We start from the raw sequence: 119,056 nt of genomic DNA on the forward strand, positions 1-119,056 counted from the left end.
TGTTTAAATGGATGTCACACGTCAGGACCTTAACACAAGTGAGAATAATCCTCCTCGGCCTCTTCAAATGATGTTTGGCCCCGAGGAAACGCGGGGCCCGATTCCCGTCCTTCTTCCGGCAGCGCATAGAAAGAGTGTCATCTCTCAATGGCTGACACTGCAAATAAACACTGCCCCGGCAACGTTATCTCTCACTTCCTTCTACATTGTTGCCTTGACGCGTTTCAGGAGGAAACTGGGAAGGGGAAAAAAAGCAGCTGAGGGTTAAGTGCATGTACTCATCCTCACAAAAAGCAAGTGAACGCCTCAGGATGTGATGATATTCCATACACTTTGGCAGTTCATCTCCACTTCCTTCGGGAGTGTTAGATTCAAATCTTTTGAAATATGCTTTTATAAAAGAATGGGAACTAAAGGTAATTAATACTCTTTTAATTTGTTAATTAAATTATGGCTCATGATACTTCTCATCTCTTGTCTCTCAGTGAAAGTTAAACGTAGAACTGAAAAGGTTTGACATAGCAGTGTGAAAAAATGGAGTTTGTACTACTTTCAAATGCACTGTGTCCAAAAAACCTTAATGCCACATAGTGATCAACTAGAACAGCGGTCGCCAGGTGTGGAATGACAATCTATGTATGTATTGAACACATTTTTTATTTATGTTTTTATTGATTTCTTTTATAATATGCTAAATATCAATTCATGAGTTTTATAAAGCAAATGAGCAAAAAATGTGCTGGTGGTTTTTAGCTATCCATTTGGCTACTTTTTTTAGCCTTGAAGCTAGCTATCTTACTACATTTCTAGCTATTTAGCAAACGATCAATGCTAGGTTTTTACATTTTTGTATGGAATCTAGTTAACATTTTTGTTTTATTTTTTTGCCAGGTAACAAGCTATAATTTTATCCAATTTTTCTTTAGCTTTCCATATGGCTATCTAGGTGGCTTTTTACTCTTTTTGTTCGTGATCTGGCACCCTTTTAGATGTGTACCCGTTTACTTTTCTAGCTACTTTCTAGCTATTAGCATACTAGCTAGCTTTCTATATTTGTTGCATGCTATCGAGCTCAAATTTGATCTTTTTTGGCTAGTCAAGCCAAATGTTGGCCTTCTTTCTAGCTATCTATTTTGTCGGCTTTTTACTCTGTTTGCTCGTGATTTATATCCCTTTAAGTCTTTTACCTGTTTATCTTTTTAACTATCAAGCTACTTTTTTTAAGCTACTCACTAAGCTAACTAGCTAGCTTTTTACATTTTTTTGCACATTATCTCGATAACATTTTACCTTGTGCAACTTATCAAGCTCAGTTTTGGCCTCTCTTCTAGCTAGCTAGCTAGCTTTTTTAGCTTTCTATCTGGCTATTTGGTTGGCTTTTTACGTTTTTAGCTAGCTTTTTAGTGCCCTTTTAGTTTTTTCATCTGTTTACTTCTCTAGCTAGCTACCAGGCTACGTATTAGCTTTTGAGCAAGCCTTCTAGCCAAGTCACCATTTTAGAAATGTCTACCAAAGTAGGTGCCCTTTGAGCTAATTAGTAACAAAACGTAGCTTGACACGTCAACAAGATTGGAGACCTCTGAACTAGAAATTGCATTATGAACGGAAGGCAGGCTTCCTCGATACTTCTGTTCATCTTTGGTGACAGAATCAAAACTTACGACAATATTTAGACCGTTCTGATCAAGCCCATCCTTCACTGAAATCCCAATTTTCTTCAGAAACTCTAACTTGCAAATTGTCAGTCGCGTGATTGATCACCCGCAGATTAACATCAGATAGAACAGGGGCAAACATTATCCCAAGGAGGCGCAGGGGGACTTGTCGCACACGCATTGCTGCATGCACAGAGTGTGTTGACACATCTGTCAAAATAGCACAACACACAATTATATGTGTGCGACTAAGGTACAGGTTGATGTCAGTTCTTGCTCTTACTCTTTTTTATTTTATGTTGTACAATTGACGCTGGGAAAACATATCTTGGAGTATAATTGTGTAGGTCTAATATTTCTCATGTTTATATTTCTACTTGCTTTCCTCATGAAACAAATGTATTACTTAAAACGAGCTAAATCTTCTGTTATGGCAGATGGTTTGTTGTTTTTCCGTTTAAGAATCATACTTTTACATAAAAGGAATGAGCAATTATTTTGTATTGTTTTGTACCAAATTAAAAAAGGAAATACCACTATAAATGATCTGCCATGGCTACCAAATTCATGTATATGTAACCCTAGCCCCCTTATATACGACCATTTGGACATCATATTTAGTTGGGTCATGGACATTGTTGCTTTACTCCTTGCATTTCCCAGTTCCAAGTGGCGGCAGCAGCTCAGAAAGTAAAGTGTTTATCTTGGGATCAAGAGGTCACAGGTTTGATTCCTGTCGAAACGTCCTTGGGCAAGACACCAATGCTCCCGATATCATGCTATCAGTGTGAAAGTGTGTGTGAATGGGTAAGTGTGAAGCACATTGTAAAACGCTTTGGGAGGTCTTCATTGACTTGAAAAGTGCTGTATAAACACAGTAAACACATGTTTTTGTTTCTGTTTTTCTTGTTTAGCCATGTTATTAGTGTCTTTGTGCCCACTTGTTTGTTTGGTACTTTGGTCCTAGTTTTGCTAATAGATTCTGTCCTTTTTTTGAGCCCCCCTGTTTCCAGTTCCTGCCTCCCCTTTATGGGACCATCTTTCTTCAAAACCTTAACATTGGGGTCGCGTAGAAATATCCATTCTTTGCAAAAAGCAAAGTTTCCAGCATAACATGTTTTTAAATGAAAATTATTTTATTTTTCAACCTTCTCAATGTCTTCTATGCAATCTTTTTAGTTTGCAGCTCATTTGATTAATGAAAAAAGTATGACTTTTTATAGAAAACACAACTTTTTATTAAGTTTTTTTCCAAGTATGATTTCCCTTAAAGAGACATTATGTATTGTTAGCTTTTCAATTTTAAAGAGGGTTAAAAAGAAGTGAGAAAAATGATTCTCAAAATTACACAAGTGTAAGAAAATATTAGTTTTTTAGCTATTTTTAGTTCATATGTTGTTAGGAAAATGTGTTTTTTCTTGCTTTGCTAGAATATGTATTTCATCATTCCATCCTATTCATTGATTTATTTTGATACTCAATCTAAAATTAAAAAGCAAAGGTTAAACAGTTTATCAATCAGGGGTAGACATTAAGAAAATATATCTATAACATGTTTCGGTAGGTCCATGGACCCTCTGCCCTGTAGCTTTGCCGTATATGATCTCTGGTTATGATCTCCTCCCTGCACTTTGATAACCTAACATCAAATTCTCATCTATTATAAAAAAACCATGGTCATCTTAATAAATTTGCTTCAAATTCATTTTCAAACCACACGGTTTTGTTTAAGGCGGGTTTGGGAGTTGCCTCTCCAGTTCTTTCCAATACAGAAAGTTTAAAGTAAGATTTTATAAATGGAGAAATTGTCAGCCAGAGCAATACGAGAAGGTTGGACATACAGCCCGAGTGACAAGAGAGGGACCCAGGTGCCTATGGAAGGCCAAGCTTGAGGAAATTTGACATAGGAAAAACAGCATTTCAAAAAATGAGCTAATTGTGTAAAATAGCTAATCAATTTGCCTGACTACAAAGCATACCTTATCTTAACGACAGAAATGTAGGTTTATTGTTTTTATGATACAATTATTTGGTGTAAGTAACACAGAGCTGGAAGTGATTAAAACATTGCCGGGAGGTGGAGGTTAAGACTTGTAGCTTTAGGCGCCACTCTCCTTAGTTTACAGTGTCTTTGTCTTTTCCTTCTAATCCCTAGGATTCTTTCTGTGACAATGACAGAATGAGTCTGTGACAGCTGCTCTGATGTTCACAACCCAAAGCCCCATTCAAAGTTCCACATTCATTGTAATAAATCAACACAGGAAGTGGTGAGGACACATACACAAATGTTGCAGGTTGAGTGTGGAGGAGTTGAGCCTGGGGCAGCTGCTGCACACCTGACAGCTAACAATGCTTCTGCTTGTTTGTGTATGAGTGTAACGTATGACCCTTGAAGAAGTGTAATGCCCCCTCCAGGTGGTTAGTAAGGCAAGCAGGTCGGAGTGGGAAGTACTGTATTTTCAGGATCAAAAGTATATCATTTATTACGGACTACAAGCCACCAATATTTTGCAAAATTTTCAGCACTGCGGCTTTAAATGCGGTAGAGCTTATTATTTTCTTTGTGGCGGCACAAGGAAAACAGCGAGCTTGGAGAGGGCTAAAAGGATGACAATAGTCAGATGTGGCCGGGGTGAGTAAAAAGTGGCAGGCATAACTTGCTCCCGCGTTAAAGGCTTGTGCGCTTCAAGAATGTCAGACAATTAAATCAACATAACATTACTATTTCCTTGGGAAGCTCTAACGGATGTTGGCGCGATTGCTTTGGTGGATTTTTGCCCCGACGCCAATTATAATTGAAGTTACTCTACGCCCTCAAGAGGGCTCTCAAATACCAACTCGAAATCTGATTGGCTAAACCAAAAGCATTCTCAAAGACTGATATTATGCCGCAGGGCCCTCAGGATTTTTTTGAAGGCCTACCAAGGAAGATTTCTGAGCCTGGCAACAACTAATGGTTGAAATGTGTGTAAACGCTTAAATTTTAGAGCACACATCAGGGAGCACTGCAACCTGGGAGAATCAATGATAGAGGGAAATGTGCTATTACTTAAGTATTGATGGACAAAATGGTTCAGATATCCGCTCATCCTCGGTAGTATCGCGGGGGTGCTGGAGCCCATCCCAGCTATCTTCGGGCAGTGGGCAGGGGACACCCTGAACTGGTTGCCAGCCAGTCACAGGGCACACAGAGACAGACAACTCACTCGCTCATTCATACCTAGGGACAATTCAGACTGGGCAATTAACCTGACATGCATGTTTTTGGGGATGTGGGAGGAAACCGGAGTGCCTGGAGGAAACGCAAGCACGCAAGCACAAGAACAAGCAAACTCCACACAGGAAGGTTCAATCTCATGACCTCAGAACTGTGCCGTACACGTGCTAATCACTGCGCTGCCGTGCTGCCCCCGATTCAGATATAATTTAGGTGATTATTTAGGCAGCTTAAAGGTCCCTCATTTGTAAAATGTAAGCCTTATATTTCTGGATGGCAGCACTGGGGCAACCATACTGTGGAGAATCGTACGAGGTTGCATTGTGTCTTTTTACGCAAAGACATTTTTTTTAAATGATAATGAGCACCAGAGGCAAGAAATCGTGGCAATTGGTGAGGACTCTTACACAGTTTTTCACACAGGAGCACTCTTTACTTGCCTTTTGAGCACATGGTAGTTGAAGTCAAACTGTGGTAGGGTGTTTATTTTCCTGAACTAAACCAATTGAACAGAAATTTAATTTCCTGGACCCTTGTTGGTCAATTGTGTGCTCTGTAAGTAAATATCATCCAATTATCTCACTTTAATACATTAGGAGCGTCATTCAAGGACCGAGGCAACGGAGCGTGGGCATGTTTACATATTCAGGAGTTTCTGAAGCGTTTCGGCAAATCGGACTACTCTTGCTGAACTGGAAACAAGCATTAGTCTGTTTATCATTTGCTACAAATTGAAATAATTTACAGACAGAAATAGTGCAAGCTGTATTCCCATTTGAAATGTTTGCTGTTTTTGTTTTTTTTTCTGGGATGTTATTGCAGATCAACTGTAAGGGGATGGAGGAGTAAATTATTCAAATAAATTGAAGCTGCGAGGGCAAAATCACAGAAGGGTTTTCGCCCAGGCAAAACAATTTGAATGATTGAATTATTTTGCATTTTCTGAGCATCATGACTAACTTCACCATTCCGTTTGACTTTTTAACAAGTCTTACATGCAGTGTTGGGACTAACGTTTTACAAAGGAACGTGTTCCTGGAATGCAGTTACTTTTCTCTGTAAAGAGTACTGTAACTGGTTGTTAAAAATTGTTGGTAATTCTACAGTCGTAACTACATGAGTGTTACTGTGTTACTCTTTAAATGCAGATAAGGAATTACAATGTTCTACAACTGCTGAACAATCCTGGGTAACTCTCATTGTCACATTTAATCCTGGATGCGCCGGCATCAAAGCTGCTAAGTACAACAAAGTACAACAAACTACAGTTATGGTTGCGTCATCTCAAGCTTAGAGTATGAGGGGGCTGAATTTATCCTGAATAATCTTTCTACCATATACTCACATTAAAGCTGAATTTGCAACTATAAAATAAAGCATGTTTTTGGGGTATTTCTATATATTTTTTTGTTTTTTTCACAAAGACATATCAAAAATAAAAAAAACTAGTTCACCAGGTGTTGTTACATTATGATTTGTTTTTATCTATCAAACTTGGCGGGCGCTATAATGTCAAGCAAAAATCATCTGACAAAAGCAATGGTGGTACTATTAATGACGAACGTCTTCAAGCGGTAATTGACCATCATACTTGATTTTAAATAACAATTACATAGACTTTTAATCAGTGCAACTTTTGCAGTCACTCAAACAGTCAAGTCAAGTCAAGTGATTTTCATTTGTATAGCCCTTAATCACAAAGAGTCTCAAAGGCCTGCACAGGTTATTACACAGACTATTGTTCAGACTATTTTTACACCATCCCTTGATCTGGAACCAACATGAGGGTAAGGAAAAACTCAAAAACCTCAACATGAGGAAAATGAAGAAACCTTGAGAAGGGACCGCACATGTGGCATCCCCCTTTAAGGATTACCAGAAGGATGTTGCAATCACAAATAATACAGAGATATTGTCCACGAAAAGTATAGGTTTTTTATATGCTATAGAGTAGAGGTGTGTTTTAAGTTTAGATTTGAAAATTTCCGCTGAGGTTGCAGATCGGGTCTCAGAGGGAAGAGCATTCCACAGCACCGGTGCCCGGATGGAGAACGCTCTCGAACCAGCGGAACACTTCTTGGCTCTTGGGATGACCAGAAGACCGGCGCTCTCAGAACGAAGGCTTCGGACTGGAACATAGGGGGAAATCAGATCTGAAAGATATGAGGGAGCAAGTCCATGTATGATTTTGTATAATACTAAGAGAACCTTAAAATCACATCTTAGGCTAACAGGGAGCCAAGCAGGTTAGCCAAAATCGGCGAGATGTGATCGGACTTTTTTTGTCCTAGTTAAAAGCCTCAACCGTGACTGTAGCCTTCAACCAGGAGAAGATGTCGTCAGGTGGTGTCCAACCGTCACTGGGCGTTTCGACCCTTAACCACAACGCCCTCAAGTTGGCGGGCCGGCAGTCACGGCCAGTCACTCCCCATCTTCTCCTGGTCCCCAGCAAAACTCCTCTCTCCTACTCCAGGGCCAGCAGGAGGCTCTCTCCGCGGCTTACCCCACCCTTTTGGCAGCTGCCTTCCTCTCCCTTACACTTATTCCCAGAGCTGTTAATGTGTCCCATACAGTCTGTGCTGGGAAGCCCCTGCACTGACCTCCACTGGGAATAGCCAGGTCTGCCATCCCTTGTCCCTGCACTGTTGGACCAGTTCTTGATATTTGGCGTTTTTCGTTTCATGGGCTTCACTGCATCCTTCTTCCCACGGTACAGTTAGCTCAATCAGGACGATTTCTGAGCCTCTTCTGACCAAATCACGATTTCCTTCCCAGGTCTACACTCATCTCCCACTAGTGCTGTTTGTCGGAGGCTCTTTTTGGTCTTCTTGGAGGATGCTGGTTTCTCCCCTTCCCTGACGAACTGTATGGAATTTATTGGACTGGGTTGAGGTTGGTGCTTCTTCCGCCTTTCTTGCTCAAAGATGTAAGCCAGTGCACCGAGGACCTTGTCATGGCGCCAGCGGTATCTGCCCTGGCTAAGAGCATCCTGCCAGAATATGCGCCAGTGTCCCTCTCCCACCACATAGCCTGCACTCTGGGTCCTCCCTCAACCCCCACCTGTACAGGTTGGTTGGTGTTGGAAGGGTGTCGTACACTGACCGGAGCAAGAAAGAGATCCGGAATGGTTCCAACCTCCAGAGTTCTGGCCAGGTGATCCTTTGCTTTAGTAGGTCCCACTTTGTCCAGGCTCCTTGGACTCCAAGCTCCACTGCCCTGGACCACCTGCCTTCCTCCTCCAGTTGACGGACCTCGGCCTGCACCATGTCTCTCCACCCTAGTCCCTGACGCCCTATGCATGCATTTCTGATGACATCTTTCAACCTCAGCCTGCCTTCTGCCTGATGGAATCCCAAGCCACCTGCAGAGATGTTTATTTGCCCTCCTCTCAATTCCTTCGACCGCCGTCATAGAGATTTCATAGATCGTTAGCAGCCACAGCAGTCTTGGTAGGAGACCGTACTGGAACAACCTATTCTTGAACTTGCCTGGTAGACCTGATCGCTCAATCCTTTGCAGCCACTCCTCAGCCTGCTCTACTGTCCAGAACGCTGCCCCTCTAGCCCAGAGATCAATCGTACCACTTTCCGAGGCATTTTATTGGGTTATCTTTGATTGATGGTATGTTTTCGCCTTGGATTCGAAGTTGAAACCTGCTTGTGACCTTCCCACTCCTGATCACCATGCTTCTTGACTTTCTAGACTTGTATTTCATCCGAGCCCAGGTTGCTACCTCGTCAAGTGCCTTCAAGATCCCTCTTGCTTGCACATGGGTTACTGCTGTAATAGTGAAGTCGTCCATAAAGCATCTCAACTGAGGTTGACATATGCCAGACCTCGTCATCGGCCCTCTAGTCTCCTTCACCGCGGCAGTGATGAGTAGATTCATGTCCATAAAAAACAGAATGGGGGAGATGGTGCAACCCTTGACGATCCCCTTCTCCATGTCTTGCCACTGGGTGGTTTGGAACCGAAACTTGAATCCATTACAGTGTTCTCGGACGCATTGTTTTTGACACCAAATTGTCATTATTACCCGATTACTTTTTTTTTTTTTTACAAAGATTTACCGCACTCCAAACTTTTCGTCAGGCAGATCCGCCATCCGCCATTGTTGTTTTAGTCTCGCGCCGATCGCGGAAAAACGAGATCTCGTTGCTTCGAGATGACGTCATTGTAGTGGCGGTTGTCGAGTAAAAGAGAAGTATGCCTCTGAAAAAACAGTTAGTATTGCAAATCAACAAAAAATTGGTAATTTCTTCAGCGTCGGTAATAAGTCGAAACATAACACAGAAAGTCGTAACAACGGCAATAATTCCAGCGCAAAAAACGGCGGAGAAATTCTTCAGAAGATCGCGAAGGCAAGGAAAACACGTGTTTTGAAGCAAACAATTCGACGAAAGAAAATAAACAAAAGAATACTGGCAAGAAAATGAATTTTCTGCCAAAATGGACTAAATTATACTCCTGGTTAAGCTCTGAGGAGGATGTAATGGCTTAGGCTTTGAGAAGGCATAACAACTATGGCGGGACAGCAAACCACGAATAATATTTGAACTGAAAAATTTGAAGTGATAACTGCTTTGTATTACCAATTAACTCTGATGAATAAAACTGCATCAATATATAAACATTTTAGCAATATTAATTTGTATAGTGCACAATATTGTGAACTGAAAAATCTGAGGTGATAACTGCTTTGTAATACCAATTAACTGTGATGATTAAAACTGAATGAAAATATAGATTAATATAATTATTTCAGCAATAACATTGTGTATAATGCATAATATTGTTGTGAACTGAAAAATCTTGAAGTGATAACTGATTTGTATTACCAATAAACTGTGATCATTAAAACTGAATGAATATAAGATTTATATTATATATTTGTCGCTGATTTACAATTTCAACCGCGATAACACTAAATTTTGGGGACCCATAGATATCTGATTTTTGAACATGCGAGTCCCTGGGACCCATCACTTTTCGGAGGTAAAATGAAAACTGCCACTGAAGTAGCAGGTGATCATTCCCCTTATGTGCCTTATATGGATATGGTAATTCTCCATAGCAGTGTTGATGAGATCATGGGGAATTGACCCATATGCATTGGCCAAGTCTAGCCAGACGACTGTTAAGTCTCCTTTGCTGTCCTTGGCCTCGCGGATCAACTGGCTGATGATGCTTGTGTGCTCCAGACATCCAGAGGACCCTGGGATGCCACCCTTCTAGATTGATGTGTCAATATTTGTTCTTGACCATGTATGTTGTCAGCCTCTGTGCCAGGACTGAGAAGAAGATCTTACATTCAACACTTAGTGGAGAAATGGTTCGGAATTGGCTTATGTCAGATGAGTCTTTTTCCTTGGGCACAAAGCACCCATCCGCTCTCTTCCAGGATGTTGGAATTATGCCCTTTATCCAAATTCTCCACAGTAGTTTTCACAGCCTGCGTAAAAGCATTGAACATCTATTGTACACTTTGTAAGGTATACCGCTGGGTCCTGGGGCAGATGATGACCGGGCTTTTTCACAAAGCCCTGCAATTCTCTCCATGATGGCTCCTTAGTGGTGAAGTCGAGTGGTCAAGTCTTTTATGCCCTCCTCCTCTCTGGGACTGGCATGTTTGTACTGCAAGTTGAAAGCCTTGATTTCCCTTCTCAACTTCTTGATCTCTTTTTCCCTTCTGTTGGACTGTTTTGCAGGTGCTATATTGCTGCCTTTCTTCTCCTCTGTACCAAAACGCTCCTTGGCCATGGAGTAAGCACAAGCAGCCGTGCTGCTGATTTTCCTTTCTGCTGATCCTGCCAAAGTGGCATCTAGGACTCTATCAAGGTTGGTTCCACGCAAGGGTGTTGTTTGCTGAAGGCCACTTCACTCTCTCTTTTGGGGGTTGGGCGTCTGGGGTAGTGTGAGGGGGGACCCTATGGCCGAGGGCTGCCGCAGATACCGAGAGGTCTCCTGTACTGTGCGGTGCCTCCTGACTGAAATCCTCCTGCGTCTCACTGAGTGTCTCCACTATGCGCTGCATCTGTTTTACCTCTTTCCCACAGATGGTCTTGGATTGATGTATCTTAATTCCCTTTGCGTTTTTACAGATTTTCCCGCAGTGGCACTTTGCCTCAAACACGTCCCCAGTCAGTGTTTTTTGGGTAAGCCGTTTCGTCGTCTTTGTCCTTGCCATAGCCGTTACCAGTAAATCTGTCCTCTTGAGACTCTCATCCTCCCTCCCTCTCGGGAGACTCTGGGGGTATTGCTCATTGTTTAGTTTCATAGCAATGGTTGGTGCCCTCTTGCGAGTACTGTGGGTGGGGTTGCTAGCCTCACACACCCATGCCAGTCTTTCCTGGAGGTCATCTGTCATTCCAGCGTCACCAATCTTCCTTGGTTGCCATCCAGCCTTTCCTGGAAGTCACTGGTGATCCGGCGTCAAAACTATTACGTACACTTCTAATTAGTGCAACTTTTGCAGTCACTCAAACGGTGATTGTAGCCATCAACCAGGAGAAGATGTTGTCAGGTGGTGTCCAACCGTCACTGGGCGTTTCAACCCTTAACCACAGCGCCCTCGAGTTGGCGGGCCGGCAGTGACGGCTAGTCACTGCCCATCTTCTCCTGGTCCCCAGCTAAACTCCTCTCTCCTACTCCAGAGCCAGCAAGAGGCTCTCTCCACGGCTTCCCCCGCCCTTTTGGCAGCTGCCTTCCTCTCCCTTCCATTTATTCCCAGAGCTGTTAATGTGTCCCATACAGACTGTGCTGGGAACCCCCTGCACCTGACCTCCACGTTTATTTTAAAAGTAATAAACGTAAAACTCATGAAACATTCAGGCCACACTCTTCGGTGATGTGACATCAGTTTTGCCGAACCCAGGGGGTACGACCCAAACTTTATCATAGTTTGTTCGCATTCAGCAAGTACGCGTTATTCTTTCAGTATGTAAATATCAAATAAAAACCTCACTCGTGTTATACAGATTACATATCACATGTATTTGTATAGCCCTTAATAAAAAAAAGTCCAAAGAGATCAAACAGAACCACACTACAACATCCCTTGCTCTGAAACCTCCATGAGTGCAAGGAAAAGCTCAAAAACCTCCTCATGAGGAATAAAATAAATCTTGAGATGTGTCACACAAGAGGTAATTCCAGGATGACCAGACTGCAATAAATTGCATTGGGCATCACAACACAAAACGTAGTGTAAATACACACTAAACATAGATGATAAGTAAAATCCTTCAAGAAGTCCAAGAGAGCAAAGCCTCAGATATCCATCTCAGCATCTGTTCAATGCAGATGATGACATGCTACAGGTCCAGGTGCTAATCTCCTCTAACTCATTCCATCTTTACCCTCATTTCGCCTCCAGCAAGGCACCAGGAAAGGACAAGAAAACAAAGGTATGAATCGGGATCAATCATTAGCTATAGAATATAAGTGTCTATTCAGTCACAATTTTAACTTTACCCTCTGGTATTTGATACAGATCCATACAAGCCAAAACAAATAGACTCAGAGATGAGCTTCTTCCTGAAAAGCTGTCACAATACTAAATTCAAATTTGCACAGAACTCAACTGCAGCTATTTATCAAACCATGCAATCTGTATTTGCACTTTAAATAGGCAAATATCTTGAAATAACCTATATTTATCAGTGATCGCTGCAATCTCAGTTGCAGCTTACTGTCACATTTCACGTCAGGTCACATTCATTTGTACAGCCCTTAATAACAAAATGTATCAAAGGACTGCACAGGTTACAATTACTTTATCCCCTGATCTTAAACCAACATGCGCGCAAGGAAAAACCTAATAACCTCAGCACGAGAAAAATAAGAAACATTGAGAACGGGCCTCACATGTGGTAATCCCTTTTCCAGGATAACCAGGCAAAGTATGTTTGCTGTTTTCATTAAAAAAAAAAAAAAAAAAAAAAAAAAAAAAAAAAAAAAAAAAAACATGAAAGGAAAAACGCCAAATATCAAGAACTGGTCCAACAGTGCACTTTTTTGTGCATTTTAAGACGAGTACAACGTATAAGGAAATCTTTACGGAAAAACGCAAATTTGTCAATGATGGGTACTATCCGGTAAGCACCGACTATCACGAAACGGCAAATCAATCAAGTCAAAGGACTTCGCCGTGGAAGCCTCTATCTCGGTATCGTTTTTCTCATTGCAAACAAAGCGAGCGGTTTGATGCTATTGTGCGCATGCGTCTGCCGCCTTATGATTTCCCATCATGCATCATTCCGAAAAAAATGTTGAGTACGATTATTTTGTATTTTGTAAGGGAAAATACGACTGTTTGTACGGGCATTGAGCCGTGGAGATTGACAGGTATGCGATGACCATAATAAATGAGAAACATTGTAGGCCCACTGTCAATTTAAGCTACATGTTTAGTGCTGTAGAATTATTTTTTAAACATGTGTTGATGAAAAAAGTATACTCTGGCTCTAAAAGGTTGAGAAACATTGAAGCAACATGTGTCTCTGCGGCCAAAGACGTTTTTACGTATCAACCAAGTATGACCACTTGGGAGCAGCAGTGTTTAGCAATATGCTCAGAAGGACACAGTGTCCACTCTAGTATACAAGGAATCAATTATTTTTCAAATTGGATTGGTACAGAGAATATTTCCTTGATTTGATTTCCATAAAACACTTTTGCGGATCATTTTGCATTAAGTTGCTCTTTTTAAAAAAATATACTTCAATATTTGGTCTTTTTTTGTATTTTTTGCACTTTTTCCATCGTGAACAATTCATGCACAAAAATGATAACAGGACGAAAGAAATGAATGCCAGACGTCTCTCTCAAACCGGAAATGCGGGTGCCAGACAATTTTTCCCATTTTAACTCCTTTTTGAAGCCCTACAGAAAATATAGTCCTGTGGCCATAGGGCATAGGACACATTTAAAAAAATGTGAACCCTCGTCTTTCTTTAGGTTGTGCTTTTTTTTTTTTTCTTTTTTTAAATTCGTGATACCTCATTACTAAACAGCTCTTTCAATAAACACAAGGGCAGTTTGCTTGCAAAATAACATAAAAACAACTGCGGAAACAGTGAACTTATGCAAGAACTTTTGAGTTCTCATTGTTTCCATCTACGGGATCTCACAATTTCAATCACTCAGGTGCCACTCACACACTTTCAATTCCTTGATAGAGGAAGCAAAGCACCACGACACAGTGGGGGCTACTTGATGTGTGGACAAAGACCTGATCAACTTCATTCCTGTCATTTGCTGATAGGTCATGATGAAATCATTCCAAGATACTTACTAATGTTCTCACTACAGTTATCCATCTATCCATTATCTGCATCGCTTATCCTCAGTAGGGTCGTGGGGGTGCTGGAGCAAATCCCAGCTATCTTCGGGCAGAGGACACCCTGAACTGGTTGCTAGCCATTTGTATGGCTCACAGACAACTCACTAGCTGGCCAATTAACCTGACATGCATATTTTTGGAATGTGGGAGGAAACTGGAGTGCCCGGAGGAAACCCACGCAAGCACGGGGGGAACATGCAAACTCCAAACAGAAAAGTTTGATCTCATGACCTCAGAACTGTGCCGCACATTCGCTAACTAATAATATATATATATATATATATACACATATAAGAGAGAGAGAGAGAGAGAGAGAGAGAGAGAGAGAGAGAGAGAGAGAGAGAGAGAGAGAGAGAGAGAGAGAGAGAGAGAGAGAGAGAGAGAGAGAGAGAGAGAGAGAGAGAGAGAGAGAGAGAGAGAGAGAGATAAGTCTGAGATATGTCTTTTAGAGCAATGACGATATATATATCTTTTAAATTGTTTTACCTGGTTCCTCCTCTCAAAGTCTTCTTTCATCCTCTGGCATTTGTGTAGTTTCTCATTGCCTTTGTTCCTTGTGTTTAATGCTAAATCTTTTCATTCATCTGATACAGTATTTGACTTTTGCTCTGCAGACTCCCTCGTGGCTCTGATTAAATCTGATTGTATTTTTATTCCAAAAAACAATGTGATCTACATCTCTTGAGTTTTCTTGACTTTTTAAGTAGGTAGTGTTTCACATCTTTAGGGATTTGCTTGTAGTTGGGACTCTGTGTAGACACTGCGTGTGCACTGTTTGTGGTTTATCAAATTAGAAAAGGGTGAGGGGAAAAGGCTGAGTGACCCCACTGTACACTCTGTGTGGACAGATTAAAAGAGTGACCTATTTTTGTTGAGAGTGGACCGGGACTAAAAGCGAACCTCTGCCCTTGGCCAACCATACTGGAGATTATCAATAATAATCCAAAATAGGCAAAGCGGAATTGGGTATCTTGACGACAGGTGCTCGGGGAGACTGTTTGATCTTTTGCTCACACAAGCGACGGTTATTCTTACTCCTTTGATAAGTATCTCTGAAAACAGTTCTTCTCAGCTGCTTGGTTACATGAAAATCAATCTTGAAATTATTTCAGGATCATAATTTCAGACAACAGTAGTGGTTTGTTTTATTGAAGCCTAGGAGAGAGGTGGGCAACCTCTTTGAGTGGCGGGCCGCATGGGGCTAAAATAAATTGTCGGAGGAGAAAAAGAGGTTGATTTGATTTTTATCATCTACAGTTTTAATCCCGAATCCAATACTTTGGCAATCAGTTCCGGGTTTATGGATCCCTTAACCAACTGGGTCATAGCGTACAACTTCCTGTGGTGTGTCTTGGTACAGCCTGGAGACACCTATTCCTCTCCAGGCTGTTTTTATTTTGGTAGGGGTCCCCCAAATGAAACAGATAGTACTGGTTTTCATGGATACCAGTACCAGGAGAAGCCTCCTTATCTAACTCAGTTTCAGCACCTTAATTATCTGGTCACCTTTGAGTACACTGCTGCAGCCAATTGCAGCCCCCTTTGCCCCCAAAGCCTTTGGATTTGTATGTGGCAACACTGTGACAATACTGATGCAAGGTCTTAAATCACTTGTGAAAAACTCTTTTTGTTTTTGTCAATCACAAAGGGAAAAACATTGATTCCGTTGCTATAAAAGGCAATAAAGACAAGCCTATTAGATTCTATTGTATTCTTTACAGTGTTCAAACTTATTTTCGGTAAAATAAATCTAGATGTATCTACCCAACATGGTGGGTCGGTGGATTCCTAAACCACTAGGTTCGTAGGGGCATTATTTCCTGTGGCGTGTCTTGGGCAAGCCTGGTTGCCCACAGCTCTCTCCAGGCCAACAAATCTTTCCATTCGGTCTCAAAACGCGTGTCAGGCGAATGTGCTGACCACAAAAATACACTGCAAAAATCATTTTTAGGTCCTTTGGCAGAAATTATTACTCGTTTTTTTTTTTTGTTTTTTTTTTTTAAATTTAAAGGCACTTTCATGTTCTCGATTCACTATCATTTAACCACCTGGATCATTGGGGCACTGCTTTCTGTGGTGTATCTTGGGCAAGTTCAAGCATGGCAACACCAATCCCTTGTCAGCTAGTTACTTCATCCATCCATGCGTCCATCCATTTTACGCATCGCTGATCCTAACAAGGGTTGCGGGGGCTGCTGGAGCCCATCCCAGCCATCTTGGGGCAGTGGGCAGGGAACACCCTCAACTCGTTTCCGTTACTTCATAGAAAATGTAATTCATTAACAAGCATAGTCCCTGATTAAAGTTATTTTTTCATAGTTGTAAATTCAACTTAGATCTGAGTAAATACGGTTTTGGGAATATCCTCCTGAGGAGAAATGAAGCGACCTTCGACTGTGCTTAAGATGGCGTTGCCATAAGTGCACTCAGTTGCACTTTCTTGGGGTTGCATGTGACAATGTGATAAAGGCAAGACTAATCACCCATCTTCATGAGTCGGTAGCAAAAAAAGCAGCAATGCACTATGCACAAACAACAGTAAAGTTACAGCGTTTTATTAATAAACACATTTAAAATAAATGGGTATGTTTTCTGCAGATAAGTACATTTAGTATTCCACTGCACCAAACCAGACTTTTTTTTTAACAGTTTTGTGGTTATTGCATACTCTGACATGTGCATTCCTCAATACTGGCTGGCTTTTCCATGGGTGTAATAATGCAACCCTGTCCATAGTCACACAGTAGCCATATCCATTTTCTCGTATTATCACTGTTTTGTTCATTTTTACAAAACAGCCGTGGAAATATGCTGTGGATTAAGGCTGATTGAAGGCCCAGGTACCAAATACACGGTGTGCCGCTGTGTACATTCGCTGCACTTTGGATTTGTCTAATCTGAAATGTTCCTGGCAACACTTTTACACAGCATTCCAGAGACAGAAGCCAAACTGTTCATGTTGACATTGGTTCTTGATTGGGGGCTCAAGAACGACATGAACGCCCCAATATGTTTTCTAGTGTTATCCCGGCATGACATTTTTAAATACACTCATTGCTAAAATGTCAAATGTCAAAATCAGTGTCTGACATGCTTTGCTTTCGTCATCTTCAAAGACTTGCTGAAATGTTGCAAAATTAAGTTGGAAAATGTAGAGCTCTGTCAAATTGTTTGACATTGCCCTTTTAATGGAATCTACGTCATATCCTAAGATTTTGACTTTTTTGTGGTCAGAATTTTTTTCAATTGGTTGAATACTGATTGGAACTGGTTTGGGAATCATACCTGAGTAATAAGTCCCCTTCTGGGTGTGATGTTAAGTTTTGTATGGAGCACCAAAAACCCTATCTGTCAGCAGAGAAAAACTTTTTTGTAACCCGTAAGGTTTAAAGTTTGAAACTCTGCTCATGTATTTCAAATAAACTTCTGGTCAATATGGTAAGATCAGAACTAATTGACTCAATCAAAGCAAGTTACCAAATGTCCTGAATAGAGGGTCAAAATTAGACTTGTTTTCTCAACCTTAATTTGAGCCAAGGCACACCTTGTTTCAACCAAAAATCTCGAGGCACCTCGTCCGTGGACAAGGTTTAAATATTATTTTGTGGAACCAATATGATGTTGTTTTGATTAACCAAATTATAGTTAAATTCTAAAATTGTTCCTAAACCAGGACATGGTATCATTTTGGTAAACAATATTGCCGTAATATTTAATTTCTCTATATCTTTAACCTTTTTTAACAAGATTTAATTGCAGTTTTAGATTTTTATTTGAAACAGTAAACAAAAACTATTTAAAATAAGACAAGATTGATGCGAAACAATTGTGGTGACAAGAGTTTAAAATTTATGAATATCCACAAAATTATATGCAAGATTTGAACTTTATTTATTTTCTTATTTGTATGAATCTTAAACACATTCTTTAAACAAAAAACGTATTGCACTCTGCTACCGAAAAGTGCAGATGATTTGTATATAAAAAGAAAAAAGTAATCTGCTGCTACCTACTGTTATGGATGAAATTTAGTCACTCAACTGATCACTAGAGAAAAGCAAAGATACTGAACAATGGCATGCCTTTTTGGCAAAGATGAACTTGGGAAATTTTCTGCAGCACCCAAGAAAAGGTCCTACGGCACAGAAGTGTTTCCCGGCACACTGATTTAAAAACTCTCCATTAGTAGTGTTGACTTATTTATCTTTTAGAAAAAAAATGAATTGAATTTGTTTCCTACTCCCCTTGTGCGTCAAGCAAAACAAATATTCGGTTTTGTCACACACACACAAAAAAAACCTCAAACAATACAAGACAACGCTTGTAAACACAAACATAATCTGACGATTGTTTGCTGCATTGCATCCACATTGCACGTCCATTGTGGTTTACATTGAAACCCGACATCCACACAGGCCAAAGAGGCTGTGCATTACAAGATGAGGCGGGATTAGACTACAGTGGGTTAATCTTTAGGACTGCCATCTGCCAGCGCCATGAGAATTAAACCTGACGTTGAGGCCTTGGCTATGCGTCGAGCGCACAAGGTATCCCATTTCCTGCCTCGTTTCTTCGTCAGAAAACCCTGAATGAATATCCCCTAACATGGCTTTACCGCCTTTCACTTTGTTCTTATGTGCTTTTGCTTCTTGAGTGTTATGTTTCTATATAAAGCCCTTTTTCCTGCATGTTCTTTGCAACAAAGCAGTTAGTGACCTCTGAGCTCTCGCTCTTTACGTCCATCCACCCGCTTCTCAGATTATAAAGTCGATTGTACTTCAGCACGAGAACGGATAGTGAAAGGTTTAGTCAAGTTTCTTAATCCTGTAGCGTGCGGTGAGCATTAATAGATGCAAAGTGAACAATGGCGAGGATACAAGTTGGATTTTTTAAGGAAAACCGAAAACATAAATAGTGCTGGTGATTTCGGCCGGGTGACTTGCCCCCCCCCCCAAAAAAAATCTTTATTTAATTGTTAAGTCTGAAAAAGTACAGTTTCCATTAATTTTACAAGATGAATCCCACAAAATAAACTTATATTGAAGCAAATGTTCAGGTTTTTAAAAAGGTCATACCGTTCAAAATGTTCAGAGAATAACTCGCTTTCATGTCAGTTTTAGTGGGTGGTTTAACAGTCAAAGCATTAAACTGCATAACCGTTGCTTTTGACGATTTTGCTTGAACGCCACAATTTACTTATTAGTAACTATTTCTTTAATAATCGGCTCCACCTTTGAGTAATTAAAAAAAAACATGCCCTCAAGATTTATCACCTTTTCAAATTTACCATTTTTTAAAATGACAAAAGATTCAAAAAATGATTAATTGCCAAGACCAACTGGTCATAGATTATTAAAAATGTTACCCAATTCTGGGCTTACATCTACAGAAATTCCTAGGTTGCTCTATGCCCAGTCATCCGGCTTGGGTTACTGCTGAATAGGCAACAACATTGTAAAGGTATCCTTTCACCCTCTTTGAGCTTATGCTCTTGGGCAGAAACTACTGGTCCCTTAAAACAAGGACTAAAAAGCCACAGATAGTTTCTTCCCCAGGGCCACTACCACCCTAAACAAGCGTACAAGACTGTGAAAAAGATATATGTTGCCTATATATATCATATTCATTGACTTATTTTGCAATTTTGTTGCTGCTTAATGTTATTGCACTATTTTTCGTTGCACTATTGTTCTGATACACTTACAATTTAGACCAGTCTCGGGCACTACCGTATAAATATTTTTGCCTTTTTATCCTGACAGTTTTTTTCATCATACTTTTTCTCTTTCAAGCCTTTCTTACATGTTTACCCCCGAGTGCCATTTCTAATCTCATTGTAAACAATGTACACTGTGTTGTTATAAATGACAATAGACAATTCTAATTCTACATTGCAATGCTTCATTCATTGGCAGTAAATCTTATGAATGCAGAGGAACGTTTTTGATTTTATTTTTTGAAGTACAGATACATTTAAGCAAAAAGGTTCTTTAAGCATCTTAATAAATGATATAAATCATAAAAATGACTTTCTTCCTTTCAACATTGCATAAAGAAGACTTGCATATGCCTCTTGATGCTACTGGTCCCCCGGTCCAAGTTTCTAAACCTAATCTAGTACAAAGTAGGATAAAAACATCTATCTACCTTCCTGCTGCTATTGTGTAAACTAAAATTGGGATAAACCACCTTTCAAAAGCAAGTTACTGTAGACACCCATTTTGAATATACATATGGATGCTTGGATAAGGATTTTTCCTCTAACACGCTAGAACAGCACACTGTAATCCCATCAGATCATTCGCTACTTTCATCGGCATCATACCGTTTTATGATTCTACTAATTGGAGCAAATAGTGACTTTTTTTTTCTTAGTGCAACAGATGGTTGTGGAGTACGCAACAGATGGTGCACAACATCAAGTAACCTGTGCCACAGAATAGACGAGTTGTTTTTTTAAGATCCCTCTTTTATCCAATACTGTTTACCAAACATTTCAATCATCGATTAATCCCCCCCAGATATTAAAAATCAATTGCAGTTTTTTGGTAGACCTTTCAGATTTTCTTGCATGACACATCTGATGCAGAAATTTTATATCGTCATGACATATATATATATATATATATATATATATATATATATATATATATATATATATATATATATATAGCTATCACACACATTTTGACTACCACAAAAGCTCAATAATTCCATTTGGCAACATTGACATAGTAGGTTAAAAATAACATTTGATGAATGTATTCATGGCAAATAAATATGTACATGCTGTAGACATTGTAATATCAATAAAAACAATATTTAAAGCTTTTCACTTACTTGAATATAACAAATCCAGTCCATTAAATCAAAGGCAAGTTGAGGTTCACACGTCTGTGAATTCAGGGCCAGAGGGCTTGACTTATAAGCACATACACTGTCCAAAGACAATTTTGGCAGGTACAAAAGGATTCATTGAAAATCTAAATGTTGTCTTTAGGGAAATAACTTATTTAAATATTTGGGGGGAGGTAACAGTTATGTTGTCATATGACAACGGTAGGCTTTACAGGCTTACCATTGGACTCACAGCAGTCAAAAATCAAAGTTTGTGCATGAAAATACCTATCTATTGCTTTTGACAAATTTACTTAAACACAAATAACCAATTACTAATTGTTTTTAAAATGGCATTGGGTACAATTTAGCACCTTCCAGTAGGGACATAAAAACGTAATTCATTAAGGAACATTTATTGCAACAATAGAAAATGCTTTCCGGATTTGCATGTTAAGGGGACCGTGAAATGCAAACATGAACTATCATACAAAAATGCATTGTTTAAAAAAATCAGTGGTCAGTGGTATTTATTTTAAATAACAAGAGGCTCACCTAGAATGAGTTCACAAGATTATCCACCATATTATCGATACAGCTACCCCAAAACCAAAAACACCTGTGTTGTCATAGTTTTTCAAACATAAGGCACACCGGACATTTAAATTGAGACTACAGTAAAACCTATCATTTATCTGGTAGGGCCTTTACACACCTACCACAATGAATAATCAGTTGATATCTATCACTGATTAAGATCGCATGATATATTATTTGCACTGGGACCAAAATCACAGCAAAGAATGCACCAATATTTTACCCACAGACCACCGGTGGTACAGATGAAATATAATATGGCATTTGACCTTATTTCATGATCACGCAAATTTTACTCATGGTGCCAGAAACACCGATTTGCACACTGCATTCTGATCGGTTAAACGTTTTTTCCACTTCTTTACCTGTGTGTCAATAACCTTTCAGTTTGATATGTATACTTACGTAAAAGAGCTTGTATTTCATTAAAATACTTTCTGTTTTCTGTATTCAACATTATTGGCACACAGGCGAAAAAGTGGAGGGACTGTTTGACCTATCAGAATGCACTATGCAAATCAGTGTTTCTGGTACCATGATTTATTGTGATAATGGGATAAGCTTTAATGCTTTTTTGTATGTCTTCTGAACCATTGGTAAAGTTCGGCGCTCTTAACATCATGCACTGAGTCCGAATCCCATTGCGTACACCGTATTTTGATTTGGGCTAGCGCATATTATCGATTGATCAAAAACTGATCACATACAGAAGTATACCATAAAGCCTCTCCTGTAGTAATGCCCACCAATAAATACTTTCCAATCTTATCCACCGTGTTCTGCACTATATAAGGCGTACCAGCCCATAAGGTGCATTTTCTTATTTCTGGCCTGTTTGTGGTTTTTAGATGTGTCTTATATGCCGGAAAATAAAGTTTAAACAAGTAATACAAGTAATGCAAATTTTGTAGTCCCAGGTATGACTCTTAAGCAGTGTCATTGGATTAGCTGGCCGGAGCATATGCCTTTAGTCGGACAGCAAACACCTCGAGAAGAACAACTCATGCGTTTGCCCTCATGGTTTGAGTTCAACGCTTGACTTTTTGAAGAATGAAGTATGTGAAGATTGTACATTTGCCACTGCTCTTCGCCTTTTTGCATGTCTGCCTAGGTAAGTCTGTTTCCTTAATTTTACATGTGTTCCAGAAAACAAGAAGACTTTCTATTAGTTTCACATAAGGACTCAGGCTTAGTACTGCGATGTAATTGAAAAGAAACAAATATTAATGATAAATAAAAGGAAAAAAAATAGTCTGGTCATCAGAGATCTATATAAGGTAAATGTTTCTTGTTAGGGTGACATAACTCAAAGTTAATCCTTACGGCACCACAAAAAGAAATGTTAGCACCATTCCGCCTTGTTTATAAGAGATACTAATGTAACAGAAATAAAAACTTCTAGTGCGAAGTAAAAATATATAGAGAGATCACATTTGCTGTATACAAGCATCAGAAACAGTTCCTGGTATTGAATACTATTTGATTTTAACTACATCTATACCAGAGTAGCCAACCTTTATGAATTTGAGACATACTATTTCTTGACTGAATGGCAAGTGAAAACGTCATTGAGTATAAGAAGAAAATTGGAACTGATACTCTGAAATTTTTGTTGCAAATTAACTTTTAAAAATGTGTTTTTTGTTATAGAGTCTAACTATCCATATAACAGATAAGGTCTGCAAAATCCTGCCCTGCTACGTAAAATAAACAACACCAAATGTACTGCATTTGCGGAAAGAACATAGAAACATGCTGAAACAATTGTTTATTTGGTAAATAAGATCAAGTTGTTTACACAAATAATCATTGCTGTGAGTAAATAGCTGCTGCATTGCGTTTATAACGGTTATTATTGCTTAATAAGGGAAATTGCGATCATTAGTTGGACAGGTATGCAAACCGTCATTCGTATTTGTGTCCTTCAGCTCAAGCGGACTTTGCACCGTATTTCTTTGACAATGGACCGTACAGCAGCAACGGCAACATGGCTCTGTTCAGCCTATCGGAGGACACGCCCGTCGGTGAGGTTGGCTAGATACTGCTAGCGTGTGATTGTACTTATGTGTCAAAGTCATGGCCTTAGCAGCTGTTGTGTTGTATGACATTTTACAATATACACTCAAGCCATTATATAAACCATCTTGTTGACTTGTTTAATTGATGACTCTCCTCTCTGACCTTCTGTTGTTGTTCTGCGGTTAAGGACTCAGTTGTCACGTGTCAGGCTTAATTTACCACTACAGTGCTACACAAGGATATAGGCGACAGCACCTACGCAGATATACTAGCTGGTCAAGTTAGTGAAGATGGACAATGGTTTTCTATCTTTTCTTTTGCATGTCCGTTGGATTGCAGGCGCATTTACCACCTAGGCCTTGAGTAGTGTTATGTCTGAATCAATCCAACCCCCAATATTATGGCTATAAAACCTGTACCGCACCGAAAGCTGTAACATATAAATAGCATCATAACATTGCATTTTTATTTCAGAATATCGCCACATTTTACTTACCAAAAATAATTTTCACTTGTACACAAAATCCTTCCTCCATTTGTCACTTATTAGTGGACAGGTGTTGATATAAGTAGGTGTTTCTCTCAGCAATGAAAAAATATATATATATATATTTTCTTGAAAACTCCATCTTAAAGATTGCTTTGACAGTAAATATATATATTTATATTTTATAGGTTATATTTAGGTTAATTGGTGTCTTCAAATTATCCTTAGGTGTGAGCTGGCAACAAGTTCAGGGTGTCGCTTGCCCACTGCCCAAAGATAGCTGGGATTGGCTCTAGTACCCCCGCGACCCTACTGAGGATAAGCGGTTTCAGATCAAGGATAGATGATTCAAATGTTTTTTTGGGCCAGCACAGAAGGCCTTGCAGGCTCTGACGGCACGAGTCTGGTAAAATCAGAGGCTGGAGATTAATTGTAAGTAGCAGAATATATTCTCGAATCTATCAAATTTGCAATTGAGTTTCTCAGTGACAATTTAAAGCAAGTCTTTTATTCTTTTTCTGATGCGTTGCAAAAGTCAACATGAAACCAAAACTGCAGTCTTCTCCTTGCCATTGTTTGAACATGTTTTCGCGTCATCAGCCAAGTTTATCAAGTTGGGTTTCCACTATTTGTTGTTATCAGCAGGATTGCTAGCTTTTTGTACAAGGTTCTGTTTTATCAGTCATTTCAAAAATCTGCTCTCGCGCTTGCTCCTCTGTGGTCTTGTGATTGGTTTTGTGCTTCTTGATATCAGCTTGAAATTCTTGTAATTATTAATTATAGGTTTTGACATTAGTTTGAATTTCTAGTTTTCTCAAAAATATCTTATATGTCTAAAGCGGATATATTTTATGTGCTGTATTGTTTTCATTAGCTCTATCAATGTTGTGTTTGATTGTCTGCTATGTACCTAATGTCCAATTTTGATAATCCAACTTCCTTCTCACTTTTTTGAAACTTGAAATTTAAAGCATTTGTAAATGACATATTTAATGATTATATTTCTTTTCAGGTACGCAAATATACTGCCTTAATGGTACCGACCCTGAAGGCCAAGAGGTGAGCTACGGCCTGTCGTTTGATCCAGGTTCCAAAGAATACTTCAGGGTCAATCCCAATACAGGAAATGTGACTTTAGTTCAAAGGCTGGATCGAGAGGTGAACACAGGCACGCTGAAGTTCAGTTCTGAATTGTTTGAAAAACTATAACCATGTGTTCTCTTTTACTAAGAAACAAGATTCAATTGATGTGATGGTTAGCATTACAGATGGCAAAAGCAAGGTAAGGGTGATCTGTCTGCTATAAGGATTATACAGTATGTCTTAAATCAAGTCAAATGTATTTGTATAGCCCATAATCATAGTCCCCCATATGTTGTTAGAGCAATAAATTTAGAATTTCAGCAATGCTAAGCCCTTGCCAAATCTTTAGCGAAGAATGTTGAATCGTTTATGTTTAGTGTTAGCTAGTCCATACCATAAACAATTCGCTACCGTGACTGTTACAAAAGAAAAAGTACAATTTCACACTTTGCAGTATTGTGTTGTGCAATGTTACACATGCCATACTAAATATAAATATATTGTAAAAGTCTTCTTCTGTTTCATTTATATTTGTATATCTAACTGCACATTTCTTTTGTTTTTTTTTTCCATTTCAGGTTGTCGAAAGAGTGACAGTTTTTGTGATGGACACAAATGATGAGAAACCGGAATTTCAAAACATGCCTGCCATCATTGACGTCCTTGAAGTATGTGGGATTTACATGTCAATGTCATAGAATTGGATATTGTATCCTGATTGCTCGTATGACTGCCTAGCTAACTAAACAACGATAGGTAAAATTCTCATAAACCTACTCGGGTGGGGCAGAAGCACACTGCCGAAAAGCAGATAAATGCAATAGACGGTGGTCTTTTGTCCTGGCATATTTTGGTGCAAGGGAAATCAGCCTGTTAGGCAAGAGTCCAAGAGTTCATCAGGCAATAGGGTTCGATACACTGGATAAACAAAGAGGCGACAATTCTTGGGATGTGCCGAGAAAGACAATGAACTAGCAAGGAACCAAAGAGAACCTGAGTGTAGGATCGTGACAAATAACTACATAATATATCATTGTAGATTTAACTTCCCTTATGATTTCATAGTATTCCATGTTGCATTTTGATTATTGACTTAATCTTGTTTGTTTGTGCTAATTGCAGACCACAGAGTCTGGAAACAGCATCTTCAATGCAAAGGCAGTGGACAAAGACACAGGTTCAGGGGGATCGGTCACCTACTACCTATTGGTAAATTCCCCACACTTTGGGATTTTGATTGCAACCCTGCTACTTGTTCCCCCCAACATTTAGCTCATTCAATGATATAACGTATAAATACTTTTTCAGAAGCATGTTCTGTGAGTGCCACGTATAAAGATACGTTTTGTTTTTTGTTTTATTTTTTTTAAATGTATTGTTAAGCATTTTAACGTATCAAGGAATTGTTTCAGTATGATAAATCACCATTAGGGTAAGGGTTAAGGTTAGGATTGGCTTTCAGATCTTTGTCCACACATCAAGGAAGCCCCCACTTTGTAAAGTTGCTTTCTTTATCCAGTAATTGAGAGTGTGTAGGTGGCCCCATACGGAGAGTATAGGCGTAGTTAAACTGCGTAGTGAGAGTAGCAAAATATGGATGAGTACATACGGTTAATGCTTCAACAGAGCTTCTTTATTTCTAAAAAAAAATGAAGAGGTTTTGAGCAGCGCAAAACTTTTTCGCGCGGCCAACCGCGTGTGAATTTCTTACCGCATGTAAAGCACTGCTGTATCTCATCTGTATCGCGATCTCAAAGCGTCCAACAGCGTCTGCTTCACGGGCAGAAATTTCTGGCCGTGATTCAGCCTCGATATGCCCGTGAAAGGCTGTGTGACCATGCCTTTAGATATTGGAGGTGTCACAAATGCAAAAAAAAAAGAAAAAAAAGACCAAAGTGAAAGTTTTTTGGGAAATGTTTTCAAGAAATTTAGCAAAGTTAAACTGTTATTTACGATACAACGGTAAAAGCTAGAATCATACTTTGTTTTCTAATAAAAGATGAAGGTTTCAAACTTTCTTTTCATGTGCTCTATGACTATATACTGTAGCTACGGAACTAAATTGTATCTAGACCTTCAAAAATGAGTCAAAATTTAGCTGGCGTTGGCTCTTCCCATTCTAGAAAAATGGCTTGCAGTAAACGAGTTCCACTTTTTTAACCATAGAATCAGATCAGTGGCCCAAATGTGGCGACAAGGTTTTACTCCATGTCAATACAAGCCATCTCGCATTAGTGGCAAGGATTAACGTAACAATTTCATTTGCGCACATGCGGCTGATTTGGCGACGGAACGGCTATCAGCGTTAGTGTGCACTTTGGGGCTTTTAAGAGCATCTGGCCTATGGTAGCATGGAGCAGTGAGATGAGGCACATCTGGATAGGGACAGTGTTCACCTGCATATATGGAGCATATGGGCTCCTTACATCCAGATGGGCAAAGAGAAATGCACTACATGGCCTAGTTGAAGAAGCCGTCTTTTGTATTCTCATACACGTTTTCGTCTGAGCGCTCACGTGAGAGCTGGTTATAGGGGGGTTTCAACTGACGTGACCTTGTTTGATTCAATTTAGTGTTTTTTTTTTTTTTTAATCCTGCTTTTATGGTGCGCTCTGTTGCAGAACGCGCAGTCCAGTTTGTTTGCCATTGACAGACACAGTGGTGTCATTCGCATCAAGCTTGAAGAGACATTGGACTACGAGACAACAAAAACACATTTTGTCGTTGTTATTGCAAAGGTACACAGAAGATCAAATTTATTTGGTTTTTCTTAATGGTGCAAAACAAGGGCATAGTTTTGGCTTGGACGTAGGGGACGCGTCCCCAAGAATATCGAGCAATCATTGTTTTGTCCCCACCAATATTATGTTATTACAAGGGGTTAGAGAAACTGGGAATTTTCTTGTTTGAATTAGTTTATAATTACAATAAACACGGCACCAAGATTTTAGGCACTATAATGTTTCATTTTTTTATTTAAAAATAAAAGAAAACATTTAAAGTATTAAAAGATAAATAGAAATATGGCAGCACGGCGGTGCAGTGGTTAGCGCGTGTCCGGCACAGTTCTGAGGTCATGAGAGCAAACCTCCTGTGTGGGGTTTGCATGTTCTCCCCAAGCTTGCGAGGGTTTCCTCCGGGCACTCCGGTTTCCTCCCACATTCCAAAAAACATGCATGTCAGGTTAGTTGGCCGGTCCAAATTGTCCCTAGGTGTGCATGAGCGAGTGAGTTGTCTGTCTCTATGTGTCCTGCGACTGGCTGGCAACCAGTTTAGGGTGTCCCCTGCCTAATGTCCGAGGATAGCTGGGATGGGCTCCAGCACCCCTGTGACCCTACTGAGGATAAGCGGTGACGATAATGGATGGATGGATGGATAGAAATATTACTGTTAAAACTGTTTCAGAACAAAAGCCAAGACAGTCAAACTAAAATGGAGAAATCTAAGGAAAACAAAACACCTTTTAAAGCACAATATTTTGAGAATAAAATCAGCAATGTAAATAAAGTGTCAATTGTCTTTCATTCCCAGTTTCTCATTGGTTCCATTGCCATAGTGACAACAGGGTTTTGTTCAGAATCAGTAAAATCATTACATTTTCATTGCAGCATTGCTTTCTCCAGGGTGAGTTTTTTTCATGAGTTAATGTCAAATTGTATCAGACAATACAAATTACACCTGGCATTATCTTTTTCTATAGTCTGCACAGTGCTGCACTCACCGTTTGCCTCTGTCATTTTTAGCTTCTCATATGGGAGGGCAGAATCTTTCACCCAATGTTTTGCCTGGCAGGCAGGATACAACAGCAGGTGCTAAAAGTGTGCCTGTATGTTACACACTTAGGCATAAACCCTAGTGCCCAAGGACTGTGGGTAAGAGAAGGAACGGGTTGCCCTACAAAGATAGCGGCACTTTGAGGATATTGTCGGTTAAGCCAAAGATCGATTTCAGGACAAAAGTATTGACCTGATCCAAGTACTTGCTTAGCAATGAATATATATATTTGGATCTTCAAAATGCGCTATGTCCCCACCAGTGCAAAGACCAAACCTACGCCCTTGGCACAAAATAACTCTTACCTTTACTCAGGTTCTCTTTGTTTCTGTTTTTATTCTCAAGTTATTTTCTTTAAGAAGCTGCTGAAATAAATCGGAAATGAATTGAGATGATCACAAATTTACGTGGATTTTTGTTCAGGATGGTGGCGGCACTTTCAACGGTAAAGAGCAGTTTTTGTCATCCTCCGCTACCCTGACAATTAACGTGATAGACGCACAGGACACGCCTCCGTCTTTTATTGGGACGCCCTACTTTGGCTACGTTTATGAAGTTTCACTCCCTGTGAGTTCGATAGTAGTGCAACTGCCATTTTGAGCACTAAGACTTGTCACTATTCAGATTCAAATCACTGTTACCGTACGTATTGTTTTCCAGGGGTCTGAAATTTTCACTGTTGTAGCTAAAGATGGCGACGTGGGAAACCCAAATCCAATTCGTTATTCTTTTGAAGAAGGTAAGTTTGCTGTTTACAGAGTAATGTTTAGTGTTAAGCATGATACTCAGAAACGGTAAATAGTTACAGTAATAGGTACGTAATTTAAAAAGTAATTCTGCCCAGGTTAATGACACAAAAAAATACCATATTACTTTAAAAGTATCTATCTAGTTACAAAATACTGTTATAGCAGTGAACCCTTCATATTTCTTGGCTTGTGCAAAAATGAGAGCTTGCAAATGAACAAGACATTCTATAACAATTTTGTCTCTGGGCTTCAAACCACGCAAAATTCTCCATTTCTGGGTACTGTCCAAGACATAGTTTTTTTCCCCCTCAGGCATGGTCTATTGCAAAAATAATTTCACGAATTAAAAAAAAAAATCAGCACACTTTTACCATAAAATCTGTGCTCAGGTTTGCCCCTTTGACTTCACACTGGTTTGTTGTTTCTGCCAAAGGCTTGCTGCCAACCGTTCACTACCGGTGAGACACTTCCAAATATGTACATATAAACTGACCCTTGATTTCGGTATTTAATTTTATAGTTGTAAATTTGACTTGGATGCAAGTAGAAAGTCTGATTCCTGGTACTCTGTGCTTGAGATGGCGCTCCCATGACCATATTCAGTTTTACTTTGTAAGTAGATAAAAATATGGCCACACTTCTGACAGAGTTCCTGGTGGATTGAGGGTGGTATGACACTGCATGAATAATCCAAGAGGATTCTGACAACAGTTGACCCTGTAATCTGAATTAAATAGTTATCGGAATAATGCAGGTTGAATTACAAAGGTTTATAAATAAGGTGTTATAGTACTCATTACCGAGAAAAGTAATTATGTTCCTTTGTGGTATTCCCAGCACTGCTAATTTATAAATATATTTGTATTTTTTACAAGGTGATGATGGAGTTTTTAGCATCAACGAGACCTCAGGTCGTATCACCCTGCTTACAAGTCCCACATTTCTAAAGCGGGAAATCTTTAACATCAAAGTCAAAGTGTGTAGTTATAAATATCCCTTTTAGTATCTAATATCACATGTTATACATGATTCTTTGTTTTTCCTCATTCCAGGCATCTGAAGTAAGTCCTAGAGGCCGTCTTCTGGACTATGGGACAACCACTTTGGTGATCCGTGTGGTGGACCTGAACAACAACCCACCAACGTTCTACGGCGAGAACGGCACTCAGAGCACATTTGAGCTGACATTGTACGAGCATCCCCCGGAAGGTGAAATTCTGCGGGGCCTTAAAATTACAGTCAACGACTCTGATCAGGTGAGCACAATAAACTGAAAAACTCTGATGTTGTTTAGTAACATTTCACCTGAGGTTGGCCGTGTATCATTTCTTCCTCATGCCATGAGGCTCTTTAACTCCACCCGGGGGAGTAAAAGCCCACATTAAACCCCACCCCCACATTTGCATATTACCCTATTTTTATTACAGTGTGTATTTTGTGTAGCACTATTTAAATACTCTATATCAACACGTTATATTGAGTATTTCTGTACTCAATATAACGTGTTGATATAGATTTATTCTAATTTTTTTTTATTTTTTTTTCAACACGGGATACTGCTGGAAGTGTGAATTTCCCTACAGGGATGAATAAAGTATCTATCTATCTATCTATCTATTTTACTCCTAGGCCTTCAGTAGACTGATTTAATTCAACCCTCAATAAATATTTTAGGGTTATAACACATTTAGACTACAGCTGCTTAACATAGAAAAAGCAACAATAATGATCTCTTAAAATCGCGGTATTATTTAGGAATATAGCCATATTTTACTCAACGAAAATTATTTGTGCACAAAATCCACCCCCCTTCATTTCCTAGAGTAATTTCAATTACCCCGTTGTGCAAAATTTCTGTGTGTTTTAGTCCCATCAAAAATACATTTTCTACTGCCATCAAAGCTTATCCCGAAAGTCTAAAAAAAAAGTTTTATCCGATTTAGTGTAAAAAAAAATGTCTGTTCGACAGAAGTTGTGGACATGGCATTTTTTTTCTCACTTTTTAATTGTGAAACTTCTGTTACTAACCCCTAGCCAATCTTAGTTCAAGAAAGGTGACATTTCTCAAGGCCTGCTAGCAAGCGCTGTTCCCGCCGATTCGAAATCGAATTGGCTAAACCAACAGCTTTTGTTGAACACTGATTTTATGTTTCACGGCATTCAGAAGTCTTTGTGAAGGCTTTAGGCCATATTACTGACCCTAGCAACAAGTATTGGTTTAAGTGTGTTTGGTTAAATGCTTAAATATGGACGTACCCATTAGGAAGCAGCGCAACCAAGGGAAAGGCAACGAAAGGAAGCCGACAAATTAGAATTATTTAATACCTGGACAAAATATAATAAAATCACATTTAATTATTTAAGCCAGCAGAGAAGGCCTCGCAGGCCGTGACAGCCCACCACTGCTTCCACATAGCCGCATTTCATCATTTATTTAATGATTAAAGGTTTTACCCAATGTGGTGACCTTTATTGTTATTAAGGAACAAATTGAAAGCTAAATGTCTCACTTGAAAGCTTAGTCTGGCTTTGAATCAAATTATATTCCATTGATTGTTTCCTGGAATGTTATTCAAAGTACTTGACAATCCCTTTTAGCAGGATTGAAATAGCTTTTTTTTGCTGCATGGATTATGTTGTCTATACAATGCAATCCAAAAAATAGCTTACATGGAATATTTCAAGTTAGGAGGTGTCCAGGAAAGTTCAAGAAGTGGTGTCACAAAAACAAGCTATTGCAATAAATTTGGCAGCATTTTTATTGGTCACATTCAAAGTTATACCGTACATGGAGTTCCCAATATAGTTCTGTTTATAGAATAGAATAAAATAGAATAGATTAGGCAAGGCAAGTTTACTTGTATAGCACAATTCATACACAAGGCAATTCAAAGTGCTTTACAGAAATGGCAGTCAGGTTAAAAACACACAATAAAAGACTTTGAAAATTTAAAATGTGGTTTTTAAAATGCATTAAAACCACAAAACATAATAAAATCAATTAATTAAAATAAAGTAAAAGTGAAGAGTGCAGATAGAACCCTTTCAGTTGTATACGTTGTGAAATATTGCATGCAACTAAATTAGATATAGCACTCCAGGGTAAACAAGTACCGTATTTTCCGCACTATAAGGCGCACCTAAAAGTCTTATTTTTTTTCAAAAGCTGACCATGCGCCTTATAACACAGTGCGCCTTATATATGGCTCAATATTAAATTCGCAAGGTCTCGCAACTACGAGAAACAGCCGCCGACTCCATTTTTCGCGCTGTGCATACTGGGAAATATTAAACGATTGGTAGTTGCCGGGGCTCGTGTTGTATTTGTTTACTAAGTGGCAAAATGGCTACCCCATTAAACTGCTTAATTCATATTCAACAAATACAGTATTTGTCTGAATCCAGGGTTATGACTGGTGAAGATGTAAAGCACAATTTACCTTAAACAAACGCAGAATTATTCAGAATGTCACGTTTGAGAGAGAGAGAGAGAGAGAGCGAGAGAGAGAGAGAGCGAGCGAGATTCTCTTTCATACGTGCATTTGTATAAAAAATGGCTCCTGTTAAGAGACACGCGTACAACGCCGAGTTTAAACTCAAAGCGATCAGTCACGCAGCACAACACGGCAATAGAGCGGCAGCGAGAGAGTTAAACTTAAATGAATCGATGGTACGGAAGTGGAGAAAGGATGAAGATAAGCTCCGCCAAGTAAGGAAAACTCAACAAAGTTTCCGTGGCAATAAAGCAAGATGGCCAGAGTTAGAGGAGACACTTGAACAGTGGGTTGTTCAACAAAGAGCGGCAAGCAGAAGTGTCAGTACGATAACTATACGTATGAAGGCAACAGCGCTGGCACAAAAACACCGGACGTGTTGGATGGCCCATTCACTGAGATATGGTCAATTCGAACACAGCAGAAGAAGAATTCGAGGGATTCGTCGATGAGGAGCTTATAGAGTGATCTTTGTTTTTCTTTTGTGTGTTTACGTTTTACATTTTACAGTTATTATGTTATTGCTTTGCACTCGTTGTTTTTGCACATTACGAGTGTCACTTTATTGCGATTGCACTAACGTTTCATTTAAAATAACAGTATCAGACGTTTTTTTCTTTGCGTGTTGACTAAATGGACAAAAAATAAAATGATATGTCGATGTTGTTCAAAGATGTTAAAGATGTGTCACGAAAATGCTTTACCTCAGAGAAAATAATAAAACGGCTGTTTATTTATTTTGGGAGTGAATGGAGTTGTGGAAAGCTTGTTTGTTAATAAAGTTTGACCTTTTTGAATGGTTTGTTGACATTCCCTTGAGCGTGGCAACATCTAGAGGTTGCATAAAGTAACTACATTCTCTACTGTAGTCAAGTCGTCACATTTATTTACCGTAAATAGCCCTTAATCCCAAAAATGTCTCGAAGGACTGCACAGGATTACAATTACAAAATTGCACAATTACCTGATCTTAAACCAGCATGCACTTATAGCGCCTTATAATGGGGTGCGTCTTATGTATGGCATAAGTTTTAAAATATATCATTCATTGAAGGTGCGCCTTATAACATGGTGCTTCATATAGTGCGGAAAATACGGTAATAAAGACTTTAAAGAGAAAAAAGATAGGGGACTATCAGGATAACTCGGCAAAAAATAAATAAATCAAAAGGGAGTTATTAAAATGGTATTTTACAGTTTTATACAAAGTCTTATACACTGGTGAAAGTGCAAGAAAAAAATGGCTGTAATATTAGTTTTTCAGGGCCAGTCAATAATGCCATTGATAAACACATTGGCATTTTGGACGAACAGAGAAGTTTGTCGATAAGTTATCTGGTTTATCGTACAGCTCTAGCGCGTAATATTGTGTACTCACAGGGGGCCAACGCAAAATTCAACCTGAGGCTGATTGGGCCAGGAAGAATGCTACGGGTTGTCCCACAGACAGTCCTGAATGAGGCCCAAGTCACAATCCTGGTGGAGGACTCGGCAGCCATGGATTATGAGAAACATCACTTCCTCACGTACAAGGTACAGTATGTGTATTTTGAAACTCATTCGATCCAGCCTAGTTAAGACCTTCGCTGATAGTTATTTTTAGAAATCAACTCGTTTTAAAAATCTGCGACTTAACTTTAATCACTGATTCTTAAAATTGTGAAAATAAATGAATAGAAAAAGATAAAAAACATATACTGGTATATATTTTTTCTTTCACTGCAAAACCAAATGAAATAATTGAATGAGTTCAGGAATGTAAAAAGGGACGTTAGTGGTGTGTGTAAGTACACCTTGGTGGCACCCATCCCTCTCCAGGACTTTCAAACTGATAGTAGGTTTTTGCTCCCTCAAATGGTGTTAATGGTTTCCAGTAGCAGGAGAGACCTCCTGATCTGATTCAGACACGGTCCCTCCATTATCTGGTCGCTGTTATTTTTTTGGTGAAAAGCATCATCCGCCTGTTAGGATATGAACTGGACCTTAGAATTGACCTGCAGTAGCATATGACAATACTGAAACTAGACCCTAAATCACTATTTTGTTCCAAATCTTTAAGGATCACATTAATACGCATTGCTTCACTTGTGGCTTTCCTTTTGTTAAAAAAACAAAACTTTGTCTCGATGATGACTTTGCATCTCATAAAAAAGCATAAATGAGTTATAATGTGTTTCATAAATATATTGATAAAATATCCCTATAAACGGTTCCACTAAAAATGCATATATAAATACATAAATATCTAAAAAAAATGGATATACAGACGCTGCTGTACTTGCGAATGAGATACATTCCGGACAATCGTTTGTAAGTTGAATTTGTTCGTAAGTTACCTCAGTGCTATATTTTGTATGGAATGTACGTTTAAGGTTTACATAAGTGTGTTTAAGGCTTTTATAAGTAACTTGTATTGTTTTGTACTAAAAAAATAAACATTTAATGAAATAATATGCTCTATAAAGATAAATAAAGTTAAGTTTTACTTACCTTTGTGGTAGAAAGTGGCAGAAAAAAAAACAATCCAACCATTTTCTCAACCGCATCAAGCTTTCTTATTCCACTTTCATTTCAAAAGAAATGGTTCGCCTCTTCTTTACACTTTACATATTGAATGGATGCACGAGATATTAAACAATAAAAATATCAAAGTTCTTAGCGCGCTGAAGATACAGTTAGTATGTGTACACACGAACTAGGAAGAGGAACCCGGAATCCTTTTTAGGGGTGGATGCTGGGTGAGCTCTCATAGTACCATACGCCGGTAGCGGCAGAAAGAAGCATTACAGTACTGTCCTGTATTCTGAAAAAGGTGTGCAGTACAAAATCTAACTTACAGCAATGTTTTCGACATCCCGACAAAATTGTTTGTATCTACCGTTTTCCGTAACTCGAATGTTTGTAAGTAGGGGAGACGTATTCACTAATACGTCAATTTAACAACCACTATAAAGATAAAATACGTAACTCGAATTATGTTGTGCTATTAGATAACATACGGACAAATTTGTTGTGCTAACGTGCTGTGTTCGAAAGTATGGTCATTAATGTTACAAAGTTAACTGTTGATGCCTTTGAAAAAAAAGCGTCTTATATCCCCTGTCCGCTTTTTTGATGCCGTCCTGTTATTTGCTCCTAATTCTTTACAACGCGCCTAAAATGATGCGCATTATTTTAAAGTTACTTGTCATCGTTCACATAAAAAAAAATCAGTAATGTCATTAAAACATTTTAAACTATTTCATAGTAGTACAAAAATGCATACGGTATTGGGGAAAAAAAGATCATGTCACATTTATTTGTGTTGCACTTAATCACAAAATGTCTTCAAAAGACTGCACAGGCAACAATTACACCATCCCCTGATTCGAAACAGACATGCAGGCAAAGAAAAACTCAAAAACCTCAGCATGAGGAAAATAAGAACTCTTGCGAAGGAGCCACACAAGAGGTAATCCCCCTTACAGGATCATCAGGGTGCAAAAGATAAATAAAGATCAAGTATATAGATGTATAAATATTTTTATCTAGGAGTTGGAATTGTCACATTCACTATCACAGTAAAAACATGAATGGTGCAGAATATGCTGTTTTAGTGGACTCTTTTTGTTGCCCGAATAAGGGCCGATTATGCATGTTCCATTTTTATTTTTTGGAATCCTCAAAATAAAAATGAGATAAAAAAATTTGATTTCTTTGTTAAATTTCTCGAATTTTATGAACACAATGAAACATACCGTGATTAATTAATATTGTGTAAGGTCTAACTTTCTTTGTCACGTGGAGCATCATTTCCCACAGGATTCACTGTGCCCAACTTAACTTATATAGCTTATATAGATACATAAAGCATAAATTATAAGGCTTATGTTAGGCTGTTAATTGGTTGCGGTTAAGGACAAAAAATTTTTTATCCAATACGTCTTTTTTAACATTTAGGATTGTCGACGCTGTGTTACCTCATTGTAAAAAAATTCAACGATTTTTTTTTTTCCGAAAAGGAAAGCCTTCTTGAATAGAGCATTTTGCGTAGAGCGACTATATGAATTTTTGGGGGTCTTGATGGCACCCTCTAATGGAATTTCATGGTGAAGAATGGTTATAGCAACTGGGATTGTTTTTGATGAGGAATGGACTGAAAAAGGAATGTCTGGGATCCAAGGTGCAGATCAATAAGTAAGTGAAGCGGAGAAACAGAATGACAATCGAGTTTAGATGGTGAAGAGAGCACTTCTGTTGAGGACTTTAATTACAATAAGTCAAAAGCCATCAGCGGCACCTTAGGTGTTGAAGAAATTCTGACATATTCCCCCAAATGTTTATATTCATCCGTTGTCATTTTCATGTGTTTACTGTAGCTCCTTGCTGTCGAGATCGACACACCCGAGAGGTTCAGCTCGACGGCTGATATCATCATCCATCTGATGGACACCAACGACAACTCGCCAAAATTTTCCTCCGACTATTACATTGCCCGGATTCCGGAAAATTCACCTGGTGGCTCCAATGTCGTGTCTGTCCTGGTGAGTGGCCCCGATGATCCCTACGTCTAAAAATACACCCGCTTTAGCGTACGTCAGCGTGAGCTCGAGAGGAATGCGCCGTCCAAACCAAATGCCAGAAAGAGGCTTTAATTCTCTAAATGTTGACTTTTGGTGCTGAGGTAGGGATAATATGTGAAAACATGTAGATAAAAGCTAGGCGAGGGATGCTGCCAGATGGCTATCACTTTCATTTTGTTGCGTAACATCAAATTCCCTTTTTTTCCCTCCCATTTTGTAAAGGGGACAGAATATGTGCAGATGTGCTGCGTTCGGACCAAATATATGGTCAAGTCAACTGTTGGAGACTACTTCAGTAACACTGCCTGGCATTTAAGATAAAAGTTCTGCTCTTCTGACTTTTGTCCTTAACGTAAGCTTGGCATGAGCTAGGGGCGGTACAGACGTAAATCCTCCTATTGCGTGTACACGAGTGACGGGCGCTAGGTGCCTTGATCCCAGGCAATTTCAATTAGATAAAACAAGAGCAGACGAATGACCTTGAGAAAAGGGAAACAGTGGACAAAACCTCACTGATGCAACAGCTGATGGCATGATCACGTGACAGTGACATAAAACACACTTTCTTTTCATGACTGCGACATTATGTTCCCAACATGTCAGCCCCGCTTAGTTTTCTGAATATTTTCTTGGTTCCAAATCCCTTAGTCACCCAGGTCGTTGGGCACCACTTTTTGTAGTGTTACTTGGGCAGGTACAGTGTGACAGCGCCCATCCCTCTCTAGGCCATTTTTTGAGTAGGGGTTTGCTCCCCCACATGAAACACATAGTATTGGTTTCCATGGTTGGCAGTAGCAGGAGATCTCTCCTGATTCGACTCGCATTCAGTACCTTCATCATTTGGTCACTGTTGTTGGTGCAAAGCATCATCCCTCTCTTGATGAGTCAGACCTCGGCATTGACGGGCAGCGAATATTTCCGCTGCAGCCCAGTGTCCTTTTCCCCAAAGCCTTCTAATACGTGTGTGACTATACTGATACCATTTCCTAAATCTCTGAAAATAATCGTTTTTGTCCAGAAATTTTGAGTATGCCTATTTTCTCAATATTTTCCCAAAAGAAAATACTCAAAAAGAGGAATTGCATTTAACAAGAAAAAGAGGTAAACGATTACATCATATTGTTTTGCTGTTTCCCTTGTTGCTCTTTAGGCATTGGATCCAGACTCAGGACAATGGGGTGATGTCAAGTATTCTATCTATGGCTCCGGGGCTGACTTGTGAGTACATTAAAAACAAAAGAAAACTACCGTAAATTCCGGACTATAAAGTGCACCTTATTATAAGCCGCACCCACCACATTTTAAGAGGAAAACCGATTTTGAACTTACACAAGCCGCACCTGTATATAAGCCGCATGCGCCCACATTAAAAAAATGTAACACAGACACATAATTAACCCAAACCCGACTTTAAGTCCCGCGATTGAAACTGAATGTCCTTCTTTTTTGCTTTGAACAATTTTATTGACACTATTAACAGCAAATAAACAACGTGAAGTTTGAACAATTTTTCTCAAAGTACACAGTCCAAAAATCACAGCCGGCAAAATGAATGGTTTGATGCAGACCTGCAGAGTCCGGGTTCCGTTAAAAGTAATCCAAGGAAAAAAGTGTGTATTTCCAAAGGTAATGGTGGGAAGAATATATATCCACTATTGTCCGCCGCCTCCACAAACACTCACCTTTACCGGTCCCCACTTCCCGTCAGCCCGCGTTTTTTTCGCCCCTTCTTTTTTATTCGCCCGTGCAAAACATATCAGAATAAGTGTCTGAAATAAATACTTTACAAAAATATACAGTTACAAATACATAGCATACATGGTTACACATATTTACAAAGAAAGACGGTACACCGAGAGAGTTTTCAAAGCTTTAATAATAATAATATAACGTGCTTCGTTTTGCTTTCGCTTTTAATATAGGTGTACAAAGTGTTTTAGCCCTTTTTTTATCTTTACACGTTCATGTTATCGTAATCTTTTGTACGGAAGATTACGATAACGTGAACGTACGATTAGCCTGGGTTAGCTTTATATTTACGTTAAACATTCAAGGTAAACATTCAGGGTGTTGGAACTGAGCCCAACATTCAGGGTGTTGGAACGGAGCCCCCTTTCCAATGAACCGCTCATCACTTGTTGTGGAGACCCAGGTGCTAAATGACTTGTAAACGACCTGATTTTTTTATTTTTACACGTTCATGTTAGCGTAATCTTTCGTACGGAAGATTACGATAACGCGAACGTACGATTAGCCATGGTTAGCTTTATGTTTACGTTAAACATTCAAGGTAAACATTCAGGGTGTTGGAACGGATTAAAACGATTTACATTATTTTTAATGGGAAAAATGATTTCGGTGATCAACAAATCGGTTTTCGAACAAGGTCCTGGAACGGATTATGGTCGAGAACCGAGGTTCCACTGTATGCACAAGCCAAGAAGTTGCAGTCTTCCTCGGCGCATATATTCCACCGGTCTAAATCTTACCTTTTGTACTCGAGCGCCGCTGGCGGCCGTTAGAAAAGCTACATAAATTGGCCGCATCACTGAAAAAGCCAGAGGGTTGAACGTTTGGGAAAAAAGTAGATGCTTATAGTCCTTAATTTACGGTAATACCAAACACATCAACATATCTGCCTCTAAAGCAATCACTGAAGACATCATTGTAGATTATAAATTACTGTTTTTACGACAGTAAAAATATATTTATTAATTTTGTGATTTACGTCATATATTAATTTGAAAGAAGGTGGCACTATTTCTGATTGTTTTTTTCTCAATGCACTTCAGTAACAACTTAGCCTGAAAATGATGTGTTTTCTTGTGGAACGATATCAATCGATTTGAACATGTTTTTCAAAACTTGGGAAAGTTCTTTTTTTTCATTATTTCCTTTTTAAAGACTATTGAGAACACTTGTGTTGTTTCATTCCCCCCCACCTTTCTAAACGGCTCGCAACCACTGGTCAATACATGCTAACATGTCAATAATTCGCAATTGTGCAAATTATCCCATTTGTTTTAAGCACATCAAAGCCAATAAATGATCATTTTTCTTAAGAACGATAAAAATTCTCCTCAAATTTGTACCACCTCGAATCACAGGACATTTTCCTAGAATTTGATCGCGTAGCAAAACACATGAATGGATTTTAGGAGACTTGTTTTTCACCTATTTCATATTCATCATTTTTGCACATATTTTTGGATGGATATTTTCTTCTTTCCTTTTTTGCTTTTTGCTTCACTTACCCACTTCATTACCTAACTGTTAATTCCTTAATTTGTACATATGCATTTTTCTTTCAGCTTTAAGTCACTTAATCAACATATTAGTTTATTTTCTTTTGTCAGTTTGTTAACATTATCGGGGTAGACTATTTTCTTCTCTTATTCACTTTTAATCACCTTTTGGATCTTGTAATTGCTGGCCATGTTACTAAAATCACTTTTAACATTTCATCTCTCCATGCAAATTGATCATTTATTTATACAGTCGAACCTCGGTTCTCGACCATAATCCGTTCCAGAACCCTGTTCGATAACCGATTTGGTCGATCACGGAGAAACGTTTTTCCCATTAAAAGTAATGTAAAATCATTTTAATCCATTCCAACACCCTGAATATTTAGCAAGAACGTAAACATGAAGCTAACCCAGGCTAATCGTACGTTTGCGTTAGCGTAATCTTCCGTACGAAAGATTACGCTAACTTGAACGTGTAAAAATTAAAAAAAGGATTATGAATAGGATTTCCTACCTTTGTGGTGGACTGTGGGGAGAAAAAAACATCAAAAGTTTTTCAACCTCTTCCAAAACTTGCGGCAGTTGCTTGCTTATAGCGCTAACTTCCTTGGCCGCATCACTCGATTTCACAGCCTCCTTATTCTTTACTATCGTACTGATAGTAGATTTAGCCATGCTGTATTCACTAGCAAGATCGGGAATTCTTACAGCTCTTTCATATTTAGCTATTATGTCTTTCTTAAAGGCAATAGTTGGACAAACAACTTGTTTTTTTTTTCACCTGTCCTGCGTGCACCGACTTCTTCTGAGGCATAATTAGGGGCTAAAACGACTTCTCCTGAGGCATAATTAGGGGCTAAAACACCCGTATGCCGCTCAGCATCGCACCGTAGCGTACCGGCGTTTGAACTCCGATTTTTTGACCGAACAGCGAAGCAAGAATTTCTCGAAATTTTTGGTTCGAAAACCGAGGTTCCACTGTATTTGTAAGCGGCACTGCAGCTGAGTGGTTAGTGCTTGGGACCCTCGGTGTGGCGGTTTAAAATAAACAAGCCCAGCTTTTAGCCTTCCTATGTGGAGTTTGCATGTACTCCCTTTGCCTGGAGTGGCAGTTACAAATTGTGAATGGTTGTATTTGTCTGTGTGCACTGAAACTGGCTGGCAACCAGTTCAGGGTGTCCCCTGCCCACTGCGCTCTGCCCAAAGATGGCTTTGATGAGCTCCAGCACCCCAGTGATGGATCTATATTTGTATTTTGTTGCTTGTTTTTTGATGGGTACCACCAGGCTGTACTTGCCCAAGACACACCACAGGAAAATGGTCCTCCTATGACCCTAGTGGGTAAAGGATTTAAACCCATATCACTTCAGATCTTTAATATCAAAAGCCATAACTTTGAAGATTGCCTAGCATTCCCCTCGTCTGAACTTTTATTACTACCCGTACACGCCAATATATTCTTAGAGCCAAAAATCCAGGCTCAGCTGGAGTCACATTTCTTTCTGTATGTCAGAGTGTAATCCCAGTATAGTACCTTAATCTTGCATGAACAAGAATATTGTTTGAATTGTTTACCTTAGCGGCATTTTATTGAGTATCCGTTACTACTAAGCTGCGCCACAGTCACTTGACAACAATCAAAAACCAACATTTTTAGTGTACATGTCTTTCAATTGACTTGAGCATGGAAGGGACAACAAAATCTTTGCTCTTCTGTCACTCACCCTTCTTAATCCCATTACGGGATTGGAGATGAAAATAGACTGTTGTTTACCTCTAACTACTGCACACTTTTGCCAAAGTCATTGGAGGGTAACTAAACGCATCCATCCCTTTCAAAATCAGGAGTGTTTTACTTGCTCGGAGTGGGCGGATCGATCCAAATATAGTAATTATTAACAATAGTATTTGGATTGGATAGATTTTATTGTCCAGTGATTAAAACTTTCCAGGTATTATTTGTGTGTTAAAGTGGTGTCCTACTGAGGCAACACCACAAGTTTACATAAACACAGGAAAAAAGCTCACCTTACATATAAAAATGTAATTTGACCAAAAATGTAAACATTTTACTTTTCCTGAACAAAAGCCTGTAAAACCGTTATCACTCTCGCAACAGAGCCAATAAGAGGCAATTGACACTCCAATCACTGACTTTATGTTCAAAATAGTGTGAAATTAAGGGTGATTTAGTCTTTTTGACATTGTTATACAATTTTAGAAATTTTTTTGCTGCTTTTTTTACTTAAAAAAATATTGATATTGATTTTTGTACTGTTAAGTATTGCAATGTAGATATTTAATAAAAAAGAAAAGTTTTTGCGTCTAATTTTTTTTCTGTGTTTATTGTAATTATATACTAACACAAGAGAGAATGGTTCAATTATTCAATGATCATGACATTTTCAGGCAAAAAGTATCAGTATCGAATTGCTCATTACTACCGAGTAGTTACTAGGATTGGATTGATACCTAAATTAGAAGTACCTTCAACTATTGGTTTTTGCACTAGACATAGTGTCACAGATGAAAACACACAAAAATAAATGCATGCATTATTGTGTGAGTCTCTTAAGTGAAAGTGAGTTCTTGTTTATTTCCAGGTTCTTGATCCAGCCTTCTACTGGAATCATCTACACACAGCCTTGGGCTAGCCTGGATGCAGAAGTGCGCTCCAAGTACAATTTCTACGTCAAGGCCGAGGATTCGGAGGGCAAATATAGCCTAGCTGAGGTGTTCGTCACTGTTCTGGACCTCAATGACCACCCGCCCGCTTTCAACGATAACTTCCTGGAGAAGACCATGGTGATCGGAGCGCCAGTCAAAATTGAGGTGACGCTTGCTTTTTTGGAAAGCTTTTACCACACATCAGACTTCAGAATTTGTATCGACTTCTAACATCGATACAAACCCAGGCCATAGACGACGATGCGGAGATTCCCAACAACGTGATTGAGTATGCCATCATGAAGGCCGAACCGGACAACAACATCTTCGACATTGACCCTGACACCGGCGAAATCAACCTCAAGTCATACATCAAGTCCATGGCCATCATTCAGAACATCACCAACCAGCGTGACTTGACATGGTCTTTGGTGGTACAGGCTCGTGACATGGGCCAGCCTTCATTCAGCACCACTGCTGTGGTCAAGATCGACATAACCGAAGCAGTAAGTAGTCAAACATATAACTTATAGCTTAAGGGAGTTATTCACTCTAAAAACCTTAACTACTTTCTTGGTTTTCAAACCAAAACCATCGGTCAAATCATCAATATAGCTAGCATTACTTGAAGAAGTACTTTGTTGCCGGGATATTCAAATGTTGCTCCCATACAGAGGGCATTTTTTACGTGCAGGCATCAATCAAATTAAATATTTTTGTCTCATATTGATAAATCCGTTGGTCTTTGGTCTTTTTATCAGTTTGAAACTATTGGCCACTAAATGAACTTTGTCTATTTCTACATTGTTACCTAAGCTCTGTCATCTGCTTTTTATTTCAACTGTCCGCCGTTTTCTCATGAGTTTCATTCGATGCAGTCTCTAACATGTCTGCACATACTCCATCATAGAGAGGGGCCCACATAACTTATAAGCAGACTTATACAAAACAGACAGACAGACTTTTCAAGGTGATGTCACTGGTTGTGTTAGATTTAAGTAATTGTAAATTATTGGATGATCGAAACGATCTTGAAGCATCACTAGCTGAACAACATCCGTCAGATTAATTCAAATTTGGAGGCATCTTACAGAATCTCTTGTGTCATGTTGTCCTGTTTTCAGGTCAAATCCAGATTTTTGTCGTACTTCCTGGGACTAAGGAGACGGCCAGGGGCTGTGTTTGGAATTTTTATGACCGCTGTCACCTTCGCCATTTCCCTCACAATCTTCATTTCCACTCTCATATACTGGAACTCTGTCAAAAAGACACGTGCAAAACCTCAGGGCAAGATCAGAAAGATTATCAGGAGGCCATGAGTGACTCTTGACTCGAGATCATCACAGAAACTGTTTTGCCCTTTAACCTTTTGAAGCTACTTGACTTTTGGTTCCTTCTGAAGTGAGCTGTGTCTGTAAAGGAGTAAAGGAGCACAAATTACCTCAATATGTTCCCCATGTTTTTGATAAGCATAGCATCCAAACCACCTTGATTTTCATAGTAAAATGCTGGAAAGTCTCAACAATGGTATCCTGGACAACCTCTCTGATCTTGTCTTGAAATAATTAAAAGGCATCCGAACAATATAACTTCCTGAGATCAGCATGTTTCCATTTAACTTATGCACTGCTATCCCAGTTTCAATGAGTCTTTTAGGTCTTTATCTGCCAATGTCAGTGAATTATAGAGTATACGCAGTATACTTTTGTACCTACACTAGTGCAAATGTTGTGTAGGTAGATTTTACTTTGTAGCTGTTTTTTAGAGATTTGCCAAATTAATTAGTACGCTTAGATAGGGGCAACACTAGCCGGTTAAATGTGAACAAGTGTGACAATGGATGTCCGTTCTCCTTGTGCTCTTTTACAGACCAGACTCAAGGGGGGAACTTTGGAATCATTTTTAATACACAATAAAAATAAGCCCATGCAAATCGTAGGCGGGCTTGCCAGCTTCATTAGCTTAATGGTCCTTATCACAGTCATCATCTCCACCATAACCTTCGTACGCAACAAAAAGTCCAACCGGGTGGTACCCAACAGGCGCGTAAGGAGAAGGCCCCGTGACCAGCACGCGTGGATCTTAAAGAACCCTTTCAGAAGACCGGAGAACTCTGAGACTAAGTTCCAGTTGGAGGAGATGGAGCAAGACGGCGAGAACGGGGCAGAAAACGTCAACCACAACAACAACGTGGGAAACGTGGTCAGGCACTGGCCTCCGCCTCCGCCACCACCTCAAGCTCCTTTGCTCCCACCTCCGCCGCTTCCCTTTGTCGCTGGGGAGAGGAATTGGGTGGTGCCTACCATTTCTGCCGCTGTGGCCATGCGACCCAAGAAGAAATTGGTGGCCCAGGACACGGTGAACAGGGCATTGGTATCAGAACTAAAAATGAGACTGGAGCAGAAGAGGATGCTTAATCACTTATAACATTGTGGGAGTGTGCATGAATGCGTGAGTGAGTCTGCCCGAATGGTTTGTACGTACAGGTACATTATACACAAATGCGTGCCTGTTATAAGTATGTCCTGTGTAAAAATCTTGGGCAACAACATGTTTTGAGTACTATTTTGATACCTTTTCTGCTATCGTGGCCTGTTTGTCAAAACAGTATTCTTGAGGTCCCCCGCCTCCACAACTGAAAAACATTTCTTTTCTCAACGATTTTGACTGTTTATCATCTTTTTCGCAGATTATGGATTTGTAGTGGTGTGCCGTGCATTTCACACCAAGGCCTTCAATAAATATATGTCTGAATCAATCCTACCATACTATTTTATGGCTATAAAACATATACTGCCGCTACAGCCGCGAAACTTATTGAAAAAAAGCATAAAAATAATAACCTCATAAATTTGCACTAGGAATATATCAAGGAATACAGCCAAATTGTACACAACAAAAATCATTTTATTTGTGCACAACATCCATCCTCTTTTTCTCCTCAAGAAAATTTCAATCACTCTCTCGTACGAATCATCTGTGCATTTCTGTTCTATCAAGAAGTTATTTTCTATCGCCAGTAAAGCTAATGCAAAAACTTGAGCACGTCTTGTCGTATTTTTGGAATAAGTGTTTACTTGATTTAGGGCTGAACATTTTTGACAGAAGCTGCAGTCGCTGGGATTTTTCCATTCACCTTTTTGTTGTAGTATTCACATTACAACCCCCTATCTTAGCCAATCATAGTTTGTGAAACCCCTGATGTTTCCTTGGGCCATTTAGAAGGCTCAGCCAATTCTAAATCGATTGGCTAACCCAACAGCTCTATTGACACTGATGTCATGCCTCATGGCATGCAAAACTGATTGTCAAGTATTTCAGGTAGATTTCTGACCCTGGCAACAAGTTATAGTTGAAATTGATTTGGTCAAATATCTGAATAGATCTGAAAAAGCATAACCAGGGGGAAGCATTGATAGGAAGATTACAGATATATGGCTCTATTTAATTTGTATTTAACGAGGAAATATAACTAACATCACATGATTCAGATATTTGTAGGCCAGCAGGGAGGGCTTTGCAGGCCCTGACAGCCCATCGTTGCAGGTTCCACAGGCTCCAAAGCAACGTTGTATCATCAAAAACTCAACTCACTGTTTTCATTAAAATGTATAATAACCTGAGCCAGGCTTATATCATATTGTCGAGCACCATAGTATTTTGTTTGAAGATCTGAAATCTGCTGGGGTCATTCTTTGCTGACTAGTTTCAGTCAAATTTTTGGGATAGAATTTCCCTGACTACTTAATATAGAAATGCGGTGAATTCATAAATGTTTGCCTTCTGTAGTTTTTCAACAACTTGGATAGTTTGATATTGCAGAAGAATAATAACTGTATAACCACCATCAACCCTTGCTAAACCAATACCTCCAGTATTAGCCCAAGACTTTGCACATTTGGCCCATTTAAACAAAACAATTGACCATTTTTGGACGTAGAAAGTATGTTGTTCTGCATCTGGCGTCAAAACTTTTGTTGAATGTACATTTTGTGTGTGAAAGTCTTGTCGAGGATTGAAGGTTTTTTGTGACAAGACTGTATGGTTGCTTTCTGGGAAATCTCCTTACGGGGAGATTTTACTGGCGCTGGCTAAAGGGATCAGCCTGAGCTGGTCCAAAGGAAGGAAACCACAGTGATCTGATTAAGACTGTTTTTAATCCCAACTGCTCACAGGTGCACCATCAAACTACAAACTGTTTCTTCTCATTGCAAAAATATGTTAAACCTTTGCAATATATTTTGTCTTTTCTGTTTTTTGATTGGATGTTTGTCACTAAAATTGTCTTCAATAATCTTGTCTGTTTTTATTTCAATGGTTTCTTTGTCTTTACTTGGTGTTATCACGAAGCAATACTTTCGCTAGTTAGGTTGTTTATGAACTCTAGCACCTCCTTCTGGGAGGGACTGAAAAATGTCAGTTTGAATGATTTGAAACCTGACCAATGGAAGTAAAACGTAGGTCCATATTACTAATTTAGGGTGGGTCAGTTACAGTGAGGCTGTTAAACAGTAGGCTAATTTGAGCTAACTGTTTAAAATGTATAATACATTGCTCAAACAATATGTTTTCTCTAGCCTTTGCAAGAATATTTTTGGGCTGCACATATTCAAGAAAAAAATCCGGAGACATAAGAAAAAATACCCTGAAAAAAGCAAAACCTTTTTAAAACAAGACAAGAATTTTTCTTGCAAAGATTAAAATTGTGACAGCCATTTTTTGTGTGCTTTGGCAACCAAGTAATTTGACAATTTTTTTCCTATTTTTACTTAAAGGGACACTAATATTAAAACCGCAATATGTCGCATAAGTAAAATACAAACTACGAAGACTCAAAACGGCCTAACAGCACCATTTTATATACACAACATTTACTTTGACCATACTATGTAGTTTGTTATTTTCAGAATACATTTTTTTATATTGAGGTTAAAACGGTAGTAACAACTAGTTTTGCTACTTTATAGGTCACATTATTAATTTTATCATTGATTACAATTGTATCATGTTAGAATAATTGAATGAACGCAGGCGTGAATGACTGCCAATACCCTCCAGTTACTCTTTTGTCCTTGATTTTGTTTTATTTATGTTTTTTTTTTTAATTGATATCACAGTTTTTTTATTCTATGTTCAGCTACAATGTATTTTTGGTGACTATTCAAGTCAGTTTTGTTTTTTTAATAAATTGACTTTTTTTAAAACTAGGAGGCGCTAAATAATACATAATATCCCTTTAATCTAACTCCCTTTTTACATTTTGGACTTTGTAATAATTCAATCTTTAATACATTTTAATTGAATCAAATAGGCTCCAGCACCCCCGCGACCCTACTGATGATAACCGGTGCAGAATAATGGATGCATGAATGGATGAATCAAATAGGGCATGGCAGCGCAAAGGTTAGCATGTGTGTGTGGCACGGTTCTGAGGTCATGGGCTAAAACCTTCGCATGCATGTTCTCCCCATTCTTGCGTGGGTTTCCTCCGGACACTGCGGTTTCCTTCCACATTCCAAGAACATGCATGTCAGGTGAATTGGTCGGTCTAAAATTGTCGCTAAGTGTGAATGAGCGAGTGAGTTGTCTGTCTCTGTGTGGCTGGCAACCAGTTCAAGGTATCCCCTGCGCACTGTCCAAAGATAACTGGGATGGGCTCCGGCACCCCCGCGAACCTACTGAGGATGAGCTGTGCAGATAATGGATGGATCAAATCCGGACAGCTCTTGTTGATAACATTATTCGTGATTATAAACTTAACTGTATGGGTCTTTGTGAAACCTGGTTACGCCCGGATGAGTTTTTACCGCTAAATTATGCTTCTCCCCCAGATTACGAGAGTAGCCATATAGCACGCACGTTGAAAAAGGGTGGCGGTGTCGCGCTCATTTCTGAAAAAACGCTCAAATTTAATCCTCGTACCTCTAATAATTACAAGGCGTTTGAGGCTCTTGTGATGCGGTCCTCTCTATTGTCAATTTATGTAATAACTATCTATTGCGCACCTGGGCCGTACACAAATTTCTTAGACGAATTTGCTGAACTTTTGTCTGAACTAGTAACCTATGCAGACAAAATTATAATTATGGGGGACTTTAACATTCATATGAACTCCCCACTCAGTTCACTTACTATTGCGTTTAATTCTCTAATTGATGCATTTGGTTTTAATCAACTGGTTGATTTGCCAACCCATAAAGATGGAAACACGCTAGACTTGATTCTGACTCGAGGAGTTTTAACCTCAAACATCATGGTGTTACCGTGTACTACCGTTATCTCGGATCATTATTTAGTTACATTTGAGGTGCTAGCTAAAAGTAGTGTTAAAAAAGCTGAAGGATTTAGCGGACGCAATATAAGCACTGGCACAGTTTCTGAGCTCTTTGAACTACTTCCTGGAGCAGTTGCGTCCTTTCCTTCATACAATGGTTCGATTGACTCCCTCATAAATGATTTCAATACCACCCTGACTAGTGTCCTGGATTCAATAGCGCCCATGAAGCTAAAATCACGTCCTAAAAGACGCACGCCTTGGTTTACTGATGAAACTAGAACCCTTAAACAAGAATGCAGGAAATTGGAAAGAAAATGGCGCACTACCAAGCTTGAGGTTTTCCATCAAACATGGTGTGACAGCTTGTTAAAGTATAAAGCGGCCCTTGCCTCTGCAAAATCGGCCTATCTTTCGAAGGTGATTGCGTCTCAAAAGAACAATCCCAAAGCACTTTTTGAAACTGTAGCATCGCTTACAAGGCAACAGACTACTGCAGATAGTTCGACGCACTCTGCTCATGACTTAATGGTCTTCTTTACTAAGAAGATTCAATGCATACAGGAAGAAATTGCTAAAGAAATTATCAATACCACACATACTAAAGGGCTGAAATCTACAGATGCACGACAGGGTGGCTGTCCTGGGAAATTGTCCCGTTTTAGTGAACTGTCACTTGATGATCTCAAACAGGTGGTGAATGCGGCCAAACCGACAACTTGCCAGTTCGACCCGCTCCCAGGTTCACTTATTAAAAGTCTTTTTGGCGTCCTTGGACCTTCAGTTCTAAATATTATAACCATATCACTCTCCTCAGGTGTAGTTCCAGCAGCTTTTAAGTCCGCCGTTATTAAACCCACACTGAAATGACCCAACCTTGATCCAGAAATCTTAAGTAATTATAGACCTGTGTCAAACCTACCTTTCCTCTCTAAAGTACTTGAAAAAGTAGTGGCACAGCAGCTAAATGTTTTCATATCCGAGAGTAACCTTTTTGAATCCATGCAATCAGGATTCAGGGCTAACCACTCTACTGGGACAGCTCTGATCAAGGTAACAAATGATCTCCTACTGGCAATGGATTCTGGCGCTTCATCACTTTTGCTGCTGCTGGATCTTAGTGCTGCTTTTGACACCGTGCACCACAATTTCCTACTAGAACGGTTGGAAAAATGGATTGGTCTCTCAGGAACCGTCCTCTCGTGGTTCAGATCCTACCTCTCAGATAGGACGCACTGTGTTAAATATGGTGAAATGACATCTGAGCCCTTTAATGTTACCTGCGGTGTTCCGCAGGGTTCAGTGCTTGGCCCCCTTCTTTTCAGTATTTACATGCTTCCATTAGGTGATATTATTCGCAAGTACAATATCAGCTTCCACTGCTACGCAGACGACACTCAACTATATCTTCCGTTGGAGGAATCTCACACACTAAACTGTGGAAATTTGGAGGCCTGCCTCATTGAGATAAAAGAGTGGATGTCACTCAATTTCTTGCGTCTTAACTCTGAAAAGACCGAAATGTTAGTCATTGGTCCAACTAAATGCCGTGATATATTCTCAAAAACTGCTGTGAACATTGACAAATGTCACATCACACAGAGTGACTCAGTTAAAAATTTAGGTGTCATATTAGACCCTGATCTATCCTTTGAAATGCATGTAAAGAAAACTACTAGAACCGCTTTCTTCCATCTTCGTAACATTGCTAAAATCCGTTCAATACTGTCTCAGTCTGATGCGGAAATTATAATTCATGCGTTTGTCACCTCCCGTCTCGATTAGTGTAATGCACTACTCTCTGGTCTCCCGAAGTCTAGAATCAAGTCACTTCAGCTGGTACAAAATGCCGCAGCGAGGCTTTTAACTAGGACAAAAAAGTACGATCACATAACACCGATTTTGGCTAACCTGCATTGGCTCCCAGTTAGCCAAAGATGTGATTTCAAGGTTCTCTTAGTATTGTACAAAATCATACATGGACTTGCTCCCTCTTATCTTTCAGATCTGATTTGCCCCTACGTCCCGGTCCGAAGCCTACGATCTGAGAGTGCCGGTCTTCTGGTGATCCCAAGAGCAAAGAAGTGTTCTGCTGGTTCGAGAGCGTTCTCCATCCGGGCACCGGTGCTGTGGAATGCTCTTCCCCCTGAGATCCGATCTGCAACCTCAGTGGAAATGTTTAAATCCAAACTTAAAACTCACTTCTACTCCATAGCATATGAATAACCTACTCTTCTCGTCGGCTGAAAAAATAGTCTGTGTAATATAGTGTAATAATCTGTGAAGCCCTTTGAGACTCTTCGTGATTTAGGGCTATACAAATAAAACTGACATGACTTGACTTGACTTCAAATAGGATTAAAAAACTTTTAATCGATCTTGCATAATCCTGACAGAAAAAAAATGAAGAAATCACCATACTCCAAGTCTGCAAAACCCCAACCCAGGCTATTCTGAAAATTTGTGGAAATACAATAGAATGGAACACATAATAGAAAATAACAGTTTCAGTAAAGTGGAGAACTCCAGCAAATTTTAAATGGTCTGCATTTACATAGGGTGTTTCAAGTCACAGTATGAGGATAAAAATCTGCTTCTCAGTGGAGGATTATTATACACCAGTATTGGATGATTTTTGTATTTTATTATTTTTTTTTTTTTTCCCCCAAAATGAGCAGATGTTCTTCAAATAAGTCACATTTGACTCCCAATGTTTACAATCCCCTTTTCTGCCCTACCAGCCTGAGCACTACCAATTACCAAGTTACACTCAAAGCGCCCTCTGAGCATTTCAGAGCCAAACATGCAGCGGCGGCGTATTTTGAAAATTACATAAAACACGAAATGTGCAGATTACCCTTGCTAATCCAAGGGCCAACTTGTTCATCTTTCTGCAATATTGCACTGTTGGCCTCAAACCAAGCGTGTTTTTGACTTTGTTTCGTTACCTGCATGGAATATAAGTAATCAAATTTCAAGCACATGCACAAGCACAAACCAGAATGAACAAGGGTGATATCAATCCGACCATTTTTTTTTTAAATCATGATGGAATCGTGACACACTTTCAATGGCTATTAAAAGAGAAATGGACAGGGAATAATATGCCAAGCAGCCCAAATGACCGTGCATTATGCCATGTAAGAGGCAGCCAGGATTACTGCTACACAGAGGATTACACAGTGGGAAGTTGCAAAAAGCACTGATGCTAAACAGACACAGACTATGGACAGGTTGGAGCTGTAACAAAATGGTTTCAAAGTCAATTTGTGACAGTAATTTGTAGATGACAAACAAGACTTTTAAGGGTCCCAAAATAAATCTACATGTGTTAGTTTATATTAACAGGGCTGTCAAACTCATTTTCACTGAAGGTGACATTAGCATAATAGCTGTACTATAGAGGTAAGATCTTATGCTCAGGTTCAGACTTAAAATGTCAATCTTTAAGGCGGGCTTCTCTCTCGTATTTTTTTTTTTTTTTGTTTAGTTATTCTTCGTGGATGATCTGCACAGCGTGCACTTAATTTTACTCATTATTATTTCGATGACTTCTTTTTCCAATCACTTGAGTATTTTTTTTTCTGAAGTAACAGTACTTTTACCTAGGGAACGCAATTCCGCGCTGAAGTTAAATAATTCAGATAACTCTATCACAAAGAACATTTTAGAACAGGGGTGTCCAAACTACGGCAGTTTTTATTGGCCCGCAGCAAATTCTAAAAATATAGTTGAATATGGCCTGCATGTGGCGCTTGAGCTCAACTCTGTTGCACTTTCTAAACCCTATCAGTGCAGATAAGCGTCAATTTTGCGACTAAAAAAAGGTTAACAACAAAATTAGAGTAGATAACTGGCTATCAAACTGAAAAATAAATAAAACATCCATCCATTATCTGCACCGCCTATCTTATCTTAACCAGCTCTGTAGCCTAGATGGTAGGGCGCCCGCTCTGAGACTGGGAGGTCGCTGGTTCAAGCCTCGGCCGAGTCATACTTAATACTTACAACATTGGTACTCATTGCCTCCCTGCTTGGCGCTCAGCATTAAGGGTTGGAATTGGGGGGTCTGGTCACCAAATGACTAAAATGGCTGCGCCCTGTTTGCCTGCGCCCTGTTTGCCTGCGGCTGCATCGGCTTGCTACAGTTTAACTGTACGGATCAGGTGCATCGACATTTCGTTCTGTGTGCATTCTAACAAAGAATGACAATAAAAGTAAGGTCGCGGGGGTCCATCCCAGCTGTCTTTGGGCAGTGGGCAGGGCACACCCTGAACTGGTTGCCAGCCAGTCGCAGGGCACACAGGGACAGACAGGTCACTCGCTCATTCACACCTAAGGACAATTTTAGACCGGCCAATTCACCTGACATGCATGATTTTGGAATGTGGAAGGAAGCCGAAGTGCCCGGAGGAAACCCACGCAACCCACGGGGAGAACATGCAAACACCACACAGGTTCGATTTTATGACCTCAGAACTGTGCCGCACACGCGCTAACCACTGCCCCGCCATGCTGCCCGAAATTAAACATATTTAACAAAATAGATATTACCACTCCTCAAACCTAGAACAAGTCCAGCACCTTTTCTTTCCTCTGTCTAACAGCATAGGAGCTACAATCAGGTTATGCTGAGGTTTGTATTCGAGACTGTATCGCTATATACAAAAAAATGTAATCAACATTTTTTTCTCCTCCTGGCCCTTGCAAAAAAAATCCAGATGTATTTTACTTAAAAGGACAGACGTAACTTATAAATGTAACTAAATGTACAGTAGTTGAACGGTATGTCAACAAATTAACCCCTCTTTGATGTGAAGTAACTCTGAATATATTACTTATTCAATTCACAGACATAACAGTTGCATTAAAAAGAAAGGTTTCTGCTCCCTGTACATATGTTATAAACTAGATATAACCCTTTTTTTTACATTTTTGGGATGTTTCTCAATTCTACTTGTTGGCATTGATATAGTAATAAATTGATATAGTAATACTGGCCTCACTTCGTTGATAATTCATAGTCAAGAGACATTGTGAAAATGCAGTTTTTGGTCAACTCACTCTTGATCTACTTATTTTTAGATCCCCAGACATCTTAAATTTTCATGGGCCAAATAAAATGTTGTGATGGGCCACATTTGATTCATGTGCCTTGAAGGGACAGTATTTATTATTCAGCGTCTCCTAGTAGGAAAAAAAATATTCATTAAAGAAAAAAAAAACATTATTTTGAATAAAAAATACATGTACTACTATATAAACATGCATTTGAAAACAATAATTGTAGGTCGAGAAATATGTGTCTATTTTACATAGCATGAATCACACCAAGGAGGAGCTGAAATGATTTTTTGCCATCTTGCGGCCACGGGTACCCCAAAACACAAAAATCTTGTAAAAAGCCATGCTAAAAGGTAAGAAGAAAAATTCGTTTGGTCATTTTGAGTTTGCAGTTTTTATTCTTCCTTGTTTTTGATTGCACTACGAAATACAGTGACATTTAGTACCGGTAATTAAATAATACACACTCTCTCTTTAGTCTTAAGTCATATATCATTTTTGGAGCACTAGATTTAATAATATAAATTGAAAAATAAAAAAGCAAGAGGGGTCACACATAAGTGTTTAATTTTTGTAGTGAAATGTCTTGATAAATTCAGTGAACACATAATAAAAAAATGTCACATAAAAAATGTAGCCACCTTTTTTAAATGTTGAGGACACTGGGGGCAAGAGTGGCACTAATTCAACATATTTATATTGCTAGATTTTTTTTTAACCATTTTATAGATATTGTTGTTACAATTTTTTAAAATATTCGGCTTGATATAAAAGGCTGACGGGCTGCATGTGGCTTGCAGACCGTAGTTTGCCAACCACTGTTCTAAGCTAAGAGGCTAAAGGGGCTTCTCTTGACAGGTGGATAAGGGCTGACTTGTCTAAGGGGTCATCTACTCAATTAGGAATTCAAAAACAATTCTGAACTGTTCTGTTATCTGTGCACTCATTTGCGAACTGTTCTGTAATTTGTGCACTGATGGAAATGGGCTGTGTTGTCCATATGAGTGCTGGATAAAGACCATCACAGACATAAGATCTGTAAGGCACACCTAAAAACACCAATTTGGTCAGAGAGTTCGCCTAATAACCCAGTTGAGGACAGTGCTTGCATCCACGATCCGATGATCGCAGATAGCAGGAACGCGGAAATGGCACTTTCCAATGAACCGCTTACCACTTGTTGTGGAGACCCGGGTGCTGAATGACTTGTAAACGACCTGATTTTTTTATTTTTACACGTTCATGTGAGGGGAATCTTTCGTACGGAAGATTACGATAACGCAAACGTAGTATTAGCCTGGGTTAGCTTTATGTTTACGTTAAACATTCAAGGTAAACAATCAGGGTGTTGGAACGGATTAAAACTATTTACATTATCTTTAATGGGGAAAATGATTTCGGTGATCGAACAAATCGGTTTTCGAACAGGGTTCTGGAACAGATTATGGTCGAGAACCGAGGTTCCACTGTATAGGCTAAGTTAAGTCAAGTTATGTTTATTTGTAAAGCCTTTAATCACAAAAAGTCTCAAAGGGTTGTGCAGATTTAAGACTACTATTACATTATCCCTTGATCTAAAACATACATGAAGGTAAGAAAAAAGTCAGCTTAAGGAGAATGAACAGACAGTACACAGACATCATCAGCACCAAACATAGGCAATAACTTTATGTCCAGTTGATATCATTCATAAGCCATTTAAAAGAACTGTGTTTTAAGCCTAGATTTAAACAGTTCTATTGAGGTTGCAGATTGGATTTCAGAGGGCAGAGCATTCCATACGGATTTCTTCTTGGCTTTAGGGATCAGTAGTAGGCCAGCGCTTTCCAAACGAAGGTTCCGACCAGGAACATATGGGGATGTAGGTATGCCTTTGTTTAAGGTCAGGTGATGGTGTAATTGTAACCTGTGCAGTCCTTTGAGACATCTTGTGATTAAGGGCTTTACAAATACAGACGCTGCCCTACTAATGAACGAGATTCCGGACAATCGTTCGTAAGTTAAATTTGTTCGTAAGTTGCTTCAGTGCTATATTTTGTATTTTTAAGGTTTACTTAAGTATGTTAAAGGTTTGTATAAGTAACCTTTGTTGTTTAGTACTAAAAAGAAACATTTCATAAAATAATATGCTCTATAAAAATAAATAAATTTGAGTTTAACTTACTTTTGGAAGATGCACTTCAAGAGGTCCTCCTTCATAGTAAAAAGTGGCCGAAAAAAAGCGTTCCGACCATTTTCTCAACCGCATCAAGCTTTCTTATTCCACTTTTATTTCAAATGAAACGGCTCGCCTGTTCTTTAAACTTTACACCAACTGTATTGAATGGAGGCACGAGATATTAAACAATAAAAATGTAAAGTTCTTTGCGCTGGAGATACAGTACATGTAGTATGACTACACGCGAACTAGCAAGAGGAAGCTGGATTTCTTCTTCGGGGTGGATGCTGTGTGACCTCTCACAGCGCCTCGCAGCGGAAAGGAGCACTACAGTACTGTCCTCTACTCGTAAAAATGTGCACACAACACAAAATCTTACTCACAGCGACGTCTAGATATTTTTCGACATCCCGAAAAAATGTTTGTATCTCTCGTTTTAGGTAAGTCGAATGGTCTTAAGTAGGGGAGCGTCTGAAAATGTGACTTCACTTGACAATCGATAAACGCTATCGATATCGCTGACCAAAATAGCAGAACGAAGAGTGTCAGTGAGAGCGTCCAACACTCTACCTCTAGACCACAATTAGCACAAGTGACTTATGATATGTCGTTAGAGCCTTTCTAATTACCACTCTATTTTTACTCACGGTGCTGGAATCACTGATTAGCGAAGTGCATTTTGATAGGTAAAACAGTCTCTCCACAAAACAGAAAGTCTTTTGAAAAAATACCATACATTTTTACGTACATATATATTACACACCGTAGCTCTTAATGCTGTCTAAACTAAGTGTGTCTTATAGTCCAGTGCGCCTTGTGTATGAAAAAATATAATTAAAAATATTGTTATTTTGGGGGCTTGTGCCTTAAAATGTGGTACTCTTACTCTAGTTTTCATATCTTGGGGGGGATTGTGAAAAAGCAGGAAAGTTAGATAATCAGGCTTCAAGTCCAAACAGAAGCTATATGACGTGAATTTTCCACTGCTGGGCTGGAACACGAAATGAACAATGGCCCCGCGCAGCGTACATACGCTACGCGCCATCTGTCAGGTTTTCCTCGGCACAGATCACTTTTGCCGCTGTGCCGTGTTTGTGTTTGTTTGCAGGAATCCGAGCCGTGACATATTAGGGGGCTGTGACGCAGGAGGGGATTAGAGATAAACTGATGAAACTTTGGCGCGCACACACTGTACACTTTTGTCACTTAGGACATAACCGCGATTATCTCACAAAGCGCAGTAAATGGACGTCTTTGTGGTTAAATGATTATTCAACGATTACGCCCTCTCTTGGCTGCGGCTGCATCGGGTCAGATGCAATCGACATTTCGTTCTGTGTACATTGTTACACAGAATGACAATACAAGGAAATTATTATTATTATTATTATTATTATATAAACACAAATGCACACACACAGTCAATAACATTGTGCTGTATTTGAACCTTTATTTGACTGCTATTTTTATATGACTTATGATATAAAATCAGGATTTATATAGAGAAATCAACTTTTAAAACACTACATAAAATGTAATACGAGTTTGTGTTAATTCAGTTGCCTCGTTTTATATATCTATGTTAGCCTAAATCCAGTTTACAGAAAAGGTGTGTCTGATAAGGGTGGTTTGAAAGATCCAAATATCGATATTATCGATACCAAGCAAGTACTTGGATCAAATCGATATTATTGTCCTGTATGGATATTTCGCCCCTCCACTTACTTTGTCAAAGCACCACTTCTGTGTCGATAGCACAGCCACTCTCTCTCACCCAGTTCCCTCAGCCACTCTTTCAGTCTATCTCTAAGTGTGTGACTGACAGGCACACTTTTAGCACTTCTACCTACCTGGCTTGTGTCTGCATCCTGGCTGCCAGGCAGAAGAGAGGGCCAAATCTACATGTCTACAAGGAGCTATAAATTACAGGAGCAAATAGGAACTGCACCGCGGTGTGGACTTTTTTTCAACTACAGACAAGGACAATTCCCGGTGTAATTTGTGTAGTGAAGTTTTCTTCTACTGTGGCAACAACACAAATTTACATAAACACATGGAAAAAAGCTCAAGCTGCAGAGAGAAAAGAGCTGCAGACACAATATATACACAAGTTACTGTTCCTGAACAAAAACCTGTAAATCTGTTGTCACTGTGGCAACACAGCCAATGAGAGATGATTAACACTTTATTTGCATGACTTTATTTTCAAAATATTGTGCAATGGAAGGTACCTTAGTGGGTTTGTTGACATTGTTATACAGCATTTGTATTTCCATTACATTCCTGCGTATTTTGGTTTGACTCTCTTGACTTTATTTCTGAAACAGTTGCAGGAGAAACACAACACAAATATTTTATTGCCTAAAATCTTTGTGTTGTGTTTTAAAACAATTCAAGGGAGAAAGGTTCAACTATTCAATGACAATGACATTTCCAGGCAAGTAATAGTATCAGCTCAGTACTACCCTTTATTTAGACCATATCACATCAGAATTACCAGTTTTGCCCACCCCTGTTATCTGATTTAAGTACAAAGAATGGAATATGTGTTTGGTATTGGTCTTGGTCAAAAGTCAAATGGAAAGAAACAATAAGGCTTAAACCAATCGGAACTGGTATCTTGGAATCACTTTCATATTTCAAGGCAGCGCGTTCCTGGTGAAGTGTGCTTTGTTAATGGAAAAACAAATACATTTGTGAACGTTATTGCATGACAGTGTATGACGTGTCATAATTGGCGGGTGATCCAAGTGCAAGGAAGCAAGACCAGCGGCTTGGGTGCTCAACAAAAATGAGATTTCTGAACAAAATCACGAAGAAAGTAACAAAAAAGGGAGTGGTCAAAGATTATACATATATTCAAACCAGAAAACAATAAACAGACCAAATCTGACAAGGACGTGAAACACAAAATGGAAATGATGATGGAAATAAAAAACAATGACCCACAGCCTCTGCTGTTGGCACATTCCTTAAGTCCCAGTTTCTTGAATACAATCAGGTGGGGGTAGTGAGGAAATATTTTGTGGACCGATCCAACTGCCTGGTGGCGCTCTCTGGAGAAGGGTGTTGAGCCAGATCCAGGCATTGATTAATACTGTGTTTGTAATATATAAACTAGGAAGGGAAATGCACCTATTTTTGACCTTTGCTGAGGTGGCCTTTTTCAGAATACAATGAAGTAAACATCGCATCAGTGTTGCCCAGGGATCAGCTACTAACCGGTCACCGGTCACTAAATTGATCATTAGCTGAAGCAATATCGATGTAGTCATATCTCAATAATTACTCTCAATATCCCCTTAAAGATGGTAACTGGTAAATGGTAAATAGTCTGCATTTATATGGCGCTTTTCTACAAACACAAATGCAGTCTTTGACTAGTAGGGGCTTCTACATAATAATGATGTAGGGGAATCATTTGGTATGACCTCCACTTCAAGGCAGATTTAATCATCATTACTGACAAACAAAAATAATTTACAGTGCGTACAAAAACACGACATTGGAAAATAGGTGTATATTCTTAGTGAGTAACGGGGATATATTATACACAGCAAAGAGATGTATAACAAGATTTCTATACAAAGATTCATTTAGTTTTTCTTGGTAAAGTTTCCATACATTACAGAACATACGTACAGTACGTTTTTACCCCTATTTCCTTAGTCAATTAAGCAAATCAGGCCACTCTCCCAGCTGTCAATGACTGCCTTTCAGTACGCAATTTGCTTTGCCCTACAAGGAAACAGTTTCCAGCAGCCTGAGCTTCCAAAACAATAGAATGAAGACAGAAAAAGATGTTGAAAATTGTGAAGCACATCTCTAAACTGGTGCAATCCCTTGAATAACAATGTTGACCATTCACACCTTGTCAACAAACCTCCCGCCCTAGAACAAAGAAGAGAGTAGAGAGTATGAGCAGGGTATCATACCATGTCATCACACTCACAAACTGCCATAATTTGATTTGTTGTTACAAAGTGTTTTCTGTCGTTTAGTATAGTTCTGCCGTAATTCTGCTCTGGTCGGCCTTGCTCTTAAGCGGCCTGTCATCTGACCTCCGCCTCACCTTCCTGTCCTCACTGGACTCTTTCCGCATCAGGCCTTCGTCGCTGGCTGCTTGCAGGCTGTCGAACGTGCCTTGCCGCTCACGCGATGAACCAGCCGGTCCCCTCCCGCTCTGCCGCTTCTTCCAAAACGCCATCAGGCCCTCGAGGCAGTTGAACTTGGTGTCGGTAGTACAGGCGTACATACCAATGGGCACGGCCAGCACCATGGCTAGAACGATCACGACGATGTGGATCAGCTTCTCTCGCTGCTCCATCTCTGTGATGTCACTTCCTGTGACGAACATCAAACACTGGCCAGGCCGCGGCATCTGGTTTTTGAGTGTCACACAGATTTCATATTTGGTGGCAGGCATCAGGTCAGAGACGGAGTAAGAACGGATACCCGGCCCAATGTAGACGGTCTCCTTTTTCTCTGCATTGGCCCGGCCCAAATGAATGGTAAACCACGTCTGGTCTGGGTGATCCAAAACAGCAAACCACTCTATAGAAATGCCACGCACCGTCTGTTTGGCAATACGAATGTCAATGTAGACGTTGTCGTTATCTGCCTTGAACCCAAGAAGGGGTGGGGACTGGGAGCCGACAGGAGAGAGGATCTCCAGATGAATGTTTGCAGAGGAGTTTCCGAGGAAGTTGACGGCGCCGCAAGTGTAGACACCGCGGTCAGCAGCGTGAAGGGAAGGAATAACCAGGAATGATCTGATGGTGTCTTCATCAACTCGTTCCGAAAACTCTAAGAAATTGATAATTATATTGTCAAATACAGTGTGGAAGAATGTAACAGGGATGAGGAATGCTAAGATTCCTTAGTAGAAGCAGAAGTCCTCAAAGTTTTGCTGTGTCTTTCCCCAGGTATATCTACATGACTAAACATAGGAATATACACTAAAGTAAAAGTAAAAAAGATCATATCCACCTGATGAGCTAAACTGCTTTTGCCCAAATTCAATCTATTTCTGTGTTTTTACCCCTTAACCATGATTTGGTAGGCATTCCGTCCATCTGTCATTCATCAATTGTCAAGAAAAACGAGGCTTGAGTTGCGGATAGACTGATAGGTGCCAAGGTTTGTGACAATTGGCTTTAAGTTTCCAGGCTGTTGTGTGCCAAACCCACATCCGTCAATGGCAGATGGATGTATTGTTTAACAGTACTTATAGAATCCCACCCATTGGTTAACCATTTGTTTTGCCACCTTATGGCCGAGTTTTGTCCCAACAGAGATTTTGACACCGGCAATCAGAGCCTTCGAGGCGCACGACAATCTGCAACAACCATTGTGTGCGGCTTGGTGCATCATCCAGATTGACTCCTCTTAAAGGAAGCTTTATAGAAGCCTGTGATTAAAATGCGCGCATAAGTATCTAATTTAGCGCAAGATATCAGGCTATCTGTCGCCTATAACGTCACAGCGCGGATATCACACTCTTACCATGAAATCCTCTGATTATCTTCAGACCATATGTCCACCACACTGCGGGGTCCGGCCGAGCCATGGCGAGGCAGCGCAGCGTGACATTGGTACCCAGAGGGAAGCTGACGTTTGCTGATGGGGTAGTGACCACCGGCTTCACGCAGGCCTGTAGCTCGACCTCGTGAAAGAACTTGCCCGCCCTAAAATCCGGCCCGGAGCAGGTCAAGTAGGAGTTCATCAGAATAATCAGTGGGCTGAGTGAGCGAATGAACTCCACAAAGCCCTTGAGGCGGCAGTCGCACAGCCAAGCATTGTCGTGGAGCGCCAGCATAACATTCGGCCCAGGAGAACTCCCCTCTTGCTCTGCCATGGTCTGTAGTTTCTGGTGCAGGGGCCAGTTTTGGAATACCTCTTTGGATATGACAGTAAGCCGATTGAAGGACAAGTCTAAGTACGTCAGATCAGGCAAATGTTTTAACGCGTGCTCTGGCAGTACATCCAACTGGTTGTGTTTTAAGTCCAGGATCTTTAGGCCTGGCGTGTCCTCAAAAACCGTCCATGGCACCGAGCGCAGCTTGTTACCTTCCAGTCGCAACTCTGTCAGGTTGCCCAAACCTTCCAGGGCCCTAGAGTTGATCAGGGTGACGTCATTGAAATTCAACCACAGGTTCTCCAAGGCAGGTGTTCTGGAGAATGCCCCACGCTTGATTTCGGTGAAGTGGGATTTTTCTATCCGGATTTTGGTCATATCATGGGGAATATTTTCTGGAATAGCCCCAAACGCACCCTCATCCATGCATATGAGAGACCTATGAGTTAATTCAAACATTAAATCAGATGTATATCAGTACAACTCCAGAAATATCTTGAGATTGTAAAAATATTAGTTTCTCTTTTTTTAGCCAATGGATTATACATTTTAGTAAAGCATCAAATTTCATTTACTGTACGAATATTTGATAACACGGAATTTAATCAATAAGTTTGATGACATACTGACACAGAAACAAACCCGCTGAAGTTTTACCTTCCATGACGGTCTTCTATACAGCTGCAACCTCGCAAACACTGTGAAAAACTTTTATAGCCTTGAACATGAAACAAGATTATAACTACCAGGTAACAGATCCTGTCCATAGTCTAAATAAAATAACCCAAATGGTGGGCGGCATTCGTTCTCAAGACATTTCGAGTGAGGCAGACATCGGAAGCTTATTCCGACTAATCCCCAAGAGCACAACACCTAATTCGTGACGCCCTCAGCTGGTCTGACCCACTATTTGTCTAAGTAGGTGACGCCCACTTTTAGTAAGGGATTGAAAGTGGCTCCTAGAGGACATTACCCAATCTGCTCTTTTAACGTTGATTTTGACGCTTTAAGTGAAAACAACTACAAGCAGGTAAACATCACAGGTGAAACCATAAAAAGACCACATTGTTCATTAACTGAATGTAGATATACAAATATTTATTCAACTCGATTTTTATCCTCATCTGAATAAATAATGTAATATTGTGGTTAAGGGTACCTTCAGGTGGTGCAAAACAAACACATGAAGAAAGGGGGAGTAAAAATGTTTTTTTATTTACACTGCGTCATAGTTCAGTTCTTTCTGCACTTGTCTCCAGCTCCAGCTTGTGTGCATTCGCCATGCCTGCGTGTGTGTATATACAAGTATGTATCTCCTCTGAGAACGTATGACCGATATGTACAGAGGCACAGACTTGACCGCGTATGTAAGTGTACGTTGTCCATACAAGCATTTAGAAATCAGACACATACATATTGACAGTGGAGTGTTAGTCATATTTTCCCATTTAGGTAGGATCAGCCTGTTTCTTCAAAGCCAATGCAAAGTGATATAAACCACAGAATTTTCCCAAAATAAAAGTGGTTGATAAACTATGAAGATATCCAGATAATGGATAGATATTAGACAGATATTTCCATGATGGTGCAGCGCGCAAAGGTCCTTTGATAGAAATTGGCTCGGGGTGGAGGTGGAGTCGGAGGCATGATCCAGCGAGGGGGGATAGGAGGTGGGGAATCCCAGGGCGTGTGGCCGGCGGGGCGACTCATGTCAGGGTTCGACCGGGACTGAATGTGAGTTCGGTGCTGGGGATACAGATGCGAGTGAAATTGAGGTTCCGGGTGGGGATAAGATCGATGACTGGGACTGGGACACGGCGGGGGAGGAGGAGGCGTTGGGTAAGCACGTGGGAGGTGGCGTGGTGGAGGAGCCGGAGCTGGAGCGTGACGTCAGCAGAAGTACTCATTAGGCTGTCCTTCAATTTTAGCTGTGGCCTCTGAGTCCAGGCTTGAGCGGGCCGAAAGCAGCCTGTTGGACTCTTCTGGGTTGAGTCTGTTCAAGTATTCCCCTTCCAAGCCTTTCGCCTTGGTCCCTGGTGACAGGGTCTCAAAAGTCACATAAGAATCTTGAATGTCCTTGGATTTTTTCCCCCAGTACTTCTGGATGCGTCTTTTGAGGGCACCACAACACACGATGACGGTGAGGGGCACAGCGATGATGCAGGCCACCGTGATCACAATCACGTTTATCAGCTTCTGGGTTCCCGTGGCGCTGGCTGCCTCGTCAGTGGAGAATATCACACACTGTTCCTTCCTGGGGATAAGCCCCCTCACGCAAACGCAGGCGATGTACTTGGTCCTTGGAACCAGGCCTTCGATCATCACCCTGTTCTGGCCCGCTTCCACGTTGATCTTCCGCATGTCTCGCTCCCCAAACACGGCATACAGCACACTGAATGTGGTTGTATTCTTGGCCTTGGGAGCTCGCCAGTTGAGGGAAATTGTATTGTCTGTGTCTCCTACAACCTTCACGGAACGAACCACCCTGTCCGGGTCCTGCTGAAGGGATGACGTGTTCGCAGCCAGATTGCTAAGGTTGGTCTTCTCCAGATCCAGCAACATGTCCGCATTGGACGACACAGCTGTGTCCGGAAAAAAAGTGGAACTCTCCAAACCTGGGTCAGGAACTACAGGTGGAGGACCAGGGACTGGAAAAGTAGGGGGTGAGGTCGGCACAACATAGCGCGCCACCAGTTTCTCCTGATAGGCTGCTTTTCCCACTGGATTGGATTTTTTGACTTTGGCCTTCTTTTCGTTACTGGTTTGGTTGTTTTCGGGTTTTGGGGTATTAGATACAACCAAGGAAATGACTGCTTCTGCATTTCCAGCGTAGTTTGTCGCCTTGCATATGTATTTCCCAGAATCACGATAGGACACGGCTGGAACACTCAGTATAGACCAGGTGATACCGTCTTTGGATGTTTCTTGCTGGACTGTGAAAAGAAACATATAATATTAGTTTGGGATTTGATTTTTTGGTTTCTAAATAACAGCTTGACATTTTAGTGGTCTGTTCATCTGCTTCAAATGCTTGAGTGGGTGTGTACCTACACAACTAGGCCCCTGATGTTGTCTTCAGTCCTATTTTTTCTAACCAAAACTGGGTGAAACACAGTTTGAAGTTGCACAATTATGGTTCCCAAAATCTAAATCAGTTTACCGTTATCAATCTTAATTTTAGTCGTGCTCCTTTCAAATTCAGGTTGTTCAACACAAAAAAACCCGAAATCCTTCGTATAAACCATTGCTTTTACCACGCTGTATGTGAATATTACACTAAAGCGTTGCAGGATTGAAGAAATGGACAAGAAATTTGGATTGAAATTGAAAAGAGAATTTCAGAGTCAATATTGAAAATGGTGGAGTAAATGAGATCAAATATGATTCTGTTTTGGGGGGCTAATACCGGACCCATATTGAATATCAATGTGAGTTTGAGACACCCCAAGTCTTGAGGGTTAATTATTGTCATACTTCTATTTGTTGGCTTGTAAATTTGCAATGGAGTCCGGAACTTTTTTTGCATCATGCTTCTGGTCCGACAATATATTTTTTTTGTCATGTATGTCTTCCTTCTTTCCTTCCTTCCTTTCCTACCTGTCTTCCTTCCTTCCCTTTTTCCTCCCTTCCATTCTACATTCCTTCCTTCCTTCCTTCCATCCTTCCTCCCTTCTTTCTTTTCTTCCATTCATCGGTTCTAATTCTTCTTTGATTTTGCTTCTCCTCTTTCCTTCAATCTTCCCTTTCTTTCTTTCTTTCTTGCTTTTTTCTTTTTTTCTTTCTTTCTTTCTTTCTTTCTTTCTTTCTTTCTTTCTTTCTTTCTTTCTTTCTTCCTTTCTTGCTGGTTTGCATGCTTGTTTGCTTTCTTTCTTTGTTTGTTTGTTTTTTTCTCTCTTTATTCTTGTTTTCCTCCTTTCATCCATTCTCCATACATCCCCCTTGTGTGTGAGTTTTACGTTTTGGGAAAAGGGGGATTCGCTCTAATTGTACATTGACTGTTTTTATACAGCCTTATAAGTGGCATTTTTCTTTCTGAAAAGTATTTATAATAAATTTTGATTGGATTTATACTTGGATTTATAAACCCTGCTACTGACTTAATTAGTTTACTGTCCCACAGATGCCACTGGATGGCGCCAAAGCGAAAGATGCAGCAATTTACTCAACTTAAACAAGCAAAGCAAAATTACTTTTTCTAAAAAGCCACATACTGCTTCACCCCGTCTGAATACATAAACATATAATTTGACCCTTCTTATCTGTTTTTTAAGTTCCCAATCAAACACAATCAGACCAACAATAAGACTCACCTGTTCCATTCAGGGCCCGTTTATCTGCCCGCCGCCACGTCAGGTCCGGAATGGGTACCCCTATGGTCCCGCATCGTAGCAGCACGTTATTCCCCACTGCGCTGCGTACCCGTGCCACGGCAGTATGGATCTGTGGAGGCTGGCAGCGTCTCAATTCGGCGTCGCTGAACAGAACGCCCGAGACACTTTCGGGGGCTGAGCAGCGAAGCCTAGTGTCGATGAATGCCACGGTCAAGGTCGGAGACTTCTGGAACTGAACCAGGTCGTACAGACGACAGTCGCAGTTCCACGGGTTGTCGTGCAGACCTGAGAGGAGGTTTACAGGTGATGAAGGTTGTGGCGATCCAGTGGCGCCAATTGCAGATGGCCAATGTGGAGGATGTTAATCTTGTAAGAGGATTAACATTTAATTCATAAATTAAACCATGACCACGGCAATGATGAGGAGATTGGTGATCAAGGTCAGGTTCTGCTGTCAGGTCAGAATCCAGCACTTTTACATGTGAAACTCAAAGAGCTTTTCTCAGTATTGGTTTTTACAGTTGTAACTCTTCATACAAGCACATCTAAATATGGTAAATTTAGTGTACAAGTTTTATGAGCAGTCCCAAATGTCCCCATTAGCCGCTCAGGACTGCTCATTGCCAGCATCAGCTCGTTCAGTTTGTGCTCACAAATTACTACAGGCAACAACAACAAAATTCATGTTGTAAAACAGTTTTGTGTGTACGTTCATTTAAAGTTGCAGTAACTTGAATATCAAGTGAATAGTATGTGATTTTGTATCATTGACAGTCTCGATCTTCCACCTGTTACCCCCCTCAAATTTCTCACCTTATTAATGATAGCAAATCTCGTTATTAAGCAATGATAAATCTCAATAACACAATGCGGCACCTATTTACTCATAGCAAGGCAGACTATGTAGAAAACTCGCATTTTATTTTATTCTAAACATATCATTTCTCTTATAGCAATATTTTTTTATATTTGACTGTTATTTGAATGTATCATTAGTAATAAGGAGGATGAATTATAAAGCTATTTAGGGTTAACTTGTAAGCTTTGGGGAGGACGAGGGCAGACCAATTTGTTTTTAATTCTTTCATATCGGAAAAATGTGATCAGTACACGAGCAATTCCAGCTACAAGCATGATCCTTGAACGTATTAAGCTGGTAAGGAGAGGTATCACTTTATGGGTTTATATTTAGGGGCCTTTAATGGATAAAGACCACAATGATACATTTGAAATGGGCGGGCAAAGGATACTTTTGTTTTGCTCTTAATTGTTTGCAAAAAATGACATTTGTATACAGAATTTCTTATAATTGTTAAACAAGCCTGTAAAAAGTGTTTGTTCTATGGTTTCAGTGAAAAAAGAGAGTATTTATTTGAAGGATGATTGTAAAAAAATATATAAGAGTTTCTACTTTCTTTCTTTATTCAGTGTCTAAGGTCCTTTTTAGAACGCAACCCCTGCGGTAAACAAGGGTATACTGTAATCCCTTGCTATTGTTCATGGTGGGTTGAAAAATATATGCAATCCATTATCCCCAATCGCATATTGCGCTTTTTTTGCCGGTCTGTCAATCAAAAAGGAATTTCACTTGTGCAACTGTTATCCACTATCTCCGAGCGGCGCTTGTTTTGACGTTACTGTATTCCCGTGTCAATTAACTGCACTCATGCGACAGAGATTTATTATCCTCAATTTTATATAGGTGCGAGCGGAGCCGACAGAGCGCATTTTTGTTGGACCGAGCGTCTTTTTTTTTGCCGTTCTTTCCACCTAAAAGTGAACTGCACTCATGCGGCTGCTACCCATCATCCCTAATCGTATACTGCTGTGACGAGGTACAGGCATGGCTCTTTTTTGCTGTTATGATATATTATTAATAATATTATTACTGCTACAGCTTGAAAAATGGGTGGGGAGATATTTGAGTGGGGCCTGATCACTATTACCTATAACAAACTAGGGATTACAGTATTTGATAAACCAGTGTGTATCTTTCGTGCTTGGGGTTATACCAAAGTATGTGATAAGTTTAGATTTTTCGTCACATTCTTTTTAAAAAATCCTCAATCGAAAAAACTTATCACCGTTACTACAATGAAGAGATGAGTTACTACTAAATAATTAGAGAAAATGTCGTCCTACAGAAGTTTGTTTCAAATCGTAATCTCCACATTAAGCAGTTGGAAGTAGAAATAGTACCCTAAATATTGTATTGTGGCATGTCAAAATTATCAATATTTTGGGGGGATTCAGACATTTTGTTTTTTAAAGCAAAATGTTTTCTTTGTGTTTCCACAAACAAATTTGTAATTGCTATTGATTATATACAATTTTAATACTATTTCCCCCATAAAACGACGATAAAATTGTGTTTTTGATCATATTTGTTTTGTATTACCTCATTAAAAAGTGCACATTATTTGTGTTTATCTCATCTCATTAGCTGCACCGCTTATCCTCAGTAGGGTCGCGGGGGTGCTGGAGCCCATCCCAGCAATCAGCGGGCATCGGGCAGGGGACACCCTGAACCGGTTGCCAGCCAATTGCAGGGCACACAGGGAGAGACAACTCGCTCGCTCATTCACACCTAGGGACAATTTGGACCAGCCAATCCACCTGAAATGCATGTCTTTGGAATGTGCGAGGAAACCAGAGTGCCCGGAGGAAACCCACGCAAGCACGGGGAGAACATACAAACTCCGCACAGGAAGTCCCGTAGCTGGATTTGAACCCACACCTCCTGTGCCCCACACGCGCTATCCACTGCGCCGCCGTGCTGCCCTATTTGTGTTCAATGACAGGCAAATCAATGAATTACAAATTTCACAAGATGTCATTACTATTCTGCGAGCCCAGATTTGACACCAGGCATGTCAAGTTAGTCATTGTGGTTATTTTGTAATTCGAATTGAAGGTTTTGAGTTGTATGCGGGGCATTTTCCAAATGTATGGTTGTCTAAGAGTATGCGCAAACAAATTATTGAATGATTTCTATAAGTACAGTTACATATTGGTTCATCAACTGACAATTTTCTTATAACTTTCTAATCATTGTGTTTAGCGCGTCCGCGGCACAGTTCTGAGGTCATGGGTTCAAATCCAGCTACAAGCTTCCTGTGCGGAGTTTGCATGTTCTTCCCGTGCTTGCGTGGGTGTCCTCCAGGGACTCGGGTTTCCCCCCACATTCCAAAGCCATGCATGTCAGAATAACTGTCTCGTCCAAATTGAGTGATTGAGTTATCTGTCTCAATGTGCCCTACGACTAGCTGGCAACCAGTTCAGGGTGTCCCCTGCCCGCCCTCCGAAGATGTCTGGAATGGGCTCCAGGGCCCCCAAAATCATACTGATGATAAGCTGTGCTGATAATGGATGGACGGATAAATTATAATTTTATTAATTGGATGAATTGAATATTAAAGTTGGGGTGCACCGTTTGAGGAGTCCTTAAAAAGCTAAAAGTAAATATTTGCTCTTTAAAGTATGTGTTGACTGTGCCAAACTGAGTTCAAGGAGCCTTTATAACGTTTCCCAACTGTGCCTATCTGCTTTTATCTTGCTTTTAGCAAAGCTGTTCGGGACACACAATGGATTAGGTAGGAGGAAATGGGGTAGAAGGTAAGGAGGTTAGAGAGTGGCTTTATGCTTATCATCACAGTTTTTTGTAAGTGTAGTAAATAGTATAAAGTAAGGCATGATTTAAATGCACTTCAAACGCAAACCCAAACCCCCCCATTATTCATCCGGGGAATTGTCTGCACTGCTTATCTTGAAAAGGGTCGCAGGGGTGCTGAAAGCCCATCCCTGGCGTCTTCGGGTAGTGGGCAGGGATCACCCTCAATTAGTTGCCAGCAGGGCACACAGAAACAGACAATTCAAATTTCTCATTCCCACCTAGGGACAATTTGGTCCAGCCAATTAACCAGACATGCATGGTTTTGGAATGTCGGAGGAAACCTGAATGGCTGGAGGAAACTCACGCAAGCACTGGGAGAACATACAAACTCCGCACAGGAAGGCTGGTAGCTGGTTTTGATCCCATGACTTCAAAACGGTGCTGTAGTGCTGCCCCAAACCCCCAAATTATATGAAAAAAAGGAGCTTATTCAAGCAGTTCTAAGAAATGCACGTACTTCCACGTGCAACTTAAAGAGTTTGACAGTAACTGCAAAAATGATATAAGCCTGAAGATGGCGTCAGTGAGTAGAAAAATTATATCAAGCATCTTTAAAGTAATAGTTTTTTTCTGCCTAAGTTAATTAGTCAAAATAATTGATGGCTTTTTAGGGTATTTTCATTTTTCTGAGGATAACCAAAAAAATTGGGTCAAATTGATGGCTTATCTGGAAACTTCAGTGTCTTTTGCATTAGTCATAGTTTGAGTCGGACTGGGTTACAATTCATCCATACTTGGTTATTTTTAATCCGACTTTTTTTTATTCGAGTCTAATGTAAGTTAGAAAAAAATATTATAAAACGCGTTGTCAAAATAATAACAAAAATAAAATTTTCTTTAGGGTTTTTTTGGGGCCAGTGATCAAAATTTTGCTCACCCAGAATCATTTTGGAGCTCTCCGGTCCTTGAACGGGTTTAGCCGCAAGCCAGTTGGCCAACACAGAGCTGGGCAATGTCAGCAAACTGTTGCTAGACAGATCCAGGTAGGTGAGGTTCCTTATGTGCGAGTTGGCCTCGGTCGGAAGTGAGGTGAGCTGGTTGTTGTGCAAGTCAAGGAGCCTCAAACTGGGCATGTCGCCTAGCGACTCCCAGGGAAAGGCGGCTAGGGAATTGCCGTCCAGACGCAGCTCCTCCAGGTTGAAGAGTCCGCGGAAACTGTCGGTCCCCAGCACGGACAGCGCGTTGAAGGACATCCACAGGAACTCCAAGCCCGAGAGGTAGCTGAAGGCTTCACTTGGGATCCGCTGGATGGCCGTCTTCTCGATGCGCAGCTTGGACGTGTCGGCCGGGAAGCCAACGGGTACCAGTGAAATTTCGGGGTCGTTGCAAATTACGCTCCTTGGAGACAGAAAAGCATTGCGATACCATAAAAAAGTAAAACCAGCAATTGTATTCACGATACAATAGAATATATTACATTGGGATGAGATCTGCAGCGGGATTATGCCATAACATGATATGCAATGCTAATCTGCAGTATAATACACTAAAATAAAGTTTAATAAAGTTCAATAAATGTAAATTGGGGAGCACCAGCCACTAGCCTGAATATACCCTATCAAATAAACCAATCTTTTCCATCGATTTGATGTCATTATTGTTGCTCCAAGAAGGTCAGCCACTGTCATCTTTTGTTGAAAAAACTATTAGAATTCCCTTTATTATTTGAAACACCTTGAACCGTGATATTTAGTATTTACTGAGAAAATAAGGATTACTTTGCATATTAAAAGAGGAACATTATTAAAAAGATCAAGATTCAAGTTGCCTTCAATATCATGAGCATAAAAATGCCATTGACCTTTTCTTTACAACCCCGATGTACAATGTTGATGAATAAAGTTTAAACTAGGATATGATAAAAATACTATTAAATATGAATAAACAAAAGGGAAAACACTGTCTACATATAATGGTTGTTGTATATGTACATCAAAGTGCGTCTGAGTGTAAACAAAGTGCGTTGTGCCATGGCTCACAGCATGTGGCTTTATGTCCAATTGAAATCATCAGACTTTACTTTTTAGGAGGTTGGTTGAAATATGTTTAAATATGAAGAGATCCAACAACCTAGGATACATTTAGATTTGTTACCTTTTGGTGCATGTTTTATTTATTATCGCACTGCAAATGTATCAAAGGTTTTCCAACTGAAAGTATGGGGACCTTAAGCGACCTATACAGTCAATCATGCTTTGAGATAAAAGTTAATTCATGTTACTTGCAACAAAAACAAACAGGAGATTATTATAAAATATGCCTTTTGTAATCTCTCTCTTAAGCCTATTTTAACACAACTTTTAACTAAAGTTCTGGGGGAAAAACTTGGGGAAAAAAACAACATGCTTTTCACTTCCAGGAACTATTTTTACTGCACATCGGTTTTCCATGGTCTGTAGCGCATCTCGAGCAGGGACTAACTGAATAAATTAAGATGAAAAGGGAATTAATGAATCAATCTACAAATTTAAATAAATCCTAATTCAGAGGTTGCAGGGCTTACTGCTAACAATTGACCTTGGAGACATTTTCAAACTTTGTATGGCTGTCTGAAATTTAAAACATAGGTTAAAACACCAATCAAGGTGCCTGGTGATGTTGGTAAGATTCCATTAAAGGTACAATTGTTATACTTATATTACTGTATGTCCAAATTCAACTTTTGTGAGACTTAACCCTCCTTTTGTCCATGGGTCAAAAAGTTGTTAAAAATATCGAAAAAAAATCCCTATATTACTTTAAATTGTATGGCCTTTCCTAGATCAGACCCATGCATCCATCCATTATCTGCACCACTTATCCTCACTAGGGTCGCAAGGGTGCCGGAGCCCATCCAAGCTAGGAAACCAGAGTGCTCGGTAGAAACCCACACAACTACGGGGAGAAGATGGACACTCCGCACAGGAAGGCTTATAGCTGGATTTGACCTCAGAAATGAGCCGTAGATGCGTTAACCACTCAACCACTCTGCCGCCCTACATGTAAACTCTATGAATAAGTACAAAGATTTACTATAAAATGGAACCAACCAGAGGTTAAATGATATTTGCAGGTAAATTGCAATGAAAAGTGTATTATATTTTATCTGCCTAATCATTACAATTATTTAATAAAACTTACACGAAGTCATTTCCAATCCAGCACTGGTTATGCAAATTTAGGAAACATTTGTTTTCAAATGACGTTGTGTTTCTGCCATTGAAAAGGTAAAGTGTGCCAAACGCCGACTCGAAAGTTCATTTGAAAGACACTCCTGCAAAGGGGCCTCTACGAGAAAAGATGGAGATGGCGTGTGCTCATGCGTAAAAGCGCACCAGGGCTTAATTCCAGGTGGCTTACCTGGCCTTGGATCCGTCACTCAAATTGTGGTAGAAACAGCTGCACTGCGACGGGCAGCCACTCACCGACGAGAAAAGTCCACCAGTGGCTGCGTAAAACCACAAGGCCAAGACGAGGAACATTTTGGCCCGCTTTTACGCACCGCGCCTGACTCTTTTGCGCCCTCTCATCTACGGGAATAGCATCCGCATGGCGTATCTCCAGCACTCCGCTGTCCCATAATGATCGGACCTGCTCCCAGTCCCCAGATAAAAAGGATGGACTCGGATTAGTGCGGCCACTGACGATCTTTTTTTTTCATTTGGACGCGTATATTGCATCCCGGAATCCGATAGGCTGAATGGAAACGTCCCCTGTTTATTATCACATCCTAGGGAGGGGTCGCTTTGTGCGCATATACACACGGGCATGCGCACACTCTTCCGAAATGTGCATAATCCTCTGTGATGTTTGCATAATTTATTTTCTTCTTTTCCTCCCAAACGTAGTTTGTTCATTTGAGCCGTGCCGTGACTGTTAATCTGTAAGTGAACGTGGCGCACTTTGGCCACGAGGTGACACTCGCGTACGTTTCAAAGACGGCCATTCATTCACCATTCGTTATAAATACATAGGTAAATAAAAAAAATAGGAATTGGAGATATTGATATAAGTCACTAAATTTCAATAATGAGATACTACTGTTATTAAGCGTGTTGATAAAAGATTTGGAATGAGTCAATATTAAATCCAGGTATCAGGATCAGGGTTGGGTAGCGTTACTTTAACTGGATTGCTTTCAATTACTTTTGGATAACTCCAATACCAAATATGCTAATAAAAGACAAAAGAAACTAAATATGAATAAAATTATGACTCACAACACGTGGTAAACTTTCTCTCCTGGCTTTGATCTCTTTGATCTCCGGCAAAACTAACATAAAATGCGACAGAAACAAAATGAAAATAAATCCAAACAGCTTGCCATTTGCCGTTCCATGTATTCCGTTACTCCCCACGCCTGCACAAAATTTCGTAATTTTATTCATATTTGGTTTCTTTTGTCTTTTATTAGCATATTTAGTATTTGAGTAATCCAAAAGTAATGGAAAGTAATCCAGTTAAAGTAACCCTACCCAACCCTGATCAGTATTGACTCCCCTATTTTAAGGTTAAGCAGTTACCGATAAGTGCCTGCTTTACAATCAGGTGCCACATATTACAAAGTATATGATTAATAAATACATCAATGTTCTTTTAAAGTGACAATGTATATTAAGTATTGCTTCCTAGTGGTAAAAAACGTATTCTTTAAAAAAAAAAACAATATTGATTTGAAATACATCAGTATTATATAAAAGTGCATGTATTTTAAAGGGACACTATGTACTTTTTGACAACTAGATGTCCCTGTAGTGTGCAGGGCAGGGGTCTCCAACCCTTTTGAAGCTGAAAGCTATCCATCCATCCATTATCTGCACCGCTCATCCTCAGTAGGGTCACGGGGGTGCTGGAGCCCATGCCAGGTATCTTCGGGCAGTGGACAGAGAACCCTGAAATGGTTGCGAGCCAGTCGCAGGGCACAAAGAGACAGACAACTCACTCGCTCATTCACACATTTAGAGAATTTGGACAGGCCAATTAACCTAAAATGCATGTTTTTGGAATGCGGGAGGAAACCGGAGTGCCTGGAGGAAACCCAGGCAAACTTCATTCAGGACACGTGCTAACCACTGCCGTGCTGCCCAAGCTGGTAATCATTAGGGGAATGGGCTACCAGTTTGAAATGCATTTCTATAATAAGAGCTCATCCTATTATTGCTATGTTGTTAGTATGTATTTACCAGGTGATAATTGGAAGAAGGGTTAAATAGACTTAGTCAACTACTAAAAGGAAAAAAACTAGAAGTCACAAATATTTCAGAACCAAACCATTAGCTTTTCAGATGTTCTTAGGGGTCTTTGTTGTGCCTGCAGTCATCACATTGGTATAGTGAAACCGAAAACTATGGAGACTCAAAGTGACCAAGCTACTGTTTTTCTTCATTTATTTTTGTAAATATTTTTTTTTCAATAAATAAATGATTTTTTTTAACACTACAAGGCGCTAAAGGGTGCACACTGGGATTTAAATTAGCCATTTGTTGAAAATTGTATATTTATTTGATATAACATGAAGCTCTCCTAGAGCGAACTGACATAATTGTCTGCCATTTGCTGCTGCAGGTACACCACTAAGCCAAAACCATTATTAATGGCTAGGCAATAAAAAGGAGAAGAAAATGATATGGTTTGTTCACTTCAAGTAACTGTAGTTTGTATTCTTCATTGTGCATTTTAGCACTCATTTTGTATTGCACTACACAATATAGCGACATTTAGTAGGCAATGTCCCTTTAAATTAAAAGAAAAATTGTAATTTCAAGGTATTTCATCAAAAACTAATTTCTGTATTTACTAGAGATGTTCCTATATTGCATTGGCATCACTAATAAATCACGAATATAATATCAGAATAAGTAAAAATGGTATTGAATGTCCCTTCTAAAAATCAGAAGCTTTAAAAATGAATATCAGTTGCTAGCAATTATTTGAAGTTAGATATAATGAAATTGGCTTGATTATTATTTTGTGAAGTTGCATTGAATACTTTAAAATATATTAAAAATATATATTTCTAAAGACTGATAGAAGTTAATTGTAACAAGTGAACTGATCCTTTATGTCCCAGTAAATGACGGTCGACAACGTTATGCAATTTGCAATTTTAGAAGAGAAGAAGAGCAACATGAGTAGACACTGTGTGAAAGGTGACCTCGGGAAACAACACAGTGGCCTATGTGGCCACGGTCCTGGGCTGCTTGTGCTGAGGGAAAAACTCAACTCTTAATTCGAAAGCATTTGCTGCATTCTGAGAAATGTGTGTACTGTACTTGCAAAAACTTTAATCTGTAAACTTAGACCTTCAAGACTATTTGATCAAAGTCGGAGCAATTGGTGGATTTGAGAGTGCTGGTACGTATGGATAGGATAGGAATATGACAGGACAGACTGATTGGACTATGAGTAAAATAGAATAGAATAGAATAGAATAGAATAGAATAGAATAGAATAGAATAGAATAGAATAGAATAGGGGCAGCACAGCGGTGCAATGGTTAGCCCGTGTGCGACACAGTTCTAAAAGGTCATGAGATCGGACCTCCTGTGTGGAGTTTGCATGTTCTCCCCGTGCTTACGTGGGTTACCTCCGAGCACTCTGGTTTCCTTCCACATTCCAAAAACATGCATGTCAGGGTAATTGGCCAGACAAAATTGTCCCTAGGTGTGAATGAGCGCGTGAGTTGTCTGTCTTTGTGTGCCCTGCGACTGGCTGGAAACCAGTTCAGGGTGTCCCCTGCCCACTGCCCGAAAATAGCTAGGATGGGCTCCAGCACCCCCGCAACCCTACTGAGGATAAGCAGTGCAGATAATGGATGGATGGCTGGATGGAGAATAGAATAGAATAGAATAGAATAGAATAGAATAGAATAGAATGGAATAGAATTGTCTTTGTTGTAAGTGATAACAACTTAGTGAATATTGTTTGCAATGAGATTAGGCATGGCACTTTAGGATAAAACGTAAGTAAGCCTTAAAATAGAAAAATAGGATAAAAACAATGTGAGAATAAATTGTAATACGTAAATTGTAATACTAGTCCAAATAAAAATTGAGCATTGTTGCAATAGTTCAATTTATAGTACTGCAATATCATTTAAGGGTAACAAAATCCCAGAATAAGTCGATAAATTAGATGTATTGCAAATTTTTTTTTAAACATTTGGCAAGATCTATAGTATTATTGATATATATTAGTCATGCACACTAGTTTAGGGTGGTGGCGGCCCTTGGGAAGAAATTGTCTTTGAGTCTGTTTGTTCTTGTTTAAATGACTTGTAGACTTCGAATATAAAGGCTTAAGTTGCATTCTGAGAAATGTGTGCATTTGTAAAACCTTGACTCTGAATTTAGAAGGCCAAGGCCATTGGCTGAAAGTGCAGGTACGTGTGGATAGGAGAGGAATAGGACTGTACAGGAGGTGAGAGATAAGACTAAGAATGTGTTTAGGACATAAGGGATTGGAAAGGCATGTTGTAAAGTAGAAGAAGGATTTTGCCCTTTCATGTACATAACGAAATCAAGATGTTTGCTTTATTCTGTGCCATTTCTCCTTCCTCTTGGTCTCCTTCCATTTACTTCTGCTCTGTAGATCCTCTACAACATTCGCTCCTCATCCATCCTCTCCATGTGTCCACCAAGTACTCTCTTATCAACACGCTAGCTCAGTTCCACTACTACTCCAGTTATGTCCCTCAAAATTTCATTTCTCAATCTATCCAATCTTGTCACTCCTAACATACTCCTCAAACACTTAATCTGAAAAAAATTTAATTTCCTTCTCAAATCTGCGTTCACGCTCCAAGTCTCTCACCATAAAACACAGTCGGCACAATTACACTCTCATGCAGTCCCCTCTCAACAACCATACTCATACTCTTGTTGCTCATCACTCTCCTCAGAGCACCCAAAACCTTGCGTCCTTGATTCACTCTGTGCAATACCTCGCACACCATTCCACCAACTGCACTCACATCACAACCCAAGTACCTAAAGCTTTCAACTTCTTCCAGAACCTTTCCATGCAACCTTATTTCTAACGCCATGCCCACTCCATCATGTGAACACTTTATCACCTCACTCTTTCCAACATTCACACATAACTTACGCCTATCACACATTCTAAACTCCATTACCAACCTTTTCAATGTTTCCTCAGGATCAGCCACAAGCACTGTGTCATCTGCAAACAACAACTTACTTACCTGCCACACCGTTCCCCTGTTATCGATCATCTCTACACCTCGGCCGAATACTCTTGCATTCATCTCTCTCACCACTCCATCCATGTACACACTAAACAGCCATGGTGACATCACACACCCCTGTCTCACACCAGTCAACACAGGGAACCACTCACTTGTCTCACTCCCTACTCTCACACATGCTCTGCTGTTCACATAAAAACTCTTTAATGCTTTTAACAACTTTCCACCCACTCCATACAGTCACAACTAAAAATGCGAACGGAGTCTAAGTTATTCTTTAGGATAAAAAAAAATGCTCTCTGGTATTGTTCATTGGGTCTGACTAAATGTTGAGGCAAGACCTCTGGTTTGGACTATCTATAGATGGGACTAAACTAGTAGATAAACAAGGAATAATGTCGGACACAATAGACTAGACCTGGGCAAACAACAGCCTGCTAGCCTCTACTACTAGTACTACTAATAATAAAAAGATTTTTGCTGCAATGCCCAAGTTATCAAAAAAAATGGCCCACTCAAACCACATTTAACATTATTAGAGTACATTATACCAGTGTTTTTCAACACGAGTGTGCTGCAGGAAGTGACCCAATTTTTATCATGAAAACTTGATTCCGTTGATCAGCCGAATAATTCTAACATACATCCATATCAGTAGATTGCAGCAGATTATATATCTATTTATTTTTACAAACCAATTTTAAAATACAAGGTAATACAAGGACATATATTTCATAACTTAGATTTGTTTGATGAAGCTGTTTAAGAGTGAAATAGAAAATAATAATAAAGAATAGAATAGAATAGAATAGAATAGAATAGAATAGAATTGAATTGAATTAAATAGAATAGAATAGAATAGAATATACCTTTATTGTCATTGTTACAAAATGGGTTAACATATTGTGACAACGAAATTGGGCATGGCCAGCCTGGCTTTTTTCCGCCGCGGGTGGCCCTTCCTTTCGTTGATCGGTCGCATTTAGAGCTTCTTGGTGGCTGTCCATGTGTTTTTTTGCCGGTTAGCCTCTTTTTGGCTGCGCATCCTTTGTTTTACTGTTACTTCATCTACCTGTCACACAATGCCTAGGTGCTCCCCACAGCAAACTACCAAAACTTCATTTAAAACACTTGTAACCTCTACGTCTGTAGTGACTGGCTTGCTAGGGTGCTGCTGTTCCTTTGCTGATGTCACAGCTCAGGATGACAAAGACAAGCTGCCTACAAAATACATTATCTCAGAAAATAATTGGAATATATCAAAGAGATATATATGTAGATTTAATGCAAAAACCATTTACTATGTTTTCACTATTTGCATGTTTAAGAATTTGGAAATACTTTTGAAGACTTAATTGGTATCATTCATTAAATTATGACCTTCTGACAGTAATAATTCATAATAATACTTAATCTACCCACAGATTAAAGTTTTATTTCACCTTTTTTTGGCACGGTAAATCCCTTTGAGAAGGAATGCGTAGCGATTGCAAAGGCCTGCAGTGAGCCTCTTAACCTGTTGGGCAATCGATTGAAAGAAATTCAAACATTCCATATAGTGTAAGTCCTTAATCCGTTGTGGGGATACAAGATGTCGTAGTAAACGATTCACAAGCAACGTCATCCTTACTAGGAAAAATAGTCAGCCGTTTTTGTTGACTTCTTCTGACGTTTTTCTACTGCGCCAGCGTGCCTTTTATTTATTAGGTGCATTTGAGTCATAAAAGGTTTTTTTCAAGGCGGGTTTTGTAAGTAAATGTGGTAACGGAACCAGAAAAGATGTTTTCCTTTTAAAGTCACCTTTCACACCATTTAGCTTTTTTGTCACATAGGGATCCCAGCATTCCTGATTTTATAATCCCGCGACCGAATGCACACAATGTCAGGTTTGTTCGCCCGATGACGTTGCCACGACACAGAAAACGACAAATCCCCTTGGTGGCAGGTTTTACACCTTAGGCGTGATCAATTTAGCTACTGTTAGCTTGAACATTTGACCTGGAAATGACTCAGCCAGACCACTGACGGATAACTCGTGTTTTCGGCTGAGTGCCTTTCATTCAGGGGAGGCGCAAAGCGTTTGTTAAGCTTCCTCGTAAAAAGAAAATAGGTTTGTGATAGTTTGTGATGGTTTTATTCTATGGGCAGTTGTTTGTACAAAAACACATGACTTGACTTTACCTCTACTTGTTTGATGAATTGATAGTCTGTCTTTGTTTCTTTTGGTGATATTTTTCCCGTAAAGTATTATTTTTAGGGTTTATTATGATTATTAGAGATTTTTATAAGGAACTGCAAAAAAAAAAAAAAAAACGGTTTACTATAAACCACTACGACAGTTTAACCTTTTTACATTTGTTGGCCTTGAGAGGGATGGGCTCCAACAGGCTTTACTTGCAATAGAGACACCACAGAAAATGGTGACCCACAAACCTGAGTGGTTAAACGTTCCAAGCAACCAACCACCCACCCTGTTTATTACTATACTGTAAAAAGAAAATTAAAATGCATAAAGATTTTTTTACCCGAATGTGAAACATCCATAGCATTAATTTGTTTTAGTAAAACCAGTTACAGAGACTCATATTATATCATATACTGTGACTTAATTGTACATCAAAGCGGTGCCGCCGTGAGCGTCAGCCTTTCCAGCAGCTTCGTGTTTTTTCGCACTTTTCGTGATTTATTGTTGTAAGTGTCTGCTTCTATCTTCGGTGTTTTTCATCCCGTTTGACAACTACGGATTACTTTCTATCCTATCAGTATAGGTTTTAACGCACAAAAATGTGTTTATTCGAGGAATCAACTCCTTGCCCTGAAGAATTCTCGTGCCGGCATGATGAGGGGGCCCTATCGTGGATGGAGAGCCGGAGCTAGCTAAGCGGCTAGCGGCGTTATAAGTCTTCGGTACCGTCCGTAATCATGGTTAATGTGAACTCTCTACCATATAAGACCGACGAACTGGCTGTGCTGGTGAAAAACATCAAAGCGTACAGGGAGTGCAGTTTGCTGTGTTTTATAGAAACGTGGCTCACGTCTAGCATCACGGACGCTAACGTGGACTACCCGGAGCTATCCGGAGCTATCCAGAGCGCTGCTAGAAAGAGCCAAAAAAGCCTGCGGAAGCGGAGAGGAGGTGAACTCGCTATCTACGTGAACATGATGTGGTGTATCCCTGGAAACAAAGATTCCATCTGCTGCAGGGACGACAAACTTTTGGACTAGCGTGTGACATGATCCACTCCGCTGTGGCTAAACTACAACAAAGCCCCCCAAGGGCATCCTGTTAATCTGTTAATAAACATCAAAGGAGACTGCTGGAAGTGTGAATTTCCCTACGGGGATGGATACAGTATCCATTTATATATCTATCTATATCTATCATATTAGGTACAGTCACAGCAAAGCTATAGAATGGGCATGGACAAAGGTGACGTTTCCCCAACAATGATATGCAGTCGGGGAGGCAAGGGAGGCACCTGTCACCATGAAATATAGAATAAAACATTATTAAATGGTTGTATGTATTTAGGGTTCATTTTTAACTTCACAGTTTTGATATTTCAAAAGGGTGGCATGCTCCTTCTGGGTCGGGGATGAGACCCTGCCCCAAGTGGAGGACCGATTGGTGCAGCGTCTGCCGTAATGCGGACCCTATACCGGTCCGTCATGGTGAAGAGGGAGCTGAGCTGAAAGGCAAAGCTCTCGATTTACTGGTCCATCTACGTTCTTCACCTATGGTCATGAACTGTGGGTCAGGACCAAAAGAACACGTTCTTAGATACAAGTGGCTGAAATGAGTTTCCTATGCAGGGTGACAGGGCACTTCCTTAGAGATAAGGTGAGAAGCTCAGTCATCCAAGAGAGCCACTGCTCCTCCGCATTGAGAGGAGCCAGTTGAGGTGGCTGGGGCAGGTGGCTGGGGCACCTAATAAGGATGCCTCCTGGACGCCTCCCTCGGGAGGTGTTCTGGGCATGTCCCATCGGCAAGAGGCCCCGGGGACGACCCAGGACACGCTGGAGTAACTAGGTCTCTTGGCTCGCCAATGAACGCCTCGGGATGAGCTGAAGATAGGGAGGTCTGGGCTTACCTGCTCATGCAGCTGCCCCCGCGACCCGACCCCGGATAAGCGGAAGATAAAGGAAAAATGGATAGATGGATGGATGAATGTTCACATTACATTATGAATACAATATTGTATTCTTTTTGCTTTATTTTTGTATTGTTCTCAGCTCAGGGATGCTGCTGGAAATGTGAATTTCCCTTCGGGGATGAATAAAGTATCTATCTATCTATCTATCTATCTATCCATCTATCTATCTATCTATCTATCTATCTATCTATCTATCTATCTATTAATATGATTAAAATGGCTCTGCACCATGAGAGCATCACTCGCATTGAGATGCGAAACCATTTTGGGTGGCATTTCCCTTTTGTCAGGGTCATTGGCACATTAAAAAATGAAAAAGATGAAGAGTCCAGATGGAAACTAAAATCCTCTGATTATGTAATTGTTTACATAAAATGCACATATTGTTTGGAAAACATTGACCTCACGATGCAAAGAATACAAAGAGAAAACAAAACAAAAATGGAAAGTTGAAAACAGCTGTTCTGTCATCACTTGCTTTTTTTTTGCGGAAAGAAAATGCTGCGTCAACAAAACCAAAAGTACTGCGTCAAGATTTTTGGGGCATTTTTCACATTTAGGGTAACCTACCTGTGAAATATGGTGGTGACATCAAAACACTGGATTTTGGATGCTTTTATTAAAACAGGTAGAGAGCATAGACGTTATTTGTATGTTAAGGTAAAATACTAAAACATGTTTTTCTATACTAGAGTGTATGTATTGCATACCTAACATAACTTTTTATGTATTTATGGATGATTTTAAATATTTCAAATTAGTATACTGTATTACAATTCTTGTCTGAATTTTTTTTTTAAACTCGTTTTTCAGTTAGACGGATTTCCTCTTGCCCATTTTGTCTCTAATCAGGATTGTCTCGGTGGCTGGAAGCAGATGTCAAAGACATCGGGTATAGGAACTCAACAGGAACTGATCCTCACTTCCATCATTTGCACCTCTTATCCCCAGTAGGGTCGCAGGGGTGCTGGAGCCGATCTCAGCTGTCCTCGGGCAGTGGGCTGTGGGAGTGGGATACCCTGAACTGGTTTACAGCCAGTCACAGGGCACACAGAGACAGACATCTCACTCGCTTATTCACACCTATAGGGACAATTTGGACCGGCCAATTAGCTGTAATGCCCGGATAAAACGGGCAGAAAATGCAAACTCCACAGAGGAAGGCTGGTAGCTTGGATTTGATCCCATTACCTCAGAACTGCGTCGCGGACGCACTAACCACTCTTCCGCCGTGCCGCCAGATCCTCACATCTTAGATACAAATTAGTAAATAGTGATATTTTCTGTTACAGAGTAAAACCATCTTTAGAACAGTTTAAGTCTGCAAAATCCTGTTCTTCAACACTAGATCTAGGGCAAAGCAGTGGATGTTCTAAGAAATATGTGTAATTGGTAAATAAAATAAACACGTTTTACACAAATAATGTTGGTTTTTACTCAACATTGTCTGTCTTGCTCTGAGTAAATAGGTACCGTGTTGTGTTTTGCTATACGTGTAATAAGCAACACTAGATCCAGGGCAAAGCAGTGAATGTTCTAAGAAAGATGTGTAATTGGTAAATCAAATAAACACGTTTTACACAAATAATGTTGGCTTTTACTCTACCTTGTCAGTCTTGCTCAGAGTAAATAGGTGCCGTGTTGTGTTTGTGAGGTGGGAACTTGGAATCATTAATAAGGGGAGCAATCGGCTGAGGTTAACAGGATAAGCGTCAAGTGTATTGACATCTCCACCATTTTCCTTCTAAATCGGAAAACGCAGCTAGTGGTGGACACCTGTTGGGAGCTATTGTCATCATCATCATTATCCTCCTCATCATCATCCGCAAGCTCACTGCCACGCACACGCAGAACGCGCACAAAAGGCGTGTTGTGCAACTAATCGAGGAGCAAATACGCTTTAGCCCTCGGGGTTGTGCGGTTTTAAGACATTCCTGCGCGGATTGGGGCGACACGACGCGCGAGCTGCGGCTACAAGCTTTACGTAACAAGCCGCACGCTTTTCACGTGAAAGAGCCCTTTAAAAACGACAGCTACCACCGAGGGACCGCAGCGTGAAGCGATAAAGGAAAAAGGGGCGAGCGGTTGTGTGGCAGAGCGTGCGGTTGTTTGTATTTTTTTGTTGCGGGGCTTTTGCGCGACATATCGGCTCCGAGGATGGTGTCTTCGTATCCTTTGCCGGAGGGCTTCTCCGAGTTTGACGTCTTCTCCCTGGGATCGTGCTTGCTGGTGGAGGGTAAGTCTTTCGGGCGCGAGAACTAAACGCGCAGTGGGCGTGGGTGCGTGTGATTTATTCCCTCATTTTGCCATTAACCCTCTGGTTTGTTTTGTTCAGAATTTATTTTTAATAGTGATGGGTCGTTCGCGAGTGAAACGGCTATATGAGCCGGCTCCTTATTCTTGGGGAGCTCTATTCGAAAGTCTCTCTTCTCTCTCTCTCTCTCTCTCTCTCTCTCTCTCTCTCTCTCTCTCTCTCTCTCTCTCTCGCTCTCGCTCTCTCTCTCGCTCTCTCTCTCTCTCTCTCTCTCTCCCCCTATCTCCCTCTCTCTCTCCTCTTTCATTTATTCTATATTTCTGTCTGTATCTTTATATCTTATTTCTCTTTTTCGCTCTCTTTATTTTTCTCAAACTCTCTCTCTCCTTTCCCACCATTTCTTCCTCTATTTATCTCTTTCTCTCAATCTTTCACTGTATCTTCCACTCTCTATATATCTCCTTTTGATTCTCTCTCTCTCTCCTCTCATCTTTTTCTCTCTTAGCAATCTAGATTTTTTTCTCTATATTTTTCTCTATAAAACGCTACCCCACTTTTCCTATATTCTTCTCCCTCTCTCTTTCTCTGTTTTCTCTCTATCTTTCTTTTTTGTTTTTCCCTTGTTCTCTTGCTATGCATATATATTTTACTCTCGCAACATTTGCCTCTATCTGTCTTTCTTTGTATGTCTCTATCATTTTCTCCCTGTATTTCTCTCTTTCTATCTCAATATTTCTCCCTTATTTTTTCTTTATTTCTCTATGATACTCTTTCTCCATGTCTTTCTTTCTCTCTATACAATTTTCCATCTGTTTTTGAAATGAAATGATCTGCATTTATATAAGCGCTTTACAATGTGCTTCACATTTCCCAATAGCGGCCGTGCAGTCATGTAAGGCGCTAACCTGCTTATTGGGGGCATTTGGGGTTCAGTATCCCAAGGACACTTCGACATGTAACACGGAGGAGCCGGGATTCGAACTGCGAACTCTTGATCTCAAGACGAGCACGCTACCTCCTGAGCCACTTTATCTCTCTCTCTTTATCTTCTCTCGTCTCTCTCACTGCCTTTCTCAATCAATCTTTCTCTCTATCTCTATATTGATGTATTTCTTTTTTTTTTTCTTTCTTTCTTTCATTTTCTATTTTTCTCAGTGATTCTTTCAATCTTTCTCTCCTTTCCACTATAATTATCCACCTCTCTTTTTCTATCTCACTTTCTTTATACATCTTTCTATCTTAATCTTCCTCTTCATCCCTTATTATTTATTTTTTCTTTTCTCTATCTTTCACACCCCCATTGTCTCTCTCTCTCTCTCTCTTTATCTTATCTCTCTCTTTGTTTTTATCTCCATGTATTTTTCTGCCTCTTTCTCTCTATTTCTCTCTATATATGTGTCTCTCTCTTTATCTTGCTTTTTCTCATAACATTTTCTTCCTCTCGTTTTCTCTCTTTCTCTTTATCTCTCTCTCTCTCTTTCTCTGTCTCCTCTCTCTCTCTCTCTCTCTCTCTCTCTCTCTCTCTCTCTCTCTCTCTCTCTCTCTCTCTGTCTCTCTCTCTCTTGCTCTCTCTCTCTTCCCCTCCCTTGAAGGCACTCGTGACCAGTGAATATAAGTGGCATCATCTCTCTGTTGTTTGCGTAGTATAAACAATTTGAAAATGTAAATTAGGTGAAAGTTCAGTGTAAATTGAAAATTATAAAGGCAATTATAATATAGTAGCAAAGAACATGTTTTAATTAACTCGAGTATGATATTACATTATTTTTGGCAATATATCATTAAAAAAAGCCATTTGGGAGCTAAAAATGTTGCCTCTTCTTAACGGGTTGAGCTGGGGGGAAAAAACGGAATTCCTATCACAAATGTTTAATCCTTGCTTGCTTATATCCAGCGTGGATATTTCCGCACGCTATTCTGCCAGTTTTCATCACGTGACTTTTCACAGGTCTGATGGGCTTTTTACTCAACGCGGTCACCATCGCCGCGTTCCTTAAAGTGAGAGAACTGAGGACGCCCAGCAATTTCCTTGTATTCAGCTTGGCCATGGCTGACATGGGCATCTCCATGAACGCCACCGTTGCGGCTTTCTCCAGTTTTCTCAGGTGGGTGACGTCACCTGCACTCACTTCTGCAGAAAAGGGCTCACCTAAACAAAAACGCCCAGTAAAGAAATTGTTCACAAAGTTCCATCCTCTGAATGTTAGAATCATACAGTGATCTTTTGTTATCCGCTGGTGTCTTGTTCCAAAAAGATAGACAAAATCCGTGAAGTACAGTCCTTATCATCCATTATCTGCGCCGCTTATCCACAGTAGGGTTGCGGGGGTGCTAGAGCCCATCCCAGCCATCTTCGGGCAGTGGGCAAGGAACACCCTGAACTGGTTGCCAGCCAGTCGCAGGGCACACAACAACAGACAACTCACTTGCTCATTCACACCTAGGGACCATTTGGACAATTAACCTAACATGCATGTTTTTGGAATATGGGGAAAAAAAATGATTGCCCGGAGGAAACCCATGCAGGCACAGGGTGAACATGCAAACCCCCCACAGGAAGGTTGGTAGCTGGATCTGATCCTATGACCTCAGAACTGTGCCAAAGACGTGATAACCACTCATCCGACGTGTCGCCCACCTTAATTTCTATGCAATCAATATACAATGAAATACACTAGGATGCACTAAAACAAAACAAAAAAAAACACCCTTTAACTGGCTCAAGCATTTGTTTGACAACAATTCTTATAGGTATAAATGTCATTTTATTGATGTTGTTTTTCTAATATATATATATATATATATATATATATATATATATATATATATATATATATATATATATATATATATATATATATATATATATATAAACAACTACAACTACTGTAATAAGCGGGAAGACTGTTTAGCCAATCAGACTTCAAACCTGTCAACCGCAGCTAATTGTTTCCCTTTTAATAACTTCAATTCCCCTTATTAACCGATAATACATTTTACAAACACAACGCGGCGCCTATTTACTAAGAGCATGACAGATTATGTAGAATAAAATCTAATAAAATTCATGGAAACAGCACGGCAGCTGAGTGGTTAGCGCATCTGCGGCACAGTTCTTAGGTCATGGGATCAAACCTTCCTGTTCGGAGTTTGCATGTTCTCTCTGTGCCTGCATGGGTTTCCTCTATGGTTTCCTCCCACATTCCAAAAACATGCATGTCAGGTTAATTGGCAGTTCAAAACTGTCCCTAGGTGTGAATAGGTGAGTGAGTTGTCTGTCCCTGTGTGCCCTGCGACTGTCTGGCAACCATTTCAGGGTTCCCTGCCCACTGCCCGAAGATACCTGGGATGGGCTCCAGCACCCCTGTGACCCTACTGAGGATGAGCGGTGTGGATAATGGAATGGATAATAAAGATTAATATACTGGTAATAAAGATAAAAATAAAACTATTTTAAACCATTTACTGTGCGTACTATTAAGCAGCACTGTAATGGTAGACACTCATGCCTAAATTTTGCATCTCGCAATCATTTTCTTCAACGACTGGATGAGCGGTGTAGATAATGGATGGATGGATGGATGGATAATTCATGTAAACAAGTTTATTTAATTTACCAAATAAACATCCGAAAAAATCATTTTAGCATCTTCCTTAGTTCTTTCCCCACTTGCAGTGAATTCATGTTGCTAGATTCAGATTCAGATTCAGATTCAGATTCAGATCTACTTTATTGTCATTCTAGTACACGTGTATACAGAACGAAATGTCGATACATCTGACCCGCACAGTTTCCTTGAATGTACAGATATAAATAAAATTTATAGCATCAACTTTCACATACTTTCTACACGGAATGCAGAACAAGACTTTGTCGAGGATTTAATCCATCCAGCATCTTCCTCTAAGAGGCACTCTCAACCTGCGTCGGCCTGTGCCTTCAGTCTTTTTTCTTACTTGCTGGTTCCTCACAAGGATAAGATTTTTTAGTGTACCACGACGATATTAGCAATTTAAAATTACATTGTCGCTGCTACCAGTGACCAAGAAGATCCGGTATAAGGAAGGCCACACATACTTTACATAACTTTATTCATTGGAAAACGTCAAGGTTTGTGTCATGTTTGCTCCCCTACAGTAACCCAAAAATGTAACGGACAAACAAAAAAGTCTGGAGCTGACCAAAAAATAAAAGCGATATATTTTTTAATATTTTTTTTAAATATAGTGGAAGCTAAAGCGCTTGTAGGTGATAGGAATAAGTGGAGAGGTGTTGTGAAAGGATAGTGGGATGTTTGGACGCGTTCTAAGGGATGGGCAGGGCACCTGTATGATGCGGCAGGGGTAAACCAGTGAAAGCTATCGGGCCCTGCTGTTGAACAGAAGAGTGTGTTGTGTCACCCTCACCCGAGTGACTTGGCCGCTTTCTTGCGTCCCGTTTCATCTAAAGGGATGAAAGCATGACCAACTTGGGTGCCGAGGTGCTTAACTTGTTTGGGTGTTTGGGCATTTGGGTTGGCCATGGTCCCAAAAATTTTGGGTGTGTTTTTGCTACTTTTTCCCTTTTTTTATTTTCTTTGTTTTTGTATGTGTTTGTCTTGCTGTCGGTCTCCCCTCTTGAGGGATATGACCAGGGTAGATAGATAGATAGATAGAATATATATATATGTCCCTCCCCCTTCTATTTTTCTTTTCAATCATTTTTTTAAAAACTATCTGGAGCCACTACGAATGCCCTATTGAACCACATGGAGCTGTAGAGCTGCAGGTTGCTGACCCCCTGCCTGATATAATTAAGCGAAAAAATTTTTTAAATGTCAGATTGGATAAGGTAAGTGTTTTACCCAGTTATCAAAATGGCTAAATATAGATCATGTCAAGAACCAGAAGAAGATCAGGACCCAAACGCGTGACGTTTCTCACACAAGCCTTTTATTTTACGGGAAGTGAGGAGTCATGCACGTTGGGCAGCAGTCTGGCGTGAAATGATAGGAAGCTAGAGGCCGACAAGATCGATACCAATTGCCCGAGTAGATATCGGACAGAGTCAAAAAGGATAATATTTCATTTAGTTTGAAATACTTTTGTTAAATATAACTAAAAGCAAACATTATTTGTTACTTGAAAAACAAATCAAATTTCAGTCAAGTTAATCAAAAGCATGCACTTTCAATCCACTATATAACCGCTTAAAAATACCTTAATTGAAAGTCAAAATTGATTTATGTTGAAATATAAACACAAATATTGTACATTTTCTCACAATAAATATGTCATTTTAGTCCAGAGTTATGTAGCTTTTGCAACCTCGGGACAATTATTGATGTGTTGAGCTTCTTAGCTTCTATCTGGTTTCAGTTGGAAAATAACTTATATTATAATAATTTTCTCTCTTTAGTCCAGACAAAAATGATGCATTTTGTGAGTGAGGATTAATTATTGCCTTTGCATTAGCGCAGGTCTCCAAGGTCCAAGGTGCCATTTTAATAGCAGTTATGGTGGCTGTTATTACTCCGTTAGTAGCCACTGACATAGCATAATCATAAATTACTCTCCATAATGGACTGTGGAGAGGTGGGATCTATAAGTGGCTCACTTACTATATATATAGTGAAGGTATTGGGTATAAGTAACAGGGTTTGCTCGGGTGATTGAAATCCTTGAAAATGCCTAAATTTTAATGTGTTTTCAAGGGTTGAAATGTGCTTGAATTTTGGGTGAAATGCTTGTTAAGGCTTGACATTTCTGCGATGTTTCTTCACAAGTCATCCTAAAAATGATGCCGGCACTGCTCTCTATTTGGATTACAAATCTATTATGGACAATAATTATGAGCAATTCAAACAAACTAAGATAGCATTTCCCAGTGGTAAATTGTAATTGGAAGAACTTCCTGCAAGTGAAAATGAAAGCGCCGTTTTTTTACAGTTATTGTTCGGATCCACAAAAATATTCGCAATTTACCTTTAATAAATGAATTACACCGGATTTATTCTTTTAATGGCACTGGAAAAATTGGAAAAAAAAATAGCATTGAAAGTCTTTAAAAATGTTTTATTTTGGCCATTAAAAAGATGTACAAACCCTAAGTAAAAAAGGATTAAGTAGCAACATTTATCTATTCATAAAGTACTATGTTGAAACAAAAGGACAAAACCCTATTTACAGCCTAAAGTGGTGGGTTAACACATTAAAGCATTGTACTTTATCAACATTTTTTAACAAATAACTTCTGTACAGTCAAATTATCATTTAAAAGATAATTTTGCTGCTATATTGCACTTTTGATTCCATTGTTTTACTTCAGATGATATGTTGTCACCATCATTAGGACGTTGTTGGAAAACAAAAATGTGGCATAAAAATGGTTTTACCTTCTTTTTGCATGTGGAGAAGTCTAATTTGTTGGCGATAGAAAGCATCTTTCCCTGCCTTTTGGTGCATTTGTTGACATGATGTTTTCACAGAAAGTAAAAAAAAAAATCACAAAGATTTGTATGTAATATAGGTTTATCAAGCTGTTTTATGTATGTGTACAATTTAGAAACCAAAGTTATTGATGGACAGGCAGATACAGTCATAAAAAGGGTTGGGGTGACTGTTTCGCCAATCAGAATGCAGAACACGTGCACAATAAAAATAAGCGAAGTAGTGAAACCGGGAAAGGAAGCAGCGATACAGCGAGGAATTCCCGCGTTAGCGACATTGAATAAGTACATTTGAAATGATGAGAAGGGAGAGTGTGACATGAGTGTGTAACCCCCTCTCTCTTTGCCAGGTATTGGCCTTACGGCTCAGAAGGGTGTCAAACCCACGGCTTCCAGGGCTTTGTGATGGCCCTTGCCAGCATCCACTTTATCGCTGCCATCGCCTGGGACAGATATCACCAATACTGCACAAGTAGGTTACACAAACGAAAACTTTCAATTGTTTTTTCTCATTTTGTAATTTTTTTCATGATTTTTTTACACATTTTTCGTAATCTGTAAAATTTCAAAATGTCATGACAAAATTTTCAATTACGTTGTTTTCCACACACTTTTCATATGTACTCGCATAAAAGCCAAATTTTGAACCCTTAAGTACAATCCTCGCTTAAATCGACTTATCAGGTCGGCTTGAATGCGCATAAATCTAAATGAACACAAGGGGGCGTAGCCACCCAATGGCACACGGGTGTGCTGTGTCCTCATGCTCTCCTCCTCGCCCAATGTCTTCTTCGTGTTCAACTAATCAGTACCGTCCCCATTGTGTTTGAGAGAAACCACATCTCATTTAATTGTGATTTAGTGTGTTATATTGCTTTGTTTTGCCCATAAAATGTGTCACAAGAAAGTTGATGAGAAGATGGAAAAGTTAAAAACTTGACCACAATGAGTCGAAGAAGAAAGTAATTGCGAGATGCAAAAATGATGCATGAGTGTCTACCATTGAAGTACTGCTTAAAGGTACGTACAGTAAATGGTTCAAGAATTTTTTATTTTATCTTTATTACCAGTATATTCATCTTTATTATCTACAGATTCAAATAAGGTCTTGGGAACTTCCTGTGTGGGTTCAAATCCAGCTACCGGACTTCCTGTGCGGAGTTTGTATGTTCTCCCCGTGCTTGCGTGGGTTTCCTCCGGGCACTCCGGTTTCCTCCCACATTCCAAAGACATGCATTTCAGGTGGATTGGCCGGTCCAAATTGTCCCTAGGTGTGCGAGCGAGTTGTGTGCCCTGCGATTGGCTGGAAACCAGTTCAGGGTGTCCCCTGCCCACTGCCCGATGGTTGCTGGAATGGGCTCCAGCACCCCCGCGACCCTACTGAGGATAAGCGGTGCAGCTAATGAGATGAGATGAGATTCAAATAAATATCGTTTTTCATGGTTAAACAAACGAAAAAACATTTTGTTTACGAGTAACCCTAACACTAATTCTGAAACAAAAATGCTGTTCTCTAAATATTACATCGATGAAAATTCATGGATAAGACAAAACTTTTGTTAAAAAGAACAGGCCAAAAGGGCATATTGTGGACTTCTTTTTAAAAATCATTTATTCTCAGAAAGATAGAAAAAGACCGTTATTTGTTGTCCTGAGAAAAAAACTACACCAAACTCTTAATTAAAGCTAGACAAATAACATTATGAAAACAGACTACAAATGTTGGCTTATATTTGAATCAAACTTGACTACTGGTGAATGAAAATAGGATGAGTTTAACTGATAGAGATTACAACGAAAAAGTGCAAGTGAAATTTGACTGTAGTATAATATTATATAGGATATAACTAAATCTATTTAAGAATGGCTGATAAACAGTTTTAGTATTTTAGTATTTTGGTTGCCACAAAAAACTACTATATACGCCTATACTGCATATATGCTGACCCCTCAGAATGCTTTGAAAGAAAAACATACCCAAAGTTCTAATAAAATGTGGACCTAATTATTGAAATATGTCTTATAAGTTTAAGGGATGCCAGTTTGTTATTTTGACTATTGAACCTCATTGTTATTCATTATTTTGACTATCACTGCTACTATTATGCACTGCTATCACCATCGTCACTGTTGGCCAATCATGACTTTGTTCTTTGATTACCACACCCTTGAGGGTGGATCTGCATTTGTAACCTAGTGCACCCAATAAAAATAAAAGGCTCAGGGAATGGCTTTTATAATATATTTGGAATTGGGAGGGTTACTTTCACAGGCCTCGCCTGTTCTCCTTCCAAATTTAAAATGTATTGATGTCTGCTTATTTTGAGTGTCTACTAAACTATCAGTTTATCAGTGTTGATAATAAAAAATGTAATAACGGTCATAAACATTAAAAAACAAACATTTTAAACCAATCATATTTCGCAAGATCCTTCTTTGACTCGATCGTTGCTTTCTATCTTACCATATCACTAACTAAAGAGATAAAACACTCTAAATCACAATAAAGTGAGATGTGGTCTCTCTCAAACAAATTGTGACAGCGCCAATTAAACAGGAAAAAAAGATCAGGTGAAAGGGGAAGCAGGAGGACACCATATGGTTTTGGGCCATTGTGTGGTTATACCTGTCTTACCTTGTTTTTATTTTGTTTTACATGCATATAAGCCAAACCCCTGATTTCCATATTGTATTTTATAGTTCTAATTTCAGCTTATTTGTGAGCATACACAGTAAACACATCAAACTATAACACCAGCCTGAAACCACTGCTTCCTTCTCAGGGACGAAACTGCAGTGGAGCAGTGCCATCACTCTGGTGATCTTCATCTGGCTCTTCACCGCCTTTTGGTCTGCCATGCCTCTCATTGGCTGGGGCGAGTATGACTATGAGCCTCTCAGGACTTGCTGCACTTTGGACTACAGCAAGGGGGACAGGTACAAAACAAAGAAAAAATAATCTGAAATCCCCTCCTCCTTTACATGGCGCTGACTTCTACTGTGTCCACACAGGAACTATGTCTCTTACTTGATCCCCATGAGCGTCTTCAATATGGCCATCCAGGTCTTTGTTGTCATGTCCTCCTATCAGTCCATCGCACAAAAATTCAAGAAGACCGGAAACGCCAGGGTCAGTACAAAGGATGAGTTTGTACTCTTGCTGAATGAACAAATATTTCTGCTTCACGTGATTTGGATTTTCATAGTTATGAAGTATTTTGTCGCTAAGGAAAATACACATAACTTATTGGATATTTCAAAAAGGAAAAATACATTTACAATATAGTGTAAATGATAATCATAATTGTAAAAATATTGAGCTAAAATATATGCCAAATTGGGTCAAACATTATCAATAAGGTACTTGGATTATTTTAATGCAACTTTTGGCGTTTTTTGGTACACCTCTGGTTGGTTGTTATAATCAAAATGAGCATTTCTTCAGTATAGTATTAAAACCAGATTACTTGTATATACTTTTTATTTTAATTGTTTCGATACCCTTTATTTATGTGAAAAGATTTTGTCGTGTTTTTTAAGCAAACTAATTTAGAATTAGCCAACTGTGCGTTGTTGTTTTTGTACTTTTTTAACACCAACAACCATCAAACTCTCTGTAATATTTAGTATGAAATTACACAATTTGTTTTGTTGTTTCAAACAAAATGACCCTACCCTATTATATAAAACCAGAATAATCTCATTGTTTTCCCCTTGTTTGAGTTGTTACCGACAAAATTAACAAACTTTGCCTTGTTTTCTGTGCATGTTTTAAACACCAATAAACAATAAACAGTTTGGAATGCTTGATACAAAATGACAAAATTTGGTTGGTTGTCCAAACAAAACGACCCAAATTTCTAGTATAAAACCGGAAATATCTCATTATTATACTTAATTTTGTTAGTTCGTTTTTACAAACAAATCAACCACTTTTAGAGTAAAAAGTGCATTTTCCGTACAAGTTTAAAACACCAAAGCTTTTTTGTAATGTTTTCTAAAGATTGCTGCAATTGACTGGGTTTTTCTTACCCTAATTCTTTTCTAGAGGCGGGGCTTCATAAAACACCACCTTGTTTTTTGGGTGGTAATGCACATTTATTTGTGGGGATCATAATTACTAAAAAAAACTCAACGAACATAGGCCTCTTTTGTTCAAAACTACAATTTCTTTAGCTTTCAAACATGATGCTTAGTATATTAGGGCTTGTTTTAGGTAAATTATGTGTTGTTTATTGGGTTGTTTTCTACAGTATTTAACAGTTTTAAGACTTGATTTAAAAAGAAAATACAAAATGTTCTGTTTCTGTTATTATACTGAACAAATGTTTCTTTTTTTTTTTTTTTTCCAAATCAAACAAAATGATCATTTTTTAATGTTACTTACAACCAAATTAACAATCTTTGGTTTGTTTTATGCACCCAACAACCACATAAACAGTTTTGGGATTACTTGGGGTTACTTTAAAAATGTGATCCGTTACAGTTACTTGGTATCTGTTAAAAAATGTAATTAGTAACGTAATCCGAATACCATAATATTGCAGAAAATTAACCTAATTACTTTAATTACTTGTGGATTACTCCAATACAAAATATGCCAATAAAATACAAAATAAACATGATATAAATAAAATTACAGAATTTTGTTTAAAATAGATGAACAGTATAACCTGGAAAAAAACTGGGAGAAAACCAAGGTCTGCTAGGGTCTTCTAGTCCTACAAAGAAGTACTCTAATTTTAACAAACGGGTCGAGTTTATTAAGCAAGAAAAAAACTTTATCTTAACCTGTCACACAAGATATGCTCTTTTTTATTTCACATTAAGATCATATTAAGAACCAAATATTGTCTTAAAAATAGCAAGTGTTCACTTTCGAAATTTTCAACCAACTCTGGGATGTCTTGTGTCCAAGTTCAAGTTTTACTTGAGTGCAAAGCCTCTTGACAATACTCAACTTTATTGGGCTGAGTCAAACATTCTCACAATATAACACAACAGTTATCGTATAGTGATTTTGAACTTCAATTACTGCAAAATACAAAAAAAGACAATCATATCTACTAAATGTTCCTGAATCCATCACTAATGCGCAACTGTGTTCCCCTTATCAAACTGCAGGCTCACTCCACTTAAACAAAATGAGTGCTAATTTGAAGGAGGAAAAAAAAAGATGAAATAACAAGTGTTTTTACCTGCAACACAGAACGACATGCAGTCTTTACAATCTGCGCAACAGACACGAACGTTACTATGTTGCGCATGCTTGTTATGTGTAAGAATTATCTCTCACTGTTTCTCGAGTTTCAGTGATTGAAATGATAGTAGACACAATTCGTCTATCAGCGCATTATGTACAGTATATGTAAATATACTTTTAAAGACAATTGTAAAGTATTTTACCGAAATATACCTGTAATTTGATTAGCGGTACATTTTTTTCATTCTCGTAACAAAATAAAATGAAAAATGTTTGTACCCTATAGTCGTCACATGTATTCTGTTACCCACCCAAGCCTGTTCGTAAAGCAACGTGTTTTTATTTTCTATTTCTTCATGCAAAACAAAGGCGTAGTTTTGGCATAGGCAAAAGAGATGTGTGCCCATCCATAATGAGTGATCACTTAAAAAAAGCTGATGTCCCCACCAATGCCAAGACCAAACCTATGTACAGTATGTCCTTAATCCAAAACAACCCAGAATGTTGCATCACTCTATGCCCAAACTGGGTCCTTTAAGAACTGTTCGTTTTAAGAGTGTAAAATATAACCGTAACACGGGGGCCGGCAGAAGCGGCATTCCCAAAGCTCCATTTACAGCGCTTTGAAGTGACTCACTGAGAGACACCACAGGAATGCTCCCATCGTTTGCACGTGCAGAGGCACGCACATGCATTCCTAATTGAGAGCAACACAACAAATGATGTAGGTCATCATCAACCAAAATCTTTACGCTTCAGTTAGCAAAGTGGGCGGGAGCTAACAGCTAACGAATCGCCGAGGTGCAAACGGGTGACGACTGCTGTTGCCATTCTGTTTGTTGCCGCCAGCTTTTTATGTTTCGTGGGGTCATTACTCACAGACACAAGCCTGTCAAGGCATAAACCATTATTAATGACAAGTAGCCTACCGTCAAACACATGGGGCCCATAAAACTCAACGATTGGAATTCAATTCATATAGTCTTGTGTGATATTGCTTTCACACACAAGGATCCAGGAGTATAAGGCAGATGGAATTAAAACTACTCTAAGGGCCAGAGTTGCAGAAAAACAAAAAAAGTACCGTATTTACACATTGATCGATCAGTCAGAAAATATAGCAATTGCAAATAATTGCATAACTTTAAATGCAACAAAAATTCAACCCATATTGCTGCGTCTAGTGTACCGGATCCCATCCACTAGACCCCTAGGTAAACAGTCAAACACTTGAAAAGTCATATCTTATCATCTATTTTTAGTCACGGTACCAAATTGTTGATGTCATTATTGAGCCAGACCATGAAAATATTGTCAGACAATAAAACTGTCTGTGTTACTACCGATTTGCAAAGTCTTTACGATGCGCACAAGTTTCTGAACTGAATGACAATAAAGACATTGTGGGAAGTAATTCGGTCGTCCTGGAAAACATAAACGAATGGCCACGCGTAATTAAAATTTTTGTCATGTACAATGCTTAGTTTGAGCTGAGAAATTTTCAACAACATTCTCTTTGCTCTAACATACCTGGTACAGTGACAAAAATAGAGTGATATTGAAAAGACCTAATACCTTTGAAAAGTGTCATCTGCATCCCTAAGGTTCTAGTGGTACTCCACATAGCGATCTGGGTTCAATTCTTGTTATTATTAGTGATGCAATTGTGAACGAATATCGTTAGGAATTAGTGCTGTTACCAATATTTGTTTTGATCTGCATTGCCACTGTTACTATTCAATTGTGGTCAAGGACTGATCACTAACCACACAAACACGGTCATGCATTTCCAATTTTGTCCGCATATAAGGCACACAAGTTGATACGGCGCACATTCAAATTTCCGTTCAATTTGGGTTATTTCGGATGCACCTTATAGTCTGGAACATAAAATGCATCTAATACTGTGAGAGAGTTCTGACTTGTCCAATCATTCTCTGCAGTTCAACCCAAACACTCCCCTCAAGACCATGTTGCTGTGCTGGGGTCCCTACGGGCTGTTGGCTTTCTACGCAGCAGTGGAGAATGCTAACCTGGTCTCGCCTAAGCTTAGGATGGTAAGAACATTCACCTTGGGAATCTACATTCTCCAAAAAGGCTTTTTGTGTGATCTAAACTACAGGTTCTAAAGCTATTTATAAATGTATGTGCTTTGGTGGTTTTTCAAGGTCAAGTGGCCCTCTTTAACTAGTACTTCCCTAAGAATCAATGGATACACATACCATACATACATACATACAAACATAGTATGTTATTGCTGGTCGTAGATTAAATGCTTCATTTAATGTGTGTGTGTGTGTGTGTGTGTGTGTGTGTGTTTGTGTGTGTGTGTGTCTATATATTAATCTCTCTCTCTCTCTCTCTCTTGTGCTCTCTCTCTCTCGCTCTCTTTCTACCTATATCTATCTATCTACCCTGGTCATATTCCTTGAGAGGGGTGACCGACTCTACCTAAATAATTAAGTAAAATAAGTTGGTGTCTTAGTTTCTTGGAACCCGATAAAGTTATAGGCTACAATGCACCTGAAATTCTAAATCATCAATACCAACAAAATCATGTCAAAGCTTATCTTGGGACCGTTTCACTAAGGAGCTTCAAACAAAAGCTGACTCTAACCCTGAGTTCTTAGTTGCATTAGCCTGATAAAGAAAACACGTGCTTCATTTGAAATAGGACTATTGTGGTATTCCAGTTTTGCAAAGTTATGTAAACAAATAAAATTTCAGGTTTCAGTGTCACTGCAAGTAGATCGATTGAAATAGTTGCGTTAGTCCATTTTTCGCATTCCTGTTGCTTGTATATGCATTCAAACGGTCTGATTGTGTGCGGGCATTAGTGTAAGTCCATGCTTTTAGCAAACCAGGCATGAGCACAACTTGTAAATACAAGGAATGCAGTAATTGAACAAGCAAGGTATTTTGCCACGGAGTGAATGAAATCGGAAATGATGTCTATTGGTTCAATTATATCACTACCAATTCAGCTTTGTAATAGATAAACGATGAGGACGAGAAAAATCCTCACCTGTAATATCTTTATTTGTAAATACTTAAGAAAACACAAAAGAAATTAACGTCTGGAAACATTTTTCAAGAGAAATGAGTCTATGTTTTTGCCAACATTATTCATATGCAACAGGAGCAAATTGGGAGGTTTGACGAACGGTACTTTATTTATTTTTTTTAAGTATTTACAATATTTTGACTTTTGTACCCAATAAATGAAGTCCTCAACCTACACATCTGAGTTGAACAGCTTGGAAGTCATCTATCAAAAATGCTGTGCTTCAATGTTAGGTCACTGGAGTTTCCTTTAATCCACAAGGAACGATGATAAGCGAATGAAAGACTGAACCCTCATTCTCTGTTTTTTTGTAGTTTTCATTTTGTGATCAGCTTTTAAATGGCCATTTTGATTGGTATCATGGTCGGAAAACCTAGACAAATTAGGGTATAACGGCACAGCAGAAAGCATCATTTTTTGCAGCTTTGTTCTCAAATTTGCGCATGCGGCTTCTAATCATACGCGCTTTGTAATCCAGAACTTTCTGTAACTAAAGCCCTATTGTGGTTTCCCGCACATGTGTGTCGCAGATGGCCCCAATCCTGGCCAAGACTTCCCCAACCTTCAATGTTTTCCTGTACGCTTTGGGCAACGAGAACTACCGAGGAGGCATCTGGCAGTTCCTGACCGGGGAGAAGATCGAAGTGCCTCAAGTTGACAACAAGACCAAATAATCTTTGGCAATGTTGCACATCCGTTTACGCTAGTGGTCAATTTCTCCTACAGGTACACAAGCGGGTGTTCTTTGTATTACATGTTTGCGTCCCTACCTTGTCTGTGACGTGATGTCCTCAAAGTATTCTTTCAGATTGTATATCGAAGACAATAAAATTAAATTTCCTCACAAAACTCAAGTCAATTGATTTAGCCTTCATTACGAAAGTCAAAGGGTTATAATTTGATTAAAAAACATGAATGTATCCTTGTGATCTGATTACAATTTTTGTTTTTAATTTCACAGGACAATAGATGAAAAATTTACTTCAAATTTGTATTTTAAAACAATATTAAAAATTCAAGATAACTGAATTGTTTGTAATTCATCGTTTGTATTTTGCAATTGCCCATCCAGCAAGCGGTCACGCTCTGAACGTCACGCTTGTAGAATTTGCACTAATCGCGGAAAACAAGAAGACTTTTGTACCCCGAGACCCCCACAAACCCCTTTCCATTAGTCGGGGATTAGTCAGCCGCCCCAGATTACGTCTGCATGCCTCCAGATGCTTAACTCGCACAAGCATACTAGTGGACTAATACTTTTTCACCACTTGAATTGATACTCTTGGATTTAGATTCCTGATTGATTCTAATTATAATGTAATAATTATATTCCCCATGTTATGTTTTGCGTGTGTCACTCTGTCAATTGTGTTGATTTTAATTGGATTTGTGTCAATTTTACCATTTGAATCACCATGGTTAGTTTCAGGACCAACAGAATTTGTCCGTAACCTCCAATTGCGCCACAATCCATTCCTCTTGTGCCTGAAATGAGATGGGGGTTTTTTTTAAAGAGAAAAAAAACGTCATTTGTTTCTGCATTATCCAGAAACTGCTGGGTTAAAAGTAAACCCTAGATTAGAGTCTGATAGTGACTGAGCCAATGTTGTTGTTATTTATACCCAGCGCAATTATAATAAAAATTTAATAAACAATTTGAGTGGAAATTTCACCCAATAAAGTTCAAAAAGGAGAAAGGACACCAAGTCATGTTGTATGCTAAAGGCTTCTAAGAAAAACTTTCGCTAGTATAAACAGGGTTTTTACCACCACTCAAAAGAAAAAAAAAGAAAACTGACAAATATTATTAATTAGAATCAAGATCAAACAAATTTGTCCAAATATATATATGCTAAAACACTCTCGCCAAAATTGCTGTCAACGTGGATGAAGTAACATTTGAATATTTGAAGTGGGGGTAAGAAGTAACCCATATTTTTATATTTTACTTTAAAAAACGCGTCAAATTGACACAAGTGGTGGGCTGGAACATTTCTGACCCATTTTTGGAGAATTGTTTTTGACCTGCATTTTTTAGGAGGTTGGAACAAAGTTACGCTTTTTTTTGTAATTGCCTTACACATAGGGTTGAATAAACAGTACCAAAATACTCTCGCAGGTTTTTTCTAACCCAATTTGGGTCAACACATTTTTTTTCTCCTTATGTTATATTCTCAACATCTGAAGACAAATCGGCACAGTTAGTGTGCTGGTACATTATTTTGTTTTACACAAAAGGTATGTTTGGATTGAAAATTATGCGTTTCGTGTCGTGTCTTGACTTCTGTTGTCTTTTTGTTTTGTTGGGCTATACAGCTAAACATGACTTGACTTGACGTTTGTTTTGTTTGGTTTGGTATGTTTTCATTTCTTTTTGTTTTGTCTTGTTTCGATTTAGCTTTGTTTTGTTTTATTTTTGCTTTGTTTCTTTCTGGGTTTTTTTCTTGTTTTGGTTTTGTTTTGTTTTGTTTTGTTGCCTGTTGTTTCCGTTTTTTTTTAGTTTAATTTGGTTGTACTTTCTCTTGTTTTTTTTTATTTCCTTTTGTTTTGCTTTGTTTTTAATCAGTATTGTTTTAGGAATTTTGGTCATGATTGATTTTTGGGGGAGTTATTCGTGTAATTCATTTTCTAGGTTAGATAAAAATACACAAAAGATTCCGGCAGTCCTTTCCTGTCCCAGTTTTGCTTGTTTTTTGTTGTTTTTACCCAATTGTGTTTTGTGTGGAGCGGTCCAAATGGATTTGTTTCCAAGATGTTCAAATGAATCTGGTGGATCCAAAGTAAAGAACACAAAAGTAACCAATCTTTTAAACTCCACAGCGAATGGGTTTGGAAAACATTTTAAATATGTGGCCTACGCCACTCTGTTCTTGGACAAATTTAAACTGCATTCCATTTTTTGGGGCGTGTGACTTTAGGAGCTCCACTGTAAATGATTTACAGTGTCCTCGTTTCTGGGAAATGTTCTTCTATTTTCTTTCTTTCTTGACATTGTCTTTGTTCCACCCTGATCTAAGTTTAGTTTATCAAGCTGATTTAACGTGACAAAAGTGCGGTCACTTCAAACTCATCTGTCTTTTCTATGTTTTTGATCTACTCCACGAGAGTGACGGGCAAATATAATGAAAGTGCGAAATGTATGTAATTAGAGGGAAGTGCTGGCGGCAGATAATAACATCCAGAGGTTGTGGCCGGTGCCGGGAAGGCCCACGCTAAGCGGCTTATACGTTGACAGCCCGTCAGTTGTATTGTGTCATCGCAAGTGGCATCTGTTAGCAAATTTCGCATTCAAAGGTATAATTTCACAGTGTCTTAAAGGCATTCCTGAATTCATAAACAAGCAACATGCTTTTTGTCTACAATCTAATCACCGTTCACGAGTATGTTCGAATTATTTTCTGAGATAAAGCATTTTGAAGACAGCATGTCATCCTGAGATGTGACGTTATCAGAGGAAAACCAAACCCTGGCAAGCCAGTCGCCATATTGTTATACATGTTAATTAGTGGAAGAGGTTACGAATGTTTTAAGTAAAGTTTTGGCGTTTTTTGTGGAGAATTCCTAGATGTTGTTTTGCAAGGGAATACAGTAATGGTACAACAAAGGGTGAGCAGCCAAAAAGGTGAAAACCAGCTAAAACAAACACAGAGAGCTGCTAACGGGGTGCTAACTCGGACTGATCAACAAAAGCGGGCGAAGGCCTCAGGAGGTTGGCTGACCAAAAAACATGCTAACCAGGAACCATGAACAAAAAGCGGAAATGGCGATAAACCCAAAGCCACCCGGGGTTCAACAAAGGGACATGACGAAGCCAGCGCTAACGCCAAACAACACACGGTGGGACGAGCACCAATCAAGAGCAAACAAAACAGGAAAGCCCTCAGCAGCCTCGAAGCTAACGGGGATTTAGCCAGACAAATTTGTACTTATCGTAACACACATCGTGAAAAATACCAACAAAAAGACACAATCGCCTTCCTCGAAGCAGAAATGAGCAGCTTGCAATCGCTGTTCTTTTCAGAGGTCGCCTGACATGTGTTAATGGGATTTGCCATTTTGAAAGTGTTGTCTTCCTTCAATGACTTCACACCTATACAGGAAAACCAGCCTGATTGGTCAACTTTCTCGAGTCCGTCTGGGCGTGGACTATGCTGAAACATATTTGCATACTTGTGGGGAGGAACACTATACGTTTTGTGGCTAATTGAAAAATATATATGGTTTTTGGAAATACCTTTAAAGCACATTTTGTACAGTACCACTACACTTGAAGTGACAGTGTGTATTATGTAGTACCTCCTAGCGGTAAAGAAAATAACCTTCATTCAGCAACACATTAAAAAAAAACGTTGATTTAAATAATAGGCAAAAATACATGGACTATTATACCAATGTTAATTTTGATAACTATTCATAAGTTGAGACATTTGTATTTCTTTTACATAGTGGAATCTACACTTAGTAGTCGCCGCCATGTTTGTCTAGCACCTTTGCTAATTTGGTACTGTTTTATGTTTGCATTAGACAACACATTGCGATTCAGAGGTCAAATAGTAGATAGATGGATTGAGTATTATTTAGCGCCTCCTAGTGGTAAAAAAAAACAAAATTCATTTTTGAAAAAAATATTGATTTGAATAATAAGCAAAAACACATGAACTATCCACATAAGCGTGTGTTTTCTTAAATACTTGCAAGTACAGAAATGTCTATTCATTTTAAATACTATGAGGCACACCCTGATGATTTCCCCCCACCTTTCTCCTCCTGGTACTTTCAAAAACCTTGTGAACTGACGAGCATAGAATATCTCCAAGAGCTGCACACTATCATTGCATCTTGAAATCGCAAAGACTCAAACGTCCACGTCTTTCCAATGACCAAATAAGCAGTAAGTTTTCTATACATGCACAAGTGTATGCAAAAAACTATTTGAACTGGTACACTCATTGTCCTCATTCGCAAGAAAACAATGATTTAACACCACAGTATGGCTATTCATGTACACTGATGCAAGTAGCACAGATGTGTTTTCCTGACTAGTGAGAACATAAGTAGTGCTTTAGGTCCAAAAGTCTCATTCTATAAAGTACATTGAAAGAGCATCCATCCTAGGCCGGGCAAAAGCAGTACAAGAAGGAAATTGACGCTATTTGGTCATTTTGAGTTACATCGTTTGTATTATTCCTTGTGCCTTGTAGCACTTGCTTTCGGTTACACTACACAATACAGCAACATCTAGTGGTTAAATATTACAAGGTGTCCATTTAAAGTACACTTTAGACGGTAACACTGCACTGAAAGATACAAATACAGAAAGGTTAGGTCAAGAGAAATACAATAAAATGGTTAAATTTTCACTAGCCACCTCCCACTAAGGGGATACAGAAAAACAGACAGACAGACAGACAGACAGACAGACAGACAGACAGACAGACAGACAGACAGACAGACAGACAGACAGACAGATATAGATCTTCAACATCACCACTACAGAAACGCTTCATAATAAAGAAACTGAATGACTGTGTGTTTTTTTTTTCCAGGAGCTTCCTTCTACTAAACATATTTTCGTACTCAGAGTCCACGGAGGATTACATCCTCTTCTCAACCAATGGAGTTATCATGTGGGCTTTTTGAGAGGCTTATACAGCAACATGACCAACAAGAGGGAGCTTTGTGGGTTAACAATGTCGAACTTTCCCAGACAAAGAAAAAGAGAGAAAGAAAAAAAGAATCTAAAGACGAAAAAAAGGACCATTTTGAGGAGGGTGAGAATGAATTACAAGTCAGCCATACAACATGTGAGACCAATTGTGGTGAAACTCAGAATACCATTTAGTGGATGCAATTTGGCCTTTTAAGTACATTATGATGTCACTATTTTCAAGCCCCTGTCGAAAAATCAAGACTTGAAAGTAAAGAAACAGTAAAGGTGCATTAAAAAAATGATAGAAATAGGAAGTTGAGATTTAAAGGTATTTATTTAAAATGTCACACAGTTTTTGCAAAGGGAAGGGAATTGTATGGGTAGGTGGTATGGGTATCGATGAATATTTTGGATCAAGAAGAGTAATGTATCTAGAAAATGTAGTATTGAGCATCCGTATAGATAATTGATCCATCCATCCATTATCCGCACCGCTTATCCTCAGTAGGGTCGCGGGAGTGCTGGAGCCAATCCCAGCCTTCCTCGGGCAGTGGGCAGGGGACCCCCTGAACTGGTCTCCAGCCAGTCGCAGAGCACATAGAGACAGACAATTCGCTCGCTCATTCACACCTAGGGGATCATTTGGACTGGCCATTTTACCTGAAATGCATGTTTTTGGAATGTGGGAGGAAACCGGAGTGCCCGGAGGAAACCCACGCAAGCACGGGGAGAACATGCAAACTCCACACAGGAAGTTTGATCTCATGACCTCAGAACTGTGCCGCACCAGTGCTAACCACTGCGCCGCCGTGCTGCCCTGTATAATTCATTCATTGCATGTATATTCGGACATTAAAAGTGGGGTGTGTCATTTGAGATCTCCTTAAAAAGTTCAAAGTTACATCTTTTCTTTATTAACTCCTTAAATGCACGACCTACATACATTCTAAAAGATACCAATGGCATTATGTCATAATAATGTTTTGGGAGGAAAAGCCATATGTGAGACTGACCAACAGAAGGATTGGATTCATATAGACAAAAGAACACATTAAAAAACTCATTTGTTAAATAAAAGTGTGAAATTTTCATGGAAAACACAAGATTGAGTGAGTGACCCCAAAACAGTAGTGTGAATTGTTTACAGTCTTGCGTACTTGTTTAGGGTGGTGATGGCCCTGGGGAAGAAACTATCTCTGACCCTGTTGGTCCTTATTTTAAAGGAGCTGGACCGTCTACCAGAAGGTTGCAGAAGAATGTTGTCTCCGCAGTAGGAGAAGTACTTTTAAATATTTATGAGGGACTCCCAGTAGTGTCAATGATACGGAGAAAACAAATTTAACCGACCATTTGGGCTTTATACTGTCCACCAATTCCTGAAAAATAAAAAAATGCCCTATCAATGTGGTTCATGACCCAGCATCATCATCACTGCCACTGTTTTTTTTATATAGATCCACAGCAAATTTATACAATTAAACATGTATATTAGCAAGAAGTGTATGTGTTGGGCATCATTTGTCTAGAAGAAAGGGTATTTTTACAGGATTAGTGTTTGAGTATAATCTGGATTAAAGCTGGCCCAGCATTGCGTCAACGCTCTTTGGAAATCACGCTTTTAATTCATTAAACCGCTCACGTTGGACACAACCCACCCGAGACGACACCTCGTGGACAAGCACAAACGGTGTTTGGTAGCGTCTCTGTCACCTGCTACACTCGAAATGTAAAGAATTTGGAAGAGTCAGAGGCTAACATGGCAGGAATTTGCTTTCCAGATACCAGCCATTATAGTTATTTATTCACACACACACTTCATCATGCAACCATTCCAATGCAGGAAGGGTTATTTCTGACTTTGGCATTTGCCTGTGGTTGGTTTTAGGATTTGGAAATTAATACTTTGGCAAGAGGACAGGATTACATAGCCATCGTAGATCTCAGTTTGTGTTCAGATCACATCACAGCGGAAATTACACAAAAATCAAAATATATGAGCACTTGTTTTGTCTTAGACAGGATGAATGTCTTCCATTCAACATAAAAAACACAAACATGACAAAGCATTGCGTTTCTATGGTTTTCTATAAGGTACTGTATAATGTACCATCAGCAATGGGGGACATAATGTAGCTAACCTCCGGGGTTAAATATATAAACAAAACAATTTTAAAACACAACTTCATTATCACTAGCCACCTCCCACTAGTAATCACTTACTTTTGATTAAGTGAACCCAAAATACTACTTCCATGTTCGAGAGCGTTCTCCATCCGGGCACCGGTGTTGTAGAATGCTCTTCCCCCTGAGATCCGATCTACAACCTCAGTGGAAATGTTTAAGTCTAAGCTTAAAACTCACTTCTACACTATAGCATATGAATAACCTAAACTGCTCATGTGTAATAACCTATGAAGCCCTTTGAGACTCTTTGGGATTAAGGGCTATACAAATAAAAATGACTTGACTTGACTTGACATGGTGCAGGAGTAGAAGGAAAAGAACAGGAACTCAGAGACCTGGTCAATCACCTGGACAATGCATCAACCCAATATAGGCTGGAATTCAGCACACACAAAAACAAAAGTAATGACTAAACCCCATCTTAAGATTTGTCATATCAGAAGAAGGGCCGTAACCAGAAATCATGGCCAGAATAGCTCAAACCAATGACGCACTTTCCAGACTTAAACGCATCTGGAGGGACAAAAACATTGCAGCAAAATTTAAGATCTGACTGTTGCAAATGCTGGTTACTTCCATCCTCCTCTACGCTTGCAAGACATAGACTCTCAGAGCAAACCTGGAAAGGAAAATCCAGGCCATGCAGATACCATGCTACAGGAAACTTCTAGGCAACTACAAAGCTCATGTGACAAATAAAACAGTTTGCGACGGCACGTAGTACCCAATGAAGAACTGTTGTCAACTCCGTACGAATAAATATTGCCCTGTTATTGTCACGTCACATTATCATCAGGACTGGCCAAGGGGGCAGGAGGAGAGGAAGACCGAAAAAGAACTGGGCCAAAAAACATCAAGAAATGGACAGGTGCCAACTTTGCCATAACCCAAACTCAGGCCAGGAACCGACTACAATGAAGAGAACTGGTCAAGGGATCCGTGAACTGTAAACTGTGAAATGTATAGTGTACTACTCATTCTGTTGCACCGTTTTACCACAAGATGACGCCAAAGGACAATTTATATAGAAGACACATACAATACTGTCTCAGAAAATCAGAACATTGTGATTAAGGTATTTGTTTCTTAGAATGCAGTTAACAATAAAAAAAAATATTTCATGATTTTAATATTGCTGATTATATTTTAAAGCCTACTACTATCATTTTTCATAATTTTCTGATATTTGGAGGTGGGATATAAGAGTTGCTGCCATTGTCACGGTTGCCATGACGACCAGTATGCCACGCCCCCGAACTCAAGCTGAAGCAGATCAGCTGATTGCTGTTCTGCTATTTAAGGCTGGATTTTGGGTTTGGCGGGTGCTGGTTCATTACTCATTATTCACAATCCCGGTCTGTTATGCCTTGTCCTGTTTTAGTCTGTTATGCCTTGTCCTGTTGAGTTCGTGCCAGAGGAACTCTGTGTTGTTCTGTTTTGCCCCGGAGTATTGAGCGACTTTTATTTTGTAAAATAAAACTTATGGATCGTCAACGCATTTGAGTTCTCCCTTCATGCCTCCTGTCTCCGTTCTGGTCCGGTCACCTTCCACGCCACCACGCCTCGTGACAGAATGAACCAGCCAACAAATAGAACTCTGCGAACGATCCCAGCGCGACTTGGGAGAGCTGGAGAGCGCAGTTCGGCAGGCGCCTACTGAGTTGGCCTTCCCTGCCCGTTCGAACCACGGCCCCGCCCGTCGTGGCCCTTGCTGTGCCTCGAATGGGGTCCCGGGAAGAATTGACGCCTGCCTGTTCGACTCTCATGCCTGCCTGCCCGACTCCCGTGCCGATTGCCTGCTATTCCGTCTCCCCTGCGTGCCAGCCCGACTCCGACTCTGCTGCCCGTCGGGCCGACCCCGACTCCGCTGCCCGTCGGGCCGACCCCGACTCCGCTGCCCGTCGGGCCGACCCCGACTCCGCTGCCCGTCGGGCCGACCCCGACTCCGCTGCCCGTCGGGCCGACCCCGACTCCGCTGCCCGTCGGGCCGACTCCGACTCCGCTGCCCGTCGGGCCGACTCCGACTCCGCTGCCCGTCGGGCCGACTCCGACTCCGCTGCCCGTCGGGCCGACTCCGACTCCGCTGCCTGCCAGCCCGACTCCGCTCCTCCTGTTTTGCCGGTTCTGATTTTGACTCTCTTATGTCTTGTCTGTTTTGATTTTGACCCTCTCATGTCTTGCCTGTTCTGATTCCGCCTGTCCTGTCTGAATCGCCACTTCTGAACCTGAACCCCTGAGCCTGACTCTTCTGAATCTGACCCCCCTGAGTGCGACTCTTCTGAATCTGACCCCCCTGAGTGCGACTCTTCTGAATCTGACCCCCCTGAGTGCGACTCTTCTGAATCTGACCCCCCTGAGTGCGACTCTTCTGCATCGGCCTGACCTGAGTGCGACTCTTCTGCATCGGCCTGACCTGAGTGCGACTCTTCTGCATCGGCCTGACCTGAGTGCGACTCTTCTGCATCGGCCTGACCTGAGTGCGACTCTTCTGCATCGGCCTGACCTGAGTGCGACTCTTCTGCATCGGCCTGACCTGAGTGCGACTCTTCTGCATCGGCCTGACCTGAGTGCGACTCTTCTGCATCGGCCTGTCCTGAGTGCGACTCTTCTGCATCGGCCTGTCCTGTTTACCTGTTCTGATTTTGCCTGTCCTGTTTATCTGTCCTGTTCTCGTCGGTTTTGCCTGTCTGTCATCCCCTGTCCAGTTGGCCACCAGACCCCCCCTGCCGAGCGCCGATTCCGGTCCGCCCGACGCAGATGGTGCCTGCCTCTCCCCGTTCCTGCGTGTTCGGAGGAGGGAGCAGGGTTGCCCCAATCGCGATCGTCAACATTCCGGGGCACGAGGTAGTAATTTTTTCTTTTTTGGGACCTCGGGAGCTGTCCCTTAAGAGGGGGGCTCTGTCACGGTTGCCATGACGACCAGTATGCCACGCCCCCGAACTCAAGCTGAAGCAGATCAGCTGATTGCTGTTCTGCTATTTAAGGCTGGATTTTGGGTTTGGCGGGTGCTGGTTCATTACTCATTATTCACAATCCCGGTCTGTTATGCCTTGTCCTGTTTTAGTCTGTTATGCCTTGTCCTGTTGAGTTCGTGCCAGAGGAACTCTGTGTTGTTCTGTTTTGCCCCGGAGTATTGGGCGACTTTTATTTTGTAAAATAAAACTTATGGATCGTCAACGCATTTGAGTTCTCCCTTCATGCCTCCTGTCTCCGTTCTGGTCCGGTCACCTTCCACGCCACCACGCCTCGTGACAGCCATAATCAGCAATATTACAGATGATTTGTAATAATTCAAGAATAGATTATAATTTTGCTTTAAATTGTATAACAGAAAATACTTGATTGCAACATTCTAATCTTCTGAGACAGTCATATATACATATCAAATAAAAGCTATTCTTCTCAAATTAAACAACAAAATGGTTAAATAGATAAACAAAACCATTTTAAACCACAACTTCATTATCACTAGCCACCTCCCACTAGTAATCACTCACTTTTGATTAAGTGAACCCAAAATACTACTTCCATGTTAGCCAACACGCATCTCCTAAATTTTGAATAAAAGCTACTTCCTTGGCATTAAACTACAACAACCAGCGATACTATTTGCATATTTGATACGATCTACTCTCATTTCAATAATTGATAGACACAAACAAGTTACAAAATAGCACCAAAGCGCTCCCGTTTATTAGACACTAGTGGTGAGCAATACTGAGAATTTTGATATTGATCTGTAAATGCACAGTAGTATCACTCGATATCGATCCGTTCCTGATACTTTTTGCTTGGAAATGTCGATATCATCGAATAATTTAACCCCGTAGGTTAGTTTATAGTTAGAATAAATACAGCACAAATATTTTAGGAATTAAAAATGTTGTTGTTTTTTTATTAAATACCGAGATTGTAAAGTTTAACCAAATAAACAAATAAATGGGATATTTTCTGTTGCAACTGTTGCAACAAAAGGGCCAAGAGAGTAAAACAAAAACAAGCAGCGGTGCAACGAAAATACAAATACTGTATAACTATGTCAACTAGAGAACTAAAATACCTTCCATCGCACAAGATTTGGAACATAAAGTCAGAAGTGCAAGTAAAGTCTCAATTGCCCCTCATTCGCAACAGCTTTACAGCTTTTTTGTTCACTAATAGTAAAATGTTTACATTTTTGGTTGCAACTCATTGCTCTCTGCGGGATAAGCTTTTTCATGTGTTTAGGTCAATTTGTAGAATTGCCACGGTAGCAGTACTGTCTACCACATAAATTACAACTGAAATTGTCCTTTTGTTGAAAAAAGGCCGGACCGTGCTACGTTATCTGGTTGCCTCTTTCGATTTTAATTTCTGGTAGGGGTGCGGACAACAATATGGCCTTCTTTTCTGACTGGCAGGAAGGATGCAGCAGCAGGCCAGGTATGGATAGGTACTTTATGTGTGCCTGTAGGTCACAACCCAGGCATGAACTGGAGAGTAGCCAAGGGCGCTGGGCATGAGATAGAAAGGCTTCACTATCTTCATTAGGAAACTGATGGAGGAGCAAAGTATTGATTCCAGGACAACAGTATCAATCTGATCCATATTTTACCTGTTTAGTATCAACAATGTCGGTATTTAAATCGATCCACCCACCCCTAGTAGACATGACTTTTTCCTGTCACAAAGTAGCTCTTCCTCCTACGGAAATGTAGTTATGTAACACAAATATATGAAACCATTACACTAAAGTACTACTATTAGTTAAAAAACATCGACACGTTAAAAAAAGAAAGAAAAGCTAAGAAGAAGCCGGTCTAATTTTAACTTCTGTAGTTGAAAACAGCAAAAACTTAAATGTACTTTGAAAGTGCATTAACTGTGATCAAATGAACAAAGATTACATTTTTGTTATTGTGTGTTTGTGGGAGTGTGTGTCTCGCTTAATCCTTCCACTTACGGGACGCTCGCCAAGGGAAATAAAAGTGATTATCGATGCTGAGTGACGTAATTGTGGGTCTAAAAATAAAAATCTCAAATGTTGATCCTTTTTTGTGTGTGCGTGGGCTGTTGGATCGGATTCATTGGCCGGCTTTCACACAACTGACGTCACACAAAGTCCATAGAGGAAAGGACAACACGAGACGCATTCATGTTGCAAATCCATTAAAAGCCTGCTGCCTCTTTTGTAAAAAGTAACTTATTTGTATGAGTACAGAGACACCTCGCTACTTCACTGAGTTTTATTGTGCATTGTTTTCTGCATTCAGATTGGCTAAACAGAGGGAGATGCTTTTTATCAGACCTCTCCGCCTGCTAATCCAGGTAAAGAGCCACATGTAGGTTTTTGGCGCCCCTTAGTGGCTCCCTGGCGCACCTTCAATAATGTTTGATAATAAAAAGATACAGTGTACCACCGTATGTCACAAAAGTGAGTACACTTCCCTCATTTCTGCAGAAATTTCATTGTAATGTTAAGTAAAACACTGAAACATCATCGGTTTGACGCAATGAAAATAAGTCTGTCAACAAATGGCTAATCTATCTACCCTGGTCATATCCCTCGAGACGGGTGACCGACATAATGACACATATAATTAATAGACGCTATCATCAGTGTCAATTTCATGAACTCTGCACCCTTGTACGAATAATGAATTAATAGGGCCTATGGAGATGTGAGAATTCTCCCAACGTGGTCCGCTGCGTGTCGTAAGAGGCGACTAAACTGGAGGAAGCGAGGGGACTGGGTACCCACTCCTCTTTATCTCTACTGCCTAAGAGGCATCAATGCAAAGGCAAAGAAAGGCTATGGCTTACTGGAAATATATCCTCTTGTCCCGGGGTCAACAACCCCGTTCCTGCCGGTATAACACCGGCACGCTGACGCCCGCGGCGACGTTATCACGTGCCCGCGGGCCCGTTCTAAAATAAACCAAATCACGAAATATCAATATCTAAAATGTGATTAAATTGCGTTGCATTTTTTTTAAATTGCATTTACAGCGATATAATTGAAAAACAAAAATTAAAAAACATTAAAAAAAAACTAAAAGAAAAAAAATTCTAGTAGCCGAGTTCGATAATCTGAGAACTCTGACGTAACACGGGGCAGACCTGAGTGCGCATGACAGAATCGCAGCCTCGATCATCCTCGAAAGTAGATTTCTACATACGAAAATATGGCAGAAAAGGGAAAAAATCCTTATATTTTTTTTAGTGAGTGGGAGGAAGAATTCTTCTTTATTAATGTGAAAGAAAATTGTGTGTGAAGCGTCACGATAGCACTTGTTCCAAGAGCTTCCATGTTACCGTAATTACCCGCCAGGCAGCGAAAAGAAAAGGCGCGCGAGTTAGAGGCAACTTTGGGCAATAAGCATTTTTTTTAGACGGCCGGTAAAAAAATCTCTCAAAATGTAACCTAAGCTTCTTTTAAAACCACACATGTTTTTGATACCGAGGAAGAAGGCATTTTCAGACGGGGAGGTTCTTAAATTAGCAATAACTATTATTGCCAAAGCCGTACTAAAAGATGAAAAAATGGCAGCGATATCCTCTCCACTTTCTCCGATGTCCAGGAAACTGATGGAGGAGCGACAATAGTCATTTAAACTCCAGATTACAGAACACTGGTGAAAAGCTTGTAATGCCAAACTTCCCACTAACACGCATAGAGACAAATCACATTGTTGTAGGCGTCAACAGTTCAGAGATAAAACATTGAAAAAATGGTTAAAAATGTGATACCAAGTTTAAAAGATATGTTTTATTTTAATGGCTGCACATTTGGTTGTGAGTAGAAATGTGATATTTTATTCTTATTTCATTTAAAAAATAGTTTATTTTTGTTCCTACATAATTTATCATTTGTACAAGGGTGCAGAGTTCATTAAACTGAAACTGATGATAGTGTCTTGAAAAATTTAACGTGATTCCCGGCGAAATGTCGTGAAAGTTGTCTTTTTTTTTGTTTCTTTTGAGCATTTGTTATTAAAACACTTGGAAATGTAACGAAACCAAATATTGCATGTTAAGGTTTATCTGTTTCCTATCTTGATGAATCATTCTGAATAGTTATTAATCATTAAAAAACATTTCTTACGAAAAATATCAGTAAGATAGTAAATGTAACTAATTAACTAAATTCAAATTCAAGTTACCCCGTGCCCTTGAAGTTGCTCTCGGGCTCAAAATTGTTGAAGACTCCTGCTCTGGTCTGAGGACACAAAGATTAATTTATTTAAGATAGTGTGAAACATTTGTGGCGGCAACACTGTGAGGAGTACAATCATGTTTGTGTGCTAAAGTCAAGCAGTGTTGAGAATGCCATGGTTTGGGGCTACACGGGTGCAACTGGAATTTCATTAGGGGAAACTCAAACTCAAGCATGTACTGTGAAATACTCAAGCAGAGAATGATCCCCTCCCTCTAGTAACTGGGTGGATGAACTGACCAAGCATGTCTCCAGATCTAAACCCAATAGAACATGTAGGGGCATCCTCAAGCGCAAGGTGGAGAAGCATAATATTTTGAATATATCCCCCAGCTCAGTTATGTTGTCATGAAGGAGTGAAAGAGCATTCCGGTGGCAATTGGTGAGTCTCTGGTGAAATCCATGGCCAAGAGGATTAAAGTGTTACTGCAAAATTATGGTGGCCACACAAAATATTCAATTCAGGAAATTTTACTTTACGGTGTACTCACTTTTGTTATCAGGGGTTTAGCTACTAATGGCTGCATTTTGAGTTTTTGGAGGGGGAAAAACAAATACACACTGCTCTATAAGCTTTACACGGACTACCAAAAACTTTAGTACCCTCAGTAACAAGATGGTGGACACTTATGTCCTGGTGAGCCTTATGTTATATTAAAATAAATACTGATTTATTGGTCTACAAGTATTTTAAAAAGTCACTTTTTTAATGAATGAAGTATACTTAGGACTAGCAGGTGCTAAATAATACAGTGTCCTTTTATTATGGAATATAGGGTCTCCCTCTGCTTGACAAATTCCAAAAATCCCATTGAGAAACGCAACCGGCGTCACCTGAAGTGGTTTTATTATTTTTGCTTAACCGTAATGATTTCGCATCTATATTTTTTAAATAACCAAGATTTGTTTAGTGAGTATCATTAAAGCGGTATTGTTGGCTTCACACGATATTTATTAATGGTTGGATAAGTGTCTTGATCGTGTCTATTCTGACCACTAGATAGAAGCATTTCCTATATTATCTGCTTTACTATCTGCTCATATCTGCTGAAATTCAAAGAGGTGCTTCTTTGACACTGCTGTAGAGTTACTATCTATCTATCTATCTATCTATCTATCCATCCATCTATCTATCTATCTATCTATCTATCTATCTATCTATCTATCTATCTATCTATCTATCTATCTATCTATCTATCTATCTATCTATCTATCTATCTATCTATCTATCTATCTATCTATCTATCTATCTATCTATCTATCTATCTGTCTGTCTGTCTGTCTGTCTGTCTGTCTGTCTGTCTGTCTGTCTGTCTGTCTGTCTGTCTGTCTGTCTGTCTGTCTGTCTGTCTGTCTATCTATCTATCTATCTATCTATCTATCTATCTATCTATCTATCTATCTATCTATCTATATATGTGGTTATGGAACAAATTCACCACAAAAATGGAAGGATAAATTTAAAACCTAAATACCAAAATATGCTCATCTTTCATTAGAAGTTCCACATTTACATGTTTGGAAACAGAACTTTAACTAAACAGCAGCTCGATAGTTACAATAGTTAAGATGTAAAGATGGATATTAAAACCCTAAACCTATGGAGGACAGAAATGGCCAAAATTAATAAATAAATAAACAAACAAAAACAATCAGAAAACCAATAAGTAAATATATGAATATGGCTATGTTAACATGTTAATCCAGATATTAAATGATAACAATTGAAAATAAAAATATAATTTATATGTATACATAAATGAACATATGTAAAAATAAAAACAAGCGGGAAAAACAATCTAAAAAATACATACTAAAATAAATGCAACAATAAACATACAAGTAAATACATAAATACAGTAAACTTTCAGTCAGTCAAACAAAATGCTCAACTATCTCATCATTTGTTTTGATCCTTGAGGAGGAACTGTTGTTCAAATGATGTGAAATGTTTTGAATTATTATTGGTTGAGCGACCTGTAAGTAAACGCCTCAAACAGTCATTTTCCCCTGGAGTAAACTAATCTTCTGTCTTTATTTGCTACTTAAGAGACTTCTAAATGTTACCAGAGGTGCTGAGAGCATTGCATATCACTTATTTTTGACTGGGCTGCCGAAGACAAAAGTCACGAACAGAACGGAAATGCTCAATTCAGTCAAGTTAGTCAAATCAGTAAATGGCCGACTACATTTTGGGTAGGTATTTCCTTTTTTAATACCTTCAAATATATACCATATTTTTTTAACACGAAAATAAATCACCTTAAAACTAAATATGATACATAAACCCATGGGAGGGGAGGGTAGCCAAAAATTGTATTTAAATAAAAGTATTTCAGAATAATAGACTCACGTAGAATTAAAAAATACTCATACAAATAACTACTTGAGGATAAGTTAAAAAGTACTTGGTGAAAAAAATACTCAAGTACTGTACTGTGTAACTATAGCAACGTTTTTTTGTTAATTGTTTTTGTTGTCGTTTTTTTTTCTAAATAGATTAAAATGATCACGGTAAATTCCAGTATTTGAATGAACAATGAAAAAATGATAGTATTAATCAGAGAAATAAATAAACTAAGCACAATTAAAGCCCTAGTACCTTTTTTACGGGTTTTGCAGACAGAACAAGCTAGCCCAGATGTCGGCAACTCAAAATGTTGAAATAGCCATATTTCAACCCCACCCACCCCCACCTCCAACACACACCTTAAGCAAATAAAGGAATTTGTCAGGAGCCGAAAAAAATTAAAAGCCTCATACAAGCCTTGTGGTGAACGCAACATGTGTTCTTATCTTTATTAGCCTACTATCAAAAATGACTGAGTTGGATGCAGCACATCCTGTGGAGAATGATGTGATGTGATACCGCCTCAAGTTTAACTTTGTTACTGTATTAATGACTTACAGATTGTTTATTTGTCTTTATATAATTAAAGAAATGCAATGGAAAAATCCTATTTTTTGATATCATTTTTATATTACTGATTGGAAAAAACAAAAACAAAGGTGCATAATGTGCCACTTATCTGGGCAACAAAATGAGTGCAATAAAACACAGAATGCATTTATAAAAACAAAATAACCATTTTTTAAAAAAGGTCAAGTAAATAAAATCTCATTAATACAGTTCAGAATTGTTTTCTGTGCCATTACTTTTCTCTTTTTACCTTTTGGGTCCAAGGCAGATCTCTCTCTCACACACACACACACATTCCCAGACCGGTTTGCTACCTGCCAAGCTTGTGATGCTGTGCCTTTTAAGCGCTTTGGGAAGTCTTCATTGACTTGAAAAGTGCTATATAAATGCAGATCACTTAATTTCATTTCATTTTAAAGGGCACAACCAGCTCTCATTCATGGGACAGGGGAAAAAACGATACAAGGAGAAATCTGCGTACTTACGTGGAGGAGATTTATTTTACTTAGTAGCGGGTTTAATTTATCCTAATGTTGCGGAGTAAAAATACTGTTTCTTTTTCTTCACAAATCTACTCAAGTAAAAGTAAAAATTATAGTGAGTTAAAAATATCCCCAGAAGTACAAAACGTCCCAAAAAGTACTCAAGTAAATGTAACAGAGTAAATGTAACTCGTTACTACCCATCTCTGCATAAACGCAATTTATCTATGCACTGTCATTAAATGTGC

At 39.5% G+C, this 119,056-nt stretch overlaps 4 protein-coding genes and 1 pseudogene across 6 annotated transcripts; 2 read left to right on the forward strand and 3 right to left on the reverse strand.

Moving 5' to 3' along the window:
- Positions 1–7,597: 7,597 nt before the first annotated feature.
- On the reverse strand, positions 7,598–11,239 carry LOC148353610 (uncharacterized; annotated as a pseudogene).
- An 11,370-nt stretch (positions 11,240–22,609) lies between these two features.
- On the forward strand, positions 22,610–48,047 carry cdhr1a (cadherin-related family member 1a). Of its 2 annotated transcripts, none has more exons than XM_088351548.1 (17): positions 22,610–22,760; positions 23,578–23,673; positions 25,168–25,313; positions 25,387–25,437; positions 25,817–25,906; positions 26,361–26,447; positions 27,860–27,976; positions 29,436–29,579; positions 29,673–29,751; positions 30,637–30,737; positions 30,814–31,017; positions 34,636–34,788; positions 37,614–37,778; positions 38,968–39,035; positions 43,669–43,897; positions 43,981–44,238; positions 45,602–48,047. In XM_088351548.1, the coding sequence occupies exons 1-17, from the start codon at positions 22,700–22,702 to the stop codon at positions 46,157–46,159; spliced, it is 2,607 nt and encodes an 868-aa protein (XP_088207674.1). In that variant the 5' UTR covers positions 22,610–22,699; the 3' UTR covers positions 46,160–48,047. The 2 variants fall into 2 exon arrangements, with proteins under 2 accessions (XP_088207674.1, XP_088207675.1); XM_088351549.1 differs by having other exon boundaries at positions 44,857–45,749.
- An 11,534-nt stretch (positions 48,048–59,581) lies between these two features.
- Positions 59,582–63,993, reverse strand: lrit2 (leucine-rich repeat, immunoglobulin-like and transmembrane domains 2). Of its 2 annotated transcripts, XM_088351086.1 has the most exons (4): positions 63,743–63,992; positions 62,734–63,524; positions 61,301–62,034; positions 59,582–61,119 (listed from the first exon to the last, which is right to left on the reverse strand). In XM_088351086.1, exons 1-4 carry the CDS (start codon positions 63,850–63,852, stop codon positions 61,093–61,095), a joined length of 1,662 nt encoding a protein of 553 aa, XP_088207212.1. In that variant the 5' UTR covers positions 63,853–63,992; the 3' UTR covers positions 59,582–61,092. The 2 variants fall into 2 exon arrangements, with proteins under 2 accessions (XP_088207212.1, XP_088207211.1); XM_088351085.1 differs by having other exon boundaries at positions 59,582–62,034; positions 63,743–63,993.
- A 173-nt stretch (positions 63,994–64,166) lies between these two features.
- lrit1a (leucine-rich repeat, immunoglobulin-like and transmembrane domains 1a) lies at positions 64,167–74,741 on the reverse strand. The gene is made up of 4 exons (XM_088351084.1): positions 74,429–74,741; positions 71,967–72,427; positions 67,396–67,701; positions 64,167–66,018 (listed from the first exon to the last, which is right to left on the reverse strand). Exons 1-4 carry the CDS (start codon positions 74,548–74,550, stop codon positions 64,976–64,978), a joined length of 1,932 nt encoding a protein of 643 aa, XP_088207210.1. The 5' UTR covers positions 74,551–74,741; the 3' UTR covers positions 64,167–64,975.
- Positions 74,742–85,205: 10,464 nt separating this feature from the next.
- Positions 85,206–101,231, forward strand: rgra (retinal G protein coupled receptor a). The gene is made up of 7 exons (XM_088351803.1): positions 85,206–85,664; positions 87,631–87,787; positions 92,461–92,582; positions 94,894–95,047; positions 95,123–95,240; positions 99,257–99,370; positions 100,908–101,231. The coding sequence occupies exons 1-7, from the start codon at positions 85,586–85,588 to the stop codon at positions 101,049–101,051; spliced, it is 888 nt and encodes a 295-aa protein (XP_088207929.1). The 5' UTR covers positions 85,206–85,585; the 3' UTR covers positions 101,052–101,231.
- The last annotated feature ends 17,825 nt before the right edge of the window (positions 101,232–119,056 follow it).

Source organism: Urocampus carinirostris, chromosome 13 (genome assembly GCF_059441175.1).
Source record: "Urocampus carinirostris isolate Australia breed hairy pipefish chromosome 13, RoL_Ucar_1.0, whole genome shotgun sequence".
Lineage (NCBI taxonomy): Eukaryota > Metazoa > Chordata > Actinopteri > Syngnathiformes > Syngnathidae > Urocampus > Urocampus carinirostris.

Bases quoted from the DNA above. Each gene is read 5' to 3' on its own strand.
- cdhr1a (XM_088351548.1), top strand. From the start codon at position 22,700: ATGAAGTATGTGAAGATTGTACATTTGCCACTGCTCTTCGCCTTTTTG. The intron at 25,438-25,816 runs GTAAGGGTGATC...TTTCCATTTCAG, and splicing joins TTACAGATGGCAAAAGCAAG to GTTGTCGAAAGAGTGACAGT. The intron at 34,789-37,613 runs GTACAGTATGTG...TGTTTACTGTAG, and splicing joins ATCACTTCCTCACGTACAAG to CTCCTTGCTGTCGAGATCGA.
- lrit2 (XM_088351085.1), bottom strand. From the start codon at position 63,852: ATGGACAGGATCTGTTACCTGGTAGTTATAATCTTGTTTCATGTTCAA. The intron at 63,525-63,742 runs GTAAAACTTCAG...ATTAACTCATAG, and splicing joins ATAGAAGACCGTCATGGAAG to GTCTCTCATATGCATGGATG. The intron at 62,035-62,733 runs GTAAGAGTGTGA...TCAATTTCTTAG, and splicing joins GATAATCAGAGGATTTCATG to AGTTTTCGGAACGAGTTGAT.
- lrit1a (XM_088351084.1), bottom strand. From the start codon at position 74,550: ATGTTCCTCGTCTTGGCCTTGTGGTTTTACGCAGCCACTGGTGGACTT. The intron at 72,428-74,428 runs GTAAGCCACCTG...TCTGTCTCCAAG, and splicing joins AGTGACGGATCCAAGGCCAG to GAGCGTAATTTGCAACGACC. The intron at 67,702-71,966 runs GTGAGCAAAATT...ACCTCCTCTCAG, and splicing joins GAGCTCCAAAATGATTCTGG to GTCTGCACGACAACCCGTGG.
- rgra (XM_088351803.1), top strand. From the start codon at position 85,586: ATGGTGTCTTCGTATCCTTTGCCGGAGGGCTTCTCCGAGTTTGACGTC. The intron at 95,048-95,122 runs GTACAAAACAAA...GTGTCCACACAG, and splicing joins GACTACAGCAAGGGGGACAG to GAACTATGTCTCTTACTTGA. The intron at 95,241-99,256 runs GTCAGTACAAAG...CATTCTCTGCAG, and splicing joins AGAAGACCGGAAACGCCAGG to TTCAACCCAAACACTCCCCT.